This window comes from Engystomops pustulosus, chromosome 9 (genome assembly GCF_040894005.1).
Source record: "Engystomops pustulosus chromosome 9, aEngPut4.maternal, whole genome shotgun sequence".
In the NCBI taxonomy this organism is placed as follows: domain Eukaryota; kingdom Metazoa; phylum Chordata; class Amphibia; order Anura; family Leptodactylidae; genus Engystomops; species Engystomops pustulosus.
The window spans coordinates 95,473,555-95,617,733 of NC_092419.1; the positions used below are offsets into that span (position 1 = coordinate 95,473,555).

The following is a 144,179-nucleotide window of genomic DNA, read 5'->3' on the forward strand; positions in this document are numbered from 1 at the left end:
ACTTCGGTCTTTGCTATGGATATGTGTGCCACTAAGAGCTAAACACAACGGTAGCAAGTCCCCCTGCTAATTCCTCACAAAATGGTAATAGATGCAAATTAAAATAAAAAAAGTAGAACGTTATTGTAGCCCTAAGAAGGGCTGTTGGGTTCTTTGAGAATCACTCCTGCCTAACAGTAAGCTAATAGAACACCCTAACGCTTTCCCTGACCAGCAGCAGCTCTCTCCCTAGCGGCATCCAGAGACAGAATGATCCGAGCAGCGCGGCCAGCGGCTAGTCTATCCCAGGGTCACCTGATCTGGCCAGCCAACCACTGCTATCGACGTGTAAGGGTACCACGTCATGCTGGGTGGAGTGCAGAGTCTCCTGGCTTGTGATTGGCTCTGTTTCTGGCCGCCAAAAAGCAAAACGGCGGGAGCTGCCATTTTCTCGAGCGGGCGAAGTATTCGTCCGAGTAACGAGCAGTTTCGAGTACCCTAATGCTCGACCGAGCATCAAGCTCGGACGAGCATGTTCGCTCATCTCTAGTAGTAACATTCACCAAAGTTCACTAAGTAAGGGTGGTGATCCACATGAGGAGTTACACCTTTGAGATGAAGGTCTTTATGGCAAACTTGTCCTTCTGTAGTAGAAGCCTTAAGGAGTGTAAGGGTAGAAGAACACTGGAAGTATGAAGGGTAAAAAGAGTTGATGCCTGTCCAAAGCTTAGGAGAGGGGTCTTCTCCCAAGACTAGGAGGTTCTGAGTATGGCCGATTTATCCACATATGTTGCTTCATGTGGCTAGTGAGGTAACAAGTGGCCCCTGGGCTGACCATTTCTGAGGTGGACCTACTAGTCTTCTGTTTAGGAAGATACTTAACCAGATCATCAGTGGTAAGCTCTGGTGAATGTACTGGGACTGTGGAGTCTGCTGGGGTCCTCTTGGCCAGTGAGAGAACTCCAATAAGTTCTGACTAAGTTTTGTCCTTAGGGTCTGTTGAGGTGCTTACAATATAGGCATGATCTAAATCATGAGTAATGGTGGTGTAGTTGGAGTCACTGAGACTCAAGACCAATTGAGAAGACTACCCTACTTTTGGAGTAAGTAGATGAGTCGTGAAGTGGTTGTTCTTTATGGAGATTGCCTCTAAGAAGTAACTTTATTGCAATATGTATGATACAGAGTCCTTCAGACATAGGGTCTGTGACAGAGAGCTAGCACTTGGTAAACATAAGGTCTGCCAGATGCATGGCGGACACTGTAATATAGACTTGGTTGCAGTCTCCAGGAGATGAAGAAACCTGAAGAAGCGCATACCACCTTATGTGTACTAAAACCTCCAAGAACGGTGTGCTTCATCTGAGAGTTGTCACCATTATGCACATGGTGTCCCTTAAAGAGATAGGAACCTTATAGTATTCTAGCTGCATAAAAATATGAGAAATAAACTAATTCTCACCCGGATAAGAAGGCTTAGGACTGTGGGGTCATCAACCTTGGCAACTGCGAACCTTTCGATGTTGAAGGAGGCAATTTTGAGAGTCAAAGCTGCCTGTAGAAAGCAAGTGGCCAGCGCCACCAGAAACAAGGACTTCATTCTTCCTAAATAAAGTCAAAACAAGTTCTTCGTGTAATTAAGGAGGATATGGTCCAATGGGATGAAGGGCAAGGGGGGTGACCTGTGTATAGGGTTACCTGGAACTTATTACAGAGCAGATCTGGCTCATCATAGAAGTCACCATGGGGGGGTGAAGGGGAATCCGAAAAATGAGCTAAAAACATTTTACCTGTTCCACCAAGATCCTTCCTGGATATGTGTGGCTGGACAATGAAATCCACAGGTACAGTAGTGACATAGCGTCTCCTTATCAGCGTCTTATATATATAATACTGAGTGTGAGAATGAAAGGCAGCATTCCAGCTGACGAGTTTTCCTATTTGATCTCTGTAAACAAACATATCAATCAATGTTAGAGGCCACTGATGTTTTTACACATTAAGTATGTGATCCTAGAGGTCAAATTATCAGGGAGAGAGCTAAAAGTGCACTGGAATACAATATGCTTAGAGGGGTTGTCCAAATCTTTTATTGATGGCCGACACTTGGTATTTGTTAATGTCTAAGTGGTTAGGGGCCGACTTTCTACCCCAACACCACCACCTCTAACAACAAGAATCGGTTTGGGATTGTAAGCAGGTGGTTCTATGCTCTGCAGGGTCGTCTCCAGGTTTCAGTAGGCCCCTGGGTAACAGAGCCTCAGTAGACCCCTTTGCAATGAACTCACTTGGCGGCAAAATTCAGAAACTATAACAGTTCCCTAAAATATTCCTTAGTTTATGATACCCCTCGCCCCTGCCCCCTCTGCATAGAGATAGATGGAGCTGTAATACGGGAGAAGATCGGACATGTCCTATCAATTCCTGGGTATGAAACGTTATGGTGGTGCACGTGTGCTGCACCGTACCGCTTCGTATGGTTCCATGCGACCATTGCCGTCCTATGGGGGACATATATAAGGCGGCCATATATTCGGCCCCCAACGATCTTGTAAATTCGCCCTCATGTGTGGGCCCCCCTCCCCAGCAGCTCAGTTCACTTAAGTTGGAAACTGAAGCTATACATAGCTACAGGGCCGGCTCCAGGTTTTAGTGGGCCCCTGGGCGACAGAGCCTTAGTGGGCCCCTCCGTGGACCGCCCTCCAGTGGCCACACTGCGCCCCCTCCCCCTGCGGACACACTGATCCCCCCCCCCCCACCTCCCCAGGGACACACTGAAACCCCCCCCACCACTTGCGGACACACTGAACCCGGACACACTGAACCCCCCCACCACCACCACCACCACCACTTGCGGACACACTGAACCCCCCCCCACCACTTGCGGACACACTGAACCCGGACACACTGAACCCCCCTGCTGACACAATGACCCCCTCCCTCCCCCTGTGGACACACTGACCCCTCCCTCCCCCTGTGGACACACTGACCCCCTCCCTCCCCCTGTGGACACAATGACCCCCCCTGCTGACACACTAACACCCCCCCCCCTCTCCCCCTGTATACACACTGACCCCCGCCCCCCGCGGACACCCTGACTCCCCTCCGGAAAAGAAAAAACAAAGAATTCACCTTTCCTGGTTCCCCCCGGAGCAGCACCTGCAGCTGTCTTCAGCCTGGGCCTCCCGTACGCGCCGGCTCTGAAGCCGGCACACGTGATCCGATGACGTCATCATGTGCGCTGGCTTCAGAGCCGTCGCATACCCTGCGGAGCGCTGCATCGTGGGAACCGGGACAGGTGAGTTTTAGATTCTGCCTCTATGCTGCGCTCCCGACCAGCGCAGCATAGAGGCAGAAAAGTGATCGATCCCGATGGTGATCAATTGTACCAGTGTCTTATAGCGACACTGGTACAATTGATCCGAGGGCCCGAGTGGGCCCCTCCAGTACCCCGGGGCCCCGGCACTTGCCCGGGTTGGCCGGGTGCTGGCGCCGGGCCTGTATAGCTATATACTGCTATATACAGCCCAGCCTTCAGACTTCAGTCCCTCCAGTGATCAGAACAGGCCCCCAATAAAAATTTGCCAACAACCTTTTAATCCCTTACATCTATTTAATCAGTCCGTAACATTTCAACAACTACAAAGAACATAGTGCAAACCTTCTGATATATCAGAGGAAAGTCTTTCCTTATCCACTTTTTTCATCCTCCTTTCATCCTCCTTTCATCTTTCTGAATCTGCTTTTCTCTCTGAAATCCCTGCTGAATTCCATCTTCCTAGGAATAAAGACAGAAGCTCAATGAGTTGTCAGATTCCATAGCTGTGTATGCAGTGGGGACAGCAGATCTTCTGCAAACTGGAAGACAGAGACTGCAAACACGAGGGCTTGTAATGGGTATAAGCTTGTTTATCCATAAATTGGTCATTCTTCTTATGTGCCACAACAAATTTTGGGAAAAAAACATTATGGGCCACATTTACTAAGACTGAGCATAAATATATGTGCAAACTGCTTGGACATGTATATATGAAGTGTTCCCGCCAGTTTTGTGTAGCAGCTGCACTGTGACCACCACAACACAATACTGTGCACAGAAAGAGGAGTTCCCATGTGTATTCGCACCGGCCACCACATATATGTCAGTCATAATTGTGGCACACACATGTTAAACTGAATGCACCAGAAAAAAACCTGGTGCGCTCAGTTTATGTGCTTTGGACGCCTGCAGAGTGAGCCAGATTCATGAAGACTGTACTTCGGGCGCACTCTGCACGATACGGGCCTGTTTATGCTTTCTTGGTATGCTACGCCAGACATTATGGGATCAGTTTATACCCTACATATCAGTGGTATTACATCCAAAGTAATGTCAACTGTGGTACCCATCTCCTGTGGGAGGATTAGGACGGTCATGGGCCCTGGGCTGTGTGAATATTATAGCTCCAACAAGTCTGGAATCACTTCCTACATATGGTACTAGAAGCTTTTTGGGGAATGTAGGATGCATCCCTTCTACTTGCTTTCAATCTGTGGTTTAAGGACCTTTGGGGGACCTTCAAAGTTCCTGAAATGGCTCTTGTGTATTGTGAGCAGGGACAGATGTACGAGGATTTTATTGGTGAAGTGGGTGGGTGGTTTCGGTGGCCGTGGGCCCCCTAGAAGCCTCAGTCCCTAGGCTACCGCCCAAACCGCCTATATTATAATCCACTACTGCCTGTGGGACACATGTTAAGGTCTCAAAGGCAAAACCTTTATAGACGGGGTTAAATAGAGGGGCGAGATGTCTCCTCCTGCCTCACCATTTAGCCCCATTGATGACCTGGTCACTATTTTAGTGTGTATTAATGGAGGGACTGAAATAAAAAGTGAAGAAAGGTACAAATTATTTGTATTGCAAAATCCACAATGCCCCAAAATATAAAACGATGATATTATTTGACCTACAAATAATATCGTCTTGGTTCATTGGGGTTAATTCTCTAACACTGGGAATGACATGGTCTACTAATAGCAGGCGGTCACATGGGCGGGGAGCACTAGAGAAGCAACCAATCAGCGGCGCAGAGAGGCGGGTCGCATGTCAATGCTCTGGCAGCCAATAAGGGAAGCTCTGCTCTGCTATTCCACCTCACCAATCAGGGTGCGCTGGGCGCGCGCGTTGTCCAATCACAGGCAGAGGCGGGGAGCGATGAAGATGGCGGGAGGAGTGGAGCTGCGGCAGGCTGCGGAGCTGTACGAGCGGTTACAGGTGAGCGGAGACAGCGGCGGCATAACGTGCCGTGTGCCGTGTACTCTTCAGCCTCGGCCGCTACACTTGTATAAAGATCTTTTCCCAGCAAGCCGCGCGACTGCCCCCTGCATGATGGGAGTTGTAGTCCGTCAACCACCCTGAAAAGCATCGGTATTATCCTCCAGAGCTGCACTCACTATTCTGCTGCTGGTGTAGTCACTGTGTACATACATGACATTACTTATCCTGTACTGATACTGAGTTACATCCTGTATTATACCCCAGAGCTGCACTCCCTATTCTGCTGCTGGTGCAGTCACTGTGTACATACATGACATTACTTATCCTGCACTGATCCTGAGTTACATCCTGTATTATACTCCAGACCTGCACTCACTATTCTGCTGCTGGTGCAGTCACTGAGGATCAGTACAGGATAAGTAATGTCATGTATGTACACAGTGACTGCACCAGCAGCAGAATAGTGAGTGCAGGTCTGGAGTATAATACAGGATGTAACTCAGGATCAGTACAGGATAAGTAATGTCATGTATGTACACAGTGACTGCACCAGAAGAATAGTGAGTGCAGCTCTGGGGTATAATACAGGATGTAACTCAGGATCAGTACAGGATAAGTAATGTCATGTATGTACACAGTGACTGCACCAGAAGAATAGTGAGTGCAGCTCTGGGGTATAATACAGGATGTAACTCAGGATCAGTACAGGATAAGTAATGTCATGTATGTACAGAGTTACATCCTGTATTATACCCCAGAGCTGCACTCACTATTCTTCTGGTGCAGTCACTGTGTACATACATGACATTACTGATCCTGAGTTGCATCCTGTAAATCTTTTATTTTATATAAAAGTGAAAAACATAACAATAATAAACATAAATGAAGCCATAAAGAATTACAAAAGAACAAATATAAACGAAAATAAACTTACAAAACCTCCTGGCCCAGCCACACACACACCACACACTCAGCATGAAAACAAACAAAACCTTCACCCAGTCCCACCACCTAATTTTTTTTTTTTTTAAATATCGAAATACACAGCAAAATACACATAAATAAACAATAAATAAACACAGAAATAACAATGAATATAACGGAAATAACATTAATAACATAAAATATAACTAACTAAATCCCACGCCCATCACCCTCCCACCCAGACACTGGTCTAACGTCCAAAGTTCGCATTATATAGTCCAGACCAGTGCCCAGGATCGTACAGTCCAAGTCCCGTCCACCCCCCCCTCCCACCCGAACACCAACACCCCAAAACCAACCAACCTATATACACATTAACTATAACTACATATAACTATATACACACTGTACACAAGATACAAACACATTAAACATATCAACATATATCAAAACCACATAAAGCCCAGGTTCGGCGCCTGCAAGCCCCTACATCTCTATAACCTCAGAACACAAAACAAAAATCTACAGTGCAGCTTCAGCCCAACACCAGGAGAGGAGATGACAGACTAAGGGACACTAAAGGAGAACCCCCTCCAAAGGAGAGAGGCCCTCCCCGTGCCCAGCCTCTCATACTGCAGAGAGCGCACCTTCACCAGGTCACCCAGAATGTTCCTAACCACCTCATCCACCGGGAGGATTTTATGCTGCGTCGATACTAAACACCGTGCGTTCCACGTGTGGTACCTGACCACTAGACTGACTAGGAATAACGTGCAGCGGTCCCGGCCACCCAGGCCTCTGAATGCTCCATAGGCCCACTCCGCATAGGAGAGACCGGCCAACCCGGGCCAATGGATGGAAGCGCCCACCCGGTTGTACACCTCTGTGTTAAAGGGGCACTGAAGCAGGAAGTGGTCCATGCTCTCCAGCAGGCCACCGCACTCCTCCCGGGGACAACCCCTTTCCTCAGAGCTCCTACACTTCAGATTGTCCCTCACACACAGCTTTCCATGGAAGCAGCGCCAAGCCAAGTCCCAAAACTTCAAGGGGATCCTGATGGAATTCAATAAACTCAAACCCACACCAAGATCCCGACTTGGGCAATCCCTAAGGGCCAGAGGCTTCTGGAAACGGGCAAACGGAACCCTCTTGTCAAGGAGTTTCCTCGACATGGTCCTGATCTCCCACATTCCCAGACCCCACCAGCGAATCACCTTCAGAACCGGGGTAGCGTAAGCCGGAAGATGCCCATGAGGTGTACGAAGATCCTTCACTTGCCCTCCTGTCTCCCATTCCTGGAAGAAAGGCCGAAACCATCCCCTACAGGAGTATACCCACGGAGGAGCCCTCTCTTTCCAGAGGTTTGCAACATTGATCTTAAGAAAGGTATTCACTAGGAACACCACAGGGTTGACCATACACAACCCTCCTTGTCTCCTCGTGGGGTAAGTAACCTCCCTCTTGATTAGGTTCAGCCTATTCCCCCATAACAGCTGGAAGAACAGACTGTAGACCCGAGTCCAGAGGGGTTCTGGCAACATGCACACACTGCCCAGATAAATCAGCAATGGGAGCAGGTAAGTTTTGATCAGGTTAACCCTTTCTCTGAGGGTCAAAGACCAACCCTTCCACTGGTCCACCCTCTGAGCGGCGATCTTAAGCCTGCCGTCCCAGTTTTGCATGGGGTAATCCCCCTGGCCAAATTTGATGCCTAGAACTTTGGCAGAGTCCTGGGGCCCTGGAAGCCTCTGAGTAGCGGTCGACCTCTGACATCACCCATTGCGCCTCCCCTCTCGAGGACACAAAAACGGTGACATCATCGGCATACGCTACCACCCTTAGAGTGGCTTCCGGTGCAGCCTGGTTCATCCTGACTCCCACCAACGGCCCACGATCAACCCTCCTAAGGAATGGGTCAATCGCGAACACGTATAAAAGTGGGCTCAGAGGACAACCCTGGCGAACACCAGACCCAACCTCAAAAGAGCGGCCAATCCAACCGTTCACAAGCGGGAAACTCTCTGCCCCTGCGTACAAAACCTTTAGCCAATTGACAAACTCCCCCGGCAGGCCATACCTCAGAAGGACAGACCAGAGGTACTCGTGGTTAACCCGATCAAACGCTTTTGCCTGATCCAAGGACAGCAAGTACCCCTTCCAGTTACCAGCCCTGCCCTGCCCTGCTCCACTGCCTCCCGGACACAAAGCACAGCACTAAATGTACTGCGGCCTGGAACAGAGCACTGCTGGGTCCCCGAAAGGAGCCGGGGCGCAAACTGCACCAGCCGAGTAAACAGCACCTTTGCCAAAACCTTTCTGTCCGTATTGAGAAGCGCTATGGGCCGCCAGTTCTCAATACGAGATCGGTCCTTACCCTTTGACAGGATGATCAGGGCAGACCTCCTCATTGACTTCGGCAGAGCGCCCGAGGAAAGACACTCATTATATACCTCAGTCAAGAGGGGAACCAAGGCGTCCTTAAAGGTCTTATAAAACTCAGATGTTAAGCCATCCGGACCTGGCCATTTCTTGAGGGCGAGCCCTTCAATCGCCAGGCTGACTTCCTCTTCCCTGATCACTTCGGTCCAAACATCAAGAGAGGGGTCTACTCCTGGCTCAGGGACAGTTTCAGCCAGGAAAGCCGACATCACATCCCGATCTAGATCCTTCCTGCCCAAGAGGTGTGAGTAGAAAGATCTGACGACCTCCAGGATCCCTGATCTGGACCTTTTCAGGGATCCCATACTGTCAACCAGTCCAGTGACAACTTTACCATTCACTGACATCTTGCAGTTTCTGTAAGGGTCGGGCAAGCGGTATTTCCCGTAATCCCTCTCAAAAACCAAAGATGCGTGTCTATCGTACTGACACCTCTTCAGCAAGGATTTCACTCTGGAGATGTCCTCACGACTACCTCCAGTCGAGACGAGATGCTCGAGTTTCCTCCTCAGGCCCTGATACAGGCGGTACCTGTCCAGGCTCCTGAGACTCGAGAGCTGGCGGAAGAATCTCGCCACCCTTTTCTTGAGCATCTCCCACCACTCTGACTTACTGCTACTAAGGCCCAGCAATGATACCTGGCTCTGAAGAAAGTCCTCAAAGGATTGTCTGATCTCCGCTTCCTCCAGGAGAGACGAATTGAGCTTCCAGTAGCCTCTTCCCATCCGGGGGGTCTCTGTAACATTCAGAGAAAACAAAATTAAACAGTGGTCGGAGAACTCAACCTCAACAACGGACACTGCTGAAGAAATGGCTTCCTCCTTTAAATAAAACCTGTCTATTCTAGACCTGCAGCTACCCCTATAATAGGTGAACCCCGCGTGGCCTGGGGTGTGCCGGATGTGGACATCCACCAGGCGAGCCTCACTAGCTATGCTATTAAGAGCGACGCTATCATAAGTCAGCTTGTCTCTGGAACCTCCCCTATCTTGGGACCTCGTGACAGCATTGAAGTCCCCTCCAAAGACCACCTGCCGACTTGTAAAAAGGTAGGGCTTGATCCTAATAAAGAGACACTTCCTGTCCCACTTGGACTGGGGACCATAGATGTTAATTAGGCGAAGTTCTTGTCCCTTCATGAGGACATCCAGGATCAGGCACCTCCCCATTTCTAACTCAATAACTCGTCGGCATTCTACCGGTGCGGTAAAAAGGACCACCACTCCGCTATAAGGCTCGGCCGCAAGAGACCAATAGGAAGGCCCGTGTCTCCATTCCCTCTTAGCTTTAAACACGGCCGCCAAACCTGTCAGCCTGGTCTCCTGCAAAAATAAAATGTCGGCTTCAACACGGCCGAGAAAATCAAAGGCCGCAAATCTAGCCGCATCAGACTTAATGCTGGCGACATTAATGGACGCCAGCGTCAACGGAGTGGGTGCCGCCATCATGAGTGATTGAGTTAGACGGCTTTTTTCTTACTATTCCCCTTCCCTCTACTGTCCTCTGAAGATGATCCCCTTTCTTTTTTACTATCAGAATTGGGGCAACTTCTCTTTAATGAAATTGTGGTGTCCATATTGTCATTGGCCCCCAAGGACCCACCCGGACCACCCTCTCCTTCGTCCTTGTCTCCTGACTCTGAGTCAGTCTCCCACTCTGAGGACCCAGCATCCCCAGAGGATAGAGACTCAGCGCCCCCTGCAGGCTGCTCCGCCGCCACCTCCAGAACCCCACCCTCAGCCTCTCTTCCCGAGGAGGCGATCTTATCGAGGGTGAGGAACCGGTTGGAAAGCTCAACCAGAGGGGAGGAAGTTTTCCCTTCCTTAGGCCGCGTTTTTTCTTTTTCTGCTTGCGCTTATTTTCTAGCCAAATCCTGTTATCCTCATCCATACTCTCATAATGGGAGGACATGGCACCTTTCTCGCGCTCCATCCTCCTTACCTCCTCATCCAACTCATCATCCCTCAGGGCCTCAATAGCAAGACCAACCTCTGAGGAAGGACCAAGGGTCACCCCAGCAACCTGAGGCTTCCCCAGTTCTCTCCCTTTTTGTCTGGCTTCAAGCCGCCTCAACTGAGAAGGTGACTTATTCTTACTTTTCTTCACAGGCCCCTCAGCTCCTCCACCTCTGCTGGTACCTTCCCCAGCAGAAGCAACCTCATGGCTCTCCTCCACTGGGGTCACAACCGCATTGGCAAAGGAGCGAGGACAACGGCTGAAAGGGTGACCGAGCTCACCACACAGGTTACACCTAATGTCCTTACAGGATGCAGCGAGATGACCTAGCCCACCACACAAAGCGCACTTCTGCACTTGGCAGCTGGCGCTAAAGTGGGTGGGGTCACCGCACCTGTGACAGACCTTCGGCTGCCCCTGGTAGAAAATCAGGATTCTGTCCCGCCCAAGAAAGGCTGAAGAAGGAATGTGGGCGACTGTGCCGCCTGAACACTTCAACTTCATCATGAAGGTCCAGGCTCCAGACCAAATGCCAAATTCATCACGGTTTTTCTGCGGTACCTGTACAACCTCACCATAACGACTGAGCCAAGTCATGATGTCCATGCAAGAAAGTGACTCATTACGGGTCAAAACGGTCACCTTCTTGACTGTGTTTTGGCGAGACACTGCTTGAACAGAAAAGTCTCGCCATGCGGGCTCGTTCTTTGCCAGCTCATAATTCGACCAGAAGAACTCGAAGCCCTCCGGCCGAACAAAGCTGACATCGAACTCCGGAGTACCATAAGGATGTATCAGGGCAAAGATGTCACTAGCCCTGAAGTTCATCTTCAGGAGGAGCTCCACCACCCTTGACCTGGGTGGGCATGCGTCACTGCCCCTCCAGCGAAGACGAACCACATTCCTACGGGCAGCTCCGGGCCCAGTTGTGGGTAAAGACCATACAGTCTCTCCCCCCCCCCCTTTTTCTCTTGGAAGGCCGCCAGGCCATGCCTGTCTGTCCAGAAGGACAGATCAACCTCTCTCCCCTCTACAGTGATTGACTTTTCCCCTCTCCTGAGAGCCTCCAGAAGACGCCTTTGCAAAACGCTATTCCCAGAGCCAGGAGACAAGGAGTTAACCCCACTTGCCCCAGCGGTGACACTCGCATAGCTCCTTATGGGAGCGGCCACCACTGGGGGTGCAGATGGTCCAGCACTCATACCAGGATCACCCCCCTCAGCACCATTCACCACCCCCACATTCACCACACTATGTAGAGTACTGCCTCGCTTCCTTGCATCACTCACACCAGCTGGGCCAGGAGGACCTGGGGGTAGAGCCACCTCCATAGCTGATACAGCTGATACAGCCTGAGAAGAGGCAGCTCCAACCCCGATCTTACTTGTGCCCTCTGCCTCATTGGCATTAACCCCTTGTTGTCCAGCAGTTTTTATGATGTTTGAGCATCGCTGCTCGATTGGTGGTAGAGGCCTCTTGTCCTTACAGACTCCAGACAGTTTTTTTGCCCCTTTCATATCTTCAGAGTTTGATGCACCAATACAGAATAACACTTTTCCTGCGACTTTCTCTGCAGGCTGCACGGGATGTTTGGGAGGCGCCGCACTACAAGCCCCAGCAGCCCCATCACGCTGCCGCTGCTCACCGGAGCAAGCAACAGCGCTAGGGGCCACAGGAGCCACTGCCCCTGGCACTGGGCCAACCCCCCCCCCCCTCCCACTAGGGGACAGCGCACAGTACCAGGACCTGCTGGATCGCCCTCACTGTCCGGCCTTTCGGCCGATGCCTTCCCTGCACCATCCTTGCTACTACAAACAAGGCTGGTGTTCTGCGCCATGATGGAACGTGGCTTTGCACTCTCCCCGCACCCTGGCACCGAGTCCACTGCAGGATTCGTGCTGGGCTGGGCAACGGGGCCTACACGACAGGCTGGCACTGCTGCCCGCCCGGAGGGAACAGGGAGGGGACGAAACACCAGATTCACCTCCTGAGACGCCTTGATCTTCTTGGCTCTCTTCTTTCTCTTTAGGTCGTCATCTGGCATATCATCGCCGAAGGAAAAGTTCTGGAGGTGAACTGGGGACTCAAGCTGACGGATCTGAGCCATTAGCGACCCCCCCCTGGCCGCTGTCATCACTTTCCTCCTCCAGGTTGGCAGAGCCGCAGCCTGATGGTAATGGCGCTTGCTCTGCAGGCAGCCTGTCGTGCGAGGCCTGCTGGTGTTGGTGCAGGCCACCAGACGGACACGGCAGGTCTTCCTCATCCTCCTCATCATCGCCATCATCCGCCTGGATCTCAAGCCCCTTCAGCTTTCTCAGCTTATCCTGGCGCATATCATCAAACCGGGCGTCGTTTTCTAATTTCTCACGAAACGGAGCGCTGTGCTCACGGATTAGATGACGCTTTTCTTCCAGAGCGGTGACCTCGGCTTTTAGTCTGTCTATGGTGGTAAGAAGATCAGACTTCTTCTTCTTCTTAGTAGCCACCCCCGCTAGGGCCACGGTCTCCCTTATCTCCTCCTGGAGCCTCCTCAGCGCTTTTCCAGCTTCCTCGTACTCACGGAGGTGCTCAGCAATCCGGGAGCCATAGATGGTAGCAGACTCCCGGGCCTTAGGTTCACCCCATGCTTTTTGCACACCTCCGTGAGCACCCAGCTTTCCCGCACAGTCACTCAGCTTTCCAGGAGGAGCACTCAGGCTGATGTCACTTGCCTTGATCTTCTGTGTACCGGAGACCTTGCGGCTTCCCTGGGTCTTGGGGGTGGCAGCCGAGGTCACATCGCTGCGTCCTTGGCTCCGGGCAGATCTTCTCACGCCATCAGTTTTGGCCGGTAACTGGATTCTCCTGCCCCCCGCCGGCCTGGTCCGGGAGACAGGAGCCTGGGACTTTCCTGCAGGATTCATCCCACAGAACCCACTCCCTCCCTGGGGAGGAGAGAGCAGGCCTGGGTGGATTGGGTTTGCTCCAGGTGGTGCAGGAGCTCAGCAGAACACAACCACACCCGTCAGCAGTTCACAGCAGAATGATCCAGCACGAGCTATTCTGCTGCTGGTGCAGTCACTGTGTACATACATAACATTGCTTATCCTGTACTGATCCTGAGTTACATCCTGTATTATACACCAGAGCTGCACTCACTATTCTGCTGCTGGTGCAGTCACTGTGTACATACATGACATTACTTATCCTGTACTGATCCTGAGTTACATCCTGTATTATACCCCAGAGCTGCACTCACTATTCTGCTGCTGGTGCAGTCACTGTGTACATATATGACATTACTTATCCTGTACTGATCCTGAGTTACATCCTGTATTATACACCAGAGCTGCACTCACTATTCTGCTGCTGGTGCAGTCACTGTGTACATACATGACATTACTTATCCTGTACTGATCCTGAGTTACATCCTGTATTATACCCCAGAGCTGCACTCACTATTCTGCTGCTGGTGCAGTCACTGTGTACATACATGACATTACTTATCCTGTACTGATCCTGAGTTACATCCTGTATTATACACCAGAGCTGCACTCACTATTCTGCTGCTGGTGCAGTCACTGTGTACATACATGACATTACCTATCCTGTACTGATCCTGAGTTACATCCTGTATTATACACCAGAGCTGCACTCACTATTCTGCTGCTGGTGCAGTCACTGTGTACATACATGACATTACTGATCCTGAGTTACATCCTGTATTATACACCAGAGCTGCACTCACTATTCTGCTGCTGGTGCAGTCACTGTGTACATACATGACATTACTTATCCTGTACTGATCCTGAGTTACATCCTGTATTATACTCCAGAGCTGCACTCACTATTCTGCTGCTGGTGCAGTCACTGTGTACATACATGACATTACCTATCCTGTACTGATCCTGAGTTACATCCTGTATTATACACCAGAGCTGCACTCACTATTCTGCTGCTGGTGCAGTCACTGTGTACATACATGACATTACTGATCCTGAGTTACATCCTGTATTATACACCAGAGCTGCACTCACTATTCTGCTGCTGGTGCAGTCACTGTGTACATACATGACATTACTTATCCTGTACTGATCCTGAGTTACATCCTGTATTATACTCCAGAGCTGCACTCACTATTCTGCTACTGATGCAGTCACTGTGTACATACATGACATTACTGATCCTGAGTTACATCCTGTATTATACTCCAGAGCTGCACTCACTATTCTGCTACTGATGCAGTCACTGTGTACATACATGACATTACTGATCCTGAGTTACATCCTGTGTTATACTTCAGAGCTGCACTCACTATTGACTATCTCCTCCTCTTACAGAAGTTATCTTGCCCATGCCTTGAGGGGGTTTATGTGACTGAACCCCGGAGTATCCATGAGTTCTTGTGCTCCCCATCTGCACATCGTCTGGACATCCTGGAGTGGATATGTACCAGGTAATGGATGGGATTCTGCTACTGTTATCATACGGGGGGGGGACACATTTTTGTGGCTGTACTACACTGATCAGTCATGTATGCAGATATTGTACAGTCTGGTGATATAGGCCAGTGATTCACTGCAATGGAGCTGAGCTGCAGTACCGCACCCTACCTGGAGCCGGCTGGGGCGCTGTTTCCATACAGCCATGAACAATGAATGTATCTACCTAGTGAAGTGTGCGTCGTGTTTTCTCCCCATGCAGGGCCTACCCCCCTCTACAGGAACAGTTCTCTACGCTCAAGGAATCTCAGGCCGAAGTAAAAGTGAAAGGTAATTTTTCTCAGATTTTATATGGACTCCCTGAATATTATGTTGTAGCTTCTCATCTACAGCAACCAGGGAGAAAACTGGGCTGTAGCTGAAGACCAGCAACTGTGGTCTACCTGTAAGGGGCGGACGGGACTCCAAGCTCATAGTCATACGTGATGCAAGGAGTCCCTGTCCTAATGACGGAGCTGCTTTCTTAATGGAGAGGGTCTGTTACTGTGTGTTTTTTATTTTTATATGATGGTAATGGTTTTGCTGTCTAATAAACCCAGTGACCGGGGGCTGAGGTCTAGCTGTGATGAACTGGGTGACCTGTGATAAGATGTGGTTAAAAATGATCATGTGTGACCCTCGGCAGTGCCCTGAAATCCTGGGTAGACACAGGAGGTGCAAGGTCAGGGGCGTGAAGGGGACATTTATTATATTTACATAGTAGTCTAGAAGACGGCGCGTGTTTTTAGTATGTAAAGATTGGTATCTCCCAAAGAGTCGGTACAAGATTGTACGAGGGGCATAACTTTGAGAGGCAGGGGCCCCATAGCAGGCTTCTGAATGGGCTCCCCCTCACACTTAAAAAAAAATAATAATAATAATTAAACAAAATACATATTTGTATTCTCACACATGCGAGTTACAATCAGACATTTTATATACTCCTGTGCACACATATAGAGCATATATACACACATACAGTACCATATACATACATACAGCATATATACACATACAGTGCCATATACATACAGTATATGTATACACATACAGCATATATACATCACATTTATGTACAGTGTGCAGCATAATATGTATATAAGGGTGCCCATCCTCCACTCTTTAGTGTGTCAGGTTGGATGACGGGGCCCCCTGATACTGCGGGCCCAGTAGCAGCTGCAATGGCTGCTTCCACTGTAGTTACACCCTTGCATTGTACTAATGATTTGTGTCTGTGTATTCCAGAGATGGCTAAACTTGGCTTTGAGCTAATGTTATGCAGTGCAGAGGATGTGGACCTCATAAAGGTATGTGACCCACAGTCTGTACCGACCCATAGTCACCAGTTCTGACACGAGCGGGTCTGTGTCTGGAGATGAAGCTTCTTGTGCCTGGATCACCCTTTTAAATAAAATATATATATATATATATATATATATATATATATATATATATATATATATATATATATATATATATATATATATATATATATATTACTCGATGAGACATTTCTGGCATATCCCATGGATGTGTGAGTGGGGGGGACACATCTTGAAATAATTATAAGTCCCCATTCATAGCACACTGCTGGGACACAGCATCATATCGTGTTGATACCCCTATAACTATTGTATGTGTGTCGCAGGGTATTGCCAGTCCTAGCAGACAGCTGGCGTTCATGGGGCAGTTACTGGACATCATTCAGACTTGTGAAGAAGTGATTGGCATCTCTGCAGTGAAGCCCATAACCCCGGGGTAAGTGTCTCCATTACCGTCACCACAGTTGCTTCTGACTACTCTGCGATCTTCAGAATAGGAAAGAGCTGTAATACCAGACACAGCCTATCCTGTAGTGTGGCGCTGTTTGCACACATTTGCACATTTTATCCAACCTCTTCAATGGTGATCAGTTCTTTTTTCACTGAGCGGTTATCTTCATACTACAGCTTCTTCTTTTCTCTCCATATCAGCGGTGATAAGAACTTTGCTTCTTATGTCCGGGAGGACGAGGAGCTTGTGAAGGAACTCTTCTCGTGTGCCCACTTCCAGGCATCGCTGACCCCGGAGTGCAATCCCTGGCCTGCCGACCTTAAAACTCTCTTGGTCCCGGAAGAGCAGCAGAAAAGGTAGCAAATGGGGGATCCCTGGTTGTAACAGAAGAATGTGTAGCCACGTATTCAGTAAAGGGAAAACTTGCTATGCTTCTGAGACTGAGATGCAGTACCTGACACACCCTGCTTCTGAGAGTGGCGCTCGTTGACATTTGTTTTACATTCACTAAGATGGTAAAAGGCGTATTATTACTCTCCTGGAAAAAATTTTAGTGCGACCTCTTTGCATAAGTTCATCTGTAAGATTGGTCTGATTGATCAGTGATCTGTGTTTAGGTTTTAGGTCTGCTATGATGCCCTCCCATACTTTAGGACCGTGATGGCGAACCTTTTAGAGACAGAGTGCCCAAGCTAAACCAAAACCCACTTATATGTCACAAAGTACCAACATGACAATTTAAGCAGTAACCTATTGATCCCTGCTGCATCACAGGTTTTAATCGTATTGGCTGAGTTCACCAATACATTAGAAAGATGATGGAGCAATTTGGATTGTAGCTTCCCTCCAGGGTCCCCTGAAGAAGAAGAATCAGGGGACCCAGAGCAGGAGCTCCAATGACAATCCATCTATATCCACACCTTCTCACTCCTCCTGTAGTCCTGGCAGCCAAGGATGTAGTTTTAAAATACCGCTGAGCATGGCACGTCCTGGGATGTATTGGACAGCAGGAGAAAGCCTTGAGTCCTAGCTGGTAAACTCTGTGTTGGGGTGATGGCCTGGGTGCCCATAGAAAGGGCTCCGAGTGCCACCTCTGGCACCTGTGCCATAGGTTCGCCACCACTGCTATAGGTGTTCCCATACTATATATCTGCTTTATTCTCCCAGGACACTGGCACCCAACAAGGAGAATGACCTCGGCGACCACATCCAGGAGTTACAGAGGATCACACTGACCCTAGAAGATTTGAAACGAGAGGTAAGGTAATGTCTACATCTTATATTCTATCCAGCTGAAAGGTGATATGTGCATAATTCCTGCAAAAGGCTTATACTAGGGTCCCCTCGTTATGAGAATTGGGGTGCCATGTCTTGCATTTGAATAACTGGAAAAGACATGTAAGTATTGTTGTTGTGTAGTGTTAGCGGGAGCTCTCTAGTTTACCGGTGTGTGAGATCTCCTCAATGTACTGCAGCACAGCCTTTCCCCATGTTGAAGCAGGTTCTGTGTGAATACTACAGCAGTTACTCAGTGTGAGGGGCAGTGTTCAGGGAAGAGATCTTTCATACCAGTGCTCAAAGTCCAGCTACAATCCTGGAATATGTGTTACTAACCCACACCTGGTTCCATAGGTCTTCGGGGACAAGACCCAACACTGTCGTCATAGTGATCGGTGTCCCTTGAATTCCGAATTCTTAGAATGTTTTATGTCTCCTCAGTGCTCGTTCCTCTGCAGCTCCGTGCCCGGCGAGGGGACGGTTATTCCCAATCTGAACATGGCACTGACCAACTTCCACCAGCTCATCATGGCTTTCACTCAAGTCTACGTGAATGAATTTCAGGAGCACTGCGGCCACCAGGCCCCTCACATGAGCCCCTCGGGCCCTCTCTTCCAGTCGGTTCACCAGCTGCTGACTACATGCTGCAAGGTACGTCCAAGCCCTAATTCACACTTGCATTTCTTAGCCTAAATCTTAAGAAACATACTGGACCCTTTCTGGACCCATGTTTCCAGTAATTCACATTGTTTTGGAATTTTTAAGCCCTGGGTGATGTCTACATTGTTTAACCCCTTAAGGACGCAGCCATTTTGTAGCTTAAGGCTCAGCCCGATTTTTTGGATTCTGACTTGCGTCTCTTTATACGGTTATAACTTTTGAACACTGTTACTTATCAAAGCGATTCTGAGATTGTTTTTTCCCCACATGTTGTACTTCATTTTAGTGGTAAATTCTGGCAGATAAGTTTTGCATTTATTTACAAAAAAAAAGAAAATATGATAAATTTTTGGAAAAATTTGCCATTTTCGAAATTCAAAATCATTGCGTTTTCAGGCAGATCGATTTACCACCTAAATAAGTTGCTGAATAACATTTCCCATTTGTCTACTTTACATTTTCATAATTTCTGAAATGTCTGGATAATTTATTTTGATGTCACGCGGCTTGCAAATAGAATATCGCTTTTCCGGATTTTCAGAATTGATTATTTTGGGGATAAATACAGTTTGGAATGAAATTTTACATATTTAGCATCAAAACCCCCTATATAACCAACCCATTTTCAAATCTGCACCCCTCAAACTATCAGAAACAGCTTTTACGAAGATTGTTAACCCCTTGAGATCTTCATAGTAATTGAATCAAAATGGAGGTGAAATTTAGAATGGTCATATTGTTCCCTTATACGTTCATTTAGCCCTAAAATTTACACATTTCCAAAAGATAAAAAGAGAAAACCCACCATACAATTTGTTCTGCAATTTCTCCTGAGTACAAAGACCCCCCACATGTGGCCGTTACTTGTGTTATGGGGGCACAGCGAGGTGCAGAAGGGAAGGAGGGCGCTGCAGCTGCCAGGATTTTAGTTTCCTCATTGGCCCCTTTTGTAGGCTATAAAATTCTCGCTTTTTCGTTATTGGGGCCATGTGATGCCATTTTTTTTGCGGGATGAGATGCTTTTTCCAATGTTACCATTTTGGGGTTTGTATCACCTATTGTTGAAAATTTAGGAACGTTTTTTGAGGACAGGAGTAGAAAAGCATCAATTCTGTACTGGATTTTTTACTTCTTTTTTTTTTGGTGTTCACCGTATAGACTAATAATCATGTTATCTTTATTCTATGGGTCGATACGATTACGGGGATACCAGACATGAATATATTTTCTTACGTTTTACTAAATTTGTCAAACAAAACCCTAATGTGGGGAAAAATCTATCATTTATGTATTGCCGTCTTCCAAGTGGCATAACATTGTTACTTTTTTGGCTACGGAGCTGGTTGATGGCTTGTTTTTTGCGGGACATGTTGTACTTTGCACCAGTATCATGTCGCAGTACATATGGTTTTTTGATCACATTTTATAGCATTTTTTGTGGGATTGAAAAGGTAAAAATCATAATTTTTGGAGGGTTTATAACAGTTTTTTTTTACGGCGTTTATCGTGCGGGTTCAATAATGATTTACTTTTATTCTACGGGTTGTTACGGACGCGGTGATACTATATATGTGGGGTTTGTGTTATGATTTAGACTTTTTTTTGAGTTATATGTTTCTTTATATGTTTTGGGGGTTTGGGGCATTTTTAGTGATTTATGACTTTATTTTTTTATTGAATAACTTTTTTTTTTACTTTTTCACTTTTATACCATGGGACATGAAGAAGCAATCATCTGATTGCTTCTTCATGATAATATTCTGCAATACTGATGTATTGCAGAGTATTATCAGTGTCAGCCTATACACTTGCATAGGCTGGCACTGTGCCAGTAAGATGACGTCACAGACGCCATCTCACTGGCAATTCTTGCAGGTAACTCTGGGGTCCAGATCGGACCCCAGAGTTACTATAGCAACGATCGGCGCCCCCCGAAAACGGTTCGGGGGGGCCGATCGTGGGGGAAAGATCCCCCAGATACATGTTAGATGCCGTGGTCGCGCTGACCGCGGCATTTAACGGGTTAAGCACCCGCGATCGGAGACAACTCCGATCGCGGGTGTTACACTGGGGTGCCGGCTATTAGTTACAGCCGGCACCCCGTGTTTCCCGATGCCGGTTCGGCTCAGATCTTGAGCTGAACCGGCATCAGCTCAGCGTCCGATATATCGGACGCTGAGCGCTAAGTCACTGCGCTCAGCGTCCGATATATCGGACGCTGAGCGTTAAGAGGTTAAAGATTGGACTTCAGCAATGTGGTGTTCTTGTATTTATCTATGATGCATCTTTAATATCCATTTAAAGGGGTGCTCCACTCCAATCTCACTGCAGCCGTGTGTTACTCCTCCCAGCACTACCCTATGGAGCTTATATCCAAGCATCAATATATTGTCTTCCAGTTTTTTTCTTTTTTCATCTTTGACCCCTCAGGATCTGGAAGCCATCGCACAGTTTACAGAAACTTCCAATACGATAGAAGAAGTGGTGACGAAAAGGCAGCAAGCTAAAGAGAGCTGGGGAGGGGGCGGCATGGCCACGCTGTGTAAGTGACTCTATATATACAGCGCTAATGGATCTGGGTCCTAACAACTTGAACATATTTAGAGATGGGTTTGTGTGTATCACAAGGTGGGATCTGGCCCCTCTACCCAGTCTTCCTTGTATGGGGGGGGGGGGAGGCACTGTGCCGGGTGTAGAAGAGCTGTGCCATCATTTTACCATTTGCATTAGAGGGCACACCAGCGAGTGCTCCTTCAGCTTTACAGCCAGAATCGGAAGCGGCTCCGATCCTGGCTGTTAACCCCTTTTGTTGCCACTAAAGTGACTATGTCCCCCTCTAATAGTTATTGACTTCTTATTGACTGAGGGCCTACAGAGGACTGTCTGCTCAGTAAGGCGGCTGGAAGGGCACATTACTTTTATCATCCATCACATCATTAGAAACTCTGGAACCCCATGGTGTCTGTACACCCCTGATACGTGTAATAAGTAGTGGGTGGTAGCCTGCCAGCACCCAGGTGGGACCTCTGCCTTTAGAGGGTCATTTCTCCTATTTATCTCCACCTACCAGGTGAGAAAATCAAGGACCTGAGGCAACGCTACGAGTTATTCCAGAGCTCGCTCCAGGACTGACAAGACGAGGGATGGCTGAGCTGTCGGTGTAACACGAGTCGGGACGTGGAGTGATGTCATAACCCTGATATGCTTTTGGACTATGAGAAAATCTTGGTGACCCGCTCCCCATAGAGGACGCCAGCAGACCACCGCAGATGTTGTATGGTGAAGAATGGATCCACCCATTATATTTATTTATAGAGGAGTCTTAATTAACCATTTAACCCTGCCTTGTCTTGCTCGGTCTTGGGTTTTGCAGGACGCATTGCATTGTGGGTGGGCGAGTGACATTGTCCACTAAACTGCGCGAATCAAATCGGGAAAGGGAAGGACCCGCTCTATAATCTGCAGCACATTCACGGTGCTGAGGCGCACAATGCACCTGAATGGGGGTCATTAATTATCAGATCAGGTCGTGTGCATGAAGACTTGTTCTTTTGTAGGAAGTTTCCCCCTTTTTTTTTTTTTATGCAGGAGAAGTGATTACTCTTTGCATTATTCAATTGAGAGATGACATAGAGCACATGGCAGATTCCTAATATAGGTGTAATAAAGGCAATATTTTCATACAGATTCTTAGAAGATATTTCTGAACTTTCATTACCCAGTTGACTATTTCAGCAGATGTGGATATAACACTCATGGCCTACGCTCCCTATGAAAGTAAAAATGAAGAGAAGGGGCTCTCCTTTGGTGTATTACCCTAAGGAGTAGCAAAGAACAATGTATAAGCAACCCCAAGTAAGGACTGTCGGTAGTTATCCTTCTGCTCCACATCCATAGGCTGATCCTCCTCTGTAAGGAACCCGGATCCAAGTCTTGCAACTCAAGGAAAAGGAAATTGTTGGGCGTTTGTTTCCAGTGCTGGATAATTTCCCTCGGGTTACTATAAAATGTATTATTTTTCCCTATTTCTTTAAAATGCTATTTTACTTGCTTATACATAAATGAAATAAAAACCCATAGATGTAGCTTATAAAAACAACACATTTTGCCCTCGAACTGAGCACCTCGACTGGTTCGCTGATGGGCGAGTCAGACTCCCTTAACACCTCTGTGACCGAGGACGAACTATATGGTCCTCGTGCTGCCAAGGGTGTATGGAGAAGGCTCACAAGCTGAGCTCTCGCCATACACAACGGGTGTTGGCTGTATAGCACAGCTGACGCCCGCCTGTTACTGCCGTGGTTGAACCCGACCGCAGCACCTAACTTACCTTTAAATGGGCGCCGCCATCTTGGATCAGTTGGCATGGCAGCCTACAGTCTCATTGAGACTCGTAAGCTTGCCATGTGCAATGATCTCTAATAGCCAGCAGATGGCAGGCTATTAGAAATCCTAGTAAAATACAGTGGTATTGCAGTATATAGTATCAGCACTCGGACCTGGCAGGGTTAAATTGGCCTGGAAGATCTGAAATAATGGTTAAAAAAATGTAAAAATCTTTTTTTTGAAATATGAAAAAAATAGTAAAAAGTTAGTTTAAATCACCCCCCTTTCCCTAGATCACATATATAAAAAAAAAAAAAAAAGCAAATAAACAGTAACAATCTTAAACATCTTTGGTATCATCGTGTCCCAAAATGTCCAATCTATCAAAATTTAATAACAATTTTTCACTGTGTTTGGGCGCAACTTTCCGCTACGGGGTTAAAGTTGAAAGTGCCACTTTTTGCCATTTTGAAAAATATAAAAAGTGATCAAAAGGCCGTACAGTCCTCAAAATGATAGCATTAAAAATGTAATCAAAAGTCGCAAAAAAATTACACTATCCACAGCTCCGTGCACTGAAGTATGAAAAAGTTATAAGCGCCAGAACATGGCAAAAAGAAGAATTTTTTTTTTGTAAATGTATGAAAACACTATAAAACCTATACAAATTTGTTATCCTCGTGATCGACGCAATGAATAAAGTAGACATGTGATTTGTGGTGCTCAGTGAAAGCCATAAAATCCAAGCCCACAAGACTATGGCGCAAATGCATTTTTTTTTCATCACTTTCACTGCATTTGCGGATTTTTTTTTTTTCCCGCTTCCCAGTACATGGCATGAAATAATAAATACCGTCAATATGAAGTGCAATTTGTTACGCAGAAAACAAGCCCAAACACAACTCTTTACATAGAAACATAATAAAAGTTCTAGATTTTTGAAGGTGGGGAGTGAAAAATGGAAAAACTGAAAAAGTGCCTCATCCTTAAGGGGTTAAATACTTTACATACACGAGGATAACTTCCGCTATTAATGAACTTCAGGTGCATATATGCTAAAAGTAGGTCCTCCTTTGCTAATTGGAATAGTTGATAATGCATACAAAAACAGTAATGCTTGTGTATTAACTTAGTGTAATTGGATAGAAATAAATTACCCGTATTTTTTTGGACTATAAGACGCTGCTTACTATAGGACGCAGCCCAGATTTAGGCTTCCATAAAAGGAAAAATATATTTTACACCAATTAAAATATCCTTGTTGGTCGCACTAAAGCACAGCACACACAGCTCTGCTTCATCCATACATTTACACACACATCAGCTATACACATGAATACACACACACCGCTCTACTATACACAAATAAGGAACGCACTGGGAACTACTCTACACACACTGAACCCCTCCCCTCTTCTTACTCTGTCCCAGCTCAGCCTGTCACAATTCTCGGCAGTATGTGGTGATGTAAGAAGCATGTGATCAGTCGCAGGTCCTGTAGGCAGAGGGAGAGGGAGAGAGCAGTGCGGAGACTCCTCTCTGGGAGATCTGATGAAGCGCTATGTCAGGGCATCATCCGATCTCCATTACAGCGGTCAGGAGGGTCTGGCAGTGCTGGATCCTCCTGACCTTCGGTCTATAAGACGCAGGTGCTTTTTAGTAAGATTTTTTTTCTTGCTAAAAAGTGAGTCTTATAGTCCAAAAAATATGGTATATTTTTAACATATGCGTGTCATAAATTCTTTTTGTGTAACTACAGCTATAGTGGTCTCACGGGAACAAAAGAAAGTGTTTGCTGGACTAACTACAACTACGGAAGCAGGTTAGGGTCACACGTGCTCTTAGGACTACAGTTACGGAAGCCGAGGAAGGACAAAATAAGTGATAGTAAAGGTATACGACCGATAGAGATCACACTGTAAATACAGAGGTAGAAGTGTGGATTTTTGAAAAGTGATGTTCCCAGGGGAGATACAGGGAAGGCATTGAGAACCTAAGGTTCTAAGGGTAGCCTAAGGTGACTAAAGGTCCGAATCGCGCACTTTAGGCGGGTTTCCCGCCGATTTCCGAGAGTTTGCCGTCGGAGAACTCGGCCGATTTGGAAAAAACTGCGGAATTTAAAGAAGAATTTGTGCCGCAAGATCAGCACTTACATGCACCGGGAAGAAGAAGGTGAACTCCGGCGGACCTCAGCGCAGCAGCGACACCTGCTGGATATCGGACGCACGGACCATAGTGAATCCCGGCAGACCCGAATCCTCGTCGGAGAACCTGCCGCTGGATCGTGACTGGACCGGGTAAGTAAATCTGCCCCAATGTGTAAAAGGAATTCTTTCTTTTTATTTACTTGCTCGTCCTAGATCTTGTCGGGAAAGATCATCCAGTCGATTAGATACGTTGCATATTTTATCCGACCCGACATATGTTTTAATTTGAAATTTTTAATTGAAAGATTTAAAAGACGATACTTGTCAAATAACTTTACAACTTAAAAAAAGTGGCCAATCCAGTGTTTTTTGTTTTTTTACAAAACCAGTATTTCTTTTTTTTTTTTTTTTTTATAGTCGTGAGCTAAAGTATTTTCTATATTTGGTGACATTTTGGGATTTGTGGAAGAAATTCTTTTAAATATGTATCTAGTTAAAACCTGGCATTCTGTTTTTGCACAATTTTTCTTATTGCATTGTGCTTATTATTATAACGGGTAATAAAATTTTTATTGTATTTAACTTTCTTCACATCACACATTCCAACTGACTGAAGAGACTTTGCCTCTTAGGCCCCTTCCACACTTGCGTTGCAGATCACGTCAGAGTCTGATCAGGGTTTGGTCAGTGAAAAACTGACATTTTTCAACAGAGTGCAATCAGTTTTCAGTCAGTTTGTTCAGTGTCTGTTTTTCACGCTTATTTTCAATGCAATTTCAATGCGTTCAATGCTCAGGACCGAGCTCTATCTTTTCTATGGCAATTGATGCGTGAAAAACACATTGCACTTGCAAGTGTCTCAGAGTTCAATGCGTTTTTGATGCATCTCCATAGACTTGTATGGTGCGTTTTTGATGCGCGTGACTTGCAAAAGTAGAGCGTGCTGAGATTTAAGTGCGCGTGGTAAAAAATATAAAATATACTTTAGCTCCGAATGTGCCAAAACCGCATAAGACGGCTAGAAAAAGACTTGCTGGTTTTATAAATAAATGTGGCCCGTTCAGTGTTTGTTGTGAAGCCATTGGACAAGTATTGTCATTTACATCTTTCAGTCCCAATGAAAAGTTTTAGATCAAAACACAAATGTCGGGTGAGAGAATATGTAACGTATCTAATGGACTGTAAGATCTGTCCCCTACAACATGTAGGACAAGCAGAACAAGCATTACATCATCACTGAACAAACACTGGGAAAACAAAGAAAACATTCCTCTTACCTGGCGTATCAACGCACTACCTTAAGCCTCCCACATGTATGATTTCTTATCACTGTCACCCCAATTGATCACGTAGCTAACACAGATTCCATACGCTTCTAGCGTTTAAGCACCTTTTATAGGGAACCTGTCACCCCATTTGTACATATACAGCTGGTGACAGATTCCTATAGAGCCCTGTTAACTGACACCCTGCTTACATCCACATAAATCACCTTTTATCTTATATTCCCTGGCATGTCCTCATCCAGCCCCTCCCATCTCCTCCTCATGCCTTAAACCTCCTTACTGGTCACAGTTCATGTCATGTGACCAGCGTGACATCATCTCAGGTCCTTTAGCCTCTTAACAATCGCAAACTGTACCCCATGTATGTATCTGACCACATGAAGCCCAGCAATAGCAAACTGTACAGCATATATGTGATTATATTAAAAAAATCACAGCCGCCGCCCCCATGGAGGATGGAGAGGAGTAGAAGTCCATGGAGGCTGCTGTGATTTTTATGTAATCACATACATGCTGTATAAGACAAAAAAGGCACAGTGTGTGGAGTTAATCAGAAGGAGTGGTCTAGGACGGGAGATTCTCCGACTCTCCCCTAAAATCGCATTCTATGAACAGTGTCCAATGATTGACCACATAAACCGTTTAGTAAATAAGTATTGCTTTTACTTCGTAACTTCTTGTTCATACATTTATTCTTAAGAACTTTCATTTTGTTCCATAAATATATACATTGCACATTTCTTTAGATGTTTGCTTGCATAAGGTGAAATTACCTCAGGGTCAGGTGAGTCAATTACCGATACAATTGTGTAATATTCATAAAGTCCGGTAGTACGGTACATATAATATGGTATGGTGAAAAAGACTCACATAGATACGATCCCTGGGGCAGAGACACTACCTCACTTGCACGCCGGACAGCGGTCAGGTACTCTCCATGTTGGTGACGTTTCGAGGGACACGCCCTCTTCCTCAGACATAGCAAGCTCTCATTCATTAGCACTAATTATAGTGACCGTAACCGGAAATCTCTGTGTATATATAATATTCTATACAAATATATGATTAAAAACATCATGGATCATATCTTTCATGCATAGCCTAACAATGAATGCATTAGTTTAACTGCTATTAGTACATTTCATAGAAAAGCGTTAGTTACACTCTTCGTTTAACCCTTTAGGGCTTTTAGTCTCCAACCTGCATATCCAATACACCTCTCTTTTGTAGGAGGCGTTTCTTAACCTGTTCTTTATCACTCCCAAAAATTTCTTTCAATACCATCCATTTCAATTCTGATATCTGATGTCTCTGTTCTTTAAAGTGTCTCGCTACTGTTGTTTCACCGTATTTCCTCAATTCTAGTTTCCCTTTGTTTGTATTAGGATCGCTAACTGTCCCTCCACTCTCTTGTTTACCATATATTCTGATCGCAGACCTATGTTCATTTAGCCTTATCTTAATCGATCTCGAGGTTTGCCCTACGTACATTTTGCCACAAGGGCATTTTAATGCATAAATTACGTTTTTGCTGTTACAGGAGTGCCACCCTTTTATCATTATATTTGTACCATGCAAGGGATGTGATAATTTTTCTCCTTTGATAATGGAGTTACAATTCTGACATGACAAACATGCATGAGTCCCATTAAGTCTAGCTCGTAAAACCTGTTGTCTGTTTGGTTTACTTTTTTCTATATCTGCCCGTATTAGCCGATTGGCCAATGACTTGCCCTTTCTAAATACAAATCTGGGTTTTTCCTTAAACATTTGTCCATATTGTGGATCGTATTTGAGCATATCCCAATGCTTGAGGATAGTGTTTTTAATCATATTAGAATGATTGTCATAGGTCAGAACAAATAAATGTCCCTTATCTTTTTTCTTTTGATTCGGGTTTGGTACTCGTAATCTTTGCCAATCCTCTTGTGCTACCTGTTCACTAACTTTGATCATTTCTTTTCTACAGTAGCCTTTTTCGACAAATTTCTCTACCATTTTTTGACTATGTAATTTATATTCTTTATCATCATTACAGATGCGGCGTGTTCTCAAAAATTGACCCTTCGGGATCCCTTTAAAGGTACCCGGATGATGAAAACTTAATCTATTCAACAAGTTATTCTTGTCTTTTGGCTTTGAATAAAGTGTGGTAGTAAGTCTCCCTTCGTTTACAATCACATCAACGTCAAGGAATTGGATATTTGTAGGACTCGACTCTGCTGAAAATTCGATAAGTGGATGACATTGATTAAGGTATACTACCCACTCCCTTAATTCAGATTCTGTGCCGCTCCATGCTACCAACCCGTCGTCCTCATAGCGTTGCCAGAGGACGACGTGTTTGCCGAGCGGATGTGCAGACAAAGTTCTATCCTCAAACATGGACATAAAGATATTTGCGAAGCTGACTCCATTGAGGTCCCCTGTAATTGTAAGAAGAACTCTGTACCAAATCTAAAGTAGTTTTTTTTAAGTACTACTTCCAACAGGGTCTTAAGGAAACCAATCATTGCATTTGATAGGGTGGGATTCTCGCACAATTTATCCCTAACTGCATGCATCCCTTCATCGGTTGGAATATTAGTGTACAAACTTTTAACGTCCATAGTGCACAAAATTTGTACACTACTAAGGTCAAGAGTCTGTACACTTCTCAAAAAATCACTCGTATCTTTTAAACATCTGGGCAAACCATGTACTATAGGCTGTAAAAAGCTATCTACATAAATAGACAAGGGGTACAGGAGAGAATCTACCCCTGAGACGATCGGACGTCCCGGGGGGGACTCTAGCTTCTTATGTATTTTAGGGAGTAGATATAGTATGGGGACCCTTGGGTAGTTATTCAACAAGCTCCTTTTAATCGTTTTGTCAATTATATTGAGGCTAACCGCATCATCCAGGATCTGATCGATTTTTCTCTTTTAAAGATCGTCTTGAAGTTTCCTGTATACTTTAATGTCGGCTAGTTGATTCAAAGCCTCATTGGAATATGCCATTTTGTCCCAGATAACAGTAGCCCCCCCTTTGTCAGCCCTCTTTAAAATTATGCTATCGTCATTAGATAGATCTTTAATAGCTTGAAACTCATCTTTCGAGAGATTAGATCTCTTCTTATGTACATTATCCCATTTTTCACATACTTCTCGTATTACCACCTGTTGGAAACTATCAAATATCGGTGAGGTAATCTCTGGATCAAATGTGCTACGTTCCCTGATTTTATTTGGTATGTTCACTCTGGTTTTACTGCATTTTTATCCTTAAAAAACAAATTTAGCCTTAAACTTCTACAAAATTTATAAAAGTCTACCGTGAAATCAAATTTCTGTGTTTCATACGTTGAATGTAATGTATGAACAAGAAGTTACGAAGTAAAAGCAATACTTATTTACTAAACGGTTTATGTGGTCAATCATTGGACACTGTTCATAGAATCACATACATGCTGTACAGTTTGCTATTGTTAGAAGGCTAAAGGACCTGACATGATGTTACTTACATTCATGTCATGTGACCAGAGTAACACAAGGACCCGTGTAAAAAAATATATATATTTCCCATCTGTACATAGAGCTTTATATGTCTGTAGTTGAATATTAGCAGACGGTCCCTAAGTACAAGGAGGCAGAGCTGTCAGTCACAATAAGGGGGTGTGGCTCACTGCCAGCCTGGGAGAGAGAAGAGTCACAGATACCAGACATGAGTCACAAAAGCTAATTTGCACATCAGAAAAAATTGGCAGTAATTAAGGTACAGTGCTCCACTGGCAGCTTAGAAGTTTAGGTGATATGGGGAGGACTTGTAACCCTTTATCAGCAGGCATTGTTAGTCAGGGGGTTCAAAAAAGTATTTAAGGTAATCTGTTTGACTCGCCCATCAGTGAGCCAGGTGAAGCACCCATAAGTTATATCCATCTATTTATGCAAGCAAGTGTAAAATAGCTTTTTTTTAAAAAAAGAAATTGAGAAAAATTTTATACGTACCTACTTGCCTGAGAAGAATTATCCAGCGCTGACAGCAGACTCCCAATGATTTCCTTTTCTTTGATATATTCTCTGGGGTGCCCTTCACTGTTTGGGGTCCTTCACTTTCTAACAAAAACCTCTCTTTTTACTTTGTATAACATCGACTCCCCCCGCCCCCCATTCACCAGCTGCACCTCCCCTTTTTACATCATTTAATAGATGTCGCTATTGGCACAGTTGAAATAATTTTGGATCAAATATTCCGATTAAAGGACATCTACCACCATGATGAAAGACTGTATGCAAATGAGCATGGGGGGCTCCAGGCTCCACCAACACCTATGGAGCCCCTGAGGCTCATTTGCATACAGTCTTTCATCCTGGTGGTAGATGCCCTTCAAGTTCGGGGATTTATGACAATATGTTTTGACTACCTAACAAAACCAGTAACCAGGAGTGGTGCTGTTTGTGGAAGAGGCAGCTACAATCACCAATTATGGTTCAGTATGATACAATCTGCAGCACTGGAAATAATATTACAAAAATGAACTTTAATTTAAGTAAATACTACAAATGTTAATGTCCTATCCGGTAATACATAGACGTCTCCTATAGAAGTAGGAGTACAAGAGAGAGGTAGTTTTATTTTTAAGTTAACTAGTAGACATGTAGTAAAAAAAAAGAGGTTCTTCAGCAGCTGTAGTGTGCATGGATCCCCATTTACAGGAAATTGACCCCTTCCCCGCATCCCATGGTCAGGGTCCCTCCGTGCCGCACCTCTGTATATGTTGCAGTCATCCCTTACACCTGATAACTTCTCAGTTTAGAGAAAACGAAACTTCAGATGCAGCGAGCAGCTTCCAGGAAGTGTCTGCCTCCAGCCTGCATGCTGACTGGCTCCTCGTCACCAGTGACACCCGCTGGAGGGTGTGATCACACGCATCTCTATGGGGGACCCGTCCTACACTTTATAATCCTGCCTACTTGTCCAAAGCCATCAGCAGGAAAAGCGGGACTGTCACCTGATCCGGTAAGATATCATGTATGTACTGTATATATAGTGATGGGGAGAACGTGGGTGCCTTCCTGTAATAGGGAGCAACTTCACATCCCTCTGGGTCCTCTGGTTTCCTCCCACACTCCAAAACATACTGGTAGGATGATTAGATTGTGAGCCCAATTTAGGACAGGGACTGATTTGGCAAACTCTGTGCAGCGCTGCGTAATCTGTGTGCGAATTATTATTTATTAAACTTGTAGACGCTTCTACACACCAATAAATTCTTCTCAAATGCTCTGGGAATGGCTCTTAGAGAAGGATGTAGAGTGTCAGACCATATTACGTATATAACCACCTCTCTGGTCAGGTGCAGTGCACTGTATTGATTTGCACCACGCCCATCTGTCACCTGTAGACTCTGATGTGGTTCTCTAAAAGTTAACCCCCTGTGCATGACAAAATCTTTCCCCATTCTCATCTCCCTGTCCCGACGTCAGAGAACTGATCCAATCCGCTTCTCATATAAGGTTTGTGGATCAGTGCTCTTTGTCTGCTAGAGTCTTGTACTTATCTAGCTTGTGTTTGTAGTGTCTTCTGCATTCTCATATATGACCCTTTTGCCTGACTTTCTGACTATCCATTTGCTTGATGATTTTTTTAATGCATTGCCCTTATGATTGTCACCCGTACTTGGAAACTCTACCTTCCTGTTTGTATTATCTTGTCTCCATGTTTGCACTTGGGCACAGGAGGGGAACATCACCAGTTGTCACTTACTGCTTAGGATAGGCTGGGCAATTAGCTGGGGATTGTTCTTGCCTGTCCTTCCTATCTCCCCTGTACATTCCCTAACCCTGCATAACATTTGGAGACAAAAATCTTCTCTGGCCTCTGTGCATGTGGGGACACAGTACAGGCTAAGGTGGCTTTTGTGTTCAGCCTTCCTTCCGGCAAAGCCCTGGCATGAGCTACACACCTCTGCGACAGAAACGATCCGGTCACAGCTACTCTCGCCACGTTCCTCGCTGAATTCCGATCAGTCTTTGAGGAACCTGCCCTTGCGTCTTCTGCTGAGACTGCCCTATGGAACTTACGTCGAGAGGACTCATCTGTCGGTGACTAGGCAGTTCAGTTCCGTACCCTGGCCTCTGAGTTAGCCTGGAATGAAGCCACCTTGGTTGCAAACTTTAAAAAGAAACTTTCAGGACAGTTTAAAGATGCACTGTCTGCACGTGACTTGCCATCTACACTGAGTGGTCTCATCTCTCTGGCCACTCAGATTGACATCCGGTTTACTGAGCGCGCAGAGGAGCAGTGTCTGGAACAACTAAGTCAGGACCCAACGTCTGCCCGCCTGGCTCCTGTCTTCCAAAAACCATGTCAGCTGTAGTGGAACTGATGCAGGTGGATAGAGCTTGTCTGACTACTCGAGCATCCAGACGAAGTCAGGAGAACCTCTGCCTCTATTGTGCCAGCCCGGAGCACTTTCTTGAGACTTGTCCAGTCCATCCACAGCTTCCAGGAAACACATGCACCTAGGGCTCTTGGGAGAAGCGTCCCTAAGTGAGAGCAAAGCTTCTCCACGTTTGAATTTTCTCTGCTCAGCTCTGGGACAGGTAGCTAGTTTCAGGCTTTTGCCTTCTTGTATTCCGGCTCTGCAGGAAACTTTGCGGATGCTGACCTGGTTATGGACTTTATTACCGATCTTCCTCGATGTCCAAGATGTCCCACTTTGTTCCTCTGCCGTCAGCTCCATGCGTTGACAGCTTGTTCTTCACCCACATCTTCTGGCCTCATGGTTTCCCTCTACATATTGTATCAGACCGAGGGATCCAGTTTGTTTCCTGGTTCTGGTGTTTTCTGTGCAGCCAACTTCAAGTGAAATTGAACTTTTCCTCTGCGTACCATCCGCAGTCTAATGGCCGAGTGGGAAGAGTTAATCAAACTCTGGGCTCCTATCTCTGCCATTTTGTCCCTGTCCATCAGGACAACTAGTGCACTCTGTTGCCGCGGGCGGAGTTTTCCTACAACTCCATGGACTCATAATCCGTCGTCTCCGCTCCATTCTTGATCTATGGACCGCATTCTCTCCCTCCTCTTCCTGTGTCTTTGGACATTCCCGCCATGGAAGAGTTGGTCCAGGATCTGAAATCTGGGAGCAGACTTGACTCTCCAGACCTTAGCTTGAACCAAGACCCAGGCCGACAAAAGATGTAGGCCTCATCCAACCTTCGCACCAGGTGACAAAGTGTGGCTGTCCTCCAGGTATGTTCGGCTGAAGATCCCCAGCTACAAGCTTGGTCCGCGTTTCCTGGGTCCATTTGAGGTACTGAAGCGCATGAACCCTGTGGCCTATAAGCTCAGTTTTCCTCCCTCCATGTGCATCCCGAACTCCTTCCATGTCTCCCTTCTGAAGCCTCTGATCCTGAACCCCTTTTCCCGGCAGTTACCACCTCCTGCTCCTGAGGCGGATTCATCCGACATCTATGAAGTAAAAGAGGTCTTGGATATGAAGTTGGTTAGAGGGAAGTGGTTCTTTCTTGTCAAATGGAAGGGTTCGGGTGCCCCGGGAGCCTGGCAGCTTCTCACCTTTGCACGCTCCAGGGACGATTGAAAAAAAGGGTTACAGACAGATGAATCTAAGTTTGAGGTGTTTGGATCACACAGAAGAACATTTGTGAGATACAGAACAACTGAAAAGATGCTGATAGATGCCTGACCACATCAGTCACCATGGTGGAGGTCATGTGATGGTATGGGGTTGCTTTGGTTCAGGTAAAGTGGGAGATTTGTACAAGATCAAAAGGATTATGAATAAGGAAGGCTATCCCTCCATGTTATGCCATGCTGACAGCCTACAACAGGACAATGGCCCAAAGCTCCAAATTATACATATAGCAGCAGCTGGTATTTATCTGTAATGGAGTGGTCGCCCAGTCACCAGATCTCCACCCTATTCAGCTGTTGTGGGAGCAGCTTGACCGTATGGTGCACAAACAGTACCCATCAAGTCGATCCAACTTCAAGCAGGGGGGGAAATTTCTCCCGGTTACCTCAGCAAATTAACTGCTAGAGCCCAAAGGTCTACAATACTGGAAGTGCAGCAAAGGGAACATTCTCTGATTTAAAGCAAAGTTTTAAGGACAAAATCATTATTTCAAATAAAAAAAAAAAATTTCAAACCTTCTTATTTTTGATTCATTTTGCAAGTCCTTTGAAAAATAAAAGTACGAGTTTTCATGGAAAACACAAAATTTTGATCAATAGTGTAAGTCAGAACTAGTTTATTTTGTAATTTTGTCTCCAGACTGTGACTAAAGTAACATCCAGAGAGCTTCACCAGAGGTCACAGTGGGCAGAGAGGTCTGTCTGTAAGTTGGGTGTCCTTAAGTCAGGGACTACCTGTATTTAGAAATACTGTATGATAGTTCAGCAACTTGAATAAAAATGGTAATAGATCTGTATGGATGGACATGTATACACATGTGTGTATATAAATAAGGATATTTTGAGGGAGTATAATGGTTATAAATTTGCTGATGAGACTTTGGTTCTTCTTATTTCAATGTTTTCTCGCTGTCAGTAGGTTTTTGAGGGTTCTTGGTCTTCTGTAGGTGATGGATGGTTTTATTGATGGGTCCTTTCACAGATATGAGAGTCTTTTAAAAGAATTGGCCAATGTTCTTTTCAGTATTTTTCTCAGGGTATTCTCAGGGTCTCGAAACATTTCTCAAGAAACCAATTTGTGAAAATCTTGCTTTGGATCTTGAAATCCTCCGTTTCAGAGCAGTTCTTATACATTTAAATCAATGAAATGTAACCTTCTTTTCCCATTTTCTGTCTACCTTCTTGGAGAATTTTTTGACATGCAATGACTTATGGAGGAAAGTGTCACGGTTCAGTGAGGGGCGAACAGTCTGAGAGTCTCTTTGGAAGAGTCTGTGGACCCTCTGGACCACCAAGGGGGTTGGTATGAGGCCCGCGGTGGCGGCCAAGGCAACAAATGCAGGAAACAGTCACAACTTGAGATGACAGCAGGAACGCAGAGGAGCACTGGTAACGCTGGTACGGAATGAAGACACCGCTGGGATGGAACTCTGGAAATCATGGCAGAAGCACAGGAAGGCAGGAGGTCACCATTGGGCTGGAACCCTGGACGGCACAGCAGGAGCACAGTCATACGGGAACGGACCACAGGATACTGAGGACCAGACATGTACCACAGGACACGGACCACAGGGTGCGGACCACAGAATATGGGCCTCCGGACATGGACCATGGGAAGCATCTGGAAACGCACAGGAACACGGAGGTGCTGGCCCTTTAAGTTCAGGGAAGTGAACTCGCGGCCTGGAGGCAGGAGGCGTGTGGCCTACTCACCGGAACCCAGAACACAGCCAGGAGAGGTAAGTGCGGGTGGGGGGACGGGGACAGGCAGCCAGCGGAGCACGGGTGTAACCGGCATCCGTGACAGCACCCCCCCTTAGGGCCCCTCTTCTCTTCTTCTTCAGCCTCTTCTTGCGCCTCCTCCAATTCATCTTCGTGACGGGACACCTGAGAAGGAAAGCAGAAACTGGATAAACCTCGATGAGGTGCTTGTACCTGATCGGCCTGCACGCCGGGACCCGGAACATAGCCAGGAGCCAGGAAAGGTAAGTGCGGGCAAGGGGACGGGGACAGGCAGCCAGCGGAGCACGGATGTACCCGTGACATTGATCGCGGGAGCACCCGTGACCGAAAAGAGGTTCAGGAACTCAATTTAGGCCTCGGGGGAGACCCCCAAACCTATATATATATATATATATATATATATATATATATATATATATATATATATATATATATATATTATTTTTTTTTATTTTTTTTTTTTTATTTTTATTTTTTTTTTCATATATACAACGTTCAAATGGCTAATTTTTTTGTCATTTACAGAATTTGTTTGCATCAATGGCCTCAGTCATGAATGGAGAGGTGAAAACCTTTGTCTTCCTGGCCATTGAAACTACAGGTCTTGAAGGATATCAATCAAAAATAACTGAGCTCTGCTTGGTTGCCATCCATGTGTCGTCTCTGGAGAACCCAGTAACCGATGAGTCGGGAGAGGTGCAGCTCCCACGGGTGATGGACAAGCTCTGCCTGTGTGTGGACCCAGGGAAACCCATCACTGAAGATGCTTGTATGATGACCGGCCTCAGCAATGAGAACCTCAACAACAGTGAGAAGCAGATATTTAATTCACATCTCATCAATCTGATTGGAGAGTTTGTCAAACGGCAGGCGGGACCGATCTGTTTGGTCGGCCATAATGCATTTACTTACGCCTTTCCACTTCTGAAGACTGAGCTACAACAACACGATGTCCACCTTTCAGATGCCACATTACTCATGGATTCTCTCCAAGCCTTCCGAAACCTGGAGGATCCAACATCCAGATCTGTTAGGGGAAGGCATACGTTGCCAGAAATATACAGGAGAAGTTTTGGAAGAGAACCAAATAATTTTTACTCTGCAGAGGGGCATGTGCTGACCCTAATCTCAGTCTTTATTCACCAAGCAAGACAACTACTTGAGAAGCCCAACTACAGAAAGTGGGACCAGATAAGATGCATGAACGATTGCTACTTTTCAGATCCTGTATGGCCTAGGACATAGTTCTCCGAACAAAAGTCTTAAAGGCATCCCAGTAGTCCAGAACACAACACTCCGGGCAGCTGGAGATGAAGAATGTAGGCCACTGCTCGAAGAAGTATGAAGGATGGGACAGGATAGTAACCAAAATAGGTTGAGCCTCCAGACCCTTCCCTTTTACTGTAGATTAGGAACCCCTCCACTCTTACTGATAATGGGCTTTCAGAATACAATTGCAATGTACTTTAATATATTGTTTTTAATAAAGCTTCTATATTGGTATTTTAGAGTTGTTGTAATTTTATTGATATTGAGAGGTTATATTAGAAGATGCAAAGAGCCTGAGTTGGTGGTGAGGGTGAGTTTGTCTTCAAGACCAGCTTCTAACTATCTGCACCATTGTGTGTTTACCACCGACCATCAGGACCTGACTACTACATATACCACTGACCATCAGGACCTGACTACTGTATATACCACCGACCATCAGGACCTGACTACTGTATATACCACTGACCATCGGGACCTGACTACTGTATATACCACTGACCATCGGGACCTGACTACTGTATATACCACTGACCATCGGGACCTGACTACTGTATATACCACTGACCATCGGGACCTGACTACTGTATATAGCACTGACCATCGGGACCTGACTACTGTATATAGCACTGACCATCGGGACCTGACTACTGTATATAGCACTGACCATCGGGACCTGACTACTGTATATAGGACAGACCATCGGGACCTGACTACTGTATATAGGACAGACCATCGGGACCTGACTACTGTATATACCACTGACCATCGGGACCTGACTACTGTATATACCACTGACCATTGTGAGACACTGAAGGGGTTAACTGTGGATGGGCGGTATGTTTCCCCTAGGTTTTGCTATTATGCAAGGCCTTAGTGCTGAGGTTGTGTTGTCCAGCACCTTGGACACAGGTGGTGGGAACAGCCCAATCAGCCTGCATAAAGCCGCTGAGCAGAGCTGAGAGTTTTGTCTCTCTGAGTGGAGGCTGGAGAGCAAGCAGCCTTGACCTCTGTGCCTGGAGCAGCAAAGTATTTTTGTTAGTGGTGAGTCAGAGAACCATTGTTTAGTTAGCACCCTGACGGGTAGGATATTATTTTGTTTTGATGCCTGAATGTGAAGGCTGTTTTATTTTGTTCCTGCTGAAATAAACGCAGGCTAGACCTGTTTTGGACTGTACCTTGGTGTCACTGTCGTGAACTGCATCACAGCACCCCACTACCACGGTCTCTACTGGGCCAAATCTCCCACATATGGTGCTTCGGATACGGGCAGTTCAAAAGACACACACCTGAAAGGCTCGCTACATCCTGCAACATTGCATGGCCTGGGTGAAAGCAGCAGGCAAATTGCAGGATACAGCCAAGATGGAGGACTTTATTAAATACCTGCAAGAGGAGGCCAGAGCTAATCGGCAGCTGCAGCAGGCCATGCTCCAGCAGCAGGAGTAGAGGTCCTGCCAGCAGCAAGCCATGCTCCAACAACAACAGGAAGAGTCCCAAGCCATGTTCCAGCTGTTGATGGAAAAGTTTTCTGGCGTTATGGCAGCACCACAAGCGACGACTACTGAAGGGTACCCGGTTGTCCAGCGTTCCGCACGGGCTGCAGTACAAAAGGCTTTACAAAAAATTACGGCGACCGACGACGTGGAGGCGTATCTCACTGTGTTCGAGTGAGTAGCTGAGCGAGAGGAGTTACCGGCTGAGCAGTGGGCAGATGTCCTGGCACCGTTCCTGACAGGCGAATCGCAGAAGGCTTACTACGAGCTGAGTGAAACGGAGGCCCGTGAGTACCCCCAGCTAAAGGCGGAGATTCTGGCTCGTCTTGGGGTCACCGTTCAAGTTTGTTCCAGCCGGGTTCACCAGTGGGCTTACTCAGAAAAACTTCCCCCACGCTCCCAAATGCATGACCTGATCCATCTTGTCCGGAAGTGGCTACAACCAGAGGACTGCACCCCAGCACAGATGGTCGAGAGAGTGGTTCTCGACAAGTTCACCCGTTCTCTGCCCTCTCGGCTCCAGCGGTGGGTTGGACAGGCCGGTCCCACAAAAGCTGAGGAACTCGTGTCCCTAGTAGAGAGATATCGGGCTACGGAGGATCTTCTACTAACCTCTCCCACACGAAGCAGTGCCAGTGACAGGGTTACCAAACCATCTGGTAAGACTGCTACTGCGGAAAAGGGGAGACAGGTCAGGTTGGGAGGGGGTTCATTGGGGGGCGTGGATACCCAGAAACCCGGTGAGGCTCGTGACAGAGGTCATAGCCGTATCCAGTGCTGGCGATGCCATGAAATGGGCCATATTGCTGCCAACTGTCCCCTGTCAGTGGAGCCAATGGACTGCAACCAGACCCGGCGAGTGTTTGCCCGGCCGGTTCTGGCAGCCGAGTCGGTCACGGATGCAGAACCCCAAGTGTGTATGGTCACAATTGGGGGTCACACGGTGGAAGCCTTGCTAGAGTCTGGTCACCCTGGTGCGGGGAACTTTGGTTGAACCTGGACTATACAGTGGGCGGAAAGTGGGAGTGTTGTGTATACATGGGGACACTCGCGAATATCCCACTGCTGTCATCAACCTACATACCCCTTGTAGTACTATTACCCATGAAGTGGGGGTGGTGGGGACCCTGTTTCATGAGGCTATTATTGGCAGAGACTTACCGGTGTTTTGGGACCTCTGGAGACAAAGACCCACCTCAGGGTCCCTTTGAGGCCGATGTACCCACACCAGCAGTAGGGGTGACCCCATGTGATGAATTCTCTCCCCTAGAGGTCCTAGCTGGTGAGGTCGAGGGCCACGGGGAGGTAGCCGACATGCCGGACCTTGAGATCTCCCGTGAAAATTTTGGGGCTGCACAGCTACAGGACCCTACCTTATTTAAAGCACGGGAGAATGTTAAAGTAATAAATGGGGTACTCCAAATACCAGGGGCTGACAAAATATACCCCCGAATGGTGATTGTGATTGAGGAGGTTGAGCAACTTGTAGTACCCCAATCTCACCGTAGGCTGGTGCTAGATTTGGCACACAAACATGTGCTGGGAGGGCACTTAGGTGCTGAGAAGACCCGAGAGAGGATCCTGCAGAGATTTTTCTGGCCGGGGGTGTGGGAGGAGGTAAACCGGTATTGTAGCTCCTGCCCTGAGTGCCAACTTACTGCCCCGGTGTCCCACTTCAGGAGTCCTCTGGTACCGTTGCCAATCATAGAGGTGCCGTTTGAACGGATTGCAATGGATTTGGTTGGCCCCATAGTCAAGTCCACAAGGGGGCACCAGTACATCCTGGTTATCCTGGACTACGCTACGCGGTATCCAGAGGCAATCCCGTTAAGGAACACCTTCTCCAAAAACATTGCTAGGGAGCTGTTCCAGGTGTTCTCCCGTACAGGCCTCCCCAAGGAAATCTTGACTGACCAGGGAACCCCATTCATGTCTAGAGTAATGATGGAGATGTGTAAATTACTCCAGGTTAAACAGCTCCGCACCTCTGTATATCACCCCCAGACAGATGGCCTGGTCGAGAGGTTTAACAAGACCTTGAAGGGGATGCTAAAGAGGGTGGTCAGCAAAGATGGGAAGGACTGGGATTGTTTGTTGCCTTATTTGATGTTTGCCATACGTGAAGTTCCCCAGTCCTCCACGGGTTTCTCACCCTTTGAGCTGTTATATGGCCATTCCTCACGTGGGCTTTTGGATGTAGCTAAGGAGACCTGGGAACAGGAGAGGACCCCCCACCGTAGTGTGATTGAACACGTCTCCCTTATGCAGGACCGCATAGCGGCGGTAATGCCCCTTGTAAAGGAGCACATGACAAGGGCACAAGAGGCCCAGTCTAGGGTCTACAATAGATCAGCCAGACTCAGCACCTTTAACCCAGGCGACAGAGTGTTAGTTCTGGTGCCCACCGTTGAGAGTAAGTTCTTGGCGAAATGGCAAGGTCCATATGAGGTCATAGAGAAAGTGGGGGACGTTAACTACAAGGTATCTCAGCCGGGGAGGAGGAAACCCGAACAGATATACCACGTGAACCTCCTAAAGCCATGGAGGGAAAGAGAGTCCCTGATAGCTGTGGGAGTAGGAGAAGCATCTGTCCCCGAGAAGGTGACACCAGAGGTGGGTGTACCCGATGCCAAGGTGCCTGAAGTACGGATCTCGGAGTCCCTCTCCAGGGCCCAGATTCAGGAAGCGAAGGAGTTTGTGCTCCGAAACGTTGATGTGTTCTCTAAGTTACTGGGTCGTACTTCAGTCATCAATCATGACATCATAACCGAACCCCACATCAGGGTACACCAAAAACCCTACCGGGTCCCTGAATCGCGCCGGCTAGCCATATCCGAAGAAGTCAGGCAGATGTTAGACCTGGGGGTTATCGAGTCCTATTGTGTTGATTCCCAAACCTGATGGATCCCTACGGTTCTGCAATGACTTTAGGAAGTTGAACGAGGTGTCCAAATTTGATTCCTACCCTATGCCCAGAGTTGACGAGTTGATAGAACGACTTGGACAGGCTAGGTTCTTCTCCACCCTTGACCTGACGAAAGGGTAGTGGCAGGTACCCCTCACTAACAGGGCTAAAGAGAAGACGGCTTTTGTTACTCCTGATGGGCTTTTTCATTATGTGGTACTCCCCTTTGGGCTACATGGGGCTCCCGCCACATTCCAGAGGTTAATGGATCTCGTGCTAAAACCTCACCGGAGATATGCCTCGGCCTACCTGGATGACATCATAGTCTATAGTAACGATTGGGAGAGTCATCTAGCCAAGGTACAAGCAGTGGTAGACTCCCTGAGGGCAGCAGGGTTGACAGCGAACCCCCAAAAATGTGCACTTGGTCTGGAAGAGGCCCGTTACCTGGGGTACCGTATTGGGCGAGGTGTCATCAAACCCCAAGTAAATAAAGTGGAGGCAATCCAGCAGTGGCCACGACCTATGAGCAAGAAGCAAGTGAGGGCTTTCCTTGGCATAGTGGGCTATTATCGCTGATTTATTCCCGATTTTGCGACAATAGCTGCACCCCTGACGGACCTGACCAAGGGTAGCAGGTCGGTAATGGTAAAGTGGAGTGAAGAGGCTGAGGGGGCGTTTCAGCGACTTAAGACGGTTTTGTGCGAGGGACCGGTACTGATCACCCCTAACTTCACCAAGACCTTTATTGTGCAGACTGACGTTTATGACGTGGGCTTAGGGGCTGTCCTGTCCCAAGTAGTGGAGGGTGAGGAACATCCCGTGACATTCCTGAGCCGCAAGCTCACACCTCCTGAGAAGAACTATAGCATAGTTGAGAGGGAGTGCTTGGCGATTAAATGGGCTCTGGAATCCCTGAGGTATTACTTGATAGGGCGACAGTTTACACTAGTGACCGATCACTCTCCCCTCACCTGGATGAGTCGGGCCAAAGAGAGGAGCACCAGGATCACAAGGTGGTTCCTAATGTTGCAGAATTTCAAGTTCACGGTAGAACATCGAGCAGGAAAGCTGCATGGGAATGCTGATGCCCTGTCTCGTACCCACTGTCTGATGGCCAAAAGTGTTCGCCCCCACAGGGTCAAACAGAGGGGGAGGGTATGTGAGACACTGAAGGGGTTAACTGTGGATGGGCGGTATGTTTCCCCTAGGTTTTGCTATTATGCAAGGCCTTAGTGCTGAGGTTGTGTTGTCCAGCACCTTGGACACAGGTGGTGGGAACAGCCCAATCAGCCTGCATAAAGCTGCCTAGCAGAGCTGAGAGTGTGTTCTCTCTGAGTGGAGGCTGGAGAGCACACACAGCCCTGACCTCTGTGCCTGGAGCAGCAAAGTATTTTTGTTAGTGGTGAGTCAGAGAATCACTGTATAGTTAGTACCCTGACGGGTAGGATATTATTTTGTTTTGTTGCCTGAATGTGAAGGCTGTTTTATTTTGTTCCTGCTGAAATAAACACAGGCGAGACCTGTTTTGGACTGTACCTTGGTGTCACTGTCGTGAACTGCATCACAGCACCCCGCTACCACGGTTTCTACTGGGCCAAATCTCCCACACCATCAGGACCTCGATACCACATACCACACTACTCACCATCAGAGCGCATGATGGTTGGGATAATGACTAGTAAGTCTATAACCTGTAAATAAGATCATTGAATATGTTGTAATCTGAAATAATAAGTAAAGGCTGCAGTGATCTCTTCTGCTCAAAGTCCTGTCCCCAAACAAGACATATGTGATGGACCATATTCTATGGTTAAAGATTTAGCATATTTAGCAAATTATCGATTGTATCCCAATTAGCTGCAATACCAGACGTAACCAGTAATCAGGCGTGGCGCTATTCCTGGAAGAATCAGCCACAAATAGTTCAACTCAAAAACTCTTGTTTGGTTTGGAACATTCTGCAGTGGAAATAATATTATTATTATATTAATATACTGTGTATCTATATATAATATTGATATTGTTTCATTTTTCGCATGTAGCATATAGATCACCTCTGCAGGAAATTTCATTTTTAAGTTTTACTGATGTGACACGTAGCAATAAAAGAGGTTCTGCAGCAGCTGCAGTTTGATTTTGCAGCCTATTTGATACATTTCCCCCGCATACATACAAGTCACTTTATAGTAGATCCCTACAGTCAGGGTCCCTCCGTGCCAGGAATGTTTGTCATAGGGCAGCGCCTCTGTATATGTTGTAGTCATCCCTTACAGCTGATAACTTCTCTGAGCTAAAACGAAACTTCAGCGAGCAGCTTCCAGGAAGTGTCTGCCTCCAGCCTGCATGCTGACTGGCTCCTCGTCACCAGTGACACCCGCTGGAGGGTGTGATCACACGCATCTCTATGGGGGACCCGTCCTACACTATATAATCCTGTCCGTACTTGTCCAAAGTCATCAGCTGCAGAGGAAAAGCGGGACTGTCACTAGATCCGGTAAGATCCTGAACGTATGACTATATGACATGTAACAAGTGGGATGTAGTAGTGTGCGAGGATACCCTCTGTGTATGGTACATGTCTCTTTAAGGAAAATATAGCATACAATCAGTAAAGTAGCAAACTCTATGTATATGAGACGCATTTAGGAATTGCTAGTTATGCGACTGCCTCCTGCTAAGTGGTTTCCGGTAATAGGGAGCAGCTTCACATCCCTCGCAGTCGCTCTACAGCAGCTATAGAGAGACTTCTGCTTCCAGCAAGAGGTATCTATTTAGGAAATCGCTTAACTAGCAGTTACAGAATGATGGAGTGGAGTAACCTCTGGTCAGTATATACAGGGATAATGTTTGCTCCCTTCATTGTCTACCATTATCTAGACCCCCTGTGACCACCAGTCATGTGTCTGGTGGATTGTGGAGTCCTGGCTTTGTTCTATGTAGACAATGAGCTTACATGGGACTGCATGATTTCAGGGTCAGTAAAACCCTATAAAAGGTAGGGTAGAACATGATCCTAGTATATCTTGGCATAGAGCCCGTACCGTGCCCACATTGGACGCAATACTCTGCAAGTTCCTTAAAGGTGTATTACGATGTAACGCGATGCAACCTCGGAAAATTGCCGAACCCAAGAATTGCGAAAACATAGGTTCCCCTTTGTCTTTTTAATTAGCTGTATAGGGGTCGTACAAATTCTATGATTTCATACACAACTAACCCCACTTCTTCAAGGAAAGTCAATCACAGGTGAAAGGGTATGGCACTGTGGGGTCTTCTCCAATTCTTGACCCACCAACCAAAATTTATGGCATCATATGTTTTGTGAGGTTGAAGCTACATCTTATTGTATATCCACAAAATGTATAGGGCTAAGGTTATACTAGAAGAACCTCATTCAACTAGGTCCCCAAGACTGGTCATCAGGACCCTAGAGTCCACGTGGCCTCCATTAGTAAATGATTTACATAACCTAATGCCATCAATGGACGACGTTGACTTTGCCGAACACTTGGCTTCATATTTTATGGGACATTCCACTTTATGTAGTAACTAGTTATTGTACACATACTTTATGGGATGATGTAGCCTCATAAATGTAAATTACTTCACGATTTATGGTTGAGGATGTTGGATCGTGCAGATCATTCTGCTTTACTGGAGCTCTGACTCCTTTGGGGTCTCTTCACCAGGAGAACCAGAAACCATACAGGTGCAGACGTGTTGTTGACATGACCAATCTTTTTGTCTTTTCCAGAGTATTCCCTCACTGGCCTCAGTCATGAATGGAGAGGTGAAAACCTTTGTCTTCCTGGACCTGGAAGCTACAGGTCTCAATGGAGATCGACCAAAAATAACTGAGCTCTGCTTGGTTGCCATCCATGTGTCGTCTCTGGAGAACCCAGTAACTGATGAGTCGGGAGAGGTGCAGCTCCCACGGGTGATGGACAAGCTCTGCCTGTGTGTGGACCCAGGGAAACCCCTCAGTGTGAAAGCTTCTGAAATCACCGGCCTCAGCAATGAAAACCTCAACCATAGCGAGAAGCAGAAATTCGATTCGCAACTCATCAACGTGATCAACGAATTTGTCAATCGGCAGGCCAAACCGGTCTGTTTGGTCGCCCATAATGGATTTTATTATGACTTTCCTCTCTTGAAGACTGAGCTACTACAACAAAGTGAAGACTTCCCCGGTACCATGCTGTGCATGGATTCTCTCCAAGCCTTCCGAAAACTGGAGGATCCAACCTCCAAGTATGTTAAGGGAAGGCATAACTTAGCCGAAATTTTCAGGAGAAGTTTTGGAAGGGAACCAAATTATTCTCACTTTGCGGAGGGGGATGTTCTAACCCTGATCTTGGTCTTCATTTGCCAAGCAAGACAACTACTGGAGGAGCCCAACTACAGGACATGGGAGCAGATCAGACCCATGTACTAGTGTGAGGGTCTACGGAAGGTCATAGGAGGCCTAATGAGTGTTGGTGGAGGCTCCTTGGCAAAAAGCTAAGTAGGATGCCCTTTCCTTTTCAGGTGAGGAAACCCTCCACCATTTTAAAGACTCTCTGCACCAAAACCAAATGCAATGTATTTTTAGTATAATGATTATAATAAAGTGTCTAAATTTACAATGTGCTATTGTTGTCATTGTATTATTATTGTTTGTTGGGATCCACTTGGAAATTGCACTATTGTTTCTCAATTATCTGGCACTTGGCTATGTCCATCAATCCCAAAGGCATTACATGGGTCAACTGTGTCGGAATCAGTGAAGACTTATTAGAGGAATTGGGGGACGTGGGGAGAGGTCCTATTCTAGACCAGCCTCTTACTGCCTGCACCATTCTGTGTGGTTTTTAAATAATTACTTTATAATGGGATGATATGACGTGGATGTGTTATTATGTAGGGTGATCCCATGTCTCCACACACATCCTGGGAGGGACGTTTCACTTCCTATAATGGACATCTGCCATCACATGTGGTTTATCAGGTCCTTGCTATGCAAACAACGCAGTCATGTATAATTATTTGTGATATCCATCTGTATATAGGAACAGCAGTGACTCAGCCGCTATATGCACCTATGTCATAAAGATGAAAGCTCAGGTCTATATATCCTAATTAGAGATGAGCGAGTATACTCGTCCGAGTATACTGCTCGGTCGAGTATTAGCATACTCGGACCGGCTCGTTACTCGGACGAGTATCTCGCCGGCTCGAGATCGAGCAGTAAATTAATAAAATAAATTGAATAAAAGTATTTTTATTGTAAAAAAAAAAAATATTACACATGTTTGCAGATGTTTTACTTGTAAGAACACATTGAAATAACACTATTCTTCACTTTCCAGGTGTTCGCGCGTGTCTCCCGCTAAGTTAGGAGATGTGCACGAACATCTGGAATGTGAAGAATAGTGTTCTTTCAATGTGTTCTGCACTTAAATGGTCCTGTATTCACTGTTTTTAATGTTTTAATTCTATTCTTCACTTTGCAGCTGTGCGCGCGTATCTCCGAACCTATCGGGAGATACGCGCGCACACCTGCAATGTGAAGAATAGAATTAAAACATTAAAAACAGTGAATACAGGACCATTTAAGGGCAGAACACATTAAAATAACACTATTCTTCACTTTGCAGCTGTGCGCGCGTATCTCCGAACCTATCGGGAGATACGCGCGCACACCTGCAATGTGAAGAATAGAATTAAAACATTAAAAACAGTGAATACAGGAGCATTTAAGTGCAGAACACATTGAAAAAACACTATTCTTCACATTCCAGATGTTCGTGCACATCTCCTAACTTAGCGGGAGACACGCGCGAACACCTGCAAAGTGAAGAATAGTGTTATTTCAATGTGTTCTTACAAGTAAAACATCTGCAAACATCTGAAAATTTTTTTTTTTGCACTGTTCTTTTACTGTTCAGTTTTATTAAAAAAATGCTCGGGTCTCCCATTGACTTCAATGGGGCTCGTTATTCGAGACGAGCACTCGAGCATCTGGAAAAGTTCGTCTCGAATAACGAGCACCCGAGCATTTTAGTGCTCGCTCATCTCTAATGCTAATGTATCAATGATATGACACAGGACATAGCACCCTTATCATTAACCATCAAGAACTGATATCACTGACCATCAGGACCTGACAACTGTATATACCACTGACCATCAGGACCTGACGACTGTATATATCACTGACCATCAGGACCTGACTACTGTATATACCACTGACCATCAGGACCTGACTACTGTATATACCGATGACCATCAGGACCTGACTATTATATATACCACTGACCCCCAGGGCCTGACTACTGTATATACCACTGACCATCAGGACCTGACTACTGTATATAGCACTGACCCTCAGGACCTGACTACTGTATATACCACAGACCACCAGGACCTGACTACTGTATATACCACTGACCATCCGGATCTGACTACTGTATATACCACTGACCATCAGAGCCTGACTACTGTATATACCACAGACCACCAGGACCTGACTACTGTATATAGCACTGACCCTCAGGACCTGACTACTGTATATACCACTGACCATCAGGACCTGACTACTGTATATATCACTGGCCATCAGAACCTGACTACTGTATATAGCACTGACCCTCAAGACCTGACTACTGTATATACCACTGACCCTCAGGACCTGACTACTGTATATACCACTGACCATCAGGACCTGACTACTGTATCTACCACTGACCATCAGGACTAGAGATGAGCGAACATACTCGTCCGAGCTTGATGCTCGTTCGAGCATTAGCGTACTCGAAACTGCTCGTTGCTCGGACGAATACTTCGCCCGCTCGAGAAAATGGCAGCTCCCGCCGTTTTGCTTTTTGGCGGCCAGAAACAGAGCCAATCACAAGCCAGGAGACTCTGCACTCCACCCAGCATGACGTGGTACCCTTACACGTCGATAGCAGTGGTTGGCTGGCCAGATCAGGTGACCCTGGGATAGACTAGCCGCTGCCCGCGCTGCTCGGATCATTCTGTGTCTGGATGCCGCTAGGGAGAGAGCTGCTGCTGGTCAGGGACAGCGTTAGGGTGCTAGTAGATTACTGTTAGGCAGGAGTGATTCAACAAGAACCCAACAGCCCTTCTTAGGGCTACAATAACGTTATACTTTTTTTTTTTTGTTTGCTTGTGGCTGGGCTTGCTGGCACTAGTAGTGCAGCTAGTACCATATTGTGAGGAATTTGCAGGGGGACTTGCTACCGTTGTGTTTAGCTCTTAGTGACACACATATCCACCCCAAAGGAGAATCCAAACGGCTTACTTACGCCTACAATAGCGTTATATATATTTTATTTCTGGTTGATCTGCTGGTGGCTGTCCTTGCTGCAGTGCATCTACTAGCCAATTGTGAGGAATTTGGAGTGAGACTTGCGACCGCTGTGTTTAGCGCTTAGTGACGCACATATCCATCACAAAGACCGAAGTGGGAAAATTTATTAGGGGTTGGATTTCATTTAGGCACAGTCTGCCATTTCCTTTTTATTTTCCTTTTATTTTTTCATAACTCAGCGTCATCTCATCAGTGTGCTTTCATACTTGGCTAGAAAATAGCCATAGCAATAGGATAGCATTGTTTGGTTTTAAAAACTAAAAAACACAAAAAAAACTAAAAAACACAAAAAAACACAAAAAACAGTTAAAAAAAAAATTAAAGTTATATAACTTTCATTTTCAAAATGTTTAAACCGAGGGCTAGGGGTAGAGGACGAGGACGAGGGCGGGGACGTGGGCGTCCATCTACTGCAGGGGTCAGAGGCCGTGGTCCTGGGTGGGGTGAGACACCACCTGCTGATGAGGGAGCAGGGGAACGCCGCAGAGCTACACTCCCTAGGTTCATCATGTCTGAAGTTACTGGGACTCGTGGTAGAGCACTGTTGAGGCCAGAACAGTGCGAACAGGTGATGTCGTGGATTGCCGACAATGCTTCGAGCAATTTGTCCACCAGTCAGTCTTCCACGCAGTCCACCCATGTCACCGAAATCGGCACTCCTCCAGCTCCTGCACCTCAGCCTCCTCCCCCCCAGTCTGCCCCCTCCCAGGAAAATTTGGCATTTGAACCGCCATACTCTGAGGAACTGTTTTCTGGACCCTTCCCACAGTCACAAACCACTTGTCCGGTTGCTGCTGAGCAATTTTCCGATGCCCAGGTTTTCCACCAGTCGCAGTCTGTGGGTGATGATGACCTTCTTGACGTAGTGGAAGAAGTGTGTAAAGAGGTGTCCGACGATGAGGAGACACGGTTGTCAGACAGTGGGGAAGTTGTTGTCAGGGCAGGAAGTCCGAGGGGGGAGCAGACTGAGGGATCGGAGGATGATGAGGTGACAGACCCAAGCTGGGTTGAGAGGCCGGTTGAACACAGTGCTTCTGAGACGGAGGAGAGTCCTATAGCAGAACAGGTTGGAAGAGGCAGTGGTGGGGCCAGACGGAGAGGCAGGGCCAGAGCAGGTGCATCAGCGCCAAATGTGTCACGTAGTGAAGCTCCCGTGGCGAGGGCTCCCGCGGCGAGGGCTAGATTTTCAGAAGTCTGGAGGTTCTTTAAGGAAACACCGGATGACCGACGGACTGTGGTGTGCAACCTTTGCCAAACCAGGATCAGCAGGGGTTCCACCACTACTAGCTTAACTACCACCAGTATGCGCAGGCATATGAATGCTAAACACCCGAATCAGTGGCACCAAGCCCGTTCACCTCCGGCCGTGCACACCACTGCTCCTTCCCCTGTGTCAGCTGATAGTCAGCCCCCTGCCCAGGACCCTGGCACAAAAACCCCATCGTCGCCTCCACGATCCTCCACAGCATCCACCAGCGTTCAGCTCTCCATACCCCAGACGCTGGAGCGGAAACGCAAATATAGTGCAACCCACCCGCACGCCCAAGCCCTTAATGTGCACATCTCCAGATTGCTTAGCCTGGAGATGCTGCCCTATAGGCTAGTAGAGACCGAGGCCTTTCGCAACCTCATGGCGGCGGCCGCCCCTTGGTATTCGGTCCCCAGCCGCCACTACTTTTCCCGATGTGCCGTCCCAGCCCTGCACCAGCACGTGTCAGACAACATCATCCGTGCCCTGACCAACGCCGTTTCTGACAAGGTCCACCTGACCACGGACACGTGGACGAGTGCTGCCGGGCAGGGCCACTATATATCGCTGACGGCACATTGGGTTAACTTGGTGGAGGCTGGGACCGAGTCTGACCCTGGGGCTGGTCATATACTGCCGACGCCGAGGATTGCGGGGCCTACCTCGGTCCAGGTCTCAAAGGCCTACTATGCCTCCTCCTCCTCCCACCCCTCCTCCACCTCCTCCTCCGAACTACCATCCGTGGGCATGGCGCCATCAGTCGCTAGCTCTAGGCACAGCAGCAGTGCCGTCGCTAAGCGACAGCAGGCGGTGCTCAAACTGCTGAGCCTAGGCGATAAAAGGCACACCGCCCAAGAACTATTACAGGGCATCACGGCGCAGACTGATCTGTGGCTGGCACCGCTGAACCTGAAGCCAGGCATGGTTGTGTGTGACAACGGCCGTAACCTGGTGGCGGCTTTGCAACTCGGCAGACTGACACATGTGCCATGCCTGGCCCATGTGTTAAATCTCATAGTTCAGCGTTTCCTCAAGACATACCCCAATCTGTCTGATTTGCTCACGAAGGTGCGCCGCATCTGTGCGCATTTCAGGAAGTCCAGCCCAGATGCTGCCACTCTCAGGGCAGCGCCGCCTCCAACTGCCCGCTCACCGACTGTTGTGCGACGTGCCCACGAGGTGGAATTCAACACTGACCATGTTATCCAGAGTTTACCAGCAGCGCAGAGTGATTGTAGACTGCCAGATGTCAACTTCCACCAGAACTGGTAGTCAGGTCAGTCAGCTTCCTCAAGTCTACAATGAGGAGTGGACGTGGATGTCTGATATCTGTCAGGTGCTGAGTAACTTTGAGGAGTCAACACAGATGGTCAGTGGCGATGCCGCCATCATCAGCCTCACCATCCCGCTGCTTGGCCTGTTGAAAAACTCTCTGGTCAGCATGAAGTCGGAAGCTTTGCGCTCGTCACAAGAGACGGGGGAAGAATATTCCCTTGTTGATAGCCAAAGCACCCTGAGGTCTGTTTCTCAGCGCATATCGGAGGAGGTGGAGGTGGAGGAGGAGGATGAGGAGGAAGAGGAGGAGAATGTTGGCGAGACACAAGAGGGGACCATTGTTGAGTCCTTCACTGTTCAGCGTGTATGGGCAGAAGAAGAGGAGTTGGAGGAGTTGGAGGAGGAGGAAATGGACAGTCAGGCCAGTGAGGGGAGTGAATTCTTACGCGTTGGTACTCTGGCGCATATGGCAGATTTCATGCTAGGCTGCCTATCCCGTGACCCTCGCGTTCAAAGAATTTATTCCAGCACTGATTACTGGGTGTTCACTCTCCTGGACCCACGGTACAAGCAAAATCTTTCCACTCTCATCCCTGCAGAGGAAAGGAGTGTGAGAATGCATGAATACCAGCAGGCCCTGGTGCACAAGCTGAAACAGTATTTCCCTTCTGACAGCGCTAGCGGCAGAGTGCGTAGTTCTGCGGGACAAGTAGCGAGGGAGAGTAGGCGAGCAGGCAGCTTGTCCAGCACTGGCAAGGGTACGCTTTACAAGGCTTTTGCCAGCTTTATGTCACCCCAGCAAGACACTGTCACCTGTCCCCAGTCTCGGCAGAGTAGGGCTGATCTTTACAGAAAGATGGTGAGGGAGTACGTAGCTGACCATACCATCGTCCTAAATGATCACACAGCTCCCTACAACTACTGGGTTTCAAAGCTGGACATGTGGCACGAACTGGCGCTGTACGCCTTGGAGGTTCTTGCCTGCCCTGCCGCTAGCGTCTTGTCCGAGCGGGTTTTCAGTGCAGCTGGTGGCATCATCACCGATAAGCGTACACGCCTGTCGACTGACAGCGCTGACAGGCTGACGCTTATTAAGATGAATAAAGCCTGGATTTCTCATAATTTCCAATCTCCACCAGGTGAAGGAAGCTCAACCTGAATAATTTATGCACTCCTCCTCCTCCTCCTCATTTTCCTCCTTCTCCTCCTCTTTGTACACTAAAGCAGAGGAAACTGGCTATTTTTTGACAGGGCCCACTGGCTCTAGCTATAGTACTTTATGCATGTAATTTTTCTGGAGGGCCACCTACCCGGTCCTCTGTTTTAAACAATTTTTGGGAGTGCCACATACAGGCACTCAATCTATTCAATTTTTCTGGAGGGCCACCTACCTGCTCCTCTGGTTTGAAAACTTTTTTGGACTGCCACATACAGGCACTCAATCTATTAAATTTTTCTGGAGGGCCACCTACCTGCTCCTCTGGTTTGAAAACTTTTTTGGACTGCCACATACAGGCACTATCCAAATTAAATTGTCTCCATAGCAGCCTCCACACGTTGTCTCCATTGCTACCTCCAAAAGTCGTCCATATAGCTGCCTCCATACATCGTCCCCTTATCAAACGAGGTGTGTCAGGCAGAAATTTGGGTTGTTTTCATGGATTCCACATCAAAGTTGTTAACTTTGTTGCCACCCTGCTGTGTTATCCAAAAAATATACTGGCAAACTTTTATGATTAACCGATATTATTTCAGCGCTTCTTGCGCATCTGTTTACATTCCCCTCACCCGCCATATCCCAAACTTATAAGAACGCTACTACACTTGATCTTATACAAAAGGTTCTTAGAAGTGCTGTTTGGGGAGTAGCCTAGAGACAGGGGCTTGGATTGGCGAAAGCTCGCCTGGCAGCGGAGCGCCAGCTCCATGCCAAGATTCAACTAACATAGTTTTAACTGCAGCACCTTTAATCTACTACTAGTTCACTGCCTCCATACATGGTCCCCTTATCAAACGAGCTGTGTCAGGCAGAATTTTGGGTTGTTTTCATGGCTTCCACATCAAACTTGTTAACTTTGTCGCCACCCTGCTGTGTAATCCACAAAATATACTGGCAAACTTTTATGATTAACCGATATTATTTCAGCGCTTCTTGCGCATCTGTTTACATTCCCCTCACCCGCCATATCCCAAACTTATAAGAACGCTACTACACTTGATCTTATACAAAAGGTTCTTAGAAGTGCTGTTTGGGGAGTAGCCTAGAGACAGGGGCTTGGATTGGCGAAAGCTCGCCTGGCAGCGGTGCGCCAGCTCCATCCCAAGATCCAACTAACATAGTTTTAACTGCAGCACCTTTAATCTACTACTAGTTCACTGCCTCCATAATAATAATAATAATAATCTTTATTTATATAGCGCCATCATATTCCGTAGCGCTTTACAAATCATAGGAAACAAATACAAATGTAATGTAACAGAGCACAACATTTGTATGGAACAACAGGAGTGAGGTCCCTGCTCGCCAGAGCTTACGGTTTATGAAGATGATGGGGTAACACGAGGTAAAAGAATATTTAATGGTCAAGCCATTCTTCTTAGGGAATAGAACAAAATATAATAAATGGAATTGCTGTCGCTTGAACCACTCAGCCGTCATCTTATATACCAGGTCCAGGGTGAATGGGACTGCAGAGAAGTCTGGTGCCTGTTGGTTGCTGGATAACAGATGGGAGGACGACACAGGACGGGTTAGTAGAAGAGTTAAAACTTCATGCAGTTAATGAGTGTTATAGGCTTGCCTAAAGAAATGGGTTTTAAGAGCACGTTTGAAACTTTGGAGGTTAGGTATTAGTCTGATAGTCCGGGGCAGAGCATTCCATAGAATTGGTGCAGCTCTAGAGAAGTCTTGGAGACGCGAGTGGGAGGTCCGCACTAGGGTAGAGGTTAATCTAAGATCACTGGCGGATCTAAGAGCACGGGTTGGGCGATAGACTGAGATAAGAGAGGAGAGGTAGGGGGGTGCAGCATTATACAGAGCTTTATGGATGAGGGTTATTATTTTAAACTGTATTCGAAAGGAGACTGGCAGCCAGTGCAGCGACTGGCATGAACTGTAAGCATACATGGTCCCCTTATCAAACGAGCTGTGTCAGGCAGAATTTTGGGTTGTTTTCATGGCTTCCACAACAAACTTGTTAACTTTGTCGCCACCCTGCTGTGTAATCCACAAAAAATACTGGCAAACTTTTATCATTTACCGATATTATTTCAGCGCTTCTTGCGCATCTGTTTACATTCCCCTCACCCGCCATATCCTAAACTTATAAGAACGCTACTACACTTGATCTTATACAAAAGGTTCTTAGAAGTGCTGTTTGGGGAGTAGCCTAGAGACAGGGGCTTGGATTGGCGAAAGCTCGCCTGACAGCGGAGCGCCAGCTCCATGCCAAGATCCAACTAACATAGTTTTAACTGCAGCACCTTTAATCTACTACTAGTTCACTGCCTCCATACATGGTCCCCTTATCAAACGAGCTGTGTCAGGCAGAATTTTGGGTTGTTTTCATGGCTTCCTTGTTAACTTTGTCGCCACCCTGCTGTGTAATCCACAAAATATACTGGCAAACTTTTATCATGTACCGATATTATTTGAGCGCTTCTTGCTCACCTCCTTTGGTTCCTCTCTGCCACCCATTGGTTTGAAGCCTGAGTCCATTTAGGGTATGTCGCCATGCCACTCTCTAGCCTGCTGCCGCTGCCTCTGCATGCCGTCCCCTATAGTGTCAGGGTCAATTATTGGATGTTTTAGATGCTATCTAGCTTCATTCTGTCACTCTGTCATGGCCATTCTGTTGCCCATAATTTTGGCATAATGGTGCGATTATGCAGCCTCAGAGGCATCCATGCATGCTGCCCCTGCTGTTTCCTGTCCATTTCCGTGGTGTTTCCATCCTTTTCTGAGGTTTCCAGGTGTTTGGCCAAGCTTCCCTGTGCAGAGCCTTGGTCCCCTTGAAAAATGCTCGAGTCTCCCATTGACTTCAATGGGGCTCGTTATTCGAGACGAGCACTCGAGCATCGGGAAAAGTTTGTCTCGAATAACGAGTACCCGAGCATTTTAGTGCTCGCTCATCTCTAATCAGGACCTGACTACTGTATATATACCACTGACCATCAGGACCTGACTACTGTATATACCACTGACCATCAGGACCTGACTACAGTATATACCACTGATCCTCAGGACCTGACTACTGTATATACCACTGACCATCAGGACCTGACTACTATATATACCACTGACAATCAGGACCTTACTACTGTATATACAACTGACCATCCGGATCTGACTACTGTATATACCACTGACCATCAGGACCTGACTACTGTATATACCACTGACCATTAGGACTTGACTACAGTATATACCACTGATCCTCAGGACCTGACTACTGTATATAGCACTGACCATCAGGACCTGACTACTGTATAAACCACTGACCATCAGGACCTTACTACTGTATATACCACTGACCATCCGGATCTGACTACTGTATATACCACTGACCATCAGGACCTGACTACTGTATATACCACTAACCATCAGGACCTGACTACTGTATATACCACTGACCATCGGGACCTGACTACTGTATATACCACTGACCCTCAGGACCTGACTACTGTATATACCACTGACCATCGGGAACTGACAACTGTATATACCACTGACCATCAGGACCTGACTACTGTAAATAGCACAGACCATCAGGACCTGACTACTGTATATACCACTGACCATCAGGACCTGACTACTGTATATAGCACTGACCCTCAGGACCTGACTACTGTATATACCACTGACCATCAGGACCTGACTACTGTATATACCACTAACCATCAGGACCTGACTACTGTATAAACCACAGACCATCAGGACCTTACTACTGTATATACCACTGACCATCCGGATCTGACTACTGTATATACCACTGACCATCAGGACCTGACTACTGTATATACCACTGACCATCAGGACCTGACTACTGTATATAGCACAGACCATCAGGACCTGACTACTGTATATACCACTGACCCTCAGGAGCTGACTACTGTATATAGCACTGACCATCAGGACCTTACTACTGTATATACCACTGACCATCCGGATCTGACTACTGTATATACCACTGACCATCAGGACCTGACTACTGTATATACCACTAACCATCAGGACCTGACTACTGTATATACCACTGACCATCAGGACCTGACTACAGTATATACCACTGATCCTCAGGACCTGACTACTGTATATACCACTGACCATCAGGACCTGACTACTATATATACCACTGACAATCAGGACCTTACTACTGTACAGGCAGTCCCCGGGTTACATACAAGATAGGGTCTGGAGGTTTGTTCTTAAGTTGAATTTGTATGTAAGTCGAAACTGTATATTTTATAATGGAAGTTCTAGACAATTTTTTTTCTTTTGCCCCAGTGACAATTGGAGTTTCAAAATTTTTGGTGTAATTGGGCCAAGAATTCTCAATAAAGCTTCATTACAGACATCTTACAGCTGATCATTGCAGTCTGGGACTATAGTAAAGCTTCCAGAGAGCTTCACCAGAGGTCACAGTGGGCAGAGGGGTCTGTCTGTGACTATGGGTTGTCTGTAAGTCGGGTGTCCTTAAGTAGGGGACCGCCTGTATATACCACTGACCATCCGGATCTGACTACTGTATATACCACTGACCATCAGGACCTGACTACTGTATATACCACTGACCATTAGGACTTGACTACAGTATATACCACTGATCCTCAGGACCTGACTACTGTATATACCACTGACCATCAGGACCTGACTACTGTATAAACCACTGACCATCAGGACCTTACTACTGTATATACCACTGACCATCCGGATCTGACTACTGTATATACCACTGACCATCAGGACCTGACTACTGTATATACCACTAACCATCAGGACCTGACTACTGTATATACCACTGACCATCAGGACCTGACTACTGTATATACCACTGACCATCGGGACCTGACAACTGTATATACCACTGACCATCGGGACCTGACAACTGTATATACCACTGACCATCAGGACCTGACTACTGTATATAGCACAGACCATCAGGACCTGACTAATGTATATACCACTGACCATCAGGACCTGACTACTGTATATAGCACTGACCCTCAGGACCTGACTACTGTATATACCACTGACCATCAGGACCTGACTACTGTATAAATCACTGACCATCAGGACCTTACTACTGTAAATACCACTGACCATCCGGATCTGACTACTGTATATACCACTGACCATCAGGACCTGACTACTGTATATACCACTAACCATCAGGACCTGACTACTGTATATACCACTGACCATCAGGACCTGACTACTGTATATACCACTGACCCTCAGGACCTGACTACTGTATATACCACTGACCATCGGGACCTGACAACTGTATATACCACTGACCATCAGGACCTGACTACTGTATATAGCACAGACCACCAGGACCTGACTACTGTATATACCACTGACCATCAGGACCTGACTACTGTATATAGCACTGACCCTCAGGACCTGACTACTGTATATACCACTGACCATCAGGACCTGACTACTGTATATACCACTAACCCTCAGGACCTGACTACTGTATATACCACTGACCGTCAGGACCTGACTACTGTATATACCACTGACCATCAGAACCTGACTACTATATATACCACTGACAATCAGGACCTGACTACTGTATATATACCACTGACCCCCAGGGCCTGACTACTGTATATACCACTGACCATCAGGACCTGACTACTGTATATACCACTGACCATCAGAACCTGACTACTGTATATAGCACTGACCCTCAGGACCTTACTACTGTATATACTACTGACCATCAGGACCTGACTACTGTATATATCACTGACCATCAGAACCTGACAACTGTATATAGCACTGACCATCAGGACCTGACTACTGTATATACCACTGACCATCAGGACCTGACTACTGTATATACCACAGACCATCAGGACTTGACTACTGTATATAAGACTGACCATCAGGACCTGACTACTGTATATAGCACAGACCATCAGGACCTGACTACTGTATATACCACTGACCCTCAGGAGCTGACTACTGTATATAGCACAGACCATCAGGACCTGACTACTGTATATAGCACTGACCATCAGGACCTGACTACTGCATATAGCACAGACCATCAGGACCTGACTACTGTACATAGCACTAACCATCAGGACCTGACTACTGTATATACCACTGACCATCAGGACCTGACTACTGTATATATCACTGACCATCAGGACCTGACTACTGTATATACCACTGACCATCAGGACCTGACTACTGTATATACCACTAACCATCAGGACCTGACTACTGTATATAGCACAGACCCTCAGGACCTGACTACTGTATATACCACTGACCCTCAGGACCTGACTACTGTATATACCACTGACCATCAGGACCTGACTACTGTATATACCACTGACCATCAGAACCTGACTACTGTATATACCACTGACCATCAGGACCTGACTACTGTATATACCACTGACCCTCAGGATCTGACTACTGTATATACCACTGACCATCAGGACCTGACTACTGTATATATCACTGACCATCAGGACCTGACAACTGTATATACCACTGACCATCAGAACCTGACTACTGTATATACCACTGACCCTCAGGACCTGACTACTGTATATACCACTGACCATCAGAACCTGACAACTGTATATACCACTGACCATCAGGACCTGACTACTGTATATACCACTGACCATCAGGACCTGACTACTGTATATAGCACAGACCATCAGGACCTGACTACTGTATATACCACTGACCATCAGGACCTGACTACTGTATATAACACTGACCCTCAGGACCTGACTACTGTATATAGCACTGACCATCAGGACCTGACTACTGTATATACCACTGACCATCAGGACCTGACTACTGTATATACCACTGACCATCAGGACCTGACTACTGTATATACCACTAACCATCAGGACCTGACTACTGTATATAGCACAGACCCTCAGGACCTGACTACTGTATATACCACTGACCATCAGGACCTGACTACTGTATATATCACTGACCATCAGGACCTGACAACTGTATATACCACTGACCATCAGAACCTGACTACTGTATATACCACTGACCATCGGGACCTGACTACTGTATATAGCACAGACCCTCAGGACCTGACTACTGTATATACCACTAACCCTCAGGACCTGACTACTGTATATACCACTGACCATCAGGACCTGACTACTGTATATACCACTGACCATCAGGACCTGACTACTGTATATATCACTGACCATCAGGACCTGACTACTGTATATACCACTGACCATCAGGACCTGACTACTGTATATACCACTGACCATCAGGACCTGACTGCTGTATATAACACAGACCATCAGGACCTGACTACTGTATATAAGACTGACCATCAGGACCTGACTACTGTATATACCACTGACCCTCAGGACCTGACTACTGTATATACCACTGACCATCAGGACCTGACTACTGTATATAACACAGACCATCAGGACCTGACTACTGTATATAGCACAGACCATCAGGACCTGACTACTGTATATAGCACTGACCATCAGGACCTGACTACTGTATATAGCACTGACCCTCAGGACCTGACTACTGTATATACCACTGACCATCAGGACCTGACTACTGTATATACCACTAACCATCAGGACCTGACTACTGTATATAGCACAGACCCTCAGGACCTGACTACTGTATATACCACTGACCATCAGGACCTGACTACTGTATATATCACTGACCATCAGGACCTGACAACTGTATATACCACTGACCATCAGAACCTGACTACTGTATATACCACTGACCATCGGGACCTGACTACTGTATATACCACTATCAGGACCTGACTACTGTATATACCACTATCAGGACCTGACTACTGTATATACCACTATCAGGACCTGACTACTGTATATAGCACAGACCCTCAGGACCTGACTACTGTATATACCACTAACCCTCAGGACCTGACTACTGTATATACCACTGACCATCAGGACCTGACTACTGTATATACCACTGACCATCAGGACCTGACTACTGTATATAGCACAGACCCTCAGGACCTGACTACTGTATATACCACTAACCCTCAGGACCTGACTACTGTATATACCACTGACCATCAGGACCTGACTACTGTATATACCACTGACCATCAGGACCTGACTACTGTATATAAGACTGACCATCAGGACCTGACTACTGTATATACCACTGACCATCAGGACCTGACTACTGTATATAACACAGACCATCAGGACCTGACTACTGTATATAAGACTGACCATCAGGACCTGACTACTGTATATACCACTGACCATCAGGACCTGACTACTGTATATAACACAGACCATCAGGACCTGACTACTGTATATAAGACTGACCATCAGGACCTGACTACTGTATATACCACTGACCATCAGGACCTGACTACTGTATATAAGACTGACCATCAGGACCTGACTACTGTATATACCACAGACCATCAGGACCTGACTACTGTATATACCACAGACCATCAGGACCTGACTACTGTATATACCACTGACCATCAGGACCTGACTACTATATATACCACTGACAATCAGGACCTGACTACTGTATATATACCACTGACCCTCAGGACCTGACTACTGTATAAACCACTGACCATCAGGACCTGACTACTGTATATACCACTGACCCTCAGGATCTGACTACTGTATATACCACTGACCATCAGGACCTGACTACTGTATAAACCACTGACCATCAGGACCTGACTACTGTATATACCACTGACCCTCAGGATCTGACCACTGTATATACCACTGACCCTCAGGACCTGACTACTGTATATACCACTGACCATCAGGACCTGACTACTGTATATACCACTGACCCTCAGGACCTGACTACTGTATAAACCACTGACCATCAGGACCTGACTACTGTATATACCACTGACCCTCAGGATCTGACTACTGTATAAACCACTGACCATCAGGACCTTACTACTGTATATACCACTGACCATCCGGATCTGACTACTGTATATACCACTGACCATCAGGACCTGACTACTGTATATATCACTGACCATCAGGACCTGACAACTGTATATACCACTGACCATCAGAACCTGACTACTGTATATACCACTGACCATCGGGACCTGACTACTGTATATAGCACAGACCCTCAGGACCTGACTACTGTATATACCACTAACCCTCAGGACCTGACTACTGTATATACCACTGACCATCAGGACCTGACTACTGTATATAGCACTGACCATCAGGACCTGACTACTGTATATAGCACTGACCATCAGAACCTGACTACTGTATATACCACTGACCATCAGGACCTGACTACTGTATATAGCACAGACCCTCAGGACCTGACCACTGTATATACCACAGACCATCAGGACCTGACAACTGTATATACCACAGACCATCAGGACATGACTACAACTACCTGAGCCCATCAAAAGGATTATGAAGAACTTGTTGAACTTTTTAGTTATACTAAAATTCTATATAAATGTTATCTAGTTCTATCCCAGGACCATACAATCTGTACAGTGATCGGCTGTGGCTGCATCTCATGTAGTGATAAGTTGGTTTGGATTTCCTATGTGTTAGCGGCAGATAACGGTATAAACCACATCCTGACCTGGTGCCGGACCGTTCCATGTAGGAAGGATGTATAAAGGATGTATAAAGGATACAAGTGCATCACAGACCTGATACACAATGGAACAGATGGGGCAGGTGATGCCCCCAGGAGACTGGCACCAGCGCTGGCACTAGTATGGATCTTGTTATCATGTGCAGTGCTCACTATGAGGAGCCCATTAGAGGTCCACCAGTAGAAGACAATTAGTCACCATTAGTTTATGATATTGTACTTACCTCACAGTAATGAGAAGTCTGGTGTGTATACATAAAGGGATATCACTGCTTCTGGGCATCATGTGAACTATAGGGGCTTATTTACTAAGGGTCGCAGATCACACATTCGTCGGACTTTCTGGCGTTTTCGGGATTTGCGCGGCTCTGTCTGCGCTGGGATTGTGTGGCACGCCATCGGATTATGGCGCAGCTGCGCTGGCTTCCATGAGACAGAAATCGGGGGGCGGGCCATCAGACGATCCGACTGAGCGCGGGATTTAACTTTTAAATTGTGTTGCAAGACAATGCACTTACATGCACCAGAAAGAAGAAGGTGAACTCCAGGGACCTGAGCGGGGAAGCGACACATGCAGGATCATCCTCGTCGGACAATGCACTTTTGGGTAACTTCGTCGGACAGGTGAGTGAATGTGCTCACCCTTAGTCTCTATTGTCCAGCAGATCTCATCACTGCTGTCTATGTCTGTGAATTTGGGTGAAGACCTAACTGGTGTGGCTCCCTGCTCCCCCTCCCCTCTCCATAGACTTATACTTCATTTAATCACTCAGTGGGGCACATTAACTTACCCGGTCCTGTCACGATCCCCGATACAAACTGTCCGATGAAGATGAAGTCCAGCCCAATTCACTAAGATCGTGCGCCCGATCCTGCATGTGTCGCTTCCCCGCTGAGGTCCGCCGGAGTTCACCTTCTTCTTCCCGGTGTATGCGAGTGCAACATAATTTGACATGTTAAATCCCGCGGGTTGTCCGAATCCGTCGGATCGTCTGACAGCGCGCCCCCCTGATTTGTGTCGCGTGAAATCCGGCACCGATGCGCCAAAATCTGATCGCATGCCACAAAAACCCCTTCTAAATGCGGCGCACATCGGAAATCATCGGATATTCCGACTATAGTGCGGTCGCAGACCCTTAGTAAATGAGCCCCTGTGAGGATGTGTTTGTCTTGCAATCATGACAGAATTCAGCAGTCGTAACAAAGTAATAAGATGTTTAGGAGGGGCGGAGATAATAAAAACTTGTTATTTATTATTGGTTCATGTAAATTTTGTTGCAAAGTTTGTTACAATGATTGTAATATTTTATTACTGGCCTCCTCATCATGTAAGGTAGAGACAAGTTATATCCCCCAAGGCTCCTAGGTCAGGGCACCATAGCATCCTATTCAACCCCAAATTTAGACCCTTGATGTGCCAAATCATGCCCATAGTCCTCTGCTGTGCCATAGTTACTATGTGGCATATGGACAGGTCGGGTGATCTGCACATAAACAGGAAAGACTGAGAGTCTGGACATACTGCTGAGCTGGCGTCCTCATATCCAAAGTATGATGTGAGGCATGATGATAATGGAAATAATCAGGGATAAGGAATGTTCTAGAACCTGTCAGGCAGGTGAAAACAACACGTCATATCATTATCACTTTTATTATCATGCACATGGCAGTGCCAGCGGGTGACTCACAATGACAGTGATGGCAAACCTTTTAGAGACTGAGTGCCCAGAATACAACCAAAAGCCACATATTTTTGCCAAAGTGCCAAATGGCAATTTAAAGTAACTTATTGCTCCCTGCTGTGTCACAGATCCGAACGTATTGGCGTCCTGAAGACACCAATACAGTAGAAAGATGGAGAAATTCCATCTAAGGTCCCCTTAACAGGATGAATCACAGGAACAAGGGGCTCCAATGATAATCCAGCTCTGTCCACTCCTCCTTACTCCTCCTATACTTCAAATCTCTATAAAATAGTGCTGAACACGGCGCGTTCTGGACTGCCTGTGACTGCAGGAGGAGGAGTTCTGAATGGTGACCTTTGTGCTGGGTGAAGGCCTGGGTGCCCACAGAGAGGGCTCCGAGTGCCACCTCTGGCACCCGTGCCATAGGCTCACCACCACTGCACTATGAGGTGGTCCAGTGATCTGTGAGCTCAGAACTTGTCTACATCACATCTGACTTTACGTTACTCCTTGCTATACCAATAAATACCACTAGAGAGCGCCAAAGAAATGTCCCATTCCTAATCCCTTTACCTACGGTAGTAATTACTGGTACTGCCCCGGGAATCCAGGGATAAGAGGAGGGATAGGAAAAGCTTAGGCCCCTTTCACACTTGCGTTTTTGCACGTGCGTGTTCTGCGCGTGCTTTTGATGTGCATAACTTGCATTGTACTCTGACCCATTGTAATCAATGGGTTTTTTCAGACTTTTTTTTTCACGCACACACGCGCGTTTTTTTAGACGCGCGTTTAAATCTCAGCACGCTCTACCTTTGCAAGTCATGCGCGTGAAAAACGCACCATACAAGTCTATGGAGACGCAACAAAAACGCATCGCACTCTGAGACACTTGCAAGTGCAATGCGTTTTTCACGCATCAATTGCCATAGAAAAGATAGAGCTCAGCCCTGAGTCCATTTCATATGCGTTATCTGCGCGTGAAAAATGCATAGAAAATGTGCATGAACAAACTCTGACTGAAAACTGATTGATCTCTGATGAAAAATGTCAGTTTTTCACTGACCAAACACTGATCGCACCCAGATCAGACTCTAACGTGATCTGCAACGTAAGTGTGGAAGGGGCCTAATACTGTACATGAATATTAAACACAGGTTACAAAGTGCAGGGAGAATACACACAGTGATGTCACAGTACAGGGATAATACACACAGTGATGTCACAGTACAGGGATAATACACACAGTGATGTCACAGTACAGGGATAATTCACACAGTGATGTCACAGTCAGGGGCGGACTGGGAATTTAAAATGGCCCTGGAAAAAACTGTAAAAGTGGCCCCATTTTATGGGCGGAGTCAAAACAAGTGGGTGTGGTCAGATAATGTGGGTGGGGTTATAACAGACAAATTGTTGGTAGATGGCCTTAACGCAAAACAAGAACATCTTTTACTAGTAAGTGAATCTGATGTGCAAAGAATGTGACCTGTCGATCAGTAAATGATGCAAACACACGACCCGGTAAGCCTTAGATACCTTTCCCCTATGTACAGGAATATAACTACTATAATACTGCCCCCTATGTACAAGAATATAACTACTATAATACTGCCCCCTCTGTACAAGAATATAACTACTATAATACTGCCCCCCATATGTACAGGAATATAACTACTATACTACTGCCCCCTGTGTACAAGAATATAACTACTATAATACTGCCCCCTATGTACAAGAATATAACTACTATAATACTGCCCCCCATATGTACAGGAATATAACTACTATAATACTGCCCCCTATGTACAGGAATATAACTACTATAATACTACATATATACACAGAAGCGAACATGCAAAAAATCAGTGTTTATCATATACAGCTATAGAAAACACATGAGATCCTCACCTATTACATCCAGAGACATCAGGTGACGTCTCCTCTGATTGTACTCGTTCCTCATCTTTTCCATTAGATCCACCATCACCTTGTCTCTTCCTCCAGGTACACAGCTTTCCTGCAGAGTTTACCACACAGACGTCTTATGTTCTGCACTTTCCCATTGTCCCTTCTTCTGCTACCACCAATACTGTGCCCCAAATACTGTAATAGAGCCCCCTACAATATTAGTACCACACAAATAGTGCCCCATAATGTAAGGATAATGTATTTCTTCTTTCTCACCTTTAACCTCCTTAACCCCCCACTTCCACCTCACTATTGATAGAGCTCCGACTATGACCCAGGTGTAATAATAATGGCCCCGGCCTACCCCAGTCATAAAATTAATGCCCCCAGCCTGCCCCAGACACAGAATCAATGCCACAGACTGCCCCAGACATAAATTGAATGGCCCCAGCCTTCCCCAGTCATAAAATTAATGCCCCCAGCCTACCCCAGACATAGAATTTATGCCCCCGCCCGCCCCAGACATATAATTAATGGCCCCAGCCTACCCCAGACATAGAATTAATGGCCCCAGCCTACCCCACACATAGAATTAATGGCCCCAGCCTGCCCCAGAAATAGAACTAATGGCCCCAGCCTGCCCCAGACATAGAATTAATGGCCCCAGCCTGCCCCAGACATAGAATTAATGGCCCCAGCCTACCCCAGACATAGAATTAATGGCCCCAGCCTACCCCAGACATAGAATTAATGGCCCCAGCCTATCCCAGACATAGAACTAATGGCCCCAGCCCGCCCCAGACATAGAATTAATGGCACCCGCCTGCCCCAGACATAGAATTAATACCCCCAGCCTACCCCAGACATAGAATAATGGCCCCAACCTGCCCCAGACATAGAATAATGCCCCCCCCCCGCCCCAGACATATAATTAATGCCCCCGCCAGCCCAAGATATACAATAATGCCCCCACCATATAATTGATGCCCCTTGCCAGCCCCAGATGTAGAATTAATGCCCCCTGCTAGTCCTAGATATACAATAATGCCCCCCCCGCCCCAGACATATAATTTATGCCCCTGCCCCAGGCATATAATTTATGCCCCTGCCCCACACATATAATTTATGCCCCTGCCCCAGACATATAATTTATGCCCCTTGCCAGCCCTAGATATACAATAATGCCCCCTGCCCCAGACATATAATTAATGCCCCCCCCCCGCCCCAGACATATAATTTATGCCCCCTACCAGCCCCAGATATAGAATAATGCCCTCCCCCCGCCCCAAACATATAATGTATGCCCCCTGCCAGCCCTAGATATACAATAATGCCCCCTGCCCCAGACATATAATTAATGCCCCCCCCCCCCGCCCCAGACATATAATTTATGCCCCCTACCAGCCCCAGATATAGAATAATGCCCTCCCCCCGCCCCAGACATATAATGTATGCCCCCTGCCAGCCCTCAGGCCCCCCCCCCCCTGCCCCAGACCTATAATTTATGCCCCCTGCCAGCCTTAATGCACCCCCCTCCCGCCCCAGAAATAATTATTGTCCCCATTCTATCATTAAAAACAAAACAAAACATCATACTCACCCTTTTAAGCACAGGTTTCTTCCCTCGGTCTTCTGTGGCTTGGTGAAGAGGCGCGGGATAGTGACGTCACTGCTCCGCGCCTCCACACCAAGCCGCGGAGCTGCAGGGAGGGCCGGACAGCTGACATGGTAAGTGCCAGCCTCCTCCACGCTACACAGGTCGCGCAATTACGTCAATTGCGCGACCTGTGTAGCTGCCCGTTATACACAGACGCAGAAGCAGCGGTGCTGCGCTGCGTCTGTGTACTAATCAATAGTACCTGCATCGAACGATCGTACGATGCAGGTACTGTAGATTAGATGAAAAGTTGTAGGGAGGGAGTGCGGACCGGCCCCGCACCAGCTCCGGACCGGCCCCACACCGGCCCAGGACCGACCGGCCCACCGGGAAAATTCCCGGTGGGTACAATGGCCAGTCCGCCCCTGGTCACAGTACAGAGATAATACACACAGTGATGTCACAGTACAGGGATAATACACACAGTGATGTCACAGTACAGGGATAATACACACAGTGATGTCACAGTACAGGGATAATACACACAGTGCTATCACAGTACAGAGATAATACACACAGTGATGTCACAGTACAGGGATAATACACACAGTGATGTCACAGTACAGGGATAATACACACAGTGATGTCACAGTACAGGGATAATACACACAGTGCTATCACAGTACAGAGATAATACACACAGTGATGTCACAGTACAGGGATAATACACACAGTGATGTCACAGTACAGGGATAATACACACAGTGATGTCACAGTACAAGGATAATACACAGTGATGTCACAGTACAGGGATAATACACACAGTGATGTCACAGTACAGGGATAATACACACAGTGATGTCACAGTACAGGGATGATACACACAGTGATGTCACAGTACAGGGATAATACACACAGTGATGTCACAGTACAGAGATAATACACACAGTGATGTCACAGTGCAGGGATAATACACACAGTGATGTCACAGTACAGGGATAATACACACAGTGATGTCACTGTACAGGGATAATACACACAGTGATGTCACTGTACAGGGATAATACACACAGTGATGTCACAGTACAAGGATAATGCACACAGTGATGTCACAGTACAGGGATAATACACACAGTGATGTCACAGTACAAGGATAATGCACACAGTGATGTCACAGTACAAGGATAATGCACACAGTGATGTCACAGTACAGGGATAATACACACAGTGATGTCACTGTACAGGGATAATGCACACAGTGATGTCACAGTACAGGGATAATACACACAGTGATGTCACAGTACAGGGATAATACACACAGTGATGTCACAGTACAGGGATAATACACACAGTGATGTCACAGTGCATGGATAATACACACAGTGATGTCACAGTACAGGGATAATACACACAGTGATGTCACAGTACAGGGATAATACACACAGTGATGTCACAGTACAGGGATGATACACACAGTGATGTCACAGTACAGGGATAATGCACACAGTGATGTCACAGTACAGAGATAATACACACAGTGATGTCACAGTGCAGGGATAATACACACAGTGATGTCACAGTACAGGGATAATACACACAGTGATGTCACAGTACAAGGATAATACACACAGTGATGTCACAGTACAGGGATAATACACACAGTGATGTCACAGTACAGGGATAATACACACAGTGATGTCACAGTACAGGGATAATACACACAGTGATGTCACAGTACAGGGATAATACACACAGTGCTATCACAGTACAGAGATAATACACACAGTGATGTCACAGTACAGGGATAATACACACAGTGATGTCACAGTACAGGGATGACACACACAGTGATGTCACAGTACAGGGATAATACACACAGTGATGTCACAATACAGAGATAATACACACAGTGATGTCACAGTGCAGGGATAATACACACAGTGATGTCACAGTACAGGGATAATACACACAGTGATGTCACTGTACAGGGATAATACACACAGTGATGTCACTGTACAGGGATAATACACACAGTGATGTCACAGTACAAGGATAATGCACACAGTGATGTCACAGTACAGGGATAATACACACAGTGATGTCACAGTACAAGGATAATGCACACAGTGATGTCACAGTACAAGGATAATGCACACAGTGATGTCACAGTACAGGGATAATACACACAGTGATGTCACTGTACAGGGATAATACACACAGTGATGTCACAGTACAGGGATAATACACACAGTGATGTCACAGTACAGGGATAATGCACACAGTGCTGTCACAGTACAGGGATAATACACACAGTGATGTCACAGTACAGGGATAATACACACAGTGATGTCACAGTACAAGGATAATACACACAGTGATGTCACAGTACAGGGATAATACACACAGTGATGCCACAGTACAGGGGTAATACACACAGTACAGAGATAATACACACAGGGATAATACACACAGTGATGTCACAGTACAGGGATAATACACACAGTGATGCCACAGTACAGGGGTAATACACACAGTACAGAGATAATACACACAGGGATAATACACACAGTGATGTCACAGTACAGGGATAATACACACAGTGATGTCACAGTACAGGGATAATACACACAGTGATGTCACAGTACAGGGATAATACACACAGTGATGTCACAGTGCAGGGATAATACACACAGTGATGTCACAGTACAGGGATAATACACACAGTGATGTCACAGTACAGGGATAATACACACAGTGATGTCACAGTACAGGGATAATACACACAGTGATGTCACAGTACAGGGATAATGCACACAGTGATGTCACAGTACAGGGATAATACACACAGTGATGTCACAGTACAGAGATAATGCACACAGTGATGTCACAGTACAGAGATAATACACACAGTGATGTCACAGTACATAAATAATACACATAGTGATCATAGTATCATAGTATCATAGTATATAAGGCTGGAAGGAGACGCAAGTCCAACCTTTAAGAATTAAATAAATGTTTTATCCCCGTAACCCGTGATATTTTTTCTCTCCAGAAAGTCATCCAGGCCTCTCTTGAACATGTACATAGAGTCCACCATAACAACCTCCTGCGGCAGAGAGTTCCACAGTCTCACTGCTCTTACAGTAAAGAACCTTTGTCTATGGTGATGGTAGAATCGCCTCTCCTCTAGGCGTAGAGGATGCCCCCTTGTCCTGGTCACAGGCCGAGGTATAAAAAGATCTTTGGAGAGATCCTTGTGCTGTCCGTTCAGGTATTTGTACATTGTAATGAGGTCTTCCCTCAGTCGTCTTTTTTCTAAACTGAATAATCCCAAATTTTGTAATCTGTCAGTGTATTCTAGTTCCCCCATTCCCCTAATAATCCTGGTTGCTCTCCTCTGCACCCGTTCCAGCTCTACTATATCCTTTTTATACACTGGTGCCCAAAACTGTACACAATATTCCACGTGTGGTCTGACCAGGGATTTGTATAAGGGCAAAACTATGTCTTTATCATGAGAATCTATTCCTCTCTTGATACATCCCATTATTTTATTTGCTTTAGCAGCAGCCGCCTGGCTCTGGTCACTAAAATTAAGTTTACCATCCACCAATACCCCCAAGTCCTTTTCAGCTTCAGTTTTACTAAGTAATTGACCGTTTAGAACATAATTATACTTTTTGTTTCCATGGCCCAAGTGCATAACTTTACATTTATCTACATTAAACCTCGTCAACCATTTCTCTGCCCATCCCTCAAGCTTCCACAAATCCTTCTGTAATGCTAAACTATCGACCTCAGTATTTATTACTTTACACAGCTTAGTATCATCTGCAAATATTGAAACTTGACTGTGTAAACCCACTACAAGGTCATATAAAAATATTAAAAAGAAGTGGCCCCAATACTGACCCCTGTGGCACTCCACTGGTAACATCAACCCAATCTGAGAATGTGCCATTAATGACCACCCTCTGTTTTCTATCACTAAGCCAATTACTTACCCAAATACACAGATTTTCCCCTATTCCCAGCGGTCTCATTTTATATACCAACCTTTTATGTGGCACGGTGTCAAATGCCTTTGAAAAGTCCAGATATACAACATCCAAAGCGTCCCCCAGATCCAGTCCTGAACTTACCTCCTCGTAGAAACCAATCTGATTAGTCTGACAGGACCGGTCCCTACTAAACCCATGCTGACGCTGGGTTATAAGGTTGTGCACAGTGAGATACTCCAGGATAGCATCTCTAATAAACCCCTCAAATATTTTCCCCTATGTACTGTGACATCAGTACATAAATAATACACATAGTGATGCCACAGTACAGGGATAATACACAGTGATGTCACAGTACAGGGATAATATAAACAGTAATGTCACAGTACAGGGATAATACACACAGTGATGTCACAATACAGGGATAATACACACAGTGATGTAACAGTACAGGGATAATACACACAGTGATGCCACAGTACAGGGATAATACACACAGTAATGTCACAGTACAGGGATAATACACACAGTGATGTCACAGTACAGGGATAATACACACAGTGATGTCACAGTACAGGGGTAATACACACAGTGATGTAACAGTTCAGGGATAATACACAGAGATGTCACAGTACAGGGGATAATAAACACAGTGATGTCACAGTACAGGGATAATATAAACAGTAATGTCACAAAACAGAGATAACACACACACAGTGATGTCACAGTACAGGGATACTACACACAGTGATGTCACAGTACAGAGATAATACACACAGTGATGTCACAGTACAGGGATAATACACATAGTGATGTCACAGTACATGGATAATACACACAGTGATGTCACAGTACAGGGGTAATACACACAGTGATGTAACAGTACAGGGATAATACACACAGTGATGTCACAGTACAGGGATAATACACACAGTGATGTCACAGTACAGAGATAATACACACAGTGATGTCACAGTACAGGGATAATACACACAGTGATGTAACAGTACAGGGATAATACACACAGTGATGTCACAGTACGGGATAATACACACAGTGATGTCATAGTACATAAATAATATACATAGTGATGTCACAGTAAAGGAATAATACACAGTGATGTCACAGTACAGGGATAATACACACAGTGATGTCACAGTACAGGGATAATACACACAGTGATGTCAGAGTACAGATATAATACACACAGTGATGTCACAGTACAGGGGTAATACACACAGTGATGTAACAGTACATAAATAATACACACAGTGATGTCACAGTACAGGGATAATACACACAGTGATGTCACAGTACAGAGATAATATACACAGTGATGTCACAGTACAGGGGATAACAAACAGTGATGTCACAGTAGAGGAATAATACACACAGTGATGTCACAGTACATAAATAATAAACACAGTGATGTCACAGTACAGGGATAATATAAACAGTAATGTCACAGTACATGGATAATACACACAGTGATGTCACAGTACAGAGATAATACACACAGTTATGTCACAGTACAGGAGTAATACACACAGTGATGTCACAGTACAGGGATAATACACAGTGATGTCACAGTACAGGGATAATACACAGTGATGTCACAGTACAGGAATAATACACACAGTGATGTCACAGTACAGGGATAATACACACAGTGATGTCACAGTACAGAGATAATACACACAGTGATGTCACAGTACAGGAGTAATACACACAGTGATGTCACAGTACAGAGATAAGACACACAGTGATGTCACAGTACAGGAATAAAAAACACAGTGATGTCACAGTATAGGAATAAAAAACACAGTGATGTCACAGTACAGGGATAATACACACAGTGATGTCACAGTACAGGAATAATACACACAGTGATGTCACAGTACAGATATTATATACACAGTGATGTCACAGTACAGGGCTAATACACACAGTGATGTCACAGTACAGGAATAATACACACAGTGATGTCACAGTACAGATATTATATACACAGTGATGTCACAGTACAGGGCTAATACAAACAGTAATGTCACAGTACAGGGATAATACACACAGTGATGTCACAATACAGGGATAATACACACAGTGATGTAACAGTACAGGGATAATACACACAGTGATGCCACAGTACAGGGATAATACACACAGTAATGTCACAGTACAGGGATAATACACACAGTGATGTCACAGTACAGGGATAATACACACAGTGATGTCACAGTACAGGGGTAATACACACAGTGATGTAACAGTACAGGGATAATACACAGAGATGTCACAGTACAGGGGATAATAAACACAGTGATGTCACAGTACAGGGATAATATAAACAGTAATGTCACAGTACAGAGATAACACACACAGTGATGTCAAAGTACAGGGATACTACACACAGGGATGTCACAGTACAGAGATAATACACACAGTGATGTCACAGTACAGGGATAATACACATAGTGATGTCACAGTACAGGGATAATACACATAGTGATGTCACAGTACATGGATAATACACATAGTGATGTCACAGTACAGGGGTAATGCACACAGTGATTTAACAGTACAGGGATAATACACACAGTGATGTCACAGTACAGGGATAATACACACAGTGATGTCACAGTATAGGGGTAATACACACAGTGATGTAACAGTACAGGGATAATACACACAGTGATGTCACAGTACAGGGATAATACACACAGTGATGTCACAGTACAGGGATAATACACACAGTGATGTCACAGTGCAGGGATAATACACAGTGATGTCACAGTACAGGGATAATACACACAGTGATGTCACAGTACAGGGATAATAGACACAGTGATGTCAGAGTACAGATATAATACACACAGTGATGTCACAGTACAGAGATAATAGACACAGTGATGTCACAGTACAGGGGTAATACACACAGTGATGTAACAGTACATAAATAATACACACAGTGATGTCACAGTACAGGGATAATACACACAGTGATGTCACAGTACAGGAATAATACACACAGTGATGTCACAGTACAGAGATAATATACACAGTGATGTCACAGTACAGGGGATAACAAACAGTGATGTCACAGTAGAGGAATAATACACACAGTGATGTCACAGTACATAAATAATAAACACAGTGATGTCACAGTACAGGGATAATATAAACAGTAATGTCACAGTACATGGATAATACACACAGTGATGTCACAGTACAGAGATAATACACACAGTTATGTCACAGTACAGGAGTAATACACACAGTGATGTCACAGTACAGGGATAATACACAGTGATGTCACAGTACAGGAATAATACACACAGTGATGTCACAGTACAGGGATAATACACACAGTGATGTCACAGTACAGGAGTAATGCACACAGTGATGTCACAGTACAGAGATAAGACACACAGTGATGTCACAGTACAGGAATAAAAAACACAGTGATGTCACAGTATAGGAATAAAAAACACAGTGATGTCACAGTACAGGGATAATACACACAGTGATGTCACAGTACAGGGATAATACACACAGTGATGTCACAGTACAGGGATAATACACACAGTGATGTCATAGTACAGAGATAATACACATAGTGATGTCACAGTACAGGGATAATACACACAGTGATGTCACAGTACAGGGAAAATACACACAGTGATGTCACAGTAGAGGGATAATACACACAGTGATGTCACAGTACATAAATAATAAACACAGTGATGTCACAGTACAGGGATAATACACACAGTGATGTCACAGTACAGGAATAATACACACAGTGATGTCACAGTACAGATATTATATACACAGTGATGTCACAGTACAGAGATATTACACACAGTGATGTCACAGTACAGGGATAATACACACAGTGATGTCACAGTGCAGGGATAATACACACAGTGATGTCACAGTACAGAGATAATACACACAGTGATGTCACAGTACAGGGATAATACACACAGTGATGTCACAGTACAGAGATAATACACACAGTGATGTCACAGTACAGGAATAATACACACAGTGATGCCATATCACAGAGATAATATACACAGTGATGTCACAGTGCAGGGATAATACACACAGTGATGTCACAGTACAGGGATAATACACACAGTGATGTCACAGTACAGAGATAATACACACAGTGATGTCACAGTACAGGGATAATACACACAGTGATGTCACAGTACAGGGATATTATACACAAACTGATGACAAAAATTAATTAAAAAATGTAAAATAAAAATGTCCTCCCCACCATCCAGAATTTCACAAATGAAAACTACAAGTATTTCTGCAATCAAAATCAAAAGGTTATGTGATATTAGAGCTGACAATGGTGAAATATTTTTTTGTATTAAGAAAAATCAGTGAAACTTAAAAAAACCCATTATAAATGTGGTAGTTTTGTAACCTAACAGTATTAACAAACTCTTCATGTAATTAATATTCCAGGGCTAATATCACATTGTAAATCTCCCGGGAGATGTTCATGATGATGATGCTTGAAGAACATGACAGGGAGGTCAAGGTGATGACTTGTCCTCAAATATCCCAGATCTCAGTCCTGATCCATGGAATGTTCTGGAAAAAAAAAACAAATCTATGGAGGCTGCACTTTACAGCTTACAAGAACTAAAAGATGTGCTGCAAATGTCTTGGTGCCAGATTGCCTTGGTCTTTTGGAGTCCGTTCATTGTTAATTTTATATCTGAATGATGTGTATACCGTATTGAATAGTTACACAACAGACCAATAGGACAACTTATTCATTCATTTCACTATTGCACTCAGTCATGGCAGCCGTGGCCCAGAATACTGGAGTGGCTGGCGGTTGCGGCCTAGGTCGTGCTGATGTCATGGTGCTTGGTATGGGGACCGGAGGGCTGTCCTACAGCCTGGCAGATCTCCAGCAGGTGGTGTGTGCAAGAAATAAGGAGGAAGAGGTTGATGTACTGGTTCTCCTTGGGGCAACCCCTTAGTGTCTGTAGAATGAATTCCTGGGTGATGGATGGGGAGCCCGTGGTGGTGACAGTTGAATCCAGGGATCAGACAGAGGCAACGTTGTGCAAATCAACTTACAGTTCTTTATTGAACAGCAGGCAACGGCCAAACACGATTAACAGCAGATTCGTTGTTGATGAGATGCTCATGGAAAGTTGGTCCACAGGAAAGGTGTACAAAGCCTGATAGTAGATGCAGGTTGTGCTGGTTCCGGTGGAACTGTGTCAAAGTTGTGGAAGTTGCAGTCCTGTGCTTAAGTCTCCAGACTTTCCCTATGTGTCAGATAGTAGGCCTGAGGCACTAGTAGTTCCTGGGATTAATGGCTGAGGCAGCACTGAAGGTGTGCTGCACACTCTCTCTACTTACTGAGACAGACCCTGTGCTCTCACCCAGCAGGGGTTTTTATACTCCCCCTGATCAGGTGATATCACCTCTCCAATTACATTCCAGCTGACATAACAGCCACATCATTGGATAATTACATACACCAGTTAACTGTTGAATAGCCAGGCGGTATCTACAGTTGCAATTACACAATACCCAGGTTCTAGAACCTTCCTACAGGGTTTGCGACTTCCCTAACAACTCCTGACCTGGAGAGGTCGCTATTCACAACTACCAGCCTACCTATGCATTGGCAGGGGTGGTGCACACAACAGTCCAATAGGACAAATTATTTATTAGTTTCCCTATTGGGCTCAGTCATGGGTTTGCCTACTAATGTTTTACAAGACCTACATGTATCCAGGGACTATTGCTTGTGACTAGGCTCATAGGACTCTCCAGTGGGCCACAAAATCTATGTAACACAACATAAGTACTCTACGGTGTATGGTGTATGATCTCCTATCTAAGGTCCCCTATCTATGGTGTAGTAATGGTGCTTGATACAGTCACAACTGGCCACTAGAGTGCTATTATTTTAGCAAAAAACAGCAATTATATACAGGCAGTCCCTGGGTTACTTACTATATATGTTCTTTAGGTTTTTTCTTAAAGGGGTTTTCCCATGAAGGAAAATTAGTTAGGCCCTATCCACGGAAGGGCCTAACTTGTGATATCATGGGGACAGGGATTATCAATAACTTCATTACAGACACCTTACAACTGATCATTACACCATGGGGTGAAAATAAAGCATCCAGAGAGCCTCACCAGAGGTCACAGTGGGCTGAGAGGTCTGTAATTCTAGGGGTCATCTGTAAGTCGGGTGTCCTTAAAGGGAACCTGTCAGCAGAAATTGTCCTAATAAACTGCAACATCCCCCAATTGGGCCTTAGCCTTTCATACATGGCTTTAGAATACGGGAGTGGCTGGCTTATGCGGCCTTGGGCATGCTATGATCACGGTGCTTGGTATTGGGACCGGAGGACGGGCCTACAGCCGGGAAGGTCTCCAGCAGGGGGTGTGTGCAAGAAATAAGGAGGGAGAGGCTGATGCAATGGTTTCTCCCTGGAGCAACCCCTTAGGTGTACATAGGGATCCCTGAGTGATAGAGGATGGGGAGCCAGTGATGGTGAAGCAGCCTGATCGGCGCCGATAAGACACAATCCGATCGCGTGCACCAAAAACCCGGGGCAATTCGGCACAAACCGGTAATTTTCGGGAAACCCGACGAAAATGAGCGATTCGGGCCCTTAGTAAATGAGCCCCACTGAGTCTCACTTAGGACACTGAGGCCCTGACTCCCGCCCACAAGGGGTTTTTATAAATCCCTGGTGAGGTGGCAGGACTCTCCAATAAAGTTCCAGTTTGCTTTACAACAAGAACACAGCATATCACTGGTAACAGACAATGGATATGTTAACTGTTGCCCTCCCAGTCATTGGTTCCAGCTGCGATTACAAAGTTCCCCACTTTTGGAGACCTCCTAACGAGGTGAACAGTCTCCTATCATGGAGAGGGCACTATTCGCAACAACTACCTACCCTATGCATCGGCAGGGTTGTTGCAAAACCACTACCAGTATGTTGCCAAGTAGCTTAATACCTTCCAGATTGTGTTTCTTATATGACTCAGTGTGGTGGCATCATCCAGAAGATCTACTTTGAAGTGAGATGTAAATTGGTTGTCATGGAGGCGGAGATTTTAAAACTAAAATCAAGCTTTTTCTTTCTTCAGAATGCCCCTTTTACTATAATTAGTGGTCCTGCATCCAGAGATATCACTAAACAGCTATCCTAAAGTACAATGCATGATGTCAATCACAGAGGAGGAGGCGTTCAGAGCTCCCACCTTGACTTCAGTGTTAAACTCTCCGCCTCCTTGACTTTATACAACCAATTTACATCTCACTTCAAAGTTGATTTTCTGGATCGTGCCATCACCCTGAGACATAAAAAGAAACAAAAACTAGAAGGTGTAACGCTGTTTTACAATATACTGGTAGTGGTTTATTAGGCCAGGTGCTGATGACAGGTTCCCTTTCAGTTGGGGACCACCTGTATACATCTTTAAGGCGCAGATACAATTTTCATGGAGGAGACCGGTACACTCTGCAAAAGCCCATGTTTTGTTTATACAAGGTCTAAGACACTATGGTTGGTAGTGGAGTTTTAGCATGCTGTTGACCTTAAACGGCGCTCTTCCACCCGAAATTTGTCCCTTCATATACCATATTCAGGCCTGAGCTTGACCCCATTACATCTCATTGAATCTGCTGACTTCTCTTTCCTCCTCTAATCCCCTGTTCACACAAGCCCCTCTGTCAACATTTTATCTTCCTTATTTTCATTCCTCCAAAGTTTTGACACTCCCTGAACCAATGAGAAGCGTCTGGGGTGTGTTCATGTGTAGCCTTCACTATCTGCACCAGTCATGCCCAGCACTTCATGTTCGTCCTCAGTGCAGGGCAACAGGTAGGTACTTATTTTACTATGTTTACTATATTTTCTGGATAAATGATCTATGTTAAAAAAATCCTGTCCGTATGTATAAACTGTGTACATAAAATGATGTCACACCAAAATGTGATCAGTTTTAGACAATATACTATGTATATATATACTATGACTAGACATTTCTACAACGTATAAGCTACGTCAATAATTTTCTTTGCTTGTTTATGTTTTTATTATTAGTTACTGTAAGTTTATTCTTCATTTATTATTATCTACTGTTATTATTTTGGTCTTCATATTTGATATCATTTTATTATCTATCACTGATATTTTCTGTTATTTTTTATTTATGCTATTTTATACCTTTTTTAAATATTAAACACATTTAAAGATTACTATTCATTTTTCTATGGTATATAATACATGATACAATTAATGCATATACAAATCATTTGAGAAAGATTGCAGATCCCCCTAGATCAGTGGTGGCGAACCTATGGCACGGGTGCCAGAGGCGGCACTCAGAGCCCTTTCTGTGGGCACCCGGGCTATGACCCCAGCGCACCAGACAGGACTCGAAGAATCTTCCTGCTGTTCCAAGCAACTTAAAATATGCTGCTTTCAGTCATATTTTGATACTTACTTCGCTACTTGGGACTGTAGGAAGACGGAGAATTAGACAGGGCCGTTTTCTCTTTGGAGGACCTCCTGGTGGCCCCACGATTCTCTGTGTACAGAGGGAAACTGAATAGAAGCTAAAATGATGTAAATTTTCCTTCTTTCTACCGTGTTGCTGTCCTCAGGAGGCCAATATGATTGAATATTGTTGAAGAACAGGGAGCAGTAAGTTACTGCTTTAATTTTTGGTTGGCACCTCGCGATAAATAAGCATGGTTTTGGGTTACAGTTTGGGCACTTGGCCTCTAAAAGGTTCGCCATCACTGCCCTAGATAGTTAGTGTTGTATGCTTTGCTATTTCTATTATCAATATAACAGAACGCATAGGCCCCATTGTAAGTTCATTGTTAATATTCCATTAAATAACTATGGATTTGGCTGTGGGATGGATCTGGCAATGGATTGTGGGAGTTGTTACCTAAAATTTTAATATGGTAAAGATTTTACTTGCTATATTCTGATCCCAGTCTTAGCACATACATATGACTTCAGTATGGAGGTGTATTATACATATCTTGAAGTGACTATTGACTTGCTGTGTTATCTATGTGACTGCAATGTTTGTTATGGATTTTACCCTTACATTGCACCCTAAAAGTGACTACCAACAAAAAAAAAACATATCTCGGATTGCTATGCGACTATTAGGTTGATTTTACATGAATCCCTTACATTTTAGACTCAGAATCCCTTCTCTCCACAATATCTTTTAGAATTATTATGGGTACCTAAAACTCGCTTTAATTCATGGATGTTACTACGGAATAATGTTATCCTGACTGATAAAAACTCTACAAGTATCAAGATAAAGGTTCCCCAAAGTTCTAGGTGCTTCATATATCAAGATAGACAAGAGCAGCCAATCATAGTGCAGTTTTAATTACTCCAGAGCAATTTAAATAATGAAAGTTGAATTCTGATTGGTTGCCATGGGTGACTTAGTCTCAGTGTAGAAGATGGCTGATAGGATCCTTGTACACAATAATATGTAACATTACACCAGATGGGCATTGCCCAGGGCTATCTCCAGCTGTGTATACAGGGCGGTGTGTACATGTCACCATCTTGTAGCTCGTGTCTGGTTGCTGTTGACATCAGCAGAATTGGTGACTCTTCCGTATCTCCTTCTGAGCAGATCGTCTCTTATCATAGCCGCCTCCTCGCCTGATAAAGAAGCTCTTCTAAGGAAAAATGGCAAATCAGACCCAACCAGATACTAACATTACTGAAAATTCAGGCCTAACCCCATCATAACAGGAGCAAACAAACAGTAGAGAGATATCATATTAAAGGGGGTATATACAGCGAAATATCTATAGCAGGGTATAGGTAGTTGTCATCTCTGCCAAATGTTTGTAATGTGTGTGTAAGGGGAAGAATTTTAGGAAATTTACCAATACAGGCGGTCCCCTACTTAAGAACACCCGACTTACAGACAACCCCTAGTTACAAACGGACCTCTGGATATTGGTAATTTCCTGTACTTTAGTCATAGGATACAATGATCAGCTGTAACAGTTATCACAGGTGTCTGTAATGAATCTTTAGTGTTAATTCTGGTTCTGATGACAATCCAACATTTTTAAAATCCATTTGTCACAGAGACCAAAAAAATTCTAGCTGGGGTTACCATTATAAAATATACAGTTCCAACTTACATACAAATTCAACATAAGAACAAACCTACAGAACCTATCCTGTACGTAACCCGGGGACTGCCTGTATACATCTCTTAAATTTTCTGCTCCGCCTTCTTGATATGTACAGTGAAGCCTCCTGTCTTTTACCTCATGAGTCTGACATTCCTGACCATAAAATGGCCGCAGATGGAGGGTCATGTGACCTCGTTCTATCTATGAATAATCGCCCTGCCAGGACCTTATATTAACATTAAAGAGGACCTGTCACCTATAAAAATGGCACTGCTTACTAAAGTAAGCAACTGATAAACAGACGCAGCAGTGTTACACTGCTAGCGTTATCGGAAATCTCTCATAACGCTAACAAACACTGCTGCGCTGTACACTAAAAACACCGTACCGCGCTGGAAGCAGTCCGGCGTATTCATGAGGGGGCGGGTTTAGGGGCGGTGACTGCCGCATGACCGCTGGTCTATGGAGTTGGCGTGGCGGTCCGGGGGTGAAGCAGTGCCTCTGACCACCCCCTCTTGAGTATACTGGACCGCTTCCAGCACGGTCCAGTATTTCTAGTGTACAGCGCATCAATGTTTGTTAGTGTTGTCGGAGGTTTCCGATAACGCTAGCAGTGTCACACTGCTGCGTCTGTTTTAGCAATTGTGCTGTTTTTATAGGTGACAGGTCCTCTTTAATGAATATAAGATCAAGGTCCTGGCAGGGTAATTGCTAATGGACAGATAGAGATCACATGACCTTCCATCTGCAGCTATTCTATGGTCAGGAATATCTAATGAGGTAAAAAACAGGAGAGAGAACTGAGTCTTAGGAAAGCAGAGTGATAACACTGGTGACCATGTTGGTTTTCACTCAGCTTTCCTATCGAGAGAGATATAAAAACATCAAGCTAAATGGACAACGCATGCACTTTTTCAATTCTAGGTAAAATTGCCCAGTAATGTGAGGTTGGAAAGCCTCTTGCGTCATTGCAAGTGGAAGTAAGTTACGTCCGCGTTCCTCTTGAGCAAGGTACCGGATTAAACTGAACACTTCAGATCACTGCTCGGTTCACTGCTCTCTGACTTTGGATGTGTACTGGGCAGAGAAGTGGAGGTGACATTAAAATTCACAAAAAATTTTAGTCTATTCAGATTTTTATTATAAAATTTTAAAGGGATTTTTTAAGATCTTTAGGATAGATCATCAATTAAAAAAAACTATTACTATTGTGATACTATAAAGGGGTTGTCCGACTTTGTTAAACTTCAGCATCTGGACTGGGGGTGGGCTTTTTTTTTTAAAAAAAATAAACCGTTACTCACCTTCTCCGGCGCTCCTGGTGTCCCATGCCGCAGTCCATTGGAGCCACAACCCTGTCATGCTGCCATTCCCCTGTACCAGAGCTGTATTGTTTGGCTACCAGGAAGTTGTTGGAGTGGAGTTTTCGTGTCCCTGTTAACAAAAAGGGGCAATAGCTTCAACGTACCACAGCGCGGGACATGGGAGGAGGTGAGTAAAGGTTTATTTTTTCAAAAAGATCTCCCATGGTCTTCTGGTAAATTTTTTATAATAGTTGGACAACCCCTTTAATCCCTTTGAAATAAAGGAGAAGTTTATTCATTTCAAATCCCCCATCTATTGGCCCATTCTAATTTTAAACAAAGATGACCCAACACCTAAGTTACATGATCTTACTGTGTAGTACTATATTTCTCCTGCTATGGTGCTATAGGAAAAGTTGTGATAACCCTTACAGCATAAAAGGATTGTCCAAAAGTTGTAATCCTTTTAATTGGGTAAAAGTAAAGCCATATTCTTGCAAAAACAATGTCACACCCACCATGGGCTTGTTTTGCAGCTCAAGGTTAGTGAACATGGCTTAGCCGCAATACCACACATAACCTGTAGGCACATGTGGTGTAGTTTTAAGTAAAAAAGACCAGTTATATGTTAGTTCTTCAGATCCACAGTGGGTCCGTGATCTACCACAATCTATACGTGACCTGTATAGAGCCTATTTCACTAGATTACATTGGACCTTCAAGACCATTGAACCTTGTGGTTGGTGCTGATATCCTGACGTGGTGGTAGTACTAGTGTTTGGTGTCTAGTATTACATTGAAATCATCATCATCTCATTATAAAAATCCTGACCAGTTTGTCCCCATTTGGTCATGGAGACTCTCGTACAGGACGGCCTGTGATCTCCTGGGTGTGACTTGCTAGGGCCGCAGATAACGCACCCTATTGGTGTTATCTCTTATAGACACTCACACCATCGCTCTGAAAACTGCTGCCTCTGTCGCTGAGATAGTCCCTGCCCTACAAGCTAAGACATTTTGTCATACAAAGTATGGATCTTGGAGGCAATGTTGTTAGAGAATATATATTTATAGGTCACATGACTTTACATGTCTGTATAGTCATTGTCTCAATTTAGGCCTCTAAAAGACTCCCTAGAAATGGTCACCAAATGCAACAAAAAAAACTCCCCATAATGAAGTGCAGCACAAAAAAAATTTTTCAACAAACTTAAAATCCTTTTCTCATTACTGCACTGGAGGACACATTGGGGCTCATTTACTAAGGGTCGCGTGCTGCACTTTCGTCGGACTTTGCGCCTTTTTTGGGGATTGCACGGCTTGGACAAGCATTTAACAGGTGTCTGCGCTGGGACTGTGTCCCACGCGATCGGATTTTGGCGGTACTGCGCTGGCTTCCATGCGACACAAATTTGGGGGTGTACCATCGGACAATCCGACTGATTAAGACTGAGGATTTAACTCTCCAATTGTGTCGCAAGATAACGCAATTACATGCACCACGAAGAAGAAGGTGAACTCCGTCGGACCTGAGCAGGGAATGCAGGACAATGTACTTTCGGTAAACTCAGTGGACCGGGTAAGTAAATGCGTCCAATACCTTAGGTGGGAGAATAGCTTTTTTTATTTTAGGAGATTCGCTTGACCCACTTGGAAAAAAGTTGGCAAGATTGAACCAAGGATAGTTCTCCTTGTCTTTCCCACCACACACTCCTGCCCACACAACCCGGTTTTCAGGGACATCCAGTTCACCTCCTGAAGTACTCCCTATAGCTGAATTGATACCTTTTTAGTTTCTGGGTAACTTTGTACTCCCTCCGGAGACAAAGTTTTCTCGTTCCCACCCAATAGGATGGAGTTTTTGAAATGGTCGTTGACACGCTGGTTGTTCCTCCTGGGGGCCAAGTTTCGCTTATTTTTGGTCCAGAGTTCCCTTCTTCCCTGGACTATCAGATACCAATGTGCAGCACAAAACAACTAACACTGCACAGAACAAACAACCCCCCCCCCCCCCAGTTTCCCTACAAAAATAACAGAATTAAGCAGAAAATATTTCTCTAACACTGCCAATCACAATCAAAATGCCCACCACACAGCACCAGCACAATATCTCCCCAACAGTACCACAATGGATCACTTTAGACTTCTCTGTGGTTGATCCCTTTGTTGTCAGGGTGTACACCTTAGGCATTGCATGATTCAATAAGGAAAGCAACAGAATTAAATCCGGGTAGTAGAAGAACTAAATCATTTGAATCTGAGTCCTGGTGGAGCTCATCTAATTTATATGGCTCGTCCTACTATGGTCAATGTTGGGGCTTAGATAATCAGCATTAATGCTTTCTTTATTTTTGCAGGAGATAAGCTGATGCAAAACTATGACACTATATTGATGAGATGTTAAAGGAACCTACACAATATGGAGCTGTGTAGGTGGTTCAAGACAGTAGTATACAAAGGACATCATGTGTCAAGCTCCAGGCCCTCCAGTAGATCAGTTCTACTGCCAGTACCACCTCTTCCATCCCAGTAGTTCCTTCCTCATATCTTCCTTCACCTTAGTTTTTCACACTGCTATGAGGCAATGGAGATATTTCCTCTGCATCTGTTGAAAATGGTTGTAATTGCAAAAATCGCCAATTTATTACTCAAGACACAACACATGCAAGAGACTAAAGGATTCCTCATAATAGTCAATGTTGTCATTGCTTCTTATTGCAGACACCCTAACGTGTGAACATGGCTTCTCTCATCAAACTCTGTCCCTACTACACCCGGGACCCTGCGGTGTTCCTTAGGGCAGCTAAACCAATGATTCTGCGCAGTGCAGAGCGTTGTCCAGTCATGGTGACCCGTGCTTTGGCTACTTCTGCAAGTAACCAGCAGAAGGTGAAAGACACCACAATGCCACCTGGAGGTAAGGTATATTATCAACTTTAATGTGTCCATGTGTGAGTTTAACATTAAGTTAAGCAACTTTTACCTTTTTAGTCTCTTCTGGAGCCTCCAACAGGCGCACCCTGGCACAAGCAGCTCCTCAAGCAGCTACCGCCGATGCCAAGTGCCCTTTTATCGAGACAGAGATGGAGAAGGAACATAGTATCATTGTCCAGAAGGCTGGTCCTGAAGTTCAGGAGGATCTAAAGGCTTTCAAGACAGGTACATACCTTGAAAATGGTGGACACTTGTTACACTAGTGGACAATTGATAGTTGGGAATTATGTAAAGAAAAAAGTATTGTGCAAGTGACAATGTTGGATCTCCACATATGGAGGTAAAGTGCTGTCACCCGCTGACACAGATATTTATTGCTTTATGCCTAAAATCGTGCCGCTTCTTGTGATCACAATGTTTATATCAAGTCCTTCTTCCAACAATGAGGAGAAGCTTTTAGACATGGTACTGTTAGATCAGGGATCATGCTTGGTGCCATAGATGTTTGAATGACCATCATTTACTTGATTGACTTTTCCTTTTTGTTTGTTTTTGTTCTTGTTGGACTTTTTTTGAGATATATTCCCCAGGTTCCTAACCCAACCCCCTTTCTGCCCCCCACCCCCACCCCCATGACAATGTCAAGCAAAGATGGCACAGTTTAGTACAATTGTATCACAGCTAGATAGGACCCTCACCTGTTACACCATGTGGCCTCTTCCGTATTGGTAGACGGTGAACCCTCAGATTAATTTTCCTATGATGGCCCACAGATTTCCAAAAAATTGATAATGACATGAATTAAAAATTGTTCCAAATCAGACTAAATGACATCTACTTGCTGGACTTTGGATCATTGAACCTCCCAATGGAAGATCAAGTCAAACCTTGACTTTACCATATTTATCCGTTCATCAGATGTTCTAAGTTCTCTGCTGTATGAAGTCAAGTCAAACCTGAAGAAGAAGTTCTATGGTGAAACCATTAAAAAGGTCAACCTTGGAACTGGGGCTCCTCTCATTCCTACTCATCTGATTAAAGAAAATATGACAGGTACATCAAAAACCTTCCTTAACGTTATCAAACTGGTCTTAAGTGACACTAAGTCATGATGAACATTATATAAATGCTTTAGGTGGAGCTGCCTTTGGGTACGATGAGTTCTTCAACCGGAGGATTGAGGAGAAGAAACAGGACTACACGTATCGGGTGTTCAAGACTGTGAACCGCAAGGCCACTGCCTTCCCGTTCGCTGAGGATTTCTCTGACCTCCAGGGAAAAAAGAAGGAAGTGTCCGTTTGGTGCAGCAATGATTACCTGGGCATGAGCAGGCACCCTCGGGTGGTCAAAGCTATTTCGTAAGTACTAATTAGGGAAATAAATATGACCACCTTCAAACTCCAGATCAAGTGTGAAAATCCACTAATAGTCCTGACGGTAGACAACTCCAACAAGGGTTCCTATCTTCATTTATTGTTACATTTTCATGTTCTTCTCTACAGAGATACTCTTAAGGAGAATGGAGCTGGGGCAGGGGGAACTAGGAACATTTCTGGAACCAGCAAATACCACGTGGACCTGGAATGTGAACTAGCGGATCTGCACCACAAGGATGCCGCTCTGCTCTTCTCTTCCTGCTTTGTGGCCAACGACTCTACTCTGTTCACTTTGGCAAAGATGTTACCAGGTAAGTACATCCTGGACAGGGATGTCTACAGATGTGTCTACTAGGAAGATGTTCAAGAGGGACCTGGATGCCTTTGTTGAGAGCAAAAATATCATAAGGCCAATTGGTATCAACAGTGTAGGACTATAGGTTGGACTTGATTGCCTGACATCTTTTTTCAACCTTATTTATCATTTTTATTTACTATGATATGATAGGGATGATAGTAGAGAGGTGGGGATGAGAAGAAGGGAAGAGTGTAGAATAAGCGTAAAGAGAGGAGAAAGCTAGGGAAAAGAAAAAAAAAGTGTATGGATTAAGAGAAGAGAGATGAGAAGAGAGGAAAAGAGGGGATGAGGGAGAAGACATGCAAAGGCAGGGAAGGGTGGAGTAGGCAGAAGAGGGGGTGGTTGAGAAGAGGAAGGGTAGAGAAGTAAAAGAAGGGGTAAGGGAAATGAGGAAGGGTAGAAAAGATAGATAAGGATAGAGTGGACTAGAGAGAATAGAAGTGAAAACATATCATAGGAAAGAAGAGATGACAGTGGTAGGAGAGGCTTTGTATCAAGAAATGGGGTGCCTTATAGAGAACCTGTCACCTGGTTTTACCCCACTAAACCACTAGAAAGGTCATCAATTCAGATGCGGAGATGTGAATAAAAAGGGGCACTGTCTGTACTCTCCTGGTGTGACCGCTGATTCAGAGGTGACTCAATGGAATAACAAACCTGGGTGGTGCTCCGCATTCATAGATATAAGCAAGGCAGTAGAAAACAGTAAAAAAACAGCGGCACTCACCCAGATAAAAACAACTAGACACCTAAGGATTTACTAAGGGTCCGAAACGCGGTTTTCCGGCGGGTTTCCCAAATTTTTCCGATTTGCGCCGAATTGCCCCGGGATTTTGGCGCACACGATCGGATTGTGTCGCATCGGCACACAAACTCGAATCAGCGGCGGAGAACGCACCGCTGGATCGCGAATGGACTGGGTAAGTAAATCTGCCCCAATATGTCCTTTCTAGAACTCCCTCTTTTATGTAAAATCTGTGCTGCTTACCTATAAAATTATCTCCCAAAGTCAGGTAAGTCTCCTCAACTTATTTTCACATGAGATTAGTGAAGTTTAGAGGCTGCATGAGGAGTGTCACGTCAAGCCCCTTTCTTCTGTTTTATAGTACCTACAAACATGTTTTTTTTGTCATATTAAAGATAGGGATCTCATGTTTCAGATCACATCATGTTTATGGTTATGTGAGGTACAGAACCAGAGCTAATGGCAGGTGAAGCCATAGTTGGAAATACAAGCTGCAGATAAAGTTCTTGCTGATTTTTTGTATGTATGTCCAGTTCTGTAGCTCACAGACAAACAAGCCTGGTGTGATCTGAAAGATAAGATTTGATATCTTTAATATTACGCCAGCATCATGTTTCTAAGTGCTAACACTGTAGTTGACTCACCGCATTTTCACATGTCATATTTGCCTGACAATGGGGGAGATTTCTTATAGGTAAACAGGTAAGATTTTACAAATAAAAGAGGGAATTCTAACGAGGATATTTCATACTCTACCTGAGAAGACCAGTAGTTTAGTGGAATAAATCCTGGTGACAGGTTCCCTTTAAGCAGTTTAGAAAAGCCTTACGGTTTTTATTATACACAAGTGTAGTACATAAGTGGGAAATAAAAAGGGTAATCAAATGTAAATTTAGAACTTTATTAAATAAAACGTATAAAATCTGGACCTGTATTAGACCGGTTTATGTCACTTTAAGTCCAGAAATAATCATCTGTTTGTCTTTGTCTCCAGGATGTGAGATTTACTCTGACGCAGGAAACCATGCATCTATGATCCAGGGCATCCGGAACAGTGGGGTGGCAAAATATGTCTTCCGTCATAACGACCCTGCCCATCTGGAAGAACTGCTCCGTAAATCCGATCCTAAAACACCCAAGATTGTTGCCTTTGAGACGGTGCACTCCATGGATGGTACGTTCTCCTGATATTCCTATCCAGGGACATGAGCTGTAGACATCCAGGGACCATGTCACATCTCAGAGACACTAATCCACTTAATGAGAAGGAGACCGTCACATTCAATATTCTTACAATGTTCCATGTGCTGCTCATAGATCAGATATGTCATGAAATGGGTGGGGGTCCAGTAACTGGGACTACAACCCCTTCCCTCCAACACCACCAGTCCCAATAATATAGCATTGAAGAAATGCAATCTCATAATATCTATTTTTGTCTATGATTTAGGTAATAACCATTTTTCATCTTATTTACAGGTGCGATCTGCCCCCTAGAGGAGATGTGTGACGTGGCACACAAATATGGCGCCCTGACATTCGTCGATGAAGTGCACGCGGTGGGGCTGTACGGGGTGCGAGGTGCAGGAGTGGGAGAAAGAGATGGAGTCATGCACAAGATGGACATTATCTCCGGAACACTGGGTAAGTTGTGGGATCGATCAATTGTTATCAAACACGGCAGGGTTTTCTTGGACGTAGATATTGATAGATTGGTGTGGGTGCAATACCAGGCGCCTTCACCAATCTAAGGCTACATTCACACGGACGTATGAAAACGGCCGTATCCGTACCGTACCGTTTTTTTTTACGGATTACATACGGCCACATTCATTTCAATGGACAATACGTCAGACCATTTATATTGCCGTTGTTAACTCCATTCCATACCGTACCATATACTGGCCGTATAAAAATATAGAGCATGTCCTATTTTCTCCCGTATTTCAGTTCCGTATGCCCTAGAAGTCTATGGGGACGTATAAAATACGGGTTACATACGTGCTGCATACGGATGAAAAACGTCACGTATATACGGGCCGTAAATACGGGACTGGAGAAATCATACGGTCGTGTGAATATAGCCTAATTGTGATGTCCATCCTCAGAATAAGCTTGTCTCATACATCTTCCGATGGTCTCTCCCTTAGGGAAGGCATTTGGCTGTGTCGGTGGCTATGTGGCCAGTACCGCCGCCCTCATTGATACAGTCAGATCTTTCGCTGCCGGGTTCATTTTTACGACCTCTCTGCCCCCAATGGTGCTCGCTGGAGCCCTGGAATCTGTGCGTGTCCTGAAAAGTGAGGAAGGGCAAGCGCTCCGCCGTGCCCACCAGCGCAATGTCAAGCACATGCGCCAACTACTCATGGATGCTGGGCTGCCTGTCATCAACTGCCCCAGCCACATCATCCCCATACGGGTAAGAGGGACTCCCAGGTACCTCCATTATACATGGATCCAGCAACCAGCTCATGGTCATCTCATTGTCTTCCACACCAGGTTGGCAATGCCGCAGTGAACACCAAGATCTGTGACATCCTTCTGTCTGAGCACAACATCTACGTCCAGGCCATCAATTACCCTACCGTTCCCCGTGGAGAAGAGTTGTTGAGGCTGGCTCCCTCCCCACACCACACTCCTGACATGATGTCTTACTTTGTGGGTAAGCGATGATCACCAAGTCAGTAGGCAGCAAATGTAGGATCAGACTACACTCTTTGTAGTCTGTTACCATGGAAACTTATCGGTCTGCACAGAACTCAAGACACATATTTAAGGTTATTTGCTTCAGGTTTTATTTTAAGATTTTTTTAAATCAGAGATTACAAACCCTTTAAATCCACGTAGCTTTCTAGATTAACCCTTACTCTCCTTTTCCACAGAGAATCTGGTTGAAACATGGAAAGAAGCTGGGATGCCGCTGCAGTCACCATCCGCTGCCGAGTGCAACTTCTGCCACCGTCCCCTGCACTTCGACCTTATGAGCGAGTGGGAGCGTACATACTTTGGAAACATGGAGCCAAAATACATCACTATGTACGCATAAGCCTGCAGGGAGAGCCTCAACACACCGGTGCTAGCAGTCCTATAAAACTGCGTCCTCCATATTGTCTTATCTTACAGCATCATCCTCCAAGCTGGGTAGCTGAAAGGGTTTTTTTTAGGGTGGCAGCCATTTTTGATACTGATGGGCTCTCCTTGGGATCTATAGGGTCTGACAACAGGTTCCTGCTCTTTTCCAGGTTCCCACAGTGTAAGGAGCTATACAGAGGACAGAGCCAGAAGCAAGTGGCTCTATCCTGTATATAGTGGCCAGGCCGGGGTACTGCAGCTCTGAAGCATAGTATCAAACTGGCCCCCAGTTTGGAAACCCCCTTTTATATAGGCTTGTCTGGTCTACCACACTTAATGTCACCAACTGTTCCCCCTCACACTGCACCACATCCTACCAGCCTTCTAGATCTGCCACTAATACATTTACTGACGGAAGTGGCCACCGGCGTGGCTAGTGATTGACTGAAGGGTCATCTTCCTGTGTTTCATAGGGAACCAGTTATGAGCCTATCCTCAACATCTTTCCCAACAGACACCCCCTTTAACCTCAATAACCACTACTTGCTACAGTCTATCACTACAACTCCCAGCATCCTATAATAAAGCTTATATGATAATTTATTTCCAGTAAAAATGATAGTAATTCCATATTATCTGCATATTATAGTTGGATCACCACCTCCGCGCACAGGTGTGTCCGAGATGTTCACACGTCAACTGACAATAAAGTGCTCAGCGATGTTATCGTGTCTCTGTGTGATGGTTATGGACTAGTTAAATGGGAACTCAGGGCATAAAATATCTTAAAGGGGTGGCCGCTTACTATGTATTATATTATACTTACCCTGATAAAGTTTCCTGGAAGCCATGGATCGGGTGACCCCTGGGAAACAGGACTTGAGACTTTTTTTGACGACCCGCGGTTCCAGGGAAACTTTATTATGGTAAATATAATATGGGCAACCCATGGCAGGGATTTCCCCCCTTCTTGTATTACCCCATTTGACCTCCGGGCACTACCATGTAACTTATGTCATGCAAAACCCAAGCAAAGGAAATGGGCTCCCCTTTGGTGCCTTATGGTAACATAGTCCACGGTATATGGGTTATATATATATATATATATATATATACTCTATGTTCACTTCTATAGAAAATTTGGAACATACCGCCCTAGCAAATGGTGCTACAAAATTAGCATTTTACACCTAATAGTTAACTTTGAGTGCACCACTAGGGGGAGCTCTAAGCTTTGCACAGCCCTGTCTTATCTCGTGCAAAGAAAATGTTTTTCTAGTTTCTATACACTGTATCTTTATTGGATATTTTATGATTTATCAAATACACAACAGCGCAGTAAAATCGCGCGCCCGCTTGGCTATATGTGCTGGTTTTATATCATTTTGGGGGGGCTTAAAAATCATTTTTTGTCACAATCTGGAAAAACTATGGAATAAGAAGATCAGTCTCATGTGCCATTTCGAAAAAAATTGTCGGCAGTAGTAGTAGCTATATTATTTCTGGTGGCATGAATGGCTGCCATATAGTGGCATGATGGTAGGCAGGCACTCTCTATGGGGTCCATGTGGTGGGAAAATAATTAGCAGATTTTCACAGCACCTTAAAGATGTATCGCAAACGCCAAATGTGATCGCACCCCGAGTGTCTGGCTATGGCCTGTATTAGGCTGTAGCAGGGGTGGAAGGGGGGTGACTGTCTATGGACTGTGACAGAAGGCAACACGCTACATCAGAGAGAGTGTTAACTAAGTACACTGACATACTGGTGTGTGCCCCCTCTGTCAGGATTCGCTCATCTTTTAGCTTGTTTCATCTTTTAGCTCGTTAGCGTGTGCATGCCGGCGCCGATGCGCCACAATCCGATCGCGTGCGCCAAAATCCTGGGGCAATACAGGGGAAATCGGCGCAAATCGGAAATATTCGGGTAACACATCGGGAAAACACGAATCGGGCCCTTAGAAGATGACCCCCATAGAGTCTGAAGCCCCTCACGTTGATTTGCATCATTTTTAGAGCTTGTTTTGCAAAAACAAGGGCATAAGGAGCTAAGAGAAGAGCTGATCCTGCCAGAGGGAGCACACACCAGCAGGTAAGTGGGCTTTGTTTACAATCCTTCATCCTGATGGGAGATTTCCTTTAACCTGTTAGTGCTCTGCGTCCGATATATCGGATGCAGAGCTGATGCCAATTCAACTCAAGTTCTGAGCTGAATCGACACTCCAATGTAACACCCACGGTCAGAGTGGGCTCTGATCGTGGGTGTTTGACCTGATAAAGCACGACCGCAGCATTTAACCTGCCTTTGGGGGGGTCTTTCCTACACGATGCCCCCCCCCCCAGAGGATTGCTTGTTCATGTTCCATGGTAGAAATAATAAAAAATGTTATTCAATAAAAAACAAAGCAAAAAAATCAATTAAAAATGTGCATAATCCCCATAACATACAAAGAGACATATAACACAAAAAATGTCTAAATCATAACACAAACCCCACATATATAGTATCACCGCGTCCGTAACAACCCGTAGTCTAACAGTAAATAATTATTGATCCCGCACGATGAACGCCGTTAAAAAACCTGTTAAAAACCAGCCAAATATTATTTTACCTATTGAATCCCACAAAAAATGCAATAAAAAGTGATCAAAAAAACATATGTGCTCCAGAATGATACAAGGTACAACATATCCCACAAAAACAAGCCATCAACCAGCTCCGTGGCCAAAAAAGTAAAAATGTTATGCCACTTGGAAGACGGCGATGCAAAAATTCTGAAAATACAGAGAGCGATATTCGATTTGTAAGCCGCGTGACATCAAAATAAATTAGCCAGACATTTCAAAAATGCTGAAAATGTAAAGTAGACAAATGGGAAATGTTATTCAGCAACTTATTTAGGTGGTAAATCTATCTGCCTGAGAACGCGATGACTTCGAATTTCAAAAAAGTCACATTTTTCAAAAAATTCATTTTTGGGAAAATAAACGCAAAACTTATCAGCCAAAATTTACCACTAAAATGAAGTACAACATGTGGGGAGAAAACAATCTCAGAATCGTTTTGATAAGTAACAGTGTTCAAAAGTTATAACCATATAAAAGAGACGCAAGTCAGAATCCAAAAAATGGGACTGAGGCTTAAAGGGAACCTACCACCACAAATCTACCTATAAAGGTAGATCAAGTGGTAGGTGGATCAATGGGACGTGAGTATTTGAACAATAGGGGGCACCCCATGCCGTTTTTCCCCCCATTTTTACATATAACACTCGGGGGACCCCACGCATATTTTTGTCAAAAATTTGAAGAAAAAAAGGCATGGGGTGCCCCCTATTGTTCAAATCAGCCAGCTACAATAAAGCAGCCTGCCATTACTGCTCTGGGATAGGCCACTGTTAGGGGGCTATTCCAGCTCAACAATAACAGCCTGCAGCCGCCCCACTACCTGACCATCTATAGACGGTCAGGTACTGGTTTGTACCCGGCTCTTCCCGGCACCCCTGGTGGCGGTGGGTACCGGGGTAATGGTATCGGCGTTAGTGTGAATTTGCCAAAAAAATTAAGGCAGCCCTTAGTAATGAGCACCGTCATCTAGCCGGCACCACTACTATGGCAAACTATGAAGAGTGTCGCAAAAAAATAAATCACACAGTTTTTAACAAATATAAGTTTAATTGAACAAAGAACGCAGACACACCCTCGTTGACCATTTTATTTGTTAGAAATGTCGGTCATCGACGTAATCCTTCGAATCCGAAGTAGTCCACAGCAGGCACGGTCCTGGAAGACACAAAGAACACAAACACACAAAAAAGGGCACGCAACCATGGGGGGGGGCATGCTCGTTGTCTAGGGGGGGGGGACATGCTCGTTGTCTGGGGGGGGGGACATGCTCTTTGTCTAGGGGGGGGGGGACATGCTCGTTGTCTAGGGGGGGGGCATGCTCGCTGTCTAGGGGGGGGGCTTGCTCGTTGTCTAGGGGGGGACATGCTCGCTGTCTAGGGGGGGGACACGCTCATTGTCTAGGGGGAGTGGAATATGCCCCCCAATTATATACATAAATATACATTGGTGCCAGTGGGGTTAATCAGCATATATATATATACACATTGGTGTCAGTGGATGCATTGGAGGTATGAGCAGTGGCGTGGCCAGCGGCGCACTGAGCGCTGAGCACCCACTGTACTATAATAATAATAATAATAATAAACTGTACTCTATATAACACTCAGGAGACCCCCCTGTACTGTGTATAACACTCAGGAGACCCCCCCCCTGTACTGTGTATAACACTCGGGAGCCCCCCCCCCCCTGTAGTGTGTATAACACTTGGGAGCCCCCCCCCCCCTGTACTGTGTATAACACTCGGGAGCCCCCCCCCCCCTGTACTGTGTATAACACTCGGGAGCCCCCCCCCCCCCTGTACTGTGTATAACACTCAGGAGACGCCTGTACTGTGTATAACACTCGGGAGACCCCCCCTGTACTGTGTATAACACTCAAGAGACCCACCCTGTACTGTGTATAACAGTCGGGAGATCACCCCTGTACTGTGTATAACAATAAGGAGACACGCCTGTACTGTGTATAACACTCAGGAGACCCCCCTATACTGTGTATAACACTCGGGAGACCCACCAATGTACTGTGTATAACACTCGGGAGACCCCCCTGTACTGTGTATAACACTCAGGAGACCCCCCTGTACTGTGTATAACACTCAGGAGACCCCCTGTACTGTGTATAACACTAAAGAGAACCCCTGTACTGTGTATAACACTCGGGAGACCCCCCTGTACTGTGTATAACACTCAGGAGACCCCCCCCCTGTACTGTGTATAACACTCGGGAGACCCCCCCCTGTACTGTGTATAACACTCGGGAGACCCCCCCCTGTACTGTGTATAACACTCAGGAGACCCCCTGTACTGTGTATAACACTAAAGAGAACCCCTGTACTGTGTATAACACTCGGGAGACCCCCCTGTGCTGTGTATAACACTCGGGAGACCCCCCTGTACTGTGTATAACACTCGGGAGACCCCCCTGTACTGTGTATAACACTCGGGAGACCCCCCTGTACTGTGTATAACACTCAGGAGACCCCCCCCCCCCCTGTACTGTGTATGACACTCGGGAGACCCCCCCCTGTACTGTGTATAACACTCAGGAGACCCCCTGTACTGTGTATAACACTAAAGAGAACCCCTGTACTGTGTATAACACTCGGGAGACCCCCCTGTGCTGTGTATAACACTCGGGAGACCCCCCTGTACTGTGTATAACACTCGGGAGACCCCCCTGTACTGTGTATAACACTCAGGAGACCCCCTGTACTGTGTATAACACTCGGGAGACCCCCCTGTACTGTGTATAACACTCAGGAGACCCCCTGTACTGTGTATAACACTCAGGAGACCCCCTGTACTGTGTATAACACTAAAGAGAACCCCTGTACTGTGTATAACACTCGGGAGACCCCCCTGTACTGTGTATAACACTCAGGAGACCCCCCCCCTGTACTGTGTATAACACTCAGGAGACCCCCCCCCCTGTACTGTATATAACACTCGAGAGACCCCCCCCCCCTGTACTGTGTATAACACTCAGGAGACCCCCTGTACTGTGTATAACACTAAAGAGAACTCCTGTACTGTGTATAACACTCGGGAGATCCCCCTGTGCTGTGTATAACACTCAGGAGACCCCCCCCCCTGTACTGTTTATAACACTCAGGAGACCCCCCCCCCTGTTCTGTGTATAACACTCAGGAGACCCCCCCCCTGTACTGTGTATAACACTCAGGAGATCCCCCTGTACTGTGTATAACACTCAGGAGCCCCCCCCCCCCTGTACTGTGTATAACACTCAGGAGACCCCCCCCCCTGTACTGTGTATAACACTCAGGAGACCCCCCCCCCCCTGTACTGTGTATAACACTCGGGAGACCCCCTGTACTGTGTATAACACTAAAGAGAACCCCTGTACTGTGTATAACACTCGGGAGACCCCCCTGTGCTGTGTATAACACTCGGGAGACCCCCCTGTACTGTGTATAACACTCGTGAGACCCCCCTGTACTGTGTATAACACTCGGGAGACCCCCCTGTACTGTGTATAACACTCAGGAGACCCCCCCCCCCTGTACTGTGTATAACACTCGGGAGACCCCCCCCCCTGTACTGTGTATAACACTCAGGAGACCCCCTGTACTGTGTATAACACTAAAGAGAACCCCTGTACTGTGTATAACACTCGGGAGACCCCCCTGTGCTGTGTATAACACTCGGGAGACCCCCCTGTACTGTGTATAACACTCGGGAGACCCCCCTGTACTGTGTATAACACTCAGGAGACCCCCTGTACTGTGTATAACACTCGGGAGACCCCCCTGTACTGTGTATAACACTCAGGAGACCCCCTGTACTGTGTATAACACTCAGGAGACCCCCTGTACTGTGTATAACACTAAAGAGAACCCCTGTACTGTGTATAACACTCGGGAGACCCCCCTGTACTGTGTATAACACTCAGGAGACCCCCCCCCCTGTACTGTGTATAACACTCAGGAGACCCCCCCCCCCCCTGTACTGTATATAACACTCGAGAGACCCCCCCCCTGTACTGTGTATAACACTCAGGAGACCCCCTGTACTGTGTATAACACTAAAGAGAACCCCTGTACTGTGTATAACACTCGGGAGACCCCCCTGTGCTGTGTATAACACTCAGGAGACCCCCCCCCCTGTACTGTTTATAACACTCAGGAGACCCCCCCCCCCCTGTTCTGTGTATAACACTCAGGAGACCCCCCCCCCCCCCTGTACTGTGTATAACACTCAGGAGATCCCCCTGTACTGTGTATAACACTCAGGAGCCCCCCCCCCCCTGTACTGTGTATAACACTCAGGAGACCCCCCCCTGTACTGTGTATAACACTCAGGAGACCCCCCCCCCCCCTGTACTGTGTATAACACTCGGGAGACCCCCTGTACTGTGTATAACACTAAGAAGACCCCCCTGTACTGTGTATAACACTCAGGAGACCCCCCTGTACTGTGTATAACACTCAGGAGACCCCCCTGTACTGTGTATAACACTCAGGAGACCCCCTGTACTGTGTATAACACTCGGGAGACCCCCTGTACTGTGTATAACACTAAGAAGACCCCCCTGTACTGTGTATAACACTCAGGAGACCCCCCTGTACTGTGTATAACACTCGGGAGACCCCCCCTGTACTGTGTATAACACTCAGGAGACCCCCCTGTACTGTGTATAACACTCGGGAGACCCCCTGTACTGTGTATAACACTCGGGAGACCCCCCTGTACTGTGTATGTAAAGAAAAGGAGAGACCAGACAGTGAGTTTTAGTGGAGCCTATCTTGGATCCAGTACAGCAGACCATAGTCTCCTGACACTGACATAATCCGTTTAATGGTCAAAAGTCAAAAACCTCAGTAGAAAGGTTTGTGTAGATGTTCAGATCTTCATTGTCATAGACGTCCAGCTCTGACATCCGGGGCGGGAGGACGCGTCTATTGGCCTAATGAAAGAACAAAGATATATCACTACATACATTCCTCATCAAGTGGCTGCTACATGTCTACAAGACTGGACTCATCCTGGAATGATCCATATCTAAGTGTCCGTAGCAGTGATGATACCACATGGACACCGGCCTAGATGGGAATATCTTATGGACATTGCTCACTAGTAGAGAAGTGATAGGTTTCCATCTATGTGGCAGAGTATAGACTATCAGGACTTACAGGTTCGGTAGGTCACAGGTCGTCTAGAAGATCTTCTTATCATCGGGGAGGAAGTGCAGAGCAGTCAGGAAGTTCACGAATGAAAGCTGCAAAAAATAATAAATTCTGGATTATCTTCATTGGAAAGTCTCACATTAGGTCACATAATCCAACGCAAAAGCCAAAAATCAGTCGGTGTATGTTATAAATATATTTTTGAGCTCCCATAATGCACTTTTCCAAACTAAGAGGAAAACAGCAGTAGCATCACCTTAGCTGTAGACGTGTAATAGTAAAATAGTGTGTGATATCGGGACAAGAGAAGTCACTGGACAAGTTCTGAAGACTCCGATCTGCAGAATCTCAGATCTCCTGATGTTGTCCTTGTCACAATGTACTGATGTGCGTTCCACCTACCTCAGAACTCATCCTCATGGACCTGGGTGGAAGCGTCAACCATATAGGGTTTCACCTGGATCACGGTGACTTTTGGCCCATGTGACATCAGGCTGAGCTCTTCTTCTGTTACTTGGCATCCAAAGTTTTTTGTGTCCGGTCTGCTGAGAGCTGGCGTGAAAGGAGTCACCATCACTGATTCCCGGCTCTACAGAGGAAAGATAAGAGAAAGCTGATGATGATGTGTGTATCACGAGTCCAGTCACTTGTGAATGAGATCCTGAGATACACGACATGTATCACCAGGCTGAGATACACATCCTAGACTGAGATCTCCTCACCATGCAGAAGAGGCTCCTCAGTCTTTGTCTCCATCTTGATCCAGTAGATCTTCTTTTCTCTGGTTCTTCCTGTTGAGAATTTGGATACACAGAAATTTAGAGTGATAGAAAGCAAATGAATCCTCCATTCAGCTATAAACATGGGTCCAGATTTACTATGGAAAAGCACCGAAAATTGTACACACAGCGGACACCACACACTAAATGACTATATAGTAATGGCCTCCTTACCGATCTAACAATCCAGCAGGGGGGCTCAGGTGACTCCGGCATCAGGTCTCCTGGTCCATCATCAGTAGCAGCTGCCAAATTATACAAGGCAGGAGAAGGACCTGGCTGTGGGACATAAAAATAGAAACATTACTTTCAGATCAATGACATCTTATTGATAAGATGTCATGGAGGAGGTGAACCCCAGATAACCCCAATATCACATGTTATGTATAATGTGGTGATGGCTGATGACGTCTCTAGAATTATTTACCCCGTCCTCGTATGAATTAATCCAAGTGTGTTCAGCCTCCGGCTCCAGTGCCCTGCGGGTCAGAACTTGGACATGGGTGCGTCCAGTAAGATTATCCTATAGGGGAGAGAGAAGAACAGAATTTCGGGTTCAGTGAAATTATTTGTGGTTCCACATGATGGAGACGTCTCCAGAAGGAATCATGCAAAGTAACCATAGACCTTCAGGAGCGGAGATGGTGGAGACCACTAGTGGAGTATAGGAGGACATTGGTGGAAACCAATAAACCAGGATCAATTACTCATAAACATATGTGTGATCCATAGACTCCTTCCTTCTAAAATCAACCTTTATTATTCTGCTGATGAGCCAGAAGCGATCTGGGGGGGTATTACCAGTGTCCCTCTGTGCTGTAACTCCACAGACCGTTACCCAGTCTCCTCCCCAGGAGGGAAGTGCTGGGGGAGAAGGAGGTGGGGAGACAGTGTAATAGTCTGTGAAAGTGCAGCACAGAGAGTCTCTGGTAACAACCCCAAGAGTTCTATAGGCTCATTGGCATAATTTTAAAAGTTGAATTCAGAAGGAAGGAGACCATAGATAACAAATAAGAAGATTACCACAGTCACGGTGCCTGTATCTAAGAAACGTACAGCGGACACCAGATGTAACTATTACATCTAAATTTGTAAATCATGTACTTGATAACACGCTCTAGTTTATCTTGCGTCTATTAGAGAATATTAGTAAATCTGCCCCATTGTCTATAAGTCGTGTGTGGATCATAGAGGAGAAGAGACATTACCGTGATGATGCAGTCCAAGTCTAGCGGCGTTTTTCCTGTACTACACTCAGGAGGCGGATCCAATGGTAGGAAACTCTCCTGTCAATACATATTAATTGTCAAATTCGAATAATTTTCCCTCAATTCATCATGACCTCCAACATCATCATCAATAGCATCAGCAGCAGTTATGGGACATGGCGAGTCCATGACTATATAGTAATGGCCTCCTTACCGATCTAACAATCCAGCAGGGCTCAGGTGACTCCGGCATCAGCTCTCCTGGTCCATCATGCATAGCAGCAGCCAAATTATAAAAGGCAGGAGAAGGACCTAGCTGTAGGACATAAAAATAGATTATTGATAAGATGACATGGAGGAGGTGAACCCCAGATAACCCCAATATCACATGTTATGTATAATGTGGTGATGGCTGATGGCGTCTCTAGAATTATTTACCCCGTCGTTGTAGGATTTGATCCATGTGCGCTTAGCCTCCGGCTCCAGTGCCCTGCGGGACAGGACTTGGACATGGGTGCGTCCAGTAAGTTTATCCTATAGGGGAGAGAGAAGAACAGAATTTCGGGTCAGTGAAATTATTTGTGGCTCCACATGATGGAGACGTCTCCAGAAGGAATCATGCAAAGTAACCATAGACCTTCAGGAGCGGAGATGGTGGAGACCACTAGTGGAGTATAGGAGGACATTGGTGGAAAGAGACATTGATATAATCAGAAATGAGTAAAGATGTAGTAGACGGCTCTAGAACATCTTCAATATCACGTAGTCTATCTCTCAGAGCATTATGGGTAATACCAGGCTGTATACAGCAGTGATAGAGAAAGTAAATGGAGAAAGATTCTGTTGCTATGGTAACCAGTACACACATCCGCCATCTTTCTTTTAGAGTAAATTATACAATTTTTGCAATTTCTTCACATAAAGTTTATAATTTTAAACTGTTATCAGCAAGAGGAGTGTAAGAATGAGTCTGGGGGTGACATATTATAACTAGTGCACTAGATCTTCCCCTCACCCTCCCAGACACCTCAATGTCACCCTAATGATAGATCTAGGACCTCAGTATAATCAGGAATGGGTGGAGGGGACATCAGGACCTGGACATAATGCCACCATGTTTTATAATATGTCCTTTAGGGACAGGGGTCTGGGGGTAAATCTTCTTCCTGCTCCTCTGGACACACAGCGCTATCAATAATGTCCCAAATATAGAACAGATACCAAAAAATGGGAGCGGATATTCCCCAGCATCCGTGTCGGACTGTCCCACCAGAGGATCGGAGGATCCTCCGGTGGGCCCAGGCTCCAACCTTATACTGGATTACAAAGATACAGCGGAAGACAACTAAATTTTTTTTAGTTGAATGTGAAGAGGGTCCTCCAGAAAAATGTTATCTGGTGGACCCAAGGAGCCCCAGTACGACATAGCCCAGGATTCCCCTTATCTACATTACAATCTGACCGTCTATTTCCTGATGTCTAAATTTCACCACTAACAATAATCCTGATATCCGTCAGTAAATAAAGTCTACTTACAAAAAATCTTTCCATCATTCGTCTGTAAAACAGCAAAAAATCTCCTCTTCACTCACCACTCCTCTACTATACAACCCTCAGAGAATTATGGGTACAGAGCGGGAGTTATATAGCAGTGATGACATCACAGCGGGTATGACATCATGTTTAGAACTCAGTTGAATGGGGAGGATTCTGATTCCATGGAAACCCAGTACAGGGAGCGGCCATCTTGTATAATAAATTATGGAGACTTGATAAATGTATATTAAATATGGCAAATTTAACTCTTTTGACTCTCTTCTATTCCGGGAGTTACTCATATATCAGTATATCAACTTCTGATAGGACAGGCAAAATATTTCTGCCTAAGCCCAAAGACATTTGCATAATAGTGTCCAGGTGGTGACCTCATACCTGCCATATACATCCATAGGTCCAAATTAGCCCAAATTAGCCCAACATTTGCCAAAACTATGTCCCATGGTTATACATAAGGGAGTTATACATGAGCTGTTTGCAGTAAAGTAGTGTTACCCATATTAACCAATCACAGCGATGCTTTCATTTTATTAGCTGCTCTGTATGAATGAAAGCTGAGCTGTGATTGGCTGCTACAGTTATATTACATGGCTATATAGATAGATATCACCGGGAGACTCTATGTATAGTAAGATCTCAGCTTCACATTCACCAGCTCTGACAAGGAGAGACAGCGATGAACATGGGAAAAAAATCAGTTATAAAATGTGCTAAATTTTGATAACTGAATTGTTTATTTGTTACAAAAAAATTGGCGGCATTTTACTATAAAATAAATTCTACTGATTTTTTTTTTCCACTTGTGTAGTTGCTGTTCAGATTTGACATGTGATGAGAGGAGTTGCAGTTTTTGATGCTAATTTGTGACACAAGAGATTTTAGGACTTTTTGGTTCAATTCATAGAAAAACTGAATTAATTAGTGAGATCCTAATATTAAATCTGCCATCAAATTCCATCCTGATAAACCAGGATCAATTACTCATACACATATGTGTTATCCATGGCCTCCTTCCTTCTAAAATCAACTTTTATAATTCTGCTGATGAGCCAGAAGCGATCTGGGGGGGTATTACCAGTGTCCCTCTGTGCTGTAACTTCACAGACCGTTACCCAGTCTCCTCCCCAGGAGGGAAGTGCTGGGGGAGAAGGAGGTGGGGAAGATAGTGTAATAGTCTGTGAAGCTGCAGCACAGAGAGTCTCTGGTAACAAACCCAGGAGTCCTATAGGCTGATTAGCATAATTGTAAAAGTTGAATTTAGAAGGAAGGAGACCATAGATAACAAATATAAGAAGATCACCACAGTCACGGTGCCTCGATCTAAGAATGAGAGCCCCTGGTTTCATGCTTGATTGTGATGGTAGATTTCCTTTAACCCCTTAAGGACGGAGGGTTTTTCGGCTCATTTCTCGCTCTCCAACTTCAAAAATCCATAACTTTTTCATTTTTCCGTGTACAGACCTGTGTGAGGGCTTATTTTGTGCGTAACAAATTTAACTTTCCCGTAATGTTATTTATTTTAACATGCCGTGTACTGCGAAGCTTAAAAAAAATTCCAAATGTGGAAAAATTGAAAAAAAAACGCACGTGCGTCACGTTCTTGTGGGCTCAGTTTTTACGACTTTCACTATTCGCTCCAAATAACACGCCTACTTTATTCTTTGGTTCGGTGCGATCGCGGTGATACCAAATTTATATAGGTTTTATTGTGTTTTAATACATTTTCAAAAATTAAACGAATGTGTACAAAAAAGAAAAAACATTTTTTGCCATCTTCTGATGCTAATAACTTTTTCATACTTTTGCGCACGGAGATGTGTGAGGGGTCATTTTTTGCGAAATGAGGCGACGTTTTCATTGCTACCATTTTGAGGTCTGTGCGACATTTTGATCATTTTTTATTTCATTTTTTATGTTATGTAAAAAGGTGTAAAAGTCGCATTTCGGACATTTGGGCGCCATTTCCCGCCTCGGAGGTCACCGCCGCCTGTAACCGTTTTTATATTTTGATAGATCGGGCATTTTGGGACGCGGCGATACCTAATATGTTTGTGATTTTTACTGTTTATTATGTTTTATATCCGTTCTAGGGAAAGGGGGGTTTTTGAACTTTTAATATTTTATTAATTTTTTTTATTTTTTAAACTTTTTTTTTTTTTTTCACTATCTTTTAGACCATCTAGGGTACATTAACCCTAGATGGTCAGATCGCTGCTACCATATACTGCAATACTTCTGTATTGCAATATATGGCCTTTTTGCAGCACATTCATTACAATGAGCCACTGGCTCATTGTAACGAATCTGCAGCTGCCAGATAGCCTCGTGTCAAAAGAAGACACGAGGCTACCATGGCAACCGATCGCCGCCCCCCGATGACGTTCGGTGGCGTGGCGATCGAAAAAAAGATGGCGGCGCCCGCGCGCCGCCGTCTTTTAAATGCCGCCGGCGGCTTTGCCGGCGGCAACGGGGGGGTTAATAGCCGCGATCGGTGCTAGCACCGACCGCGGTTATTAGCGGTGGGGGTTTTATGCATTTTGCAAAAACCCCCACCTTTGTATGAAGAGGACTCAGCCCGTGAGCCCTCTTCATACATCCCATATACCTCTGCGCCGTAGAGCTACGGCGCAAAGCGTTAAGGGGTTAAGGTCACCCATTGCCAATGAGCCTTAGGGGGTTATATACAGTTTCTTTCCCTTATGAAGACCTGTACATTATAGATTTCTTACTGGGACCTGGCAGCTTTAAGTTCCTTCTCTGCGGTCACCTATGGTATTAAGGTTTTCCACTATAGACTGGCCGTACTAATGTCACTGAAACCCCAACTTACCCCCCGACAAGCGGACAAAAACACAGACTCGTAAATTGGGATAAAAAATGGGGGGTCAACCACAGCTTTAATCTTTAAACAAATTAACTGTTGGTCCAAATGGGGAACCCGAGACCCTCCTCTTACCACATAGCATGCCAGGCCCTGCCTCCACGGGGGCATGTCCTCGTTGATTCTTCAGGTGATTGATCTCATTCCCGAGAGGGTCAAGGATTCCACCATAGGCCACTAGGAGGACAGTGTACCCCTACACTTTGCTCCGACCCCCACAAACAAGGAACAAGGCCCTCTCGATAGCGTCCTGAAGCCCTGAAAGAAAAATATCAAGACCAATGTCATTCAGGTGAACGCCATCATCCAACATGAGCCCCGCATTGTCTCCTTCCAGCTGCCTGTGGCGGATAACCACGCCACAACAAGAACGAACAAATCTGGATACCCGCATATTCAGCATCCTGCGTGCCCACTCTATGGACTCAGGATTCCGTGCCCCATTCCAGATGACCCTGGGTATGACTTCGGACCAAACCTCCACCAAGTCCGAGAAAAAAGCTGCGAAGCGCTCAATGTCGGATTTCATGACCGATATCAGCTCCGCCAAACGAGTCGAGCACATGTCATTTCCTCCCGCGAGGATGACAAGTACGGTCGGGGCCAGGAGACTGCTTGCCAATCGCCACCACCTCCGGAAGGACTTGCAGCCACTTCAGACCCTTGATGCCTCTCCAGGAGAGATCAGCCGACATGAAACAAATTCAAACCCCCAGGACGTACCGCCGCACGACGAGCGGCCCAATAAATGTAAGAGTGGCCCACTAACCATACCTTAGGCCGAGGGCTACCTGAAAGAAAAAACAACAGTTAGTCCAGCAATAAATTAGGACGAACATATCGTTTAAAACAATCGGATTTCCACCTCCCAATAGGCATGATGTCAGAGTCCGAAAGTCCCGCGGCATCCGCTGCCGTGGCTGCACCGATACGGAAAGAATGTGTACCAAACTCCGACGGTGGAACCCCCGCCACGGCCAAAGCCCGTTTATACAACGAAACGAACTGAAACCTCGTAAAAGACGACCCGTCGATACGGCACAAAAAGGAGGGGGCTTGCGGCCGACGAGCCATGTAATCGCGCAGCAACTGGACTGGGCAGGAGGGGCCTCCCAAACTTCCCACCGTCAACCAAACCCCTGTACCATAAATGTCCGTTTTTGATTTTGTTACATGGACTTTGACCGAATCGCCAACCAATAATACGTCCTCACCTCCGAGCCCCGCCGCAACCAACTCGCTTATACGCACCGCGCAAAAGAAGGCCAGCGCGAAGCTACACTGAAGCAGAAGCGCCTCGAAAGGAGAAGAGCAAACGTCGACCGCCGCCATGCACAGACGCTGCAATAACGAAAAAAAAGACACTGGCCGCCGTGTGTCTCTGGCCGTCCGCTCCTTGCCCCAACCCCTTAATAATAACCAAATCTGAAACCCGTTAAAAGGCAAATTGGATACAGAGATAGGGGCCCACTGTTTAGCAAATTGCAATGGGTTTTATGTGTGTGTGGTGACCTAACGGGGTCCTTGTGTAACGTGGCCCACTCTGATTACGCACATAGGTTGTTTTAGTCCAAGACTAAATAGACATCAACAGGTACCCCTTACTTGTAGGGGAAATGGACACAAACAAAGTTGAAATAGTAATAAAAAATTGAATCTTTATTAGTACTATAGTATATATATATACATGCAAAAACATAGAAGTGCCAAAATAATTGGTGTGGTCTCGCGAGAACACGGCACTTATTCACGGCAGAATTATAAGACCTGGAGTGCATGCGTAAGAGGCGCCCCATGCACGGAAACGTTTGGCTGTGGTACTGCTGGGATGGATATAACAGCTAGAGTCGTATAAGAAATATATTTAAACAGTGAAAAAATAGTTGTGAGCGTTATAATAGTACTGTATGATTAATAAATAACAAAAACATCCATATATTACTGGTTTCATAAATATGACAAAATTTGGGGTTGTGGGAGAGGGACCTCCTGGACGGTGGTGGGGATGTCTCTATGGACCGGGTCCTCTTTTGGGCCCGGTACATAGATGACATCCTGATCATCTGGAAGGGGGATCTAACAGAACTTCAACAATTCTTCATAACCTTGAACAATAACCCATACAATATTAAACTAACCTACAATGCTGACAAAACCTGTGTCTCATTTTTAGATATATCCATTAGAAGAGATACGAATGGATATCTACAGACAAATGTTTTTAGGAAGGAGACGGCTGTCAATTCACTATTACATGCCACTTCGTCTCACCCATCCCAAACCATCAGAGCCATACCTACGGGCCAATTTCTCCGGATCAGGAGAATCTGTTCCACCGAAGAGGATTTTGAATCACAAGCATCAGATCTCAAAAATAGATTTCTCCAGCGAGGCTACAGTAAAAGATCTCTGAAGCAAGCATACAGACGGGCAAAAAATACTCCACGCCAAGCCAATACCTAAGGAAAAAGAAAAAGCGCCAGATCTGGTAAGATTCATTACTAATTACAACTCCCAATGGCATGAAATGCGTCAAATTTTGGCACGCTTCTGGCCAATCCTATCGGGGGACCCTATTATAGGCAAATATGTTACATCATATCCTTCAGCAACAGCCCGAAGATCTAAAAATCTACGTGATCTTCTTGTTAGAAGTCACTACACTTCGGGCAAATCAGGAACCATCTTTGGGGCCGATCGTCCAACAGGTGGATGTAAACCCTGTGGAAGGTGCATAGCATGCCCCAATGTGGAACGTGCACATACCTTTACAGATTCATCAGGTACGAAGATCTACAACATCCTACATAACATCTCATGCACAATCACAGCGGTAATATACTATGCCACGTGCCCATGTAATCTGATCTACATCGGCTTAACAAGTCGTGCCCTAAAAGTGAGAATCAGAGAACATATGCGGGACATCAGGGCCACACTCGAAAGTGATGTGGATTGTGAGGGCAAAACAGTTGCAGCCCACTTCAAGGACAAACACAAATCGGACCCAAATCTCTTAAAGGTCTCTTAAGGTTTTTATTCAGACCGTCTAACATCCAACCCGATGGCCAGCGTTCCGCTGACCACTGTTTGCCGAATATGGCGCCATAACCCACCGACCCTGCCGCGTCGCTGTACAACTGCAAGTCAGAGTTATCAATTTCAGGCTCCAGGAAAGCCCCACTGTAATCTGTCAAGAAGGACCTCCACACCTTCAAATCCTCCTTCAGCACCGAATATGATGATACGGCCTAGATGTGCCAGCCATAGCAAGGGATAACCTCCTAGAAAACACCCTACCCATGGGGAATATTCGGCATGCAAAGGTCAGCTGACCCAAAAGCGACTGTAAGCGCTGTAAAGTCACTTTTTCCGACAACAAGCAAAGGTCTCCGATAAGGCGAGACAATTTTTCCGCTGGAAGGCTGAGTGTCATACTGGCTGAGTCAATGAAAATACCCAAGAACGACAAGCGCTGGGCCGGGCCCTCAGTCTTCTCAGCAGACAAAGGAATCCCAAAATAATTAGCAAAATGGCGAAAAACATTTAACAACCTCTCACAGTCTCCTAACTCCCTCTTACCAACAAACAAAAAATCGTCCAGATAATGGATCACCCAGTCGGAACCAGACTCCAAGCGGACGACCCATTCCAAAAAACTACTGAACATCTCGAAATATCTACACGAAATTGAACAACCCATTGGCAGGCACATATCGACAAAGAAAGAATCACCAAGTTTACAACCCAACAGGTGAAAACAAGATGGATGCACCGGGAGCAAGCGGAAGGCAGACTCAATGTCCGATTTTGCCATAAGAGCACCAAGACCGGCCCTATTCACCAGCAGTATCGCCTTGTCAAAGGACGTGTAGGAGCCACTTGCTCCCGAGGGATGCCATCATTAACAGAGTCCCCCGGTGGGAAAGACAGATGATGAATCAACCTAAACTTGCCCGATTCTTTCTTTGGCACTAAACCCAACTGAGACACTCATAAATTTTCGAAGGGTGGTTCAACAAAAGGGCCCGCCATCCTGCCCAGCTCAACCTCCTTCAACAGCTTCTCAGCCACGATCTCAGGATTATCTCTTACTGACTTTAAGTTCTCTGATAAAACCAAACCAGACTGTGGGGCAAACGGGATACAAAAACCTGAAGTAAAACCATCAAGCAGCATTTTTGCCTCCTGTCTCAGATGGTAGCTGCCTAGCCACCGGCGCATCTTTTGTACCTGCACCGGCATCCTCCCCCCTGCCGCTAGCAGCAGATCTGGACGAGGGTTTTTGCCTCTTAAAGCAGCGGAGGGCAGAATGGGCTCCGCCGCAGATGGAGCATTCATGCTTGAATCTGCAGGAGGCAAAAAAACGGCAGTGGCCTTCATTGAACAGCCAAGAGGACCCAGGTCTCTTGGAGGCCGCCCCGGTAGCTGAACCTGAGGCGGCTCCCGAAAGAAAGGGAGCCTGAGGTTTCTGTGACATCAAGAACTGTATCCACACATCTGTCGCCTTAGACACCCAACCAACCTCAGGAGTTGCCGTTAAGCGGCGCCTGAACTCCTCATCATGCCGTCACCATGCCGAACCACCGTGTAACTTATGCGCGGTATAAATCGTGTCTAAATAAACAAACAAATCCTGAGCACAATCCGGCTTCTGCTGCACAATAACGCTTGCCAAAATCGCAAACACCTGCAACCAGTTACCAAATGTCTTTGCCACCTTCGGCACCTTTGCCACCTTCCTCCCCTTTTTCAAAGCGCTTTTCTTTATCCACTGTTAATTGGTCTGGTGGCAACAGCGCCCAAATATCAACAAATTAAAACCTCATTATCTTTTCCTTCAGGTCAGCTGCTAAACGCGTACCCAAAGGGGCAACGCCACAAAAATGTGTATCTCTGAATAACATCCCCGCTGAACCTGAAACCTGCACAGGCGGCAAAGCTGACGCCCCTGGAACTACCACCGAGGTACCAGCCTCTATCTTTGCCAACACCGCCCTCAAGGCACCAACCACATCATCACCTTGCACAGCATTTTTTTTTCACGCATTTTCACAAGATAACTCACCAACAGACGTCGCCGCTGGTGGAAGTGTGGAATGTGTAATGTTGGGTGCAACTACAGGCTGCTGAGCAGCCATTGATACTTGAGTTGAAGGAGGTGTAGGGGGGAGAAGTGACATTGGGGCTGGCGCAGTACTAGCGCCAGCACCCAGCCCGAACCACCTCGCCAGCCGGCCTGGCTGTTTTGGAGGGGGCATTAATGGGCTGGCCTCCGAAACCTGCGCTGCACCCGATCGCGCAGCCAGGTTGTACGCAGGAGGGAGTGAGGGAACTGATCCCGCCGCTACCCTCCTGCGCGCTGCAGAAAAGCTGCGGCGGGTAGCAGGAGCAGCGCGCGATGCGCGCCCTGCTGTCGAGGGAGCCGAGGCCGGGTTCCTGGACGGAGCCCGAGCCCGGCTCCTCGTCTTGATGGGTGACGGACTAAGCCTGCACGGCGCTCTACAGCCGGAGCAGCTGCCAGAGGGGGAGCGGGTCCGGGACTGACCAGCAGCGGAGCCAGCCAGCCGGAGCCCTCCCTCCGCAGCTTCTCCTCCAAAAGGGCCATAATGGCAGGGTCTGCCATACTTGCAGATCCGTGATATCTTTCCTAGCGCGGAGCCGTCCAGAAAGAGGACGGGATGCTCCGCGCCAGGGAATAAATATCCCAGACCTGCACCCCCGCGTGGCCAGCGGAAGCGCTGGCCCCCGCAGAGCTGCCGGGTGGGAGGGATCGAGGGGCGGGCCGTGCTCCAGCAATAGAGCGCGGCCAGTCCAGCAGCCCGAGGGTTTAACAGGAGAAGTCACAAGCTCAGATGTAATCCTTATAGTGATCCTAAATGTCGGCATCTAAATGACTAATAGAGAATCTTTCTTGGTTGAACAAAAGATTGTGAAACCTCCATCTATATTACATCATGTGTAAGATCCATATTATCACCAGGCGACGGTCACTGGATTATGGTTGTAGGATTTCCCATACAGACCTGTCATGTCCTCCTCACACCTGTGACGTCCTGACATCTCTGTGACTAATGGCCAAAATATCCGTCAGATCTGTAATAGATATAATACCGTAATGAGAGGGAGGGGGGAGAAGAGGAGACGTCATCATTCCTATACACATACATATAACCCTCCAGTGATCTGCCATATCCAGGGCAGCCATCAGGAAATTCGGGGCCCCATACAGCAAAAGTGTCTGGGCCCCAACACACCCCAAAACCGAACAAGCCTCCTGCCCCCCGCAGTGACCTTTCACAAACAGGGTTTGAGGCCTGTTGCTACTACAAGGCACACTCTTCTGGTAGATTGCCAATAGGAGTCATACTTTTGGTCAAGTATATTTATTATAGTGCAAATATGGCATCAAAAACTAAAGCATGGTGAACAGTAAACATATAAAAGTGTTTAACAGACAACATATAACAAATATAACATTATAAAGTGCAATTGCTAGGGCCGCCACTATCTTTTAATGTTTTAATAAAGAATTGTGTTAATTACCAGTGGGGGTGCTCCAGTGCACCTAAGGGCTCTTTACGTCACCCTGCCACCAGTCCTGAGGTAATCTGAAGTCCTGGTACCTGTGCCTGCTCAGCAACCTCTGTGAATCACTGCATAAGGGTCAGGACTTCATATTTCCTCAGAACCAATGGGAAGGAAAAGAAGGAGCGTTCATTGCATGCCCCAAGGAAACCTAAAGTCCCAGCACCTGCACACTGATTCACAGAGGCTGCTGAGCAGGCACAGGTATCGGGATTTCGGATCACCGCAGGACTGGCCGCTGGGTGACATAAGGAGCCCTTAGGTGCACTGGAGCACTCCCACTGCTCCTAAGCTGGTAATTAACATAATTCTTTATAAAAGCATTAAAGGATAACCATAGAGGCCATTTTGATGGAACTTACAGTGCTGAAGTCAGGGTCATCAGGTGCATAGCATGATACCTCTGCCACATACACTGTGCCCTCTGTATATAGTGCCATATGCCCTCTGTGTATAGTGCCACATTTTAACAAGTCGCATCATTGTGTTTATTATCTCTGTACAGTGACATCGCTGTGTGTATTATTCCTGTACTGTGACATCACTGTGTTTGTTATCCCTGTACAGTGACATCACTGTGTGCATTATCCCTGTACTGTGACATCAACGTGTGTATTACCCCTGTACTGTGACATCACTGTGTGTATTATCCTGTACTGTGACATCACTGTGTGCATTATCCCTGTACTGTGACATCACTGTGTGTATTACCCCTGTACTGTGACATCACTGTGTGTATTATCCCTGTACTGTGACATCACTGTGTGTATTATCCCTGTACTGTGACATCGCTGTGTGTATTATCCCTGTATTGTGACATCACTGTGTGTATTATCCCTGTACAGTGACATCACTGTGTGTATTATCCCTGTACTGTGACATCGCTGTGTGTATTATCCCTGTACTGTGACATCACTGTGTTTATTATCCCTGTACAGTGACATCACTGTGTGTATTATCCCTGTACTGTGACATCACTGTGTTTATTATCCCTGTACAGTGACATCACTGTGTTTATTATCCCTGTACAGTGACATCTCTGTGTGTATTATCCCACTGCAGGAAGAGTATATACCCCTCACACTACAACTGACCACACTGTTCCCCCACATATATCATATATACCCCTCACACCACAACTGATCACACTGTGCCCCCCACATATATCATATATACCCATCACACCACAACTGACCACACTGTACCCCACATATATCATATATACCCCTCAGACTACAACTGACCACACTGTTCCCCCACATATATCATATATACCCCTCACACCACAACTGATCACACTGTGCCCCCCACATATATCATATATACCCCTCACACCACAACTGACCACACTGTGCCCCCACATATATCATATATACCCCTCACACACACTCCAAAATATCCAATGTAAGGTGAAACAAGTAGTCTTCTTTATTCCATGTTTAAGCAAGAGTACAATAAAGTAGAGCGATGTTTTGGCTCACAGGGAACCTTTATCAAGCTTGATAAATAAGAAAACGCTGAAAACCATAACAATAACTGATGACAATAACCCCACACCACAATGCTGGCTCACTATAGACACTAGGAATATAACAGGACATGTACAGTACAAGCTCAGAGATGTCTCACACTAGAAGGTTAGTCAGTTAATACATTACCGGTACTGCAGAAGTGGCGTCTAGTACCTCACAGGTGACTTCTACTTCTTCTACTTCAGGGCCAGAATCGACGTAACCTATGGCTAAAGAATCTTCCACCAGATGTCTTTTGCTCCTGGCAGCGCATGCCCCACACTGTTCACCTAAAAATACCACAGTTACTCACAGTATAATGTCACCTGATTAACAGAAATATGCCCCCCCAAATATACCCCACAATAAAACCTCTGTGTTCCCTGCATATATTACTATACTACAGACCCTGAGTAATACTGTACCCCTAATTATATGTCACCCCCCAATTACACAATATATGGTTCCCCCATGACTTCATTTATATATTGCCCCCTTTAATGAATTAATTTACCGACTTATGGCCCTTTCTGATATACTGGGGCGCCACATGAATTTTAGAGACTGGACCCTCTAATTTAATTATTTAATATACTGCCCCCTCACCCCACCCTGTGAACTATTTTACATACTGGGCCTCACCCCCAATAAATTTCATACACTGGCTTCCTCTAAACTATTTTATATTCTGCCCCCTCCATTAATTATGCAGTATACTGGACCCCCAAATGAATTTTGTACACTTTACTCTTTGGTTCAGTAAGATCACAGGGAAACTACATTTATACAGGTTTTATTGAATTTTAATACATCTTAAAAAATTAAAACCTCATCACGAGTATAAGCCAAGTTTTTCAGCACAAAAAATGTGCTAAAACCTCAAACTCAGCTTATACTCGAGTCAATAAAAAAAAAAGAAAGTCAAAACCCACCTTTCCTGCGGCAGGTGCGTTTTGACTTTCTTTTTTTGAGTGCTACAAGGGGCAGGAGCTGGCTATATTCGGGGGCAGGAGCTGGCTATATATACGGGGGCAGGAGCTGGCTATATTCGGGGGCAGGAGCTGGCTATATTCGGGGGCAGGAGCTGGCTATATACGGGGGCAGGAGGAAGGCTATATACGGGGGCAGGAGGAAGGCTATATACGGGGGGCAGGAGGAAGGCTATATACGGGGGCAGGAGAAAGGCTATATACGGGGGCAGGAGAAAGGCTATATACGGGGGCAGGAGGAAGGCTATATACGGGGGCAGGAGCTGGCTATATTCTGGGGCAGGAGCTGGCTATATTCGGGGGCAGGAGCTGGCTATATATACGGGGGCAGGAGCTGGCTATATATACGGGGGCAGGAGCTGGCTATATTCAGGGGCAGGAGCTGGCTATATTCGGGGGCAGGAGCTGGCTATATACGGGGGCAGGAGGAAGGCTATATACAGGGGCAGGAGGAAGGCTATATACGGGGGCAGGAGGAAGGCTATATACGGGGGCAGGAGGAAGGCTATATACGGGGCAGGAGGAAGGCTATATACGGGGCAGGAGGAAGGATTTATAGGGGCAGGAGGAAGGCTTTATAGGGGCAGGAGGAAGGCTAAACGGGGGAAGGATCTGGTTATATGTACGGGCAGGAGGAAGGCTATACAAGGGCAGGATCTGGTTATATATATACGGGGCAGGAGGAAGGCTATACAATGGCAGGAGCTGGCTATATACGGAGGCAGAGGCAGGCTATATCGGGGGCAGGTGCTGGGTATATATGGGGGCTGGCTGGCTGTATACGGGGCAGGAGGAAGGCTATATCAGGTTGGCTTATACTTGAGTGTATAAGGTACTGAGATGTGTGAGGAGTCAAGAGCTGACGTCTTCATTGCTACCATTTTGAGGGCTGTGCGACATTTTGATCAGTTTTTATTACATTTTTTATGTTATGTAAAATTGTGTAAAAGTTGCGTTTCGGATATTTGGGCGCTATTTTCAGTAATGTGGTTCAACACCAGCAATAACCGTTTTTATATTTTGATAGATCAGATATTTTGAGATGCGGCGATACCTAATGTGTTTGTGATTTTTACTGTTTATTAAATTTAATATCAGTTCTAGGGAAGGGGGGGATTTATTTTTTATACTTTTTTTTTACTACTTTTTAGAGTACTTTAACCCTAGATGGTGTTATCATTCCTACCATATACTACAATACTACTGTATATGTATTGCAGTTTATGGCATTTTTATAAAGTATTCATTACAATGAGCCACTGGTACATTGTAACGAAACTGCAGATGCCATGCAGCCTTGGGTCTGATGAAGACCCAAGGCTATTATGGCAACCAATGATAGGAATAAAGATGGTGGCGCCGCACCTCTGTGCCATACATGTAAACCTCAGAGCGTGAGGGAATTAATATTCTACCCCCCCCCCCACACACACACACAATTAACTATTTAATATGCTGCCCCTCCCAGAATTAACTACTTAATGCCCCCATAATAAACTATTTAAAGGGGTTGTCCGAGTTTAAAAAAAAATATATATATATGTGGCCGGGAGGGGGCTGCCTAAAATAATAAAGATGTACTTACCTCCGGTGCCCTCCGGTATCCAGCGCTGCTGTCTCTCCGGTCCGGGCGCCATGTAAACAAACATGGCCGCCGGAGCAGCGCTGGACTCAGCTTCCGGCCGGCCGTGGCCGGGTACGCCTATCCGTCCCTATACACAGTATTGTGTATGGGGGCCGGAAGGTTGTCGGGTCCGGCCGGAACTGAGTCCAGCGCTGCTCCGGCGGCCATGTTTGTTTACATGGCGCCCGGACCAGAGCGACAGCAGCGCTGGATACGGGAGGGCACCGGGAGGTAAATACAGCTTTATTGTTTTAGTCAGCCCGCTCCCGGCCACATATAGTTTTTTTTTTAAAACTCGGACAACCCCTTTAATATGCTGTCCCCCATAATAAAATATTTTATATGCTGGCCCCCCCACAATTAACTATTTTATATGCTGCCCCCCCACAATTAACTATTTTATATGCTGCCCCCCCCCACAATTAACTATTTTATATGCTGCCCCCCCCACAATTAACTATTTTATATGCTGCCCCCCACCATTAACTATTTAATATGCTGCCCCCCCACCATTAACTATTTAATATGCTGCCCCGCCACCATTAACTATTTAATATGCTGCCCCCCCATAATAAACTATTTAATATGCTGCCCCCCCATAATAAACTATTTAATATGCTGCTGCCCCCCCCACACACAATTAACTATTTAATGTGCTGCCCACGACAAATTAATTAATTTAGATATTTATGCCCCCACCATCTTTTAATACTGTTTGATTAAAAAAAAACATTTTACTCACCTCAGGTCCCGTGTCTTGCTTCGTCTTGCCGCGTCCGGGAAGGAAGGGGTGCGCGGCCGCGTGGTGACGTCATCACGCGGCCGCGCATCCCAGTTCATGGAGCGATGTGCGCTGGGGTTGTCTTCCGGCCACATCGCTCCAGTAATAGTGCTCGAGCGGCCGGAAATGGCCGCATCGAGCACTATATAGTGACGGGCAGGAGCTTCCGGTCCGGACGGACGGAGGCCCCTGCCCGACTGCCGATGGTCGAGGCCTGCCGGGGGCCACAGCAGGAGCCGGATCATTGGAGCGCCAGCCCGGGGGCCCCCAATCAATAAATTTGCATCCGGGGGCCCGGCGCTGGCGCTCCAAGAGCGCCAATGATGATCCGGCTCTGTGTGCAGCACAGACCGCACAGTCTGCGGCCCACCGGCCGGGCCCCCGGGCCCCCCCCCCCCCTAGTGTCTTAGAGTCCGGGCCCCATAGGGCAGTACCAGTTGTACTGCCCTATCGGCGGCCCTGGCCATATCCAATCAGGCGATCAGCAGAGCAGCAATTTTTGGGCTAATATTTTATTCAAGAATTATTACAGCTACCCCCGTATTGCTCTTAGAGGGTCCCATAGGTCCTATTAGGCCTAATGCACACGTGCAGTGGTCATGATCTGGATGCCCAATTTGGGGCCAGATATCGCCCACCATTGAGGTCTATTGCTCCAGGTCACGGTGTGTTGAGTATATCATCTCTCACGGCACTGTGACTGGGCTGGGTAGCCTCCTCTCTATGGAGGACTCACCCCTCCCATCTCCAACCAACCCAAAACATCCCCTGGTGTGCAGCCCATTACATGTATGTAGCCTTTCATGGATAAATCTATAGATTCTACTTAACATCTTCATTAGACAAGGAGTCATTGGCGGTGAAGCTAAAGGCCCATCTATAGATATTGCCATGGAAGGGCCAACCTACATCTCTGAATTCTCCAAATATAGATCTATGATTTCGGCTCTCAGACAGATCTGCCACAAACTTAAAGGGGTATTCTCGTCTTGGCATTTACATTCAATTTTATTAATCTGCCATATATATACATTTCTTCAATTAGATCTTATTAAAAAAACTGTGTGAAGATTATTTTTCATAAATGTTGCCATATGGTCCCTTAGAAACAAGTCTGTGTCCTTGGATACGGCCACCTCTGCTGGAGTGATTTCACAAAGTAACAAAAAGTTTTTGTATATGAAATGTCCGGGAGTTACTGCATGTCCCACTGCCGTCCTGTGGTAATGATCGCTGAATCCAGGTGTTCAGAGCTCAATAGCGCATGTCTGGCCACCACTTCCAAAATGAGAGGTGGTCGTATCCAAGGAAGCTATCTCGTTTCTAAGGGACAACATGGCAACATTTATGAGAAATTATCTTCACACAGGAACATTTTTTTTAAATAACATCCAATCAGAAGAAATGTTTACATATGGAAAATGAATTAAAATTAATGTAAGTGCCCAGATGGGAAAACACCTTAAACGCTTCCCTAAAGAAAAAAGGATATTTTTTTATCATAAACATGAACATGCCTTAAATATCATAACACCCAACTTAAATATCATATTGTGTTGTGTCCCAATGTATTAGAAAGACTCATCGCCAGAAATGAGGTCCCACAACCCTTTCCATGCTTGGTGTCATAACCACCATGTATGAGCTCTAACACACATGTGTAGCTCTATCCTATAGAGGTGAATATAGAAAGTTATGTATATTAGGTTTTGTGATGTGTGTCATTATAAGCCATAAAATTATTTTTCTTAGAACTCTGTCCACGTGATTCCTCCTGGAAATCTAAGAATACATCCACAACGTGACACTACCATTTACTGTGCCTTCAGTCTTTTACAAAGAGATTGGTACAAAGGGGCTCCCAAGGATCGACCATCAATAGTTGAAGAGTTGGCACTAGACATCTGTGGTCATCTGGACAACCACAAGGACATAGAGCTGGCAGTAGTTGACTCCTTCAGCCACGGCTAGCATACATTTTCATTAAGAGCCATGTCTCCAGTAGAGATTTCTGAACACTACAGGGGCAAGGAGCCAGCTGCTTCCAGCTCCTAGACTTTATGTATATGGGGCATCAAACAGTTGATCATATGGGTGTTGTGTGTCATTGCTCCAACAATCAACTACTGAAAATAGGCCATCAATAAAAATTCCTGAGCAAACCCATTTTCCAGGAGGAAAATCCATCCTAGACATAAGCCGGTGACCAGTGACATTTTGTGGCCCTTCTATGCCTTGACCCTGATGTATCAGCTAGATATCCAAGTATAATAGACACATGACTCCATACACCGTCATAGGCCAGGACCATAACAAAAGCTCCATAAACCGTCATAGGCCAAGACCATAACAATGGCTTCATAGACCATAACAATGGCTTCATAGACCATAACAATGGCTCCATACTCCATTGTAGGTCAAGATCATAACAATGACTCCATACACTGTAATAGGCCGAGACCATAACAATAGCTCTATACACCGTCATAGGCTGGGACCATAACAATGACTCCATACATTGTCATAGGCTGAGACCAAAACAATGGCTTCATAAACCGTAATAGGCCAAGACCATAACAATGGCTCCATACACCGTGATAGGCTAGGCCATAACAATGGCTCCATAAACCTTCAAAGGCTGAGACCATAACAATGGCTCTATACAATGTCATAGGCCAAGACCATAACAATGGCTTCATACACTGTAATAGGCCGAGACCATAACAATGGCTCCATACACCGCCGTAGGCCGAGACCATAACAAAAGCTCTATACAATGTCATAGGCCAAGACCGTAACAATGGCTCCATACACCGCTGAGGGGTTAACATTATCTTTCACATAAACACAATTTTAATAAGTAGTGTATACAGGGCCCATTCTAGCATTTATGCTGTCTCAGGTGAAAATTATAATGCCGCTCCCCCCCCCCTTATGTAACGTTTAGATGGGTGTAATATGTGTGCTTTATATTAGCAGAATGATTACTGAACCTCCTATAGTTCATAGGAACTTGAGTTAGAACACCATAACAGAGGGAGAAATAGGGGAAGGACAATGTAAAATAAAAGAAATTACTCATTAATGTGAATGTTACATGTTCTGTGCAACTGTTTGGACAAGTTCTGGATGGCAGGTGTGAATATGCAGGGCCGGATTAAGGTTGGTGGGGGCCCCTGGGCGCAAAATCTGGTGGAGGCCCCCACTGAGTGCAGCGTGCATACACGTCCTGCTGCTCACTATCCACACAGTAACACAGCTATATACAGCCGCCTCACCCCCAGTAACACAGCTACATACAGCCGCCTCACCCCCAGTAACACAGCTACATACAGCCGCCTCATCCCTAGTAACACAGCTACACACAGCCACCTCATCCCCAGTAACACAGCTACATACAGCCGCCTCATCCCTAGTAACACAGCTACACACAGCCACCTCATCCCCAGTAACACAGCTACATACAGCCGCCTCATCCCCAGTAACACAGCTACATACAGCCGCCTCGCCCCCAGTATCACAGCTACATACAGCCGCCTCACCTCCAGTATCACAGCTACATACAGCCACCTCATCCCCAGTAACACAGCTATACACAGCCGCCTCACCCCCAGTAACACAGCTACATACAGCCGCCTCGCCCCCAGTAACACAGCTACATACAACCGCCTCATCCCCAGTAACACCGCTACATACAGCCGCCTCATCCCCAGTAACACCGCTACATACAGCCGCCTCGCCCCCAGTAACACAGCTACATACAGGCGCCTCATCCCCAGTAACACAGCTACATATAGCCGCCTCACCCCCAGTAACACAGCTACACACAGCCGCCTCATCCCCAGTAACACCGCTACATACAGCCGCCTCGCCCCCAGTAACACAGCTACATACAGGCGCCTCATCCCCAGTAACACAGCTACATATAGCCGCCTCACCCCCAGTAACACAGCTACACACAGCCACCTCATCCCCAGTAACACAGCTACATACAGCCGCCTCATCCCCAGTAACACAGCTACATACAGCCGCCTTGCCCCCAGTATCACAGCTACATACAGCCGCCTCGCCCCCAGTATCACAGCTACATACAGCCACCTCATCCCCAGTAACACAGCTATACACAGCCGCCTCACCCCCAGTAACACAGCTACATACAGCCACCTCATCCCCTGTAACACCGCTACATACAGCCACCTCATCCCCAGTACCACAGCTGCATACAGCCGCCTCATCCCCAGTAACACAGCTACATACAGCTGCCTCATCCCCAGTAACACAGCTACATACAGCCGCCTCATCCCCAGTAACACAGCTACATACAGCCGCCTCATCCCCAGTAACACAGCTACACGCAGCCACCTCATCCCCAGTAACACAGCTACATACAGCCGCCTCATCCCCAGTAACACAGCTACATACAGCCACCTCATCCCCTGTAACAACGCTACATACAGCCGCCTCATCCCCAGTACCACAACTACATACAGCCGCCTCATCCCCAGTAACACAGCTACATACAGCTGCCTCATCCCCAGTAACACAGCTACATACAGCCGCCTCATCCCTAGTAACACAGCTACATACAGCTGCCTCATCCCCAGTAACACAGCTACATACAGCCGCCTCACCCCCAGAAACACAGCTACACACAGCCGCCTCACCCCCAGTATCACAGCTACATACAGCCGTCTCGCCCCCAGTAACACAGCTACACACAGCCGCCTCACCCCCAGTATCACAGGTACACACAGCCGCCTGGCCCCCAGTAACACAGCTACATACAGCCGCCTGGCCCCCAGTAACACAGCCGCCTCACCCCCAGTAACACAGCTACATACAGCTGCCTCATCCCCAGTAACACAGCTACATACAGCTGCCTCATCCCCAGTAACACCACTACACACAGCCGCCTCGCACCCAGTAACACATCTACATACAGCAGCCTCATCCACAGTAACACAGCTACATACAGCCACCTCATCCCCTGTAACACCGCTACATACAGCCGCCTCATCCCCAGTACCACAGCTACATACAGCCGCCTCATCCCCAGTAACACCACTACACACAGCCACCTCATCCCCAGTAACACCGCTACATACAGCCGCCTCATCCCCAGTACCACAGCTACATACAGCCGCCTCATCCCCAGTAACACAGCTACATACAGCCACCTCATCCCCTGTAACACAGCTACATACAGCTGCCTCATCCCCAATAACACACCTACATACAGCCGCCTCATCCCCAGTAACACAGCTACATACAGCCACCTCATCCCCTGTAACACCGCTACATACAGCCACCTCATCCCCAGTACCACAGCTACATACAGCCGCCTCATCCCCAGTAACACAGCTACATACAGCTGCCTCATCCCCAGTAACACAGCTACATACAGCCACCTCATCCCTAGTAACACAGCTACATACAGCTGCCTCATCCCCAGTAACACAGCTACATACAGCCGCCTCACCCCCAGTAACACAGCTACACACAGCCGCCTCACCCCCAGTATCACAGCTACATACAGCCGCCTCGCCCCCAGTAACACAGCTACACACAGCCGCCTGGCCCCCAGTATCACAGCTACACACAGCCGCCTGGCCCCCAGTAACACAGCTACATACAGCCGCCTCACCCCCAGTAACACAGCTACACACAGCCGCCTCACCCCCAGTATCACAGCTACATACAGCCGCCTCGCCCCCAGTAACACAGCTACACACAGCCGCCTGGCCCCCAGTATCACTGCTACACACAGCCGCCTCGACCCCAGTAACACATCTTTATATATACCTTCACCCCTACCAGATATGCAGTCCCATTTAACCCGCAGTTTATACAATTACACTCATTTATACACTGATATATACACACCTTCTACACTCGTATGCTTGCACCCATATATATACAAGTATACACACACATTTATGTACCCATATACATTTATACACTAATACACAAACTCATAAAGTATATACACATATACAGTATATATACATATATACATCACACATACGATATACACATTATATAATATATATATATATATATATATATATATATATACACACACACATACAGTATACACTGACCATATATACACATACATGCAGTATAAAAATACCATATACACACATGCTGCTTATACATAGAATATACACACACACACACACATTCAGTATACAGAGCATATACATACATACCATATACACAGCATATAAACATAAACATACATCATATATACATATATATATGCATATATTTAAATGTGCACATATATATGCTTATACAAATATATGCGTGTATAAATACAGTAAATGCATCTATACACAGTATATACATATATAGACAGGAAATGCATATATACACAGTATACACATATATAGACAGGAAATGCATATATACACAGTATATACATATATAGACAGGAAATGCATATATACACAGTATATACATATATAGACAGGAAATGCATATATACACAGTATATACACATATAGACAGTAGATGCATATATACACAGTATATACACATATAGACAGTAGATGCATATATAAACATATAGACAGTAGATGCATATATACACATATACACAGTATATACATATATACACAGTATATACACAGTAGATGCATATATACACATATATACACAGTATATACACAGTAGATGCATATATACACAATATATAAATAAATAGACAGTAGATGCATATATACACACATACACTGTATATACAGCATATATACACACACAGATAAATACATATGTATTGTATACTTACCCTTTTTGGATGATGACCAGCCGTCACGTCATGCGGGTGTTCCGGGTGGTTCTTGTTTGGCATGGGGGGGTCGGTTGCCGGTTTGGACGGGAGGGGGGAAACGCATGTCAGGCCGGGGAGAGCGGGGGGGGGGGGGGGGGTGAGGCGGATCAAGCGGAGGACGGCCACTGGTTCCAGGGGGGGATGGGGGAGCGGAGGACGGACGCCTGTTTCGGGGGGGGGGGGGTTGTGCTCGGGACGGTGGACAGACGCTTGTTCCAGCTGGGGGGGGGGGTGCGATAGAAGTGGAGGACGGACGCTTGTTCCGCCAGGGGAGGGAGGATCGGAGGATGGACGCATGTTCTGGTGGGGGGGGGGGGGCGGAGAACGGCCGCTTGTTTGGGGGAGGGAGCAGGGGACGGGCATTGTTCGGGGGGGGGGGGGAGGAGCGGAGGACAGCCGCTTGTTCGGACGGGGGAGGAGGGAGCGCGAGGGGGGTTACGAGCGGGCGAGGAGGCCTACTAATGCACCGGGATGGGCGGGCAGGGAGGCGGTCACTTGTGCCGGGGTCGGGCGGACGGCTCAGGGAGGTGGCAGCTGAGGAGTCAGTGCCGGGGGAGCGCGATCTGCTGGGGGCCCCCTGGGGGGGCAAGATGGTGGGGGCCCCGCCTATAATCCGGCCCTGTGAATATGTGATAAAATAAGGCAAAGATCATCCTTTTACACCTTTCGGTGACCTTCACATGAACGTGTGCAGGACTTGGGGCACATAAAAGTGATGAGTGCAGATGACAATACAATACACAGCCCGGGCAGTCTGCTCATAATCTGCCTATGAAAACCATAGCTGTGTATGAGCCCATGAAAAGGTTATGGAGACGTGTGCTATAGAAGCAACATTTTTAACTGTTTAAGTGACAGTTGTTAATGAGAGCTACATATGAAGATCTCAATGCCAACCATAACTATAACCCTGAATATCTGCATCTCTGGCTCAAAGAAACACCACTGCTCCTCCGTATATATAAGAAAAATAAAAAGAACATAAACGGTCAATAATTTATGTCCCATAGTGTAGAAGTTTATATTGACCACTGATACACTGCGGCACATTTACTTAGAACAGTGCAGGGTGTACTATGTGCAGTTACCTGTCTATAGTGCAGGATTTCTGGTGCACGTTCTTCATGAATCTGCACTGCTCTGACAGAGGGCATCGCTTTTTTTGGTGCACCTTTAACATGGGGCGTGTGACACAATTCTGTCTGACTTTGCATGATAAATGTGACGGTCCGAATGATCACTGGAACGTCCCTTTCAATGACAAAGTGTTTTTAAAGTGAAAAATAGTGCAGCCGCGACACAAAAGAGTTGCGTGCAACAGAAATGTGGCGCAGACACTTCTTAAATACCTGTGAACTAACATCGCTCAGGCCCTTTAATAAAAAGCCCCCATTTATAAACACATAACCATAAAACACGCAGACTCACTTTTTGTTGGGTATAAAAAGATGGTCACAGCTTCATTTAATTAACAATTCAAAATCTTTATCTCGTAAAGGCACTTGTAAAATCGTTCCATCGGCTCGGCCGCTGTATGCCAGCTGGCCTCCCAGCTGCCAAGTCGGCCAATCGAGCCTTCACATCCATCGCTCACTTTCCGCCACCAGCAGGGCTGTGTACCCCTACACGGTGCTGCGACCACCACCCAACAAAAAGAGAGCCTGCTCAATACCGTCTTGAATGCCCGATAAGAAAATATCTGTGCCGATGTCGTTTAAATGGGCCACATCCTCATGCCTCATATTGGCATTATTGCCCTCCAATTCCCTGTGACGCACTACAACCCCACAACGCCCTTGAACATAACGGGACATTCTCGTATTAATGGTACGTCTGGCCCTCTCAACTGCCGAGCGATCCCAGGATCCCCTCCATACCACCCGGGGAATCACCTCCGACCATACCACCACGACCTCGGTGAAAAAACAACATAATGCGCTCAAGGTCTTAAGCGTAAGTAATTTGGCCACCCGTACAGTGCAAAGATCGTTACCCCCCGCATGTAAAACTAACACCACCGGGCCAGACGTAGATCTACTAATCGACACCGCCTCCGGGAGCACTTGGACACATATCAAACCTTGAATGCCCGCCCCCCCCTTTTTTTTCCCTATTTGTCTTTACCCCTCCCCCTTTTTCTTGGTCTATGTCTTAGTTATTTATTTGTTTTTTATGGAAGTTGTTTAGTTGTTATAGAAAGGCTTATTGTACATAAATGTATTTTACAAGAAAGTTTGCTTGGACGCAGTAGTCCGACATGTGTGTGGGAAATAGGCTACAACCACACACGGGCGAACTAAAAGGCTAGGAGCCAGAAGTATGGGTCCACCCAAATCGGCTTTGGCTCCCAATATTATTTCATATGTACAAGTAACAAAATTGTTATTTTTGCTTTGTATTGTTTACAAAAAAGTTTAATAAAAAGAGTTTTAAAACAAAACAAACCTTGAATGCCCCTCCAACACACATCAGCTTGATGAAACCCAAGCCTCCGGCCACCCGGCCGACATGCGGCCCTCTGTCCGGCCCAGAAAATGTAAGAATGTCCCAGTAACCAAACCACCGGCCTAGGGCGCACTGTACCAGCAACTCCTGAAAAATAAGAACAACAACACATCATTACAAAAATTACAATAAATCAGGGCGTATGTAGCGCGCGAAACACGCCGGCCTCCACCGTCCGATTTTCATCACCTAAGCAACCGGGAGTCCAGCCCTGGCTGCCTCCATCGCTGCGTGCCGTAACTCCTGTGATCTACCCCCAGCGCCCCAAGGCACTTCCGAAAAACAGCTTGAAACTGGTAACGCGTGAGAGGGGAGCCGTCCTCATGTACCAGAAAATGCAATCCCGACAACGCGAACGAAGAAAATTTGCGCACCAACGAAACCGGGCACGAAGGGCTGTCAACCGACCCCAAACGAATCCAGGCACCCCTACCAAAAACATCGGTATTTGAACGTCGCACCCGTATGCGAACAAACCCAGAACCCAAAGCCACGTCAGCCTTCAACAACCCGCCCGGTTTAGCCGCGGAAGGGGGAACCAATTCGCCTACCCGGAAAGCGCCGAAAAAGGTGAGGCTAAATGCCGTCGAAAAAAAGCAAAGATTCAAAAAGGGAGGCGCAAACCACAGAACACCCCTTAATCAAGTCGCACAGCAAAAGAAAAGAAACCGGCCGCCGCGATTCGCCCGGGATATGCTCCCTGCGCCAACCCTTCAAGGCCTGTCTGATGATAAAAGATTTCGTAGGATCAGCCAACCCCAAAAATTGCAAAAAGAACGACACTCCAGCTAGCCGACGCTGCGCCACCGCCCCCGACACCCCAGCATCCCTCATGTTCAACAAGTAATCCTGAGTAACCCTCGTTCTCATAGCAGGATCCCTCCAGATGTCCCTGTCCCCAGCCGCATGCAACCAAGCACTCCACGCCTTACCATACTGTTGCCAAGTTGCAGGGGCAACCGAAGATCGAACCTGAAAACCTGAAAATCAAGTCAAAATAGCGGGTCACCAGTTACATTGTCAACACCAGGAACATGTTGTGCCCTGCCATTCTAGGCATTTAAGGACCAGATGCCTCAGCAACGCCAACACTAGTAGGGAAGAAGAGGTCAGTTTGTTAACAGCAAATACAACCCCCAAGCTATCAGTCCAAAAACAAATACGCTTATTCGCTAACAAGTGTCCCCACAGCTCGACGGAGACCACAATCGGGAAGAGTTCGAGCAACGTCAGATTACGAACCAACCCTGAAGCCGACCATTCATGCGGCCAGGGTTCTGCGCACCATGAAGACCCGAAAATCGCTCCGAAACCATGCGCCTGCGGCGTCCGTGAACAGCGAAATCTTGGAATTAGAGACTTCGGGGGCTTTCCAGCACGTCCTGCCATTATACGTCATCAAAAAACTCTCCCACACCCGCAGGTCAGCCCGGAGCGGAGCGGAAATACGAATGTGATGTTCCCGGGTGACGAGCCCCTTTCGTGGCCAAAGACAAGCGCCGCAAAAAAACCCTGTCCATAGGCATGACCTGACATGCGAAAACCTGCAAACCCAATAACGATTGCATCTGCTGCAGCGTGACCTTCTCAACCGAACAAAAACCCTTCACCAACGACAAAAGCCTATCCCTAGGCAAACGGAAGACCATTGCCTCTGAATCAAGCTCAATGCCAAGAAAAGAAAAATCGTGCAAGGGCCCTCCGTCTTTTCTGCCGATAACGGGACCCCGAATCCCGCCATGAAGAACTGAAAAGACTTCAACAGATGTAAGCAAACAGGGGACGCAGACGGCCCCACAAACAAAAAATCATCCAGGTAGTGAGTGACTGACCGAAAGCCAGTTTCGTACCGAACCACCCACTCCAGGAATGAACTGAAAAGTTAAAAATATTTGCATGAAATGGAGCAGCCCATGGGGAGGCAGGTGTCGTAATAATACATCCCATCGACCATTCAACCCAAAAGATGATAGCAGTCTGGGAGCACAGGCAGAAGCCGGAAAGCGGACTCAATGTCCGATTTTGCCAACAACGCCCCCTTGCACGCTTGCCGCAACATGAAAACCGCCCTGTTGAATGAGACGTAGGATACAGACGCCTGCTCCGGAGAAATTCCGTCATTCACCGACGAACCCTTGGGGAAGGATAAGTGGTGAATGAGTCTAAACTTCCCAGGCTCCTTTTTTGGGACAACACCTAACACCTCAGGTTTGGAAATGGCCGAGATGAAAAGGGGCCTTCAATGCGGCCCATATCCACCTCCTTGCCTACCTTTTCCTGGAGGACATCCAGGTGCTCCTCTGCGGACTTTAGATTCACTGCAAAAGAACCAACTGGGGAAAAATTGAAAACTGAAAAAAACAAACGAAAAAGCAAAAACTAAGCTGTCCCGCCGCTTCCTTACCAGGATACCGGCCGAGCCAGTTGGACATCTCGCAAACGTTCACCGGTGTCTTTTTGTTCGGCACTAGCGCCCTTCCCCCCGTGCCTACCGGCCCACTTGACTACCGAGTGGTTTCCACCGCAAGTGGAGCACTCGTGCCTGTATTTGCACAGCCCGTAGAGCCTGCAATGGCCCTCGTTGAAGAGCCAGCAGGCCCCAGGGCGCCTGACGGCCGCCGAACCATTGCCGGTATTCCCGGCGGCCACAGAGTGAAAGGGGGGGGGTTGCTGAGACACCATCAAGCGGATCCAATCATCGGCCGCCTTCATACCCCAACCCATCCCCGGCTCCAAAGACAACCTCCTCCTAAAATCTTCATCGTACCACCACCAGGCGGAACCCCCATGAGACTTATAGGACGAATAAATAACAACCTGATAAATAAACAATTCTGAACAGCGTTCAGGGTGTTTCTGACCCATCACGCACCCCAACACCGAAAAGGCGTGCAGCCAATTATTAATGGTTTTAGCCACCCTTTGTTTCCGATCCTGAGACCTGGCCGTCATAACAACCCTCTCCTTATCCACCGTATGTTGATCCACCGAAATCAGTGACCAAATATCTATATATGCGTTAGCCCAGATCTTCGCCTTAACCTCGTCATGCACACGAGAGCCGAGGGGGCTAACGCTGCAATAAACAGAATCCTTGGGTATCACAGAAACGGTGGAGGGAGCGGGCGTGACTGCCGGTGCTGAAGGAGAGGGAGAGGGGTACTTGTCAAGCAATGCCTTCAAAGATGCTACAATATCAGAACCCGCTGCACCATCCCCACTCCCCCAAGCACCCGCATATTGGAGCTCACCAGTCGGAAGCACCACTGGAGGAGCCGCTGGAGGCTGAGATACCGTAGCCGGAAAAGGCTGTGCAACCTGCACCGGAGCCGATATCACTGGAACAGGAGGAGGCTGCGGATCTGGAATGGACCTCCTGGAAGAAGCGGACTCCCGAACTCCCCGCCTACGGCGTCTACGCCCAGACATCGCCGTGGCGCTGGAAGAACCCTCAGAGCATGATGGGGACCGCCACCTAGACGATCTGGATCGCCTCGACCGCTTTGAGGACCTAGAACCAGCACTCAATCTGTAAAGATACACCGCAGATCCACGGCGGGAGCACCTATGGGTTTCCTGGTAGGAGGTAGAAGATTGCGAAGACTGGCTGCGAGACCTATTGCGCCTGCGCCCTGGGGCACTGAACCCCGGGAGGGACAAGGGGGGTGGCGAGCTGTACTGCGCTGCCGCAGGCTGTACCGCTTGCCCCCCAAAAGGCATCCCATCCGGCCCCAGAGGCTGGGACTGGTACTGAAGGGGCTGCTCTGTACCAGTAGCCGGCGTTAGCCCCTGCGGGGGCATGCCTGATGCTGGGGGCGCCTGCGGAGGGATACTTGCAGGAGCAGGCGCGTGGGTAACACCTACAGGGGGGGGTTGGAGAGAGGGGGGGGGCGGAGACGGACCCCCCGCACCAGGCTGGATAGTCACTGAGACCCCGCCATCCGCCTGAGAGTGGGCGGAGCTCTCAGAAGAAGAAGGCTCCGAGCTGGCTGTAGTGCCCATAACTGTGTTCGGCGCGCGTGGAGGAGCTAAAATGGCGGCCGCGCACTGATGAGCAGTAACTTCTTCCGCCGGAGCAGGTGACCGGAAGTGGGCGGCAGAAGGGGACGAGACGTGCACCGCGCCGACAGCCTGCAGGGGGAGCGCGCACCGCGGGAGCCTCGCAGGAGCGCGCGGACCTGGCGGAATGCCGAGATCCCTTGGACCCGGTAAGGCACTGGCTAGAACGAGGGCGGGAGGAAGGGGATGACGAGGGACTAAGCCAGGATGGCGGGCGCGACACACGCACCGACCGGCGCCCTCCGCTGGGACTAACCGCAGGTGCTGTACCCGGCGTTTGAACAGATGACAAGAACTGCTGCAGCCAGCCTTCCCCCTCCGTTTGCATGCGGGCACGGAAGGCCGCCGCAAGAGGGTCCTCCATGATACACAGGCTTCAAACCTGGACACAGCACTGTTAGGGATTTTTATGCAGGGCCCCAACAGCCCTCTTGACTTTTGTAAGGTGAGTCCTAATTAACCCTTTGAGGGAGGATGAGATAGCTGCCGGCAGCGAGCTGACAGAGTAAATGAAAGACACAGTCGGTCTTCCGAGATCTCAAATCAAACTGTTTATTTCAAACAGATACAGCTATATTTTAACACATAGAGATCAGCATTTGGGGTGTTGATAAGGACTTAGATCCTATTGGCCATTATGCTTTTGTACCAGCACATTCTGGGAAAAATGACTAGGCCTTGTTTACAGCCATGCTTATCTACACAATGGCTCCTAGAAGCTTCTTCATAACCAAAATAAATAACAAGAATACAGAGGCCCGAAGAAATGCCAAGGATATTGTGAAAAGGCAAACAACAGTTTAAATGACAAAAATAGCTGAATTAAAACATTTAACTCTATAGCTTCTTAGAGGGAAGCACACCCCCCCCCCCCCCAAGGTGGCCGCTGTATCTAAGATGGCGGACAGTAGTCAAGATGGCGTCCGAAACCAGTGTGACCTCCTTAACAAGCACACACCAATGCTTCTTTGCCAGGCTTGACAAGAAAGAGAGAACCCTCCCCTTTGCCACGGCTTAAATCCAGGCGCCTGTAGGCGTGAATAATTACGAGGCAGCAGGGTGGAGATAAGCAATAAACCCACCCCTTTAATTAAAGTGCCACAATCCCTCACCTTGAACTTGCACTATAGAAAAAAAAAGAGCAGCCACCAGTCCAGGGGCACCTTCCTTATTTAGTCAGGCATACCCCACAGCACTGCTACATCTCAGCATGTGCATATATTGCATATGTAATTAATGCAGCTACATAACAACATAACAATTTCAGCACTGCTACATCTCCGCATGTGCATATGTATATTGCATATGTAATGAATGCAGACAGTCTGTTTAAAACCATGAAAAAAACATGTCTGCTAGTACACCAGGAGGGGGGGGGGGGGAGGGGGTTATACATGTATATGTATGCTGGGGACCTGCATGTCATGGACGGTTTAATCCTCTAGTCCTCACATACCTTCCAGTCTCTAGTATACTGTCTCCAGGGCCAGTGTCTGCTTGTTCTGCAAGAAGGTAAGGACTTCGGGGGAGAGGCAAACAGTGTAATGAGGCAGGAACTGATCTCTCACTATCCTCCTATATACTACATACTGTATCAGCCACCGGCTTCTCCTGCTCTGGGTCGGGCAGGGAATTGATTAATCTTCTGCACAGCAGCATTATCACCTCTGTGGTGACGCTCCCCTGCTCTCCAGCAAGGACTTCTTCTTGTGGGGCTGCAGCACTGGCTATAGAAGCGCGGGCTGTGGGTCTGCCTGAGGTTACTGGGCTGTGCAATGCCGCCCCCTACAGGAAGCTGCCATCTGCCGCCTGATGCAAGATTTTCATCTTGCCTCATGGCAGATGCGGCCCTGACTGTATCCCCATACCTCCCAACCGTCCCGGTTTCAGCGTGACAGTCCCGTTTTTTAGGCTTTGTCACACTGCCACGGGAGGCTGGAAGAATGTTCCGGGCCCCGCCCACTGTGTATGACACTCGGGAGACCCCCCCCTGTACTGTGTATAACACTAAGGAGACCCCCCTATACTGTGTATAACACTCGGGAGACCCCCCTGTACTGTGTATAACACTCGGGAGACCCCCCCCCTGTACTGTGTATAACACTCAGGAGCCCCCCCCTGTACTGTGTATAACACTCGGGAGACCCCCCTGTACTGTGTATAACATTCGGGAAACCCCCCTGTACTGTGTATAACATTCTGGAAACCCCCCTGTACTGTGTATAACACTCAGGAGACCCCCCCTGTACTGTGTATAACACTCAGGAGACCCCCCCTGTACTGTGTATAACACTCGGGAGACCCCCCCTGTACTGTGTATAACACTCAGGAGCCCCCCCCTGTACTGTGTATAACACTCGGGAGACCCCCCTGTACTGTGTATAACATTCGGGAAACCCCCCTGTACTGTGTATAACATTCGGGAAACCCCCCTGTACTGTGTATAACACTCAGGAGACCCCCCCTGTACTGTGTATAACACTCAGGAGACCCCCCCTGTACTGTGTATAACACTCGGGAGACCCCCCCTGTACTGTGTATAACACTCGGGAGACCCCCCCCCCCCCCTCCCTGTACTGTGTATAACACTCGGGAGACCCCCCCTGTACTGTGTATAGCACTCGGGAGATCCCCCTGTACTGTGTATAACACTCGGGAGACCACCCTGTACTGTGTATAACATTCGGGAAACCCCCCTGTACTGTGTATAACACTCAGGAGACCCCCCCTGTACTGTGTATAACACTCAGGAGACCCCCCCTGTACTGTGTATAACACTCGGGAGACCCCCCCTGTACTGTGTATAACACTCGGGAGACCCCCCCCCCCCTCCCTGTACTGTGTATAACACTCGGGAGACCCCCCCTGTACTGTGTATAACATTCGGGAAACCCCCCTGTACTGTGTATAACACTCAGGAGACCCCCCCTGTACTGTGTATAACACTCAGGAGACCCCCCCTGTACTGTGTATAACACTCGGGAGACCCCCCCTGTACTGTGTATAACACTCGGGAGACCCCCCCCCCCCCTCCCTGTACTGTGTATAACACTCGGGAGACCCCCCCTGTACTGTGTATAGCACTCGGGAGATCCCCCTGTACTGTGTATAACACTCGGGAGACCACCCTGTACTGTGTATAACATTCGGGAAACCCCCCTGTACTGTGTATAACACTCAGGAGACCCCCCCTGTACTGTGTATAACACTCAGGAGACCCCCCCTGTACTGTGTATAACACTCGGGAGACCCCCCCTGTACTGTGTATAACACTCGGGAGACCCCCCCCCCCTCCCTGTACTGTGTATAACACTCGGGAGACCCCCCCTGTACTGTGTATAGCACTCGGGAGATCCCCCTGTACTGTGTATAACACTCGGGAGACCACCCCGGTACTGTGTATAACACTCGGGAGACCACCCCGGTACTGTGTATAACACTCGGGAGACCCCCCTGTACTGTGTATAACACTCAGGAGACCCCCCTGTACTGTGTATAACACTCAGGAGACCCCCCTGTACTGTGTATAACACTCGGGAGACCCCCCTGTACTGTGTATAGCACTCAGGAGACCCCCCCTGTACTGTGTATAACACTCGGGAGACCCCTCTATACTGTGTATAACACTCGGGAGATCCCCCTGTACTGTGTATAACACTATGGAGACCCCCCTGTACTGTGTATAACACTCGGGAGACCCCCCTGTACCGTGTATAACACTCGGGAGACCCCCCTGTACTGTGTATAACACTCGGGAGACCCCCCTGTACTGTGTATAACACTTGGGAGACCCCTCCTGTACTGTGTATAACACTCGGGAGATCCCCCTGTACTGTGTATAACACTCTGGAGACCCCCCTGTACTGTGTATAACACTCGGGAGACCCCCCTGTACTGTGTATAACACTCAGGAGACCCCCCTGTACTGTGTATAACACTCAGGAGACCCCCCTGTACTGTGTATAACACTCGAGAGATCCCCCTGTACTGTGTATAACACTCGAGAGATCCCCCTGTACTGTGTATAACACTCGGGAGACCCCCCTGTACTGTGTATAACACTCGGGAGACCCCCCTGTACTATGTATAACACTCGGGAGACCCCCCTGTACTGTGTATAACACTCGGGAGACCCCTGTACTGTGTATGTATAGAAAAGGCGGACAAGGAGAGACCAGACAGTGAGTTTTAGTGGAGCCTATCATGGATCCAGTACAGCAGACCATAGTCTCCTGACACTGACATAATCCGTTTAATGGTCAAAAGTCAAAAACCTCAGTATAAAGGTTTGTGTAGATGTTCAGATCTTCATTTTCGTAGACGTCCAGCTCTGACACCCGGGGCGGGAGGACGCGTCTATTGGCCTAATGAAAGAACAAAGATATATCACTACATACATTCCTCATCAAGTGGCTGCTACATGTCTACAAGACTGGAGCCATCCTGGAATGATCCATATCTAAGTGTCCGTAGCAGTGATGATACCACATGGACATCGGCCTAGATGGGAATATCTTATGGACATTGCTCACTAGTAGAGAAGTGATTGGCAGAGTATAGACTATCAGGACTTACAGGTTCGGTAGGTCACAGGTCGTCTAGAAGATCTTCTTATCCTCGGGGAGGAAGTGCAGAGCAGTCAGGAAGTTCACGAATGAAAGCTGCAAAAAATAATAAATTCTGGATTATCTTCATTGGAAAGTCTCACATTATGTCACATAATCCAACGCAAAAGCCAAAAATCAGTCGGTGTATGTTATAAATATATTTTTGAACTCCCATAATGCACTTTTCCAAACTAAGAGGAAAACAGCAGTAGCATCACCTTAGCTGTAGACGTGTAACAGTAAAATAGTGTGTGATATCGGGACAAGAGAAGTCACTGGACAAGTTCTGAAGACTCCGATCTGCAGAATCTCAGATCTCCTGATGTTGTCCTTGTCACAATGTACTGATGTGCGTTCCACCTACCTCAGAACTCATCCTCATGGACCTGGGTGGAAGCGTCAACCATATAGGGTTTCACCTGGATCACGGTGACTTTTGGCCCATGTGACATCAGGCTGAGCTCTTCTTCTGTTACTTGGCATGCAAAGTTTTTTGTGTCCGGTCTGCTGAGAGCTGGCGTGAAAGGAGTCACCATCACTGATTCCCGGCTCTACAGAGGAAAGATAAGAGAAAGCTGATGATGATGTGTGTATCACGAGTCCAGTCACTTGTGAATGAGATCCTGAGATACACGACATGTATCACCAGGCTGAGATACACATCCTACGACATCTCCTCACCATGCAGAAGAGGCTCCTCAGTCTTTGTCTCCATCTTGATCCAGTAGATCTTCTTTTCTCTGGTTCTTCCTGTTGAGAATTTGGATACACAGAAATTTAGAGTGATAGAAAGCAAATGAATCCTCCATTCAACTATAAACATGGGTCCAGATTTACTATGGAAAAGCACCAAAAATTGTACACACAGCGGACACCACACACTAAATGACTATATAGTAATGGCCTCCTTACCGATCTAACAATCCAGCAGGGCTCAGGTGACTCCGGCATCAGCTCTCCTGGTCCATCATCAGTAGCAGCAGCAAAATTATAGAACGCTGTAGAAGGACCTGGCTGTGGGACATAAAAATAGAAACATTACTTTCAGATCAATGACATGGAGGAGGTGAACCCCAGATAACCCCAATATCACATGTTATGTATAATGTGGTGATGGCTGATGACGTCTCTAGAATTATTTACCCCGTCCTCATATGAATTGATCCAAGTGTGTTCAGCCTCCGGCTCCAGTGCCCTGCGGGTCAGAACTTGGAAATGGGTGCGTCCAGTAAGATTATCCTATAGGGGAGAGAGAAGAACAGAATTTCGGGTTCAGTGAAATTATTTGTGGTTCCACATGATGGAGACGTCTCCAGAAGGAATCATGCAAAGTAACCATAGACCTTCAGGAGCGGAGATGGTGGAGACCACTAGTGGAGTATAGGAGGACATTGGTGGAAACCAATAAACCAGGATCAATTACTCATAAACATATGTGTGATCCATAGACTCCTTCCTTCTAAAATCAACCTTTATAATTCTGCTGATGAGCCAGAAGCAATCTGGGGGGGTATTACCAGTGTCCCTCTGTGCTGTAACTCCACAGACCGTTACCCAGTCTCCTCCCCAGGAGGGAAGTGCTGGGGGAGAAGGAGGTGGGGAAGACAGTGTACTAGTCTGTGAAAGTGCAGCACAGAGAGTCTCTGGTAACAACCCCAAGAGTTCTATAGGCTCATTGGCATAATTTTAAAAGTTGAATTCAGAAGGAAGGAGACCATAGATAACAAATAAGAAGATTACCACAGTCACGGTGCCTGTATCTAAGAAACGTACAGCGGACACCAGATGTAACTATTACATCTAAATTTGTAAATCATGTACTTGATAACACGCTCTAGTTTATCTTGCGTCTATTAGAGAATATTAGTAAATCTGCCCCATTGTCTATAAATCGTGTGTGGATCATAGAGGAGAAGAGACATTACCGTGATGATGCAGTCCAAGTCCAGCGGCGTTTTTCCTGTACTACACTCAGGAGGCAGATCCAGCGGTAGGAAATTCTCCTGTCAATACATATTAATTGTCAATAGCATCAGCAGCAGTTATGGGACATGGCGAGTCCATGACTATATAGTAATGGCCTCCTTACCGATCTAACAATCCAGCAGGGCTCAGGTGACTCTGGCATCAGCTCTCCTGGTCCATCATGAATAGCAGCAGCCAAATTATAAAAGGCAGGAGAAGGACCTAGCTGTGGGACATAAAAATAGATTATTGATAATATGTCATGGAGGAGGTGAACCCCAGATAACCCCAATATCACATGTTATGTATAATGTGGTGATGGCTGATGACGTCTCTAGAATTATTTACCCCGTCGTTGTATGATCTGATCCATGTGCGCTTAGCCTCCGGCTCCAGTGCCCTGCGGGACAGGACTTGGACACGGGTGCGCCCAGTAAGTTTATCCTATAGGGGAGAGAGAAGAACAGAATTTCGGGTCAGTGAAATTATTTGTGGCTCCACATGATGGAGACGTCTCCAGAAGGAATCATGCAAAGTAACCATAGACCTTCAGGAGCGGAGATGGTGGAGACCACTAGTGGAGTATAGGAGGACATTGGTGGAAAGAGACATTGATATAATCAGAAATGAGTAAAGATGTAGTAGACGGCTCTAGAACATCTTCAATATCACGTAGTCTATCTCTCAGAGCATTATGGGTAATACCAGGCTGTATACAGCAGTGATAGAGAAAGTAAATGGAGAAAGATTCTATTGCTATGGTAACCAGTACACACATCCGCCATCTTTCTTTTAGAGTAAATTATACCATTTTTGCAATTTCTTCACATAAAGTTTATAATTTTAAACTGTTATCAGCAAGAGGAGTGTAAGAATGAGTCTGGGGTTGACATATTATAACTGGTGCACTAGATCTTCCCCTCACCCTCCCAGACACCTCAATGTCACCCTAATGACAGATCTAGGACCTCAGTATAATCAGGAATGGGTGGAGGGGACATCAGGACCTGGACATAATGCCACCATGTTTTATAATATGTCCTCTAGGGACAGGGGTCTGGGGGTAAATCTTCTTCCTGCTCCTCTGGACACACAGTGCTATCAATAATGTCCCAAATATAGAACAGATACCAAAAAATGGGAGCAAATATTCCCCAGCATCCGTGTAGGACTGTCCCACCAGAGGATCAGAGGATCCTCCGGTGGGCCCAGGCTCCAAACTTATACTAGATTACAAAGATACAGCGGAAGACAACTAAATTTGGAAGCTGGAAGGGTCTTTTTTTTAGTTGAATGTGAAGAGGGTCCTCCAGAAAAATGTTATCTGGTGGACCCAAGGAGCCCCAGTACGACACAGCCCAGGATTCCCCTTATCTACATTACAATCCGACCGTCTATTTCCTGATGCCTAAATTTCACCACTAACAATAATCCTGATATCCGTCAGTAAATAAAGTCTACTTACAAAAAATCTTTCCATCATTCGTCTGTAAAACAGCACTCACCACTCCTCTACTATACAACCCTCAGAGAATTATGGGTACAGAGCAGGAGTTATATAGCAGTGATGACATCACAGCGGGTATGACATCATGTTTAGAACTCAGTTGAATGGGGAGGATTCTGATTCCATGGAAACCCAGTACAGGGAGCGGCCATCTTGTATAATAAATGATGGAGACATGATAAATGTATATTAAATATGGCAAATTTAACTCTTTTGACTCTCTTCTATTCCGGGAGTTACTCATATATCAGTATATCAACTTCTGATAGGACAGCCAAAAATATTTCTGCCTAAACCAAAGACATTTGTATAATAGTGTCCAGGTGGTGACCTCATACCTGCCATATACATCCATAGGTCCAAATTAGCCCAACATTTGCCAAAACTATGTCCCATGGTTATACATAAGGGAATTATACATGAGCTGTTTGTAGTAAAGTAGTGTTACCCATATTAACCAATCACAGCGCTGCTTTCATTTTATTAGCTGCTCTGTATGAATGAAAGCTGATCTGTGATTGGCTGCTACAGTTATATTACATGGCTATATAGATAGATATCACCGGGAGACTATGTATAGTAAGATCTCAGCTTCACATTCACCAGCTCTGACAAGGAGAGACAGCGATGAACATGGGAAAAAAATCAGTTATAAAATGTGCTAAATTTTGATAACTGAATTGTTGATTTTTTACAAAAAAATTGGCGGAATTTTACTATAAAATAAATTCTACTGATCTTTTTTTTCGTCCACTTGTGTAGTTGCTGTTCAGATTTGACATGTGATGAGAGGAGTTGCAGTTTTTGATGCAAATTTGTGACACAAGAGATATTAGGACTTTTTGGTTCAATTCATAGAAAAACTGAATTAATTAGTGAGATCCTAATATTAAATCTGCCATCAAATTCCATCCTGATAAACCAGGATCAATTACTCATAAACATATGTGTTATCCATGGCCTCCTTCCTTCTAAAATCAACCTTTATAATTCTGCTGATGAGCCAGAAGCGATCTGGGGGGTATTACCAGTGTCCCTCTGTGCTGTAACTTCACAGACCCTTACCCAGTCTCCTCCCCAGGAGGGAAGTGCTGGGGGAGAAGGAGGTGGGGAAGATAGTGTAATAGTCTGTGAAGCTGCAGCACAGAGAGTCTCTAGTAACAAACCCAGGAGTCCTATAGGCTGATTAGCATAATTGTAAAAGTTGAATTTAGAAGGAAGGAGACCATAGATAACAAATATAAGAAGATTACCACAGCCCCGGTGCCTGGATCTAAGAATGAGAGCCCTTGGTTTCATGCTTGATTGCGATGGTAGATTTCCTTTAAGGTCACCCATGGCCAATGAGCCTTAGGGGGTTTATATACAGTTTCTTTCCCTTATGAAGACCCGTACATTCTTACTGGGACCTGGCAGCTTTAAGTTCCTTCTCTGCGGTCACCTATGGTATTTAGGTTTTCCACTATAGGAGAAGTCACAAGCTCAGATGTAATCCTTATAGTGATCCTAAATGTCGGCATCTAAATGACTAATAGAGAATCTTTCTTGGTTGATGAAAAGATTGTGAAACCTCCATCTATATTACATCATGTGTAAGATCCGTATTATCACCAGGCCACGGTCACTGGATTATGGTTGTAGGATTTCCCATACAGACCTGTCATGTCCTCCTCACACCTGTGACGTCCTGACATCTCTGTGACCAATGGCCAAAATATCCATCAGATCTGTAATAGATATAATACAGTAATGAGAGGGAGGGGGGAGAAGAGGAGACGTCATCATTCCTATACACATACATATAACCCTCCAGTGATCTGCCATATCCAATCAGGCGATCAGCAGAGCAGCAATTTTTGGGCTAATATTTTATTCAAGAATTATTACAGCTACCCCCGTATTGCTCTTAGAGGGTCCCATAGGTCCTATTAGGCCTAATGCACACGTGCAGTGGTCATGATCTGGATGCCCAATTTGGGGCCAGATATCGCCCACCATTGAGGTCTATTACTCCAGGTCACGGTGTGTTGAGTATATCATCTCTCACGGCACTGTGACTGGACTGGGTAGCCTCCTCTCTATGGAGGACTCACCCCTCCCATCTCCAACCAACCCAAAACATCCCCTGGTGTGCAGCCCATTACATGTATGTAGCCTTACATGGATAAAGCTGTAGATTCTACTTAACATCATCATTAGACAAGGAGTCATTGGCGGTGAAGCTAAAGGCCCATCTATAGATATTGCCATGGAAGGGCCAACCTACATCTCTGAATTCTCCAAATATAGATCTATGATTTCGTCTCTCAGACAGATCTGCCACAAACTTAAAGGGGTATTCTCGTCTTGGCATTTACATTCAATTTTATTAATCTGCCATATATATATACATTTCTTCAATTAGATCTTATTAAAAAAAACTGTGTGAAGATTATTTCTCATAAATGTTGCCATATGGTCCCTTAGAAACAAGTCTGGGTCCTTGGATACGGCCACCTCTGCTGGAGTGATTTCACAAAGTAACAAAAAGTTTTTGTATATGAAATGTCCAGGAGTTCCTGCATGTCCCACTGCCGTCCTGTGGTAATGATCGCTGAATCCAAGTGTTCAGAGCTCAATAGCGCATGTCTGGCCACCACTGCCAAAATGTGAGGTGGTCGTATCCAAGGATGCTATCTCGTTTCTAAGGGACAACATGGCAACATTTATGAAAAATTATCTTCACACAGGAACATTTTTTTTTTTAATAACATCCAATTGAAGAAATGTTTACATATGGAAAATGAATTAAAATTAATGTAAGTGCCCAGATGGGAAAACACCTTAAACGCTTCCCTAAAGAAAAAAGGATATTTTTTTATCATAAACATGAACATGCCTTAAATATCATAACACCCAACTTAAATATCATATTGTGTTGTGTCCCAATGTATTAGAAAGACTCATCGCCAGAAATGAGGTCCCACAACCCTTTCCATGCTTGGTGTCATAACCACCATGTATGAGCTCTAACACACATGTGTAGCTCTATCCTATAGAGGTGAATATAGAAAGTTATGTATATTAGGTTGTGTGATGTGTGTCATTATAAGCCATAAAATTATTTTTCTTAGTACTCTGTCCACGTGATTCCTCCTGGAAATGTAAGAATACATCCACAACGTGACACTACCATTTACTGTGCCTTCAGTCTTTTACAAAGAGATTGGTACAAAGGGGCTCCCAAGGATCGACCATCAATAGTTGAAGAGTTGGCACTAGACATCTGTGGTCATCTGGACAACCACAAGGACATAGAGCTGGCAGTAGTTGACTCCTTCAGCCACGGCTAGCATACATTTTCATTAAGAGCCACGTCTCCAGTAGAGATTTCTGAACACTACAGGGGCAAGGAGCCAGCTGCTTCCAGCTCCTACACTTTATGTATGTGGGGCATCAAACAGTTGATCATATGGGTGTTGTGTGTCATTGCTCCAACAATCAACTACTGAAAATAGGCCATCAATAAAAATTCCTGACCAAACCCATTTTCCAGGAGGAAAATCCATCCTAGACATAAGCCGGTGACAAGTGACATTTTGTGGCCCTTCTATGCCTTGACCCTGATGTATCAGCTAGATATCCAAGTGTAATAGATACATGACTCCATACACCGTCATAGGCCAGGACCATAACAATAGCTCCATAAACCGTCATAGGCCAGGACCATAACAATGGCTTCATAGACCATAACAATATCATCATAGACCATAACAATGGCTCCATACTCCGTTGTAGGTCAAGATCATAACAATGACTCCATACACTGTAATAGGCCGAGACCATAACAATAGCTCTATACACCGTCATAGGCCGGGACCATAACAATGACTCCATACACTGTAATAGGCCGAGACCATAACAATAGCTCTATACACCGTCATAGGCCGGGACCATAACAATGACTCCATACATTGTCATAGGCTGAGACCAAAACAATGGCTTCATAAACCGTAATAGGCCAAGACCATAACAATGGCTCCATACACCGTGATAGGCTAGGCCATAACAATGGCTCCATAAACCTTCAAAGGCTGAGACCATAACAATGGCTCTATACAATGTCATAGGCCGAGACCATAACAATAGCTCCATACATTGTCATAGGCCGAGACCAAAACGATGGCTCCATACACCGCCGTAGGCCGAGACCATAACAAAAGCTCTATACAATGTCATAGGCCAAGACCGTAACAATGGCTCCATACACCGCTGAGGGGTTAACATTGACTGCATGCATATAACCAACTATAGCCACCCACCATACCCCCCTTTCCAGAGTAAACACAGACACGGAAATAACTTTAAAACATGTGGAGTGACAACAGGGAGTCGGCCACAGCTTTATTAAAATACTTTAACCACTTAAACACCTACTCATAGAGTAGTAACTTCTTTTTTAACTTTTAACAAAAAGGAACATAATTAACGGGGCACCTGAAATGCCAGCCTCATTAGAGGGCATGTAGGTCCTCACCCCCTTCTGTAAAACCGCCAGCTGTGACTTAAAATTACATAATGTATATAAGACCGCATATGTGTGAATAACAAAAATTTATATATATATATATATATTTTTTTTTTTTTTTTTTTTTTTTTTTTATAATACAGCATATATACAACAAAACAAAAACAATAAGGGAGGGAGGGAGGGGAAGGATTCCTGAAAGAGGGTGAGTGAGAGTTCTGACCCTCTTTTAAGCCCTAAGCTCAGCCCCCCAGGTGTGGCTAGCACTAGCCCTGCCCCCGGTCACGTAGCCCACGTACCCAGAAACCCACTCCTGCTGAAAAGGAGGGGGGGGGGAGAGAGAGTTAACCCTTAGCTGCCCCCACTACTGCCTGCAGTCCCTAGCCCAACGGCTATATGCCTACGGGCTAACAAGACTGCATGCATATAACCAACTATAGCCACCCACCATACCCCCCTTTCCAGAGTAAACACAGACACGGAAATAACTTTAAAACATGTGGAGTGACAACAGGGAGTCGGCCACAGCTTTATTAAAATACTTTAACCACTTAAACACCTACTCATAGAGTAGTAACTTCTTTTTTAACTTTTAACAAAAAGGAACATAATTAAGCCTCATTAGAGGGCATGTAGGTCCTCACCCCCTTCTGTAAAACCGCCACGGAGGAGGACATGCAAACCTACATGTCCCTCCGACCCCCCACCAGAAGGGACATTGCCCTCTCAATCCCATCCTGAAGACCAGACAGGAAAATATCCATCCCAATATCCGTGAGATGTACACCATCAGGCAGCAACAAGCCCCGATTATCTCCCTCCAACTCCCTGTGTCGAACTACCACACCACCCCTTTCGCGAACAAAACGGGAAACTTTAGTGTTCAGCAACCTCCTACTCCTTTCTATACCGGCCCCGTCCCTGGCCCCTTCCCAAATTGCCCTAGGTATGATCTCTGACCATACTAGTACGAACCTGGAGAAAAAGGAAGAAAACCTCTCCAGGTCCGACTGT

General features: G+C 46.1%; 7 protein-coding genes across 14 annotated transcripts in view; 4 read left to right on the plus strand and 3 right to left on the minus strand.

Moving 5' to 3' along the window:
- The window catches only part of LOC140077155 (deoxyribonuclease-1-like), a 17,979-nt gene extending 16,091 nt beyond the window's left edge, over positions 1-1,888 (minus strand). The window contains exons 1-2 of the mRNA XM_072124073.1: positions 1,770-1,888; positions 1,442-1,584 (exon numbers count right to left, since the gene is read on the minus strand). Coding sequence (XP_071980174.1) covers positions 1,442-1,579 — 138 coding nt within the window. The 5' untranslated portion in view covers positions 1,580-1,584; positions 1,770-1,888. The remainder of the gene's footprint in view (positions 1-1,441; positions 1,585-1,769) is intronic.
- A 3,195-nt stretch (positions 1,889-5,083) lies between these two features.
- HAUS7 (HAUS augmin like complex subunit 7) lies at positions 5,084-22,410 on the plus strand. The gene is made up of 10 exons (XM_072124050.1): positions 5,084-5,230; positions 14,872-14,987; positions 15,236-15,303; positions 16,258-16,319; positions 16,661-16,770; positions 16,986-17,141; positions 17,953-18,043; positions 18,505-18,714; positions 21,154-21,265; positions 21,794-22,410. Exons 1-10 carry the CDS (start codon positions 5,171-5,173, stop codon positions 21,853-21,855), a joined length of 1,047 nt encoding a protein of 348 aa, XP_071980151.1. The 5' UTR covers positions 5,084-5,170; the 3' UTR covers positions 21,856-22,410.
- Positions 22,411-31,279: 8,869 nt separating this feature from the next.
- LOC140077145 (three prime repair exonuclease 2-like) lies at positions 31,280-37,317 on the plus strand. 3 transcript variants are annotated; one of them, XM_072124054.1, is made up of 2 exons: positions 31,280-31,495; positions 36,389-37,317. In XM_072124054.1, exons 1-2 carry the CDS (start codon positions 31,298-31,300, stop codon positions 37,106-37,108), a joined length of 918 nt encoding a protein of 305 aa, XP_071980155.1. In that variant the 5' UTR covers positions 31,280-31,297; the 3' UTR covers positions 37,109-37,317. The 3 variants fall into 3 exon arrangements, with proteins under 3 accessions (XP_071980155.1, XP_071980156.1, XP_071980157.1); XM_072124055.1 differs by having other exon boundaries at positions 31,283-31,483; XM_072124056.1 differs by lacking the exon at positions 31,280-31,495 and adding an exon at positions 31,938-31,980.
- Positions 37,318-43,870: 6,553 nt separating this feature from the next.
- Positions 43,871-46,165, plus strand: LOC140077146 (three prime repair exonuclease 2-like). Its single transcript, XM_072124057.1, has 2 exons — positions 43,871-44,030; positions 45,291-46,165. The coding sequence occupies exon 2, from the start codon at positions 45,315-45,317 to the stop codon at positions 45,969-45,971; it is 657 nt and encodes a 218-aa protein (XP_071980158.1). The 5' UTR covers positions 43,871-44,030; positions 45,291-45,314; the 3' UTR covers positions 45,972-46,165.
- Positions 46,166-79,309: 33,144 nt separating this feature from the next.
- On the plus strand, positions 79,310-92,218 carry LOC140077147 (5-aminolevulinate synthase, erythroid-specific, mitochondrial-like). The gene is made up of 11 exons (XM_072124058.1): positions 79,310-79,391; positions 85,729-85,924; positions 85,999-86,166; positions 86,860-86,994; positions 87,077-87,299; positions 87,444-87,628; positions 89,415-89,594; positions 89,900-90,064; positions 90,571-90,839; positions 90,920-91,082; positions 91,303-92,218. The coding sequence occupies exons 2-11, from the start codon at positions 85,747-85,749 to the stop codon at positions 91,464-91,466; spliced, it is 1,830 nt and encodes a 609-aa protein (XP_071980159.1). The 5' UTR covers positions 79,310-79,391; positions 85,729-85,746; the 3' UTR covers positions 91,467-92,218.
- Positions 92,219-98,865: 6,647 nt separating this feature from the next.
- LOC140076944 (uncharacterized) lies at positions 98,866-102,902 on the minus strand. Its single transcript, XM_072123751.1, has 10 exons — positions 102,786-102,902; positions 101,688-101,783; positions 101,464-101,565; positions 101,250-101,327; positions 100,469-100,564; positions 100,216-100,320; positions 99,985-100,053; positions 99,665-99,851; positions 99,269-99,354; positions 98,866-99,042 (listed from the first exon to the last, which is right to left on the minus strand). Exons 1-8 carry the CDS (start codon positions 102,801-102,803, stop codon positions 99,666-99,668), a joined length of 750 nt encoding a protein of 249 aa, XP_071979852.1. The 5' UTR covers positions 102,804-102,902; the 3' UTR covers positions 98,866-99,042; positions 99,269-99,354; position 99,665.
- Positions 102,903-126,492: 23,590 nt separating this feature from the next.
- LOC140077159 (uncharacterized) overlaps positions 126,493-144,179 on the minus strand; it is a 22,506-nt gene continuing 4,819 nt past the window's right edge. For 2 of the 6 annotated variants that reach the window (XM_072124086.1, XM_072124085.1), the window contains 10 exons: positions 140,316-140,385; positions 137,500-137,595; positions 137,276-137,377; positions 137,112-137,189; positions 136,330-136,425; positions 136,099-136,200; positions 135,868-135,936; positions 135,551-135,737; positions 135,155-135,240; positions 134,744-134,943 (listed from right to left, as the gene is read on the minus strand). In XM_072124086.1, coding sequence (XP_071980187.1) covers positions 135,552-135,737; positions 135,868-135,936; positions 136,099-136,200; positions 136,330-136,425; positions 137,112-137,189; positions 137,276-137,314 — 570 coding nt within the window. In that variant the 5' untranslated portion in view covers positions 137,315-137,377; positions 137,500-137,595; positions 140,316-140,385 and the 3' untranslated portion in view covers positions 134,744-134,943; positions 135,155-135,240; position 135,551. Of the gene's footprint in view, positions 126,608-134,743; positions 134,944-135,154; positions 135,241-135,550; positions 135,738-135,867; positions 135,937-136,098; positions 136,201-136,329; positions 136,426-137,111; positions 137,190-137,275; positions 137,378-137,499; positions 139,557-140,315; positions 140,386-143,406 lie in introns of those variants that run through there. The other 4 variants (XM_072124088.1, XM_072124087.1, XM_072124083.1 and 1 more) reach the window with 4 other exon arrangements.

Coding starts and splice junctions, on each gene's coding strand:
- HAUS7 (XM_072124050.1), top strand. CDS start 5,171: ATGAAGATGGCGGGAGGAGTGGAGCTGCGGCAGGCTGCGGAGCTGTAC. Junction 16,771..16,985: donor GTGAAGCCCATAACCCCGGG/GTAAGTGTCTCC, acceptor TCTCCATATCAG/CGGTGATAAGAACTTTGCTT. Junction 21,266..21,793: donor GGGCGGCATGGCCACGCTGT/GTAAGTGACTCT, acceptor TCCACCTACCAG/GTGAGAAAATCAAGGACCTG.
- LOC140077145 (XM_072124054.1), top strand. CDS start 31,298: ATGCAGCGAGCAGCTTCCAGGAAGTGTCTGCCTCCAGCCTGCATGCTG. Junction 31,496..36,388: donor CTGATCCGGTAAGATATCAT/GTATGTACTGTA, acceptor TGTCATTTACAG/AATTTGTTTGCATCAATGGC.
- LOC140077146 (XM_072124057.1), top strand. CDS start 45,315: ATGAATGGAGAGGTGAAAACCTTTGTCTTCCTGGACCTGGAAGCTACA.
- LOC140077147 (XM_072124058.1), top strand. CDS start 85,747: ATGGCTTCTCTCATCAAACTCTGTCCCTACTACACCCGGGACCCTGCG. Junction 86,995..87,076: donor GATTAAAGAAAATATGACAG/GTACATCAAAAA, acceptor TAAATGCTTTAG/GTGGAGCTGCCTTTGGGTAC. Junction 87,300..87,443: donor CGGGTGGTCAAAGCTATTTC/GTAAGTACTAAT, acceptor TCTTCTCTACAG/AGATACTCTTAAGGAGAATG.
- LOC140076944 (XM_072123751.1), bottom strand. Junction 100,565..101,249: donor ACTTGGACTGCATCATCACG/GTAATGTCTCTT, acceptor TCTCCCCTATAG/GATAATCTTACTGGACGCAC. Junction 100,054..100,215: donor CCTGCTGGATTGTTAGATCG/GTAAGGAGGCCA, acceptor AATTCTCAACAG/GAAGAACCAGAGAAAAGAAG.